The sequence below is a fragment of the Ovis aries genome, chromosome 3, assembly GCF_016772045.2.
Source record: "Ovis aries strain OAR_USU_Benz2616 breed Rambouillet chromosome 3, ARS-UI_Ramb_v3.0, whole genome shotgun sequence".
Lineage (NCBI taxonomy): Eukaryota > Metazoa > Chordata > Mammalia > Artiodactyla > Bovidae > Ovis > Ovis aries.
The window spans coordinates 99,059,256-99,203,434 of record NC_056056.1 but is presented as its reverse complement, the minus strand read 5'-3'; the positions used below and the strand labels follow the sequence as shown (position 1 = coordinate 99,203,434).

Genomic DNA, 144,179 nt, shown 5'->3' with positions numbered 1-144,179 from the left:
CCTTCTCACTGTGAAATGAAATATCTCCTGCCATATTAATAAATGAGAAATGTCACAGCCATCAGCAATTCCTGACTTCCAAATGTGAATGAGGGCTCCCAAACTGTGATGGGGGCGGGGGTTTGGTGCAAAAAGCAGTCATCTGCCATTCCTTAAGGCAAATAAGGAAACAGGATTTGACCCCAGATAGTTCAGTTCAGTTCAGCCACTCAGTCGTGTCCAACTCTGTGATCCCATGGACTGCAACACACCAGGCTTCCCTGTCCATCACCAACTCCCGGAGCTCACTCAAACTCATGTCCATCGAGTCGGTGATGCCATCCAACCATCTCATCCTCTGTCGTCCCTTTCTCTTCCTGCCTTCAATCTTTCCCAGCATCAGAATCTTTTCCAGTGAGTCAGCCCTTCACATCAGGTGGCCGAGGTATTGGAGTTTCAGCTTCAGCATCAGTCCTTCCAATGAATATTCAGGACTGATTTCCTTTAGGATGGACTGGTTGGATCTCCTTGCAAGCCAAGGGACTCTCAAGAGTCTTTTCCAACACCACAGTTCAAAGCATCAATTTTTTGGTGCTCAGCTTTTTTTGTAGTCCAGCTCTCACATCCATACATGACTACTGGGAAAACCATAGCTTTGACTAGATGGACATTTGTTGGCAAAGTAATGTCTCTGCTTTTTAATATGATGTCTAGATTGGTCATAACTTTCCTTCCAAGGAGTAAATGTCTTTTAATTTCATGGCTGCAGTCTCCATCTGAAGTGATTTTGGAGCCCCCCAAAATAAAATCTCTCACTGTTTCCATTGTTTCACCATCTATTTCCCATGAAGTGATGGCACCAGATGCCATGATCTTAGTTTTCTGAATGTTGAGTTTTAAGCCAACTTTTTCACTCTCCTCTTTCACTTTCATCAAGAGGCTCTTTAATTCTTCGATTTCTACCATAAGGGTGGTGTCATCTGCATATCTGAGGTTATTGATATTTCTCCGAGCAATCTTAATTCCAGCTTGTGCTTCCTCCAGCCCAGCATTTCTCTTGATGTACTCTGCATATAAGTTAAACGAACAGGGTGACAATATATAGCCTTGACATGCTCCTTTCCCAATTTGGAAACAGCATGTTGTTCAGTTCTAACTGTTGCTTCTTGACCTTTGTTCAGATTTCTCAGGAGGCGGGTCAGATGGTCTGGTATTCCCATCTCTTATAGAATTTTCCACAGTTTGTTGCAGTCCACACAGTCTAAGGCTTTGGCATAGTCAGTAAAGCAGAAGTAGATGTTTCTCTGGTACTCTCTTGCTTTTTCGATGATCCAGCGGACCCCAGATAGCTGAGGTACACATGAAAGGAATGAATTAAGTGAGCCCAGAGGTTTGCATCTTCCCATACATAGAGTGCCAGATTCCTTGATATTTGATCTTTGATGATCAGACTGCCTGCTCCCTTTGTTGCACGCTTGTATATAGCCTGACTCCCCCTCCTGCCTGCTTGGAGCAATTTTCTCAGAGCTACTGAGATGCTGTTTCCTGGGCTTGGAGTCCTAAACGTTCCCGCTAAATAAAATAACTCTACGTTTCAGGTTGTGACTCTTTTTTTTTTCAGTTGATTTCACTCTAGCAACAGCTTCTTCATTGTCCTGGAATGCACTTCCCGCATGGCCACCTACTTGATCTCAAGTTAGTTTTTGGGATTCGCCGGGTAAATTCACCTTTGGGTTTGGGAAGCTTTTTATCTTTATTTTAACCAAAGCTTTAAAATGTGTTTGCACAGACTAATACAGAAAACTCAGTAAGCATTCTTTTAATTAACTCTTATGATTCCATTTTTATATTTAACTCTTGAATTCATATGGAATTTACTTCCATATGAAGAATAGGTAATAAATTTTTTTTCTTCAAATGACTAAAATTCAATAAACTAATAACAGATGACAAAGGTCGGTCTAGTCAAAGCTATGGTTTTTCTAGTAGTCATGTATGGATGTGAGAGTTGGGCCTTAAAGAAGGCGGAGCGCTGAAGAATAGGTGCTTTCGAACTATGGTGCTGGAGAAGACTCTTGAGAGTCCCTTGGAGAGCAAGGAGACCAAACCAGTCCATCCTAAAGGAAATCAACCCTGAATTGTCACTGGAAGTACTGATGCTGAAGCTGAAACTCCAATACTTTGGCCACCTGATGGGAAGAGCTGACTCACTGGAAAAGACCCTGATGCTGGGAAAGATTGAAGGCAGGAGAAGAAGAGGACAACGGAGGATGAGACGGTTGGATGGCACCACCAATGTGATGGACATGAGTTTGATCGGGCTCTGGGAGTTGGTGATAGACAGGGAGGCCTGGCAAGCTGCAGTCCGTGGGGTTGCAAAAAGTCAGACACGACTGAGCAACTGAACTGAACTGAATAACAGCTTCTTAAAGAGAAGTGGGACATTCTCAGATCCGTGTACAAACCCAAACAGTGATCTGAACCAGACCTTGCACAAAACTGACATGAAGTCACCCCTTTCAGCCCAGTTTAGTGCAATAAAAACCAGAGAGCACATAGAAGTGTCTCTTTAAGCTCAGTTGAAGAGAATATGAAAAGAAAAGAAAATGAAATTGTTTTTGCCACACAAGTTTAAACCACCTTCTTTTGGGAGGTCTTTCAATAGAGGACAAGTTGAAAGCTTAAAATGTTATTTTCTGAATGTTTGGAAATATGAAATATTTTCTTAAGAACAAGTGTAATTACATGCAAAAGTAATGCTTGCTTATATCAACATTTTATCTTCAAACTTTTATTTCTGTATTTGGCAGTGCTGGGTGTTAGTTCTGGCATGTGGAATTTTTTATTTGTGACCTGTGAGATCTAGTTCCCAGACCAGGGAGTAAACCTTGGCTCCTGTCTTGGGAGCACAGAGTCTTAACTACTGAACTGCCAGGCAAGTCCCACCTACCAACATTTTGTCTTAATGATTCTCAAACCTTATTGTCCATAAGACTCACCTGCGAAATTTGTTCAAAGCATGAGTATTGGCACATTCTCCCTCTCACCTCCTCTGAAATGATCCACGAGGTCTGTGCTGGGGCCAAGGCATCTGCGTTTTGACAGATGTATGCCGTGTCTGTTCTTCAGTGAACCAGAGGGTGTAATTTATCTGCAGGACCACGAGGCCCACCCTCTTTCTTGGTCTTGGCTATGGCGGGGCTCCCTCGGTCCTTCCTTTTCTACCCTTGCCTGTTCTGCTCTTCTTTCTGCGTAGGGGGTGGAGCGGGGGGAGGGAAACTCCATGCATCAAATCACTGGACTTTGTAAGATTAAAATGGTAGAGAAGGTTCCATATGAAGAAGAATAAATCAGTCAGTGTCTATTCATCGGGAAAGTCAACAATTGCCCGGTAATACCCCAGATTCAGAAGGGCAGAACTGGTTGGCACCATGGGGACTAAGGGGGTGCTAGCCCCTTAGAATCACTGAAGAAACATGTGAGAAAGAACAACGTCCCTTGGCCTTGAACCCTAAAGGAAACATTTGATCACAGCCTGAAAAAGTTTGGGGGGGGGGTAAATGTATGACCCAATCAATGATGTATTGAATATATACAACTTAATATCAGCAAATAAATTACGGTAAAGATTTTAAGAACATTCTGGAAACGTTTATGCATGTTGGATACATGTTCATACCTATGTTTCTATGTGTATGTTCAGTCACTCAGTCATACCCGACTCCTCTCGACCCCATGGACTGTAGCCCGCCAGGCTCCTCTGTCCATGAAATTTTCCAGGCAAGAATACTGGAGTGGGCTGCCATTTCCTCTTCCAGGAGATCTTCCCTACCTGGGGATCAAGCCTCAGTCTCTAGTGTCGGCAGGCAGATTCTTTACCACCGTGCCACCTTATTCTCTCATCGTGTTTAAATATAATGTTACAAACACCATATATTATAGAAATATGACTTGCTTGCTAGTACTTAGGGTATGAATTCTTCAAAGCTCGTAAAAGTATTTTCAAATTATTTTTCAAATTCTCTCTGCTGCTTCATGTGGTCTCCAGCAATGGACAGGTACCCCAATTTCATTTATATCTTCAACAGAACCACATACTGTAATTTTTTAAATTATGTAGGAGCTTTATTATTGCTTTCATTTGAGATCTTCCACTATAAATGCAGTTGGACAATTTTCACTTGACTCACACACCTTTATTTACCTCCCCATACTTTGTCCATAATGCAGCAGAAAGTATTTTAGTGATTTTTTTGCCTTAAAAATAATCGCCACATACAGGGGAGAAGGGATACATGTATACATGTATGGCTGAGTTGCTCTGCTTCACACCTGAAACTATCACAGCGTTGTTAATAGTCTATACTCCAGTACTGCAATATAAAACAAAAAGTTAAAAAAATAACTCTATTAAATGACATTTTTATACAAGCTTTTTAAACTAAAATGGATTCTCTTCCTGCAGTTAGTCTTCACATAGGTTAAAGCGCATGTCAGTGAAAAGAGGAGTTACTTCTTAAGAAAGAAGTAAAAATAAAGTCATGTTCTTTTCCTTGATGGGATGGGAACCAGTAAGCATACTGGGCAGAAAGATCTCTTTGTAATCAATTACAGAACCAGGGTGGAGGTGGGAGTCACAGTTTCTGTTTGAGATCAAACTAAGGGAAAGGGAGCCCTCTTGTCTGGAGACACAAAGCAGATCAAACTCAGTTCCTTTCCATGCCCCACGTTTGTTTGCTTATTTACCTAGGCAAAAGGGCTTAACTATACAGAAAAACCAGCTTCTGCTCTATTGGCATAAATCTCATTTCACCTGACCCACAAAGGATGGTTTTTCTTGTTGTTCAGTGGCTAAGTCATGCCTGACTGTGTGCGACCCTATGTCGGACTCTGCGGCTGCAGCACACCAGGCTTCCCTATTAATACTTCACTGTCTCCTGGAGTTTGCTCAAACTCATGTCTATTGAATCAGTGATGCTATCCAACCGTCTCATCCTCTGTTGCCCCCCTCCTTTTGCTCCCAGTCTTTCCCAGCATCAGTGTTTGTGCCAATGAGTTGACTCTTCCCATCAGGTGGCCAAATTATTGGAGTTTCAGCTTCAGCATCAGTACTTCCAGCGACAATTCAGGGTTGATTTCTTTTAGGATGGACTGGTTTGGTCTCCTTGCTGTCCAAGGGACTCTCAAGAGTCTTCTCCAGCACCACAGTTTGAAAGCACTAATTCTTCGGAGCTCAGCCTTCTTTAAGGTCCAACTCTCACATCCATACGTGACTACTGGAAAGACCATATGATAAAGGTTGGCACCTTCAAAAGGGTACCAGCACACAACTCCAACACTTTCTTCAAAGGAACTGCAGTACCAGCTCTACATTAAGGTTGTACAATTTTTTTGAAGAATTGAATGGCTCTCCATTTGTCAAGCATTTCCATGAAATGGGCTTTTTCTTCAATCATTTATAAAATCTCAGTTCAGTGTTGGATGAGAAGCCAGTTTGACGACATTGTCCTGCAGGGCCCCCCCACCCTGGCTGCACACTGGACTCTCCTGGCGCTTTAAAAGATACCAGTGTTCCCACTCCCACCCCCAAGGTTCTGATATATTGGCCTGGGGATTTCAGTAAGACCCTCAACCAAGTAAAGAAGTCCTCAGCACTCTAGTAGGGGGATAATGAAAGTGTTAGTCACTCAGTTGTGTCCGACTTTGCGACCCCATGGACTGTAGCCCACCAGGCTCCTCTGTCCATGGAATTCTCCAGGCAAAAATACTTGAGTGGGTTGCCATGCCCTCCTCCAGGGGATCGTCCCAACCCAAGGATCAAACCTGGATTTCCTGTATTGCAAGCAGATTCTTTACCATCTGAGCCACAAGGGAGGCCCCAGTGGGGGATAACGGATGTCATTTAACTGTTCCCTCATATTGGGCCCTCTATTCATAAAAGATGGATAATAACATAGTAGTTTATTTCTCAAAGGAAGAGATTCATGAGGATTTTTTGGTATGTTTAAACCTGTCTGTTTCAAAGAGATACCTACAAGGTATCTTGACATAGAGACAGGATCAAAATGATGCAAGCTAGACAAATCTTTTAAACAGTAGTTCTTCAGATTTGAGGCTTTACGTTGGTGTTGTTCAGTCACTAAGTCATGTCCAACTCTTGGTGACCTCATGGACTGCAGCCTGTGAGGCTCCTCTGTCCTCCACTGTCTGCCTACAGAAATGCTGTCAAACACAAAGCCTGCCAAAGGTACATAGGACATTAATGTCTTCCCCAGTGACCTGGCCCGTATTCACTGGTTTAGCCTGTTTAACTGTATCCTCTGTTCCTCTTCCTCTGTGCTCCTGTTCCGTCCAGACCACCTCCTTTCACCCCTCTCTGTCCCTGCTGGCTGGCCACGGTGGCTGATCCGTCTACTGCATGACTGTTGACTGACTGGCTGACGGCCTTTTCCCATTGTTTGGGGAGCCAAAGAGACTGTTATTAGTAGTGGTGCCACAGTGACCTCTCTTGATGAAACCAGAAAGTGCAGTGAGAGAAGCTCCAGAAAGGGGTCCAACTGAGGCTGAAATGTGAGCTATTATCGGTGTCAAGCTGGGAACTGTTACCAGAGGTGAAGGAGCTTAAGGACAGTGTGGAGAGCGGAGCTGTGAGCTGCAGTCCCGCCCAGCATCTTTCTTAACAACTTGTCTGATTCTGTCTCTCTGTGGCCACGTTCCAGAGGCCCAAGTTTGAATTCACTCTTTTAAATGATTTTGTTAGTTTTTCATCATTCAAAGAATTAAACATTTTGTACTGTGTATTTTTTTTTTAAATGAGCCACCCAAGGTAGTCTAATTTAGGCAATTTAAAAACTCCCTGCCACGTTTTAAAGGAAAATGTCATAATGCTTTAGGGTAGCTTTAAAAACTGTTTTAATTTTTATTTGTTCTTATTGTTTATGCACCGATGGGTGGAACCACGCATCCAATTCCATGTCTCCAGCTCCACCTAACTTCCTACGTACTCCTATTGCTCGCTGTCAACCAAGAGAAAACAGAAATGGGAGCGAGGGCTCCCTATAACAGGGTCAAGGTGATGGCCTTTAGAAGCCATTTTAGAAGTTCAGAGGGTGCCAAGACACGGAAACAATCTGAATATCCACCGAGCGGGGAAGGGATGCGGAAGCACGTGTCTGCATGCTAAGTCGTTTCAGTCATGTCTGACTCTTTTCCAATCCCGTGGACTGTATTTGTTATTTAAAAAGAAATTAAATGTAAGCCACTTTAATCCTATGAAAGAAGTAAAAATGGGAATACCAATCATAAACACATCTGCTAGGGGGTATCAAGCCAGCCAAGAGTTAACTTGGACTTTGACTCTCAATGGAGTATTCGAATTTTAACCTTTAGACTGACTGAATCCCTTAACTTTCTGCCCAATTAACTCAACTTTCAGATGGAACTACACATAAAGCAAACCACATGGACAGCCATCCTGTTTCCCTGTCAACAAGGAGGTATAATATGGCTTAGCCGCCTTCTGATAACTTAGATGTTAAAGAAAGAAACAGGAGGCAGGGTATTTATTTGGCTGGAAATAAGATATTAATAGAAAGGATGTTATTTGAACAAAACGATTTTAGAGGTGGTAATGAAGGAAAGTGGAGAAGGCAATGGCACCCCACTCCAGTACTCTTGCCTGGAAAATCCCATGGACTGAGGGGCCTGGAAGGCTGCAGTCCATGGGGTCGCTGAGGGTCAGACACAACTGAGCGACTTCACTTTCACTTTTCACTGTCATGCATTGGAGAAGGAAATGGCAACCCACTCCAGTGTTCTTGCCTGGAGAATCCCAGGGATGGGGTCCTGGTGGATGGGGAGCCTGGTGGGCTGCTGTCTATGGGGTCGCACAGAGTCGGACACGACTGAAGTGACTTAGCAGCAGCAACAATAAAGGAAAGACTGTACAAAAGAACAGGTGAAGAACTCACTTTCTTTCCCGGATGGAGAATGGAAACACTAAATCTTGACTCCATCACCGCCTTCAGGGCTTCAGCCGTGGGACCCCCTTCACTGTGGGCCAAAGACCTCCGTGTAGCAATAAGTGAATCTTTAGCCACAAAACCCACTTGAGATGGAATTCAGAAGAACAAATTTCTCATCAAATTATCAAATTATTTTTGTAAGACTGCCTAAAATGACAGGTTTGGCCTATTTATTTTTCCTCACACACCCTGTCCCTGAGGCTTTTGAACAGTGCTAAAAATGATACAAAACCAGAGAAAATAACAATAACACAGTTAGAAACAACGGACTAAAGGAAACCGAAGATGGGGCCAGACAGGCTAAAAATAAGCATAAACGTGGTACCCATGTGTCTCTTAGACTTGGATGGGCCACAGTTGTGTCTTCAAGCCTTTCAGCAGCCAAGGTGAAAGCAGGAGCCTGACCAAGGACTCCTGTGCAGACCTTCTAAGAATTTCACAGAAGACAACCAAGGCTTTCTGGTATTAAAACCAAGGGAAGGAGAAACACACACACACACACACACACACACACACACCCCTTATGCTCGGTCCCTATGAGACAGAAACTACACAGTAAAATAAACAATATCCTCAACAACATATTAATACAAACTTTCATAGGACTTTTCCTTAAGTTACTTCTCAGGATGGGGTGCCCAGGTTAACTTGAATTCCAGAGAGACAAGGGAGAATACTCTCATAAAACAATGATTCTTTGTTTAAGTGTGATACAAATTTAGCTGGCACCCCATGCTATTTGTGAAATCTGGCAGCACCGGCCTCGTATAGAAATGCAGGTCCCTAAGTCTGTGTGTGTTTGCAGTATTGATCAGAGAATACGACTGTGTGCAGGGGTCAGCAGCAAGATCAGTGGCGTAGCTTAGTCATCCAGTATCCAGGTAAAGTATCCAGGGGAAAAAACATTTGTTAGGAGCTCAGAAGTGATACTATCTGATGAGAAAGCACTTCTGGGCTAGTTAAGAATTACAGGAGGTTTCATTTTAAAAAGTACATAAATCTACTATACGGGCAGGTCATTACTGCTCCCCTACAATTTGCGGAATTGTGTTTTTGCTTGCTTATTTTTCTGTTTGGTGCCATATACAATCACTGGACACTGACATAGATTAATACCTTAAAATAATGCTTCCAATGTATACAATGGGGTATGAGAAACGAGTAAGACTTCCCAAAGGCATTTTTTTTAAAGATTTTTGTTGTTGTTGCTGTTTTGATGTGGACCATTTTTTAAGGGGGCTCCCCAGGTCGTGCTAGTGGTAAAGAACCCGCCTGACAATGCAGGAGACATAAAAGATGCGAGTTTGATCCTTGGGTCGGAAACATCCCCCGGAGAAGGGCATGGCAACCCACTCCAGTATTCTTGCCTGGAGCATCCCATGGACAGAGGAGCCTGGAGGGCTATCATAGGTTCCATAGGGTCGCTCAGAGTCATGTACTACTGAAGTGACTTAGCATGCATGCAACATTTTTTAAAGATGTTATTGAGTTTGTTATAATGTTTCTTCTGTGTTATGTTTTTTGGCTGTAAGGCACATGGGATCTTAGCTCTTCGACCAGGGATCAAACTGGCACCCTCTGCATTGGAAGGTGGAGTCTTAACCACTAGACTGCCAGGAAAGTCCCCCAAATGCATTTTGAAGCATTGATTATTGATAAAGAGGCATTTGACAGTCAGTGCTTTGTGACAACCTAGAGGGGCAGGATGGGAGGGAAGAGGAAGGGGTCTTTAGGGGGATGGGCCATGTGTACACCTATGGCCGATTCATGTTGATGTACGGTGGAATCCATCACAATATTGTAAAGTAATTATAGTCCAAAAGAAAAAATTGAAGAAAGGCATTTGACAAAAATGACAATTTTAAAAGTGTTTTAAAGTTTGAATGCATTAGATCTAGCTACAGATACAATACAGCTTAGAAATATTTCTAAACACTGGTGAACTATTTAGTATAGCATTTTAGATGCTTAGGAAAAAATTCCTGTCACCAAAGCCATGTGAGTTTTCCTCATTTTTTTCCTAGATGGATCGCCACCCCATCATGGTTAGTTGTTGATATCAAGAAGGATAAATAGAGCTACTGTATTCATTTGATAACTTATTCTATTGATTTTAGCCTGAAAAAAAAAAACAAGTATTGCATGTTTCAGCATACCCACATAAACACATAACCAAGATGGGAAACGAAATTTTCTTTTCACATTCAACTCGCTAAATAAAGATAGTTCTCAAAATCTGTGTTCTAGGGACAGGTTAAGACTCTGCACTTCCAATGAAGGGGGTGAGGTTTTGATTCTTGGCCGAGGAACTAAGATCCTACATGTTCTGTGGTGCAGCCAAAAATAAATAAATAAAAGATAATTAATATTATAAAAAAGTCTGTCTTCTAAAATTTTGTATCTGTAATAATAAAATATACTCCCAATACTTTAGAATTCAAAATTAATCACTGATTTGACATTCAAGAATTTTATTGAATTCACAAGCAAAATTTGAGGTATAAAATTTCTTGATGTTTACTAATCTGTTGAGATACTAGCCCATGAAGGGGTCAATTCTTTCCAGTTGATTAGTGCCAAGATTTTTTTACAAAGCGACCTGAACATTAGTCCATAAATTTTGAGGAAAACAAAACAATTTATTCTATATTTGAATTAAATTTGTATTGGCTCTCAGGGAGAAAATAAAGCTCGTCCCTCAGATCAGTTGTGTCTTGGGACAAAATGGGGACTAGCAGTCTGATTAAGAGTCTGCAAACCAGAGGAAATTCTTTACCCACTTTGACTGGTTTTGATACCTCAACCACTTCACTTCTCCGATTCCGAGGTTTTAAGCTCCCAATGTGAAATTTGCTGTTAGCAAACTTTATATCCTTCCCACCCTCTCCTCCCCTCCCTGTGTCCGCAAGTCTTGCGACCCCATGGACTGTAGCCTGTCAGGCTCCACTGTCCATGGGATTTTCCAGGCAAGAATACTGGAGTGGGTTTCCATTCCCTTCTCCAGGGGGTCTTCCTGACCCAAGGATTAAACTCAGGGCTCCTGCTTTGCAGGTGGATTGCTTACCAGTGGATTCCTTACCATCTGAGCCAGCAGGGAAGCCCCAGTTATGAAGAAGGCTACAGTGTGCATTCTTCTGTAAGTTGGTTTTTTTTTTGTGTGTGTGTGTATGTGTGTGGACAGGGAGTCTTTACTTCTGGTGAGTAACAACTAGGAGTGAAATTGCTGGGTCATGGGGTAAAGCTTATCTTTATGAAAAATGTCAAAGGAGCGCTCCAGTGTGGTCGAGCATCGCTGTACCTCTACCAGCAATAGACGAGGGTTCCAGCTTTTCACAGGCTCCTCAGCATTTGCTCTGTCGGGTTGTCAAGTTTGGAGGTAGTAACTCCACTATTGGGAGTGAAGCAGTGTCTCACTGTGGCTTTAATTTGCATTTCCCTATGGCTGATGACGGTGAGTACCTTTTCATGTGATTTCTGGCCATTTGTATTCCTTCTTTTGTGAAATATGCCTCCCAAGGTGAGATGGATTTTTTGTTTTTGGAGGGGTTTTTTTTTTTGCCATTCTAAATTGTCTTCTTTAATATTTCTTGATATGAGTTCTCTTTTTTTTTTTTTGGTAGTGGTGGGTGGGGGGGACAGTGTGGGTTCTTAAGCTCCTTAGTTCCTCAACCAGGGATTGAACCCATGCCCTCTGCAGTGGAGGCACGGAGTTCTAATCAAGAAATTTCCTGAGTTCTTGATACATTCTGGATTCAACTCTTTAGTCAGACATATGTTTTATAAATGCTTTTTCTAAAAGTTCACTTTTTAAAATAAACAGACAAGTTTATATCATAAGCATTCTCTGGAATAGCTGTACCCAAACATTCAAGTGACACACGTATCAGGAAGTGACTGCTACAAGAATTTAGTGTTACAAAAAAAAAAAAACTATCCTGAAACTCAATAACTTAAGCCCATAAACCTTTATGTAACAACAATGGGTCCAGGTCGGTTGGAGTCAGCTGAGTTAGGCTGAAGTCACCTGAAGTACCCTGGCTGGGGGAACTCTGTTCCATGGGTCTCCCATTCTCCTCTGGAGCCAGTGGGTGAACATGGCCATATTCTCCTGGGTGAGGCTGAGGCACAAAAGGACTGAGAGAAACACGCACAGCCTCTTGAGTCTTAGACTCAGAAGGGGGTCATCTTCGCATCAATCTATTAATCAAAGGAGACCTGAGTCAGAGGTGGGGAAACTGTGTCTCCTGCCCGCAGTTAGAGACCTATGCAAAATCACGTGACAAATGGCACGGATACTGGGAGGAGAGGAGAATGAGAATAATGGGAATCTATCACAAGTGGCCCTAGTGGTAAAGAGCCTGCCTGCTAACGCAGGAGATGTAAGAGACGTGGGTTCGATCCCTGGGTCGGGGAGATGCCCTGGAGGAGGAAATGGCAACCCACTCCAGTGTTCTTGCCTGGGAAATTCCAGGGACAGAAGAGCCTGGTGGGCTACAGTCCACAGGTCATGAGAGTCAGACACAGCTGAGATTCAGCATACGTCACAAACAAGTAAATGTTGTAAGTTTACAAATGTGTTTTTAAGCACTAATGATAGAACGCAGGCATTTTAAATGATTTTTAGACGATTTTGCCTTCATGCACCACCTCACTGTTTGATTTTTCCTCTGTCAGACCAATTTATTTCCATTTAGTCTTTGGCAAATCCTAAAACAATTCACTTATCTAGGAATTCATGAATTAAAGAGCTATGTAGAACACTTCCTCTATGCTACAGCCACTGTATGCCAGGTTCTAGAATCACAGCAGTGAACCAGACAGGCAAGGTTTCTGAAATTCCGTAGTAGGGAATTCCAGTTCAACAGTATGTTACAGGAGCCCCCTGGAAGGGCTGTTTACCTGGATTCATCGCGTAAAGGGGTGTTTTTACAAAGAAAGTGACATCTAAGCCTAACAGGTAAGCGTGCGTTAAAAGACAAAGGTGGAGAAGACTGTTAGTATGTGCAAGCGGTGGTGGGGGGCAGGAAGACCTAGAAGTCAAAATGGTTGGATGTGGGACTTCCCTGGTGGTCCAGTGGTTAAGAATCTGCATGCCAACACAGCGGGGCCATGGGTTCGATCCTTGGTCCGGGAAGATCCCACATGCTTTGGGGCAATTAAGCCACAACTCCTGGGCCCACACTCTAGAGCCTGTGCTCCACAACAAGAGAAGCCCCACAGTGAGAAGCCCCTGAACCATCCCTGGAGAGAGAGAGCAGACCCTGCTGCTGCTAGTAGAGAAAGCCTGTGTGCAGCAACAAAGACCCAGCGCAACCAAAACAATTTTTTATAAAAATAGTTGGATGTAGCATGGAGGTTGAATGAAAAGGTCCCCGTGGCCGCAGAATGGAGAGTGGATTTCAGGTATGGAGAAACAGATGGCAGGCAGGCTACTGCGTTATCTAGGCCAGAGGTGGTGGTGGAAAACATGGATGGATGCAATAGGGGTGGGCAGAGATAAATGGCTTCCGGTGAGATCTGGAGTCACCATGAGGAGTCATGGAGCTTGATTCTATGTAGGATTAAAGGGGAGTGAGAAATCAAGCGAAATGCCAACATGTCTTAAGCAATCAACATATGGTTTTGCGTTTAATGAAACAAGGATTAGAGGGAAGTGTGCATACTTAGTGCTAAGGCGTGTCCAACTCTGTGGACCCTATGGACTGCAACCCACCAGGCTTCTCTGTCCGTGGGATTTCCCAGGCAAAAATACTGCAGTGGGGTTGCCATTTCCTCCTCCAGGGGATCTTCTCAACCCAGGGATGGAAACCAAGTCTCCTGCATTGGCAGGCAAATTCTTTACCCACTGAGCCATCGGAAAAGCCTTAGAGGAAAGGGTTACATGGAACTGATGGGAGGAATAGATAATAAACTTTATTCTAAAAATATTGAATTACTTGTGTTAAAAGATACATTAGTTGTAGTGGTAATAGTGTTAGATGCTCAGTTGTGTCTGACTTTTTATGACCCCATGGACTGTAGCCCACCAAGCTCCTCTGTCCATGGGATTTTCCAGGCAAGAATACTGGAGTGGGTTGCCGTTCCCTTCTCCAGGGGAAAAGATAACTTATTTTATCTTAAATTATTTTAAGAATTTATTTGAGCAAAACTGGACTCTAATCAGGCAACAGCCAGTCTAACAGATGGAAAGGCGCTTGGAGGAGGTGTACAGAAGGAGAGATTTTTATCGGTAGACAAGAGCAGAAACAAGGAAGTTACACCAGGCAAAAAAAAAAAAAGCGGGCTGGTTATGGCAAGATTCCTTTCCTTTAGGGGAATGGCAGGGTCTATTAGGCAGGTGACCTTGCTAGTGCTGGCGAGGTAATTTCTGAGGAACTGGTTTAAGATTCCATTTCTGGGAGAGCTGAAACTATCATTTAATTAAGTCTGGATCTGGTGACTTGGAGCTTAGATAAATGATTCTATTTGGGGCTATTGTCTTCTTTTTAATAACTGTGAAATATCCTGAAGGCATTGTTCTGCAATAGATATGAATCTGAGTTCCAGAGAGCATTTAGGCATGCATGCATCCTCAATTGTGTCCGACTCTTTGTGACCCCATGAACTGTAGCTCTGCCAGGCCCCTCTGTCCATGGGACTTCTCAGGCAAGAGTGGGTTGCGATTTCCTTCTCCAGGGGATCTTCTTGACCCAAGGATTGAACCTGAGTCTCCCGTATTGGTAGGTGGATTCTTTACCACTGAGCCACCTAGGAAGCCCAGAGAGTTTAGAGCTGTGGACAATTTATGTATCGCAAGATTGGCAGATTTACAATGGGGTGAGGGGGGAAACTTTCATGGAAAATACAAGAATAGGAGGACAGACTGTCAGTAATGCCTAACGCGGCTCCCAACTTCAGGAGCCGCGTTAGGCATTACCGACAACAGACAGATGAAGGAAGCTCAGCAGTTAAAGGACAGATGTAAGGATCTTTCCAGAGAGGCTAAGAAAGTGCCTCCAAACCCACAGGAGGAAAGATGCAGGGGAAGAGTGGACCCCTGCTTGGTTGGAGGGTGAGACTGAGTAGCCAAGAGCCAGGGCATCATCAGGACAGCAACTCTATAACAAGCCTCAGAGAATGAGATATGAACAACAAAATTTAGGTCAACATCATGGCCTGCTTCAGTAGGAAAGAGAAGATGGCTATGAAAGCCAGTCAACAGTTAATCTGGTGCAAGTGAGAGAGTTCGCACTGGTGGTTTCTAAGAAGGATAAAATGGTGTGAGGAGTAGGTGAATTACTATCCTTGAGATAAGTAGAGAAACTTTGAAAAAAAATAAAACAATACAAACTGGGAGAGAAAATTAAGAAAACCTAGTTAGAGTCCTGGCAGAATGAAGGGTCCAGGGATGGTGGGAGCCTTCGAATTGATCATGTCCCACGCCTTACTGGCTGTGCGGTTTTCCACCGCCATCTGTGGCCACATACAGAGAAGACATTTGGCTTCGCCCAGGCAAGAGTTTGCCAAGTGCAGTGTCTGCCAGAAGGACAATGCAGGGAGAGATTTGAGGACATTGGGTTTACTTTGCTCAATGCCAGCTTTTTTTTTTTTTAATTTTCTTAGAATTGATTTTAAAATTCAGAATTTATTATTTTTTTGATGCTACTCAAAAATAATCAACTGCTTAGTCCATGGTAAAGAAACAAAAATGGTTTTCCCATAACAATGCATGCTTACTCCTTCAATCTTTTATTCATAATTTTAAGTTTCTTTTCAAGTGACTTCAATGGATGCAATCAATTTATTAGCTTTTCTTATTCTTTATATCCAAAGATTATTTAGGAGTCAGGCAATTGTTAATCTGCATTTTTATAATGAATTTACTAATATAGAAATTCATTAAGCTAGAAAGCCAAGTAAATAGGATCGTCAACTTCTCAAAATTCAATATAAATTTACTAGCAAGATTGAAAATAAAATTCCTTTCCATAGAAATTTAAGTATAGACAGATGTTGAAGTATCGACTGTATAGATAAGAAATACCTCATGAGAAAGCCTCTATATTAATATGCTAATTGACCACTATACTTTCAAAATTTTTGAAAAAATTTATACAGATCAACAATTTACATGTTAATACATCTAACTAGGAAATATACGTTTTAATAGGCATCATTTCAACCACAGCCTTTCAGATCAAAATACAACCGTGACTGCTGAAGTGTTTTCCCATTTCCTGGGGTGTAAATGCATCTTAGGATAGAGACACTCTCAAATGTGGATGGAAAACATGAGGGTGCCATTACATTCAAAACTCGTGATGAAGCGTCTTGTGAAAAAGTCGTGCTTGTGTGTGGCTGCACATGTGCATGTGTGTGTGTGGGGGGGGTGAGTGCTCGAGTGCTTAGTGACTCAGTTGTGCCCAACTCTTTGTGACCCATGGACAGTAGCCCACCAGGCTCCTCTGTCCTTGCAATTTCCCAGGCAAGAACACTGGAGTGTATTGCCATTCCCAACCTATTCAACAGTTATAAAAGGTGGAATGTGGGTACTAGTAGAAGAATATGGGCCTATTTACAGAGACAATTATACGATCTAACAAAAAGATTTATAGAAATACGTTCTTGTCTTTTTGTTACAGCCTAACAGAAGAACTGGTTTTACGGCTTTGCTTGATGTCTGTGAATTAAACAACAGGTCTTAAGAACAGGTTTGTAACTGGTTCTTAAATAGTTAGAACTGGACTGCTCTGTGGGCATATTTTTCAAAAGTAAACTTACTCTTGCCTTGGGTTGAATATTCATGAGGTGAGTGAGCCAAATATTCCATACATTTTGATTGTCTTCATGCTCTGATGGCTCAGGCAGCAGGCAACACCAGTGATGAAACATGACTCAGCAATAAGCCAAATAATTTGTTCTTGTGAATACAGTCTAGCCACTACTTGTACATATCCTGTTTTTTTTTTTCTTGAAGTCTAATTTCCAGATTTTCCTGGTCATTTTACAAGCCTAAATCCTAGAATATCTTCTCTCTTGGGACCATAGCAAATGATGTTAATGAAATGAAGATGTTGAGAGTAATTAGAGCTCACTCTCCGACCAGCTGAAATAGACTAAAAACCCTGGAGCAGGTTAAATTTAGACTGGATCATGAAGAAAAGGAAGCGTGCCTCTTGTTTAGAAGGGGAGAAGTTACAGGGGTAGAGATGATAGATAGATGGATGGATAGATAGAGCGAGCTGGATATTGATATATTATCATCAGATGGAATCATTTAATTCTCGATACATGGCTTCAAGCAGAAGTGTGTATGTACACACGTGTGCATATGTACGTGTGCACACGTGTGTGAAAGGAAAGAAAGAGAAAGAGGAGGAGAAGAAGACAGAGGATTGGGGTGGGGAGGTTTTCTCATACACACCATGAGGAAACATGTGAAATGCGCAGGGGACCATCCCTGCCCACCCTGAAGAGTAATTCTAGTTTCTCTACCCTCTTTTGTGGAAATGCAAAGGGAAAGACAAAACACATCAAAATACGTGTGTGCTTACTCACTCAGTCGTGTCCAACTCTTTTTTGACCCCATGGACTGTAGCCCTGCCAGTCTCCTCTGTGGGATTTCTCAGGCAAGAGTATTGGAGTGGGTTGCCATTTCCTTCTCCAGGGGATCATCCCAACCCAGGGATCGAACCCAAGTCTCCCGCATTGCAGGCAGATTCAGATCCTGAGCCACCAGGGCATACAGAACCGATTTAAAAAATAAGTAAATTTAAGAATGTGTGCTTTACATTTAAACACAACTCCTAATATGGACCATACGTAGCATGAGAGAGTCAGATAGGGACGGGGAGTGACTGTTTTTGTTGGGGTTATATTGGAGGCCAGTCATGCATCATAAAAATTAAATGGAGAAGAGAACTAATTATGCAAGTAATTTAGGGGAAAAAGCATGATCATTGACATAACCATTTCTTTCCTTTTGCTTCATTCATCCAGATAATTTAAAATTTCAGTAGACCTGAAGTCTGAAAAATAGTAAGGATCTTATTAAGTGAGTAAATGCAGAGGAGAGGAAACGCAGGGTTGAGATTTCTTTTCTGTTTCCTCCTCATCCACAAGCATGGAGATTCTTATCACAGCTGACCTTTGTTCCCAAGGTTTACCACATGGGAACAGTTCTGCTTAGTCACCAAGGCCTCTTCTCTGCAGCTGTTTCGCTAAGCAGGGCAGGCCAGTCTGTGGGCGTCTGGAAAACACGACACGGAAGGCAGCAGGTGCTAGTGTCAGTGAAGCCCTGCCTGACTCTCCTGCTGAGAAGCCAGGCCACCCCTGAGCTAGGGTGTGCGTGTGTCTGTGTGTATATATATGTGTCTGTGTCTGTGTGTGTGCATACGTGTGTTGCAAAATAAAGTTTCTTATTTATTAAAGAGTTTAGCCTGATTTGGCCTCAACTTCTGAGTGAGCCTGTATTTTCATGGTGAATCAACAAGAGCTTTCCATAATTCTTTCTTTTCCGTTGGTCAGGAGAATGGACCAGGTTATCTTGCAGACCTGCTATCTGCGCTCAGTTGCTCAGTCGTGTCCAAGTCTTTGCGACCCTGTGGACTGTAGCCCACCAGGCTCCTCTGTCCATGGGATTTACCAAGCAAGAATACTGGAGTGAGTTGCCACTTCAGCCTCCAGGGGATCTTCCTGACCCAGGTATTGAACCTGAGTCTCCTGGGTCTCCTGCAATGGCAGATGGATTCTTTACCCCTGAGCCATGGGGCTTCCCTCTGCAGATTTGGGGATCAGAAAAATCATTTGTTTCTCTTCTCCTAAATCTCACTTACCTTGACAAACTCTCAGCTAACTTTTCCCCCCTTAAGTTTCATCTACCTTGATAAAAATATAGTATTTCAAAATGACAACTGAGTAGTGTGGAATCTCACTGTGAATTCCTTACTGGGACGTGGCACTGATATTTGCATCTGTCCGTGCATCTTGGGACCTCATTCGTTCTCTTCACCTGTAAATGCAGGTGTTGGAATGGAAAAAGATCGTGTGTGTGTGTGTGTGTGTGTGTGTGTGTGTGTGTGTGTGTGAAGTTTTCTCCACAGGAGGAAAATGTAGCTCTTTTTTTTCTCAGCTTCATCCTTTTCAGTCAGATGCCCACAGATTCATTTCTGAGAGGACAGGCATTGAACATGCTATTCCTTAGAAGTGGCTTATGGACATTTCACCTTCTTGGTCTCTTCCTCTGTTTCTTTAGACAGTCACACCCTCTGTAAGCGCTACTGAAGAGGCATCTGAGCCCTTGCCGCTTCAGGAATTCAGGTGGTGTCAGTTTACCAGCCGGGGTCACCTGGTCCATGCTCATCCCGTAACCACAAAGCACAAACATCTGGGAAACATCCCAGGCCAGCCTAATGTCACCGGCACGCCCTGCTGCACGCCCCCCCACCTCCGCCTCCATAGCTACAATTCATGTGTTCTTAAATCATTGTTGGAAGTCCTTTCTGCTAGCCTTTAACCTCCCGGATATTTAAACCATTAACTCGTTAGCTTAGTGACTGTATCAAAGTTTCCAAGTAGTTGGATGTGAATCCAAACAGAATTTAATATGGAACTCAAAGCCTGAATTTAAACCTTAGCAGACCTGAAATTGTCTAGTTTAGAACTAAAATAATTTTTTTAGTTGTAGAGCCAACAGGATCTAACCGTTCTTGATGAACAGTACCTACGGTTTCAAAGGGAGATGCAGTACATGGTATAGACAATTATACCCTCCACCCCCATTATTTTTATTTCCTCGTGACTATTTCCATAGTGCCTACATAATCAAAATATAAAAGTAAGATTACAAGTTAATTTTGAACCACTGAAAATTTAAATCCCTTGGAATCATAAGGACAAAAATTTCATTTCCTATCTACACTTGAGAAGGAGTTACAGCTCCGCTCGTTCAGACTGGGACCCTCTGGGTGAATGGAATGAAGATTCTCTGAATGTATTAATAGATTCCTGTTTCTTTCTGGGAGTTGTATAGGACCCAAGTATCCAGTATGGATGGTCATCAGGCATTGCATCCTGTGATACAGAGACTCTTGGGGCTGGCAGGGACCTCCATGAACCATGGAGGAAGGACAGCCCCATTCATTCGGTGTGCACTCTTTGCAGACACAGGCCAGGTGCTGGATCACACATTTTCCCATCAACTCTGACAGCAGTGGCTATGGTTGACGATATTACTTCAATAGCATGAGTGAAGAAATATAGAAATTGAGCCCCGGGAAGCAGCAGAAATCCGTGTCCACATAAGGATGCCCACGAATACCATTCACCTGCATGATAACTACCGTGTTTTCCTTACCATTCATTCATTGCGCCTGTGTAGCATCTCTTTTCTCAACTAAATTCTAGGATAAAAAGGTACTCATACCTAAAGAACAATTCAAGACAAAAATATGGTAAGTATAGGTTTAAAATTTAAGTTGAGTCATCAAAGGAATAGTAATAATAATATGCCCTAAAAAGTCTAATATTTGGTCAATTATTCCAGAAAAGGGACAATTCACGACTATTTATAGAAAAGGGACTTTACCTCCTCAACAGAACTCTCAGGGAGCTTCACGGTGATGTGAAATTTCATTTCCAGGGCCAGTGGTTGTGCCTATTCGAGTCATTCACATTGATAATGCCATATTGCCTCTTATAAAGGAATCCTCTTTGGCTGTTTATAGCCTGTTTATTTTATTGGACATAGATTTTTAAAATACAATAAAAGAGTAATTTTATTATCATTATTATGATCATCATTATATCCAATGCAGCATACTATATACTTGTTAGTTGGCCTAAATTATAGTTATCTCTTCAAAGCTATTGCAGTATTTTTCATAAAATGAAGTCTGCATTTTAACTGAGATGAACACTGACAATATTAAATGCACATCATAAAATGTGCGTAGTTTTAGGGAGTAAAACCTTCTTGATATTTGAAACGCAATTTGTGTAGCAGTTGTGCCAGGTATCTTTGCAAACAATGTATATGAATAATCTCAGTTCTCTAAACCCATGTGTGTGTGCTAAGTCACTTCAGTTGTGTCCGACTCTTTGCGATCCCATGGACTGTAGCCCGCCAGGCTCCCCTGTCCATGGGATTTCCCAGGCAAGAATACTGGAGGGGTTGCCATTTCCTCCTCGAGGGGATCTTCCCGACCCAGGGACTGAACCCTCATCTCCTGCGTTGGCAGGAGGGATCTTCATCACTAGCCCTGCCTGGGAAGCCCTCTATAAACCCAGAATGAGCAAATTGTTCTTCCCAGAGATGGTATAGGCAGGAAATGTATATTGTTTTCTAAAAAAGTGTAAAAGATTGGAAATGTAAGTAACATATTAATCAAATTAAATGTAACATAATGGGGTTCTATGTTAATTTCCAAGTTTCTTTCCAAAAGGGAACACGTAGAACCATTTCCTTTGTCCTACTTTCTTATGGTCCTTATTTTTTAATATTTATCAGGTTCATCCATTTTGTATCTCCCATTATTATTATACATTTATAATATAAATTATAATTTTTCTATTTTTCTATTTTTTCTATTTTTCTATTTTTCTATTTTTAATTTTTCTATTTTTAAGACTTAAAATACAAGCGTTTGATTCACCCGGTCCATTTGCGAGGACCTACCATCCTTCAGGCACAGTTTGACCTGGGAAATTAAGAAAGAGTCACATCTAATGCACTTTCACGGTAACGTGTGCACAGCCTAGGAGAGTGGAGACAAAGTCCTGGTCCAGCATCAGCTCTGTTGTTTAGCAGCTGAATGGAATCAACTTTCTTGACTTTTCTGAGTCTTAGGTTTCTTATATTGAAACAAGGGGAAATAATGCTCACCATATGGTTTCCAGTGAGTAACGAAAACACCCTCAAAGTTCCGAATTCATGTTGGCATCGTCGTTCTCATCACCATCAGCAGCAGCATCACCACGACCATCACCACCATCAGACACATCTCTCTTTTCACCAGCATTGCCATCGTCATCTCCATTGTTTCACAGCATGGTGATTAATGGTGTAGCTTCTGGGTTAAATGACTTGTATTAAAATATTGACTAACTCTGTGACCTTGGGCACATTACATAACTTTTCCATGTTTACACATTCGTGAAATGGGCTGTACCATTAATAATAATATCTATAATTGTAAGGTATTATGAATATTTAGTGAGATGAACAATATAGTGTTTGAAGACAGACTGTCTCATTGTGTGTGCTCAGTAAATGTAGCCATTGCTATTATTCTATCTTTTCTACCATGCTGTGTAGTTCTCTAGGGCAAGATTCCTACAGCTTTCTGTATCTCTTGTAGGAATTAACGCCCTGCACATACTAGATTGGGCTTTCCAAGTGATGCTAGTGGTAAAGAACCTGCTTGCCAATACAAGGGAAGTAAGAGAAGCGGGTTCCATCCTTGAGTCTGGAAGATCCCCTGGAGGATATACTCCAGTATTCCTGCCTGGAGAATCCCATGGACAGGGCAGCCTGGTAGGCTGCAGTCCATAGGGTTGCAAAGAGTTGGACACCACTGAAGCAACTTAACATGCATGCACACGCTAGGTTCTCAAAAAGTTTACTTCATGTATGATTGTTTGAAAAGATAAATGAACGGGTGGGTGGATGAAAACATAGGTCAAAGATAGGCATAGCACACACTAAGTTTTAAACTAATACTGTCTCTTTAAGCTCTTTTTAACTCTTAAGACGGATCATAAAATGGTAGGAGCTCAAGGACTATAGGAAATGCAGAAATTCCAAAGTATATAGATTAGATTTTGCTCCTCCGCATTGGGGAAGTACTAGGAAACCACGAAACAGTCCACTTTGAACAGCCTGGACCACAAATCACACTAGAAACAGCTGACGAGATTTTCTGAGCGTAAACTCTTATTAAATAAAATCTGCACAAGCATGCCTTTTAGAGTGATCTTTGAATAAATGGAAACTCAAAAAACTTTAAGGATTTATTCGAGATGGAAGGGGGTGGAAAGTGGATGAAGACGCTTAGATGAACATGCAAAAAGGAACGCACTTAGAAGAAGATCAGTGTTTTAAACCCTGGCTCCTTTATTTCCAGGTTTGGGTTTGGTCATATCTCTGCTTCCACTATGGAGGGTGGAGGAAATATTACTTTTCCTCCCCACAATCCGTTGAAGCACTCTGACTTACTGGTTTCCATAGACGCCAAGAAACTTTTAGTTGCAGGTGCCCAGTTACATTTATAGAGGTATAGAGGTTCTATGAATGTAAGTTGAATTGATGAATGGATGTGCCTTATATGTAATAGTGGAATGTTACTCAGAAGGTCCTATCGGTTGTCGTTTTGCATTCTGACTGCATTGGACATCAGGGTAGAGCCACAGGGTGGCCAAGCTTGAAGGACAGGGTGACAGTGACCTTCTCTCACAGGTGACACTGAGGTCCCTGAGGAAGGTGAGGTGGAATGCAAGCGTGTGTCCTTTTCCGATAGACTTGTTGGATTCAAATGCTAGACCTGCAAAGCCTTTCATAAAGAAACAAATTTTCTTATTCCAAATCTCTCATTTTATGAAGGAAAACTGAGGCTCTGAAAGACTTCCCAGTTGAATATCTCAGGCAGAATCTCATTTTAAATATATTAGGAGACTTCCATATTAATAGCACCATGCTTATAACCTGGAATTTGCAGGCAGTAGCTTTTCAGATAGCAAGACATTTCTCTGCTGAAATGAAACAAATACCTCTGGCTCCAAAGAAACAGAGAACGGCACTTAATTCCATGCACATCAATAAAACAATTTACACCACAGCACGATCCTTCATAAGGCTGCACTCTAAGAACAGGGCTCTAGATTTTTGCTGAGAACTGAATTTTTTTGTTTTGTTTTGTTTTTTAAATCTAGTTAAGACTTTGACTTCAAACATAACAATAAAATCATCAACTGCATACCACAACAAGATTGAAGATTCCCCGTGCTGCAACTAAGATCCCATGTAGCCAAATATTTTACAAGTCAAATCTCTCATTGTGCTGAACACATGAATGTATTAATCTATTTTAAAATAAAAAAAAAACAACTAAAATCAACAGTACAACAAGTATTGACTTTTCACAAGCAAATGTTTTGAGTTGCAATTTATTATGAAACTAAGTGTTCATGGTTGTACAATGCAGACTTCAAAGATGGGGGAGTTAAGGGATGAATGTTATAAAAATGTGTAAAAAATAAACAATGTGAAATATCAGTTCTAACTATTATCTAACTATTGCTAGGTACTCTCCTGACAATTACATTATAACAGTATAATGATGGAGGCTTTCTCCGTCTCCTGGCTATTGATTAAGCTCACACAGTGGGCTGGACGCTCAGGGAGTTGCTCACCCATGGAGAAGGTGCTGGCGCCCCTCAGTGGAGGAGGGGGACACTGCCATTTAGGATCAGATCGTTTCCCCTCCACCGGTCTCCACTCTGCATCTGACAAGCAGAGCTGGGACAGTCACCCTTTCGGGAGCTGTTTGTCAGTGCAGAGAACAAGATCTCTGCTTCTTCTTTATGCGCAGCACTTCCTGGGGGATCAACACACAGCAACATCTCTACACTCCGAGCTCTGTGTAGCAAGAGAAAGTGAAAGTCTTAGTTGCTCAGCTGTGTCTGACTCTTTGAGTCCATGGACTGTAGCCTGTCAAGCTCCTCTGTCCATGGAATTCTCCAGGCAAGAATACTGGAGTGAGAAGTCATTCCCTTCTCCAGGGGATCTTCCTGACCCAGGTCTCTCACATTGCAGGCAGATTATTTCCCTTCTGAGCCACCAGGAAAGACACAAAATTAAATCTCAGGTCCTCTAGAACCTTCCACAGCAAGGGGCCTAGGGTGGGGAGAATTTAAGACCAGCTTGGAGCTGATGATAATTCTAATCTCCTCTGCAGGGCTCATATTTTTATTCTTTAAGGTACACTTCCTCCTAAGCTAAATTCCAAATCCTTCATGAGTTTTAGTGATTCCAGAGATACTGTTCTTCTTCAGTAGAGTTATACCTGTTAAAAGATCCATTAAATATGATTACATTAAAATTCTAATAGATCTTTATTTTTTTGTTTTTTTTTTTTTGTTTTTTTTTTTTGGCCACACAGCATGACATGTGGGATCTTAGTTACTGGACCATGGATCAAACCCATGCTTTCTGCATTGGAAGGCAGAGTCTTAACCATTGTACCACCAGGGAAGTCCCTCTAATAAACCACTTTAGATGGACAGGCAGAAAAAAGATATTTACTACTTTCTCTGAGAGGATTCCTACGTTCCTAGGAAGCATTTTTATGCTAATATGTGATGGTTCATCTCAAATCAGGTAATTATTATAAATATTAAAATTTTCAATATTAAATTTATTAATTTAAAAATAAATTATAATTTAAAAATATATCTATAAAAATTTACAAGAATATTAAATATTTTACATAGTCTGATATTTTGATGGTTTGATAATTTTGATATTAAAATATTGATATTTTAAATTTTATTTTTAATTGGAGGATAATTGCTTTACTATGTTGTATTGGCTTCTGCCATAGAACAACATGAATCAGCCATAAGTATGCATACATTCCCTCCCTTTCAGCCTCCCTCCGCTCCCCCCACCCCACCCCACCCCTCTAGGTCATCACAGAGTGCCAGGCTGGGCTGTGTTACACAACTACTTCCCACTAGCTGTCTATTTCACACACGCTAGTGCATGTCTCAGGTAAGGGGCTTCCCTGGTGCAGTTGGGAAAGAATCTGCCTGCCAATGCAGGAGAAGTGGGTTCAATCCCTGGGTCGGGAAGATCTCCTGGAAAAGGAAATGGCAGCCCACTCCAGTGTTCTTGCCTGGAGAATTCCATGGACAGAAGAGCCTGGCAGGCTGCAGTCCCTGGGGTCACAAAGAGCAAGACATGACTGAGCAACTAACACATAACAACATAACAATTATCTGGAGGCTTCGGGCATGCATGCTCAGTTGCTCAGTTGGGTCCAACTCTTTGTGACCTCATGGACTATAGCCCGCCAGGCTCCTCTGTCCATGGAATTCTCCAGGCAAGAATACTGGAGAGGGGTTGCCATTTCCTTCTCCAGGTAATTATTATGTATGAAATTATTTAGAAATCACATCATGTGATTAGATTTTCACATTTGGGTAGAAAAGAGAAAAGGAGATGTGAGCTCCCAAAATATGAACCAGGATCATTGGAAGGAAACATTTCATGTGGAGCTATTCACATCCAACCTGAAACTGATCCAACCACGAGAATGTTCTGCAGCCCATGTTCCCAAGGCTGGAGGACTGTCATTCCAGGTCAGATCACTTTTATTCACCCAGCACATACTCAGTGGGTACTTACTGTGCTCCAGGCATTGTATCAGGAACTAAGAATAAAAGAATGAACCAAAGAGGTCATCCTTACCTTCATAGAGCTTTCTGTCTAGTTGGAGAAAAAGAAAATGACGAATTGCTAAGACAGAAAGTTAGGGGGAGAGATCAGAGGGCATAAAAGGGCCCTAATTAGTCCAGAAATGCAGGTGCCAGGTAATTGTTCCCCGATTCAGTTACGTTTGAGCTGAGACACTAGCAGGAAAGTGTAGGGAAGAGGGCAGAGGGCAGAAAGTTTCCTCTGCACAGGGACCAGCGTGCAAAGGCCTTGAAGTGAGAGGGATCCTAGAACATTGATCTGAGTTCATAGAGCATTGAGGGTGGGGTCCGGAAATGAAGTAGTGAGAGGAAAAGGCAAAGGTCAGATTAGTTGGGTCACTGTAGGGTTTCTGTCTTTCCGAAGGTACCGAGGAGCCACTCAGGGATTTTTAACTTGGCAGAGACGTCATTCATTCAATGGGTACAGTAATAGGTGATATTTTATCACTTTTAGGGGCGGAGTTCCTAGTCAGGAGGCCCTTTAGAGAAATGGCTCAGCCAAGCCCTTGTCAGCAAGGGGATGTAATTTAACTCTTTCTTGTTTGAGAGATGACAAGAGTGTTTACAGTCAAGTCATTTATCTTCCATGCTGCTAAGTCACTTCAGTGGTGTCCGACTCTGTGCGACCCCATAGACAGCAGCCCACATGGCTCCCCCGTCCCTGGGATTCTCTAGGCAAGAACACTGGAGTGGGTTGCCATTTCCTTCTCCAATGCATGAAAGTGAAAAGTGAAAAGTGAAAGTGAAGTCGCTCAGTCGTGTCCGACTCAGCAACCCCATGGACTGCAGCCCATCTTCCATGGATAAGAACAAATAAAAGAGCATTTTTCCAAATGTAAGAAAAAGTTGATAACCTTCAACTATAGTGTTGTGTTAGTCCCTCAGTCATGTCCAATTCTTTGTGCTTCCATGGACTGAAGCTTTCCCCTCCCAACTCCCCACACCCCCACAGGCTCCTCTGTCTATGGGATTCTCCAGGCAAGAATACTGAAATGGATTGCCATTTCCTCCTCCAGGGAATCTTCCTGACTCAGAGATCAAACCTGGAGCTTGCAGTCCTTACAGCTCCCATGGGCAGGAAGGTCCCAGAATCGTAGATTTGACCTTCATCATCCTGGTTCTGGGGCACCATTATCCTTAAATGGATTACGTGAGTCAGACTCCTAGAAATTACTGTCAGAATGGGCCCTTAGCCTACCATTATTTCATTCAATGTGTAGAACTGGCCTGATCTGCTTACTGGAAATAAGATATTTCTGCTACAGCTTTCGGGGATATTTCCTAAATGAATCTCCACTATTCTATTTGAAAGCCCGTAAGGAAGTAACCTACTCTTTGGGGAGCAACTAGTCACAGGGTGGAAAGTGGGATGGAACCAGTGTTACCCAGACAGGCCTGGGCTGGAATTCCTTTCAGACCCTTAATTGATTTGCCTACTTGAGTAAGTCTTTTTTTTGTTTGTTTGTTTGCTTTTACCTTTCTTCATCATAATTCTTCACTCATAAGATGGGTACAATGGCTACAGCATGTCTTTGGTTTTCAGGATGATTAACACACAAACACAACAACACACACACACACACAAAAACACCTCACATTGAGCTTCCCATGTGGAGATACACTTCTGCTTTTTTAAAAGCAGTTATTTGCTGCTCCTTCCTTAGAAGGAAATGTTAAGCTCACACTTTAACACACATTTCCAGCAGATTTCCAGACAATTTCCAATAGAGACGGGGAGGCAGATTTTTGGATGGCTCAATTATTATTATTTTTTTTTTTACAGAGGATAGACCATCCTTAAATTCTACTCTGTTGCACTTTTTAAACAGATATGTTCTGTCAAGTATTAAGGGAAGTGTTCTGCGCCCTCTGCTAGAATCCTCCCATTTTTCTCCTGGACTTGTCTCTTCATTTCTTCCAAGGTCTGAAGACGGCTGTTCAGGTCAAGGAATTTTTTTTTTTCCCCCTTGTCCCTTTTGCTGACATTTCAGATTCCCTGTGTTAGAACTTTGAAAGTAAAATCTGCTTCGAATGTTGAACTTCAGGGTGTTTAACAGCAGGAGCCATGTCTGGACGGATTAACAAAATGAGAAAAGAGAAGGATTTTGGTTTCCTCAGGAGGGCAAAACGGTTTCAGGTACTGAAGTGCCCACTGGCCTGCTTTCAGGGAGCCTTCAGTTCCTGGTGACAAAGATGCTGCGACAGCGGATGGCAGGCAGCAAGGTCAAGGACGACTCCCGCGAGGCCTCTGCGCTCACTCGGAATCTCAGAACCAGGACGACCAGCTGCGCGGGCAGACGGGGCTCCTTCCGATCCAGAAGGGGAACCGCGTTTCCTCGCCTCCGCTCTCCAGACCACAGCCTGTCCTGTAATTAGCGGAGCGGGTTCATCTGAGCTCTGCAAATCACGGGCTTTCCACGAAATAATGATGGTTCTGCAGCTCCGGGACATGAACACCTCGAAGCCTGAAATCAGAGATGTTTTTCTTTTTCGTGACTGGGGCGGGAAGAATAGTGGAACCGACAGGGGTCCGGCGATTGACAGCCGTGCTCGGTGGAAAAGAAAAGCAGGGGCTCGGGTGGGAGCGCGGGAACAGGCGCCCCGAGACAGAGAGAGCGAGCGCCCCGGGAGCGACCTGGCGAAGTACAGGAAGAGGGACCCCAGGAGCCTTTTCTAGACCTTAGGCGCCGGGCGCGCGCGCCGCGTGGGTGCGCCGGCCCCTTCCCGGGATGGATGCCCGACGCGGCCTCCGGGGCGGGGACAGCTCCGGTCACCTCGCGCCCGGCGCGGCCCGTGCGCCCAGAGCTCCCCGGCTCCGGGGCTGGCCGGTCTCGCCGCGAGGCGTGGGCCCCAGGCGAGCGCGGCCGCCGCCCCCGCGGCTCCGGCCCCCGCGTCGCCGGCCGGCTCGGCAGGTGCGTCGCGCGCCCGCCCCGGGCCGGTCCTCCCGCCCAGCGGCCGCGGGCGCCGCGCCCGCCCCGCCCCGCCCCCGCCCGCGGGCCGCCCGGGGCCGGGCCTGCAGCCGCGGCGGGCGGCGGACGGGACATGGGCCGGCGGCCGGCGGCGACGGGCGGCTGAGGGCGCCGAGGGTCCGCGCAGTGGCCTCGATCGTCCCGTGCGCGCCCGCCAGGCGCTGCGCCTGCTCGCAGCAGGGACCGGGCCAGTGCGCCGCAGACTCCCGGCCCCGTGGCGGCGGCGGGCAGCGCTGCCCGCTCAGGGGCGATGCGCTGAGCGCAGGGAGGGCCGACCGCTCGGGCTACGGCGGCGCGGGGAGCAGCGCCCATGGAGCCGGCGGGCCCTGGGCTGAGCGGGCAGGCCCCGCTGCCGCTGCTGCTGCTGCTGCTCCTGCAGGCGGCGGGGCCGGCGGGCGCCCGGGCCGAGACCCTGCTGGACGCGCCGCGGGCCCGGGGCACGAGCTCCGTTCCGCCCAGCCCCGCCAGCGTGGTGGCTCCGGGCACGACGCCGTTCGAGGAGAGCCGACTGCCGGTGTTCACCCTGGACTACCCCCACGTGCAGATCCCCTTCGAGATCACCCTGTGGATCCTGCTGGCCTCCCTAGCCAAGATCGGTGAGCGCGCCGGACGCGCGGGGGTGGGGCAGGGGCCCGGCTCCGGAGGGCGCCGGGGGCCGCGGCGAATTGACCTCCGGGTCGTGGCCGCCTCCCCGGGGACCCGGGCAGGGGCGACAGAGCGGCTTCACCTGGCCGAAAGGGACCTCCCTTCCCCGGGGGCGGGGGTGGGGGGGCGGCGGTGGGGGAGCAGCTTTATGCTTTGGTTCTTGTGGAACTTGGCCTTGAAATAGCCCCGGAGTTGCAACCTGTAACCAACTTAGCGATTCGCTGCTTCCTCTGCCTGGCATGCCCAGTGACAGCCCTCTGGCAAAGTGGGGACCTCTTGATTGCGGGAGGAGGGGAGTGGGCTGAAATTTAGGGTCTCATTTACCCGGAGCAGGGCTCCAGTGCTGCTAGAATGGTTGAAGCCCTTGATGCTTGGAGATGGATGCGCCTTGGCAGCGACGCAGACCCTGCCCCGCACCTGACTGCTGCGTTGTCTGGAAAGGGGGATCAGGGACACCTGAGTGCCTGCAGCGGGACAGGGTGTCTGGAAAAGGGGCCCTGTGCCCTCCCTCCTCTGGACCAAGGCTGGAGAGTGACAGCTCTCCAGGAAGCATTTTCTTGGTGACTAAGGCCAGTGAAGCCAGTTGGGTGTTTAAAAATAATTAACCCAAGTTTCAAAAACTACTTAAACTCTCATTTGGAAATATATCTCTAAATCTATTTTCTCACCTTTTTCTAAAATTTAAAAAATTAATTTTTTTTATTGTATTGGAACATAGCTGATTAACAATGTGATAGTTTCAGGTGGACAGCAGAGGGACTCAGCCATACGTATGCTTGTATCCATTTTCCTCTAAATTCCCCTCTCATCCAAGCTGCCACATAACATTGAACAGAGTTCCCTATGCTGTACAGTAGGACCTTGTTGGTTTATTCATTCATCTTCGTTTATTTTCACCTCACATGAATTTTATTATGATTGTGGTGCTTTATATTATTTTTACTTTATATGTATATACTTTTTAATCTTAGAATATAGCAGTTACTGTTGTAATGATTCCAAAAAGTTGTTAGGTGGACAGAATTTATGCATTATTGCATATGTTTTATAGATTTGCCCCTTGAAATGACCCATGCTGTAAGGTCTCTATAAAGGATAAAAAGACACATTGCTGGCATCCTCACACCTGAAGATTGGAGGGAGGGGATGGCATTATGGCCCAGTGATCATAGTCCAGAAAAATGCTAGGTGGAGTAAGACATTCAGAAAAGATAATATGCAGTGTAGGGAGAAGGGAATCGCTTCCTCATTCATGCTGGAGAAACATTTCAACTAGGTTTTCAGGGATGACTAGAAGACGGTCCATTGCAGATGAAAGGGAACAACATTCCAGAGAGGAATAAACAAAGACATAAATTGAGAAGGAAGCGCAAAACAAGTTTGTAGAAGGTGCCAGTTGCAGGAAAGAAGCCGAATCTTGGATGTTAGATTACATTAACCAGATTCTGTTAACGGTGCCCAAAGAAGACATGTGCTTTACAGCCTGTAATTGCCCGGTTTTGACATTAAAACTGGTTGAGTGCTTTAATTTCCCTTGGGAAATGGAATAAGGGGGAGAGGATTTCTCCGTTTATTGAGCAGATGTGCACATTTACATAAAAGGGTTGCCAGTCCTTGTAAATGCAGGTGCTTGTCTCCTTATATGGTCCTCAGGGCAGCCCTGCCAGGTAGGAAGGGCAGATAGTATATACTCGCTTGGTAGAGGTGGAAAATAAACTCAGACAGTTTGCACAGACACACAGGCGGAGAGCCAAGTGTTCTCTGTTCTCTTTTTCTCTCTCTGAATCTTTGTCCCTGGCGTAGTGCTTCCTTCCCTTGTTCCTATGACTGCTTCTCTGTTGCCGTTTCTATTCAACTGTGACTCTTTCTTCTGTTCCTCACTCTTGATTATCTTCATCTGATCACTCACACTAATAACAGCCGCTAGTAGGCACTTAAATTCATTACCTCTAATTTTAACAATCATCCGGGGCAGAAATGATGACCGCATTTCATATGCAAGGAAATTGAGAGATGGGGATGTTACCTTGCTGCCAGATGGTGAGCCAGAATCCCACCCAGCTCTGCTCAATGTCTCATCTTCCTGTCTACCCTGGAGGCTTGTTTGGTGTCAGGGTTAAATGAAAAGAGATGTGTATGACCTTCTTAGGACAGCTGGCCATGCAGTGAGTACTGAGTATTGTCACCATCAGAAGTGGTGGAAGAGAAGCAGAAATGACTCTGACAGGTTCCTGGCACTTCGGTTCCTTTTCCTCAGGACTGGGCCTCCTCTCCCCTTTTCCTGCTTCTGTCTTAGGCTCTGCCTTTTCCAAGTGTTCTTATCTTCAGGTTGCCTTTTAACACTTGCTTTATTTTCCTGTCATGATCTATCTATCTTATTTGACCTCATCATGTTAATTGTACAGTGTTTTATTAAAAGGCATTCTTGCTTGTGTGAGCTCATGGATGTATTTATCTCCCCATTGGCAGTTTTCTCATCCAGAAGTGTTTATATTCCCTGGCGCTTTGCTGTTCTGCCCATCTCTCTGCCTCCTTCAAATTTGGAGCTTCCTTCCTCTTTCCTTCCTGCGTGTGATGTGGCATCCAGATGGAAACAGATGATGTTCATGTCTCTTGGCCAGAAGGGTCTGAGTGGAGTAGAGACCACCATGGTGGGCTGAGGGTGTGGTTCTCAGAGAAATAAGAATAAGCTAGTGCTGTGCTTAGTTGTTCAGTGGTTCCTGACTCTGCGACCCCATGGACTGTAGCCTGCCAGGCTCCTCTGTCCTTGGGATTCTCCAGGCAAGAATCTGGAGTGGGTTGCCATGGCCTCCTCCAGGGGATCTTCCCAACCCAGGGATCGAACCCAGGTCTCCCATGTTGCAGGCGGATTCTTTACCATCTGAGCCATCAGAGAAGCCCCCAAATACTGGAGTGGGTAGCCTATCCCTTCTCCAGGGGATCTTCCCAACCCTGGAATCAAACCAGGGTCTCCTGCATTTCTGGCAGATTCTTTACCAGCTGAGCCGCAAGCTAGTGCTTGGGGTCTTTTCTAGGTTCTTCCAGTGTATAGTCCAGCCCTGTCCATCTGCTGTAACTCTGTTCCTAGAAGAACTATAAAATGCCCAGGGATCCGCCCCCCGGCCCCCAAGGCCCTAAACTTTTCTTTTTGGCTTTGGGGAAAACTGTGCAGGTACCTAAGACATTTTTACAGCCCATTAAACAGTGGTCTGGTCATTCAGATTCTAGCTGAACTTTTGCACTGGAAAGACTGAAGCGACTTAGCATGTACACTCTGGAAAGACTGTTACTCTGGCAGGACTTGTATGATGTGATCCGCTCATATTTGGGTAGGGGGATGAATTGAGCAGTCAGTGCAGGGGGATGTGAGGCTAAGGGGGAATGGGAGTGTTGACTCATGCAAAATGTCGCAGTTTGCATTTGGGGCAGTTTTTTTAGCATGTACCTAGTGTACCTGAGCTTACCTGCCCCAGAGGACATGGAGGAACATTGTTAGTGATTAAGCTGAATGTGGATCACAGGTTGCCCCCAACGGAGGCACCCAATAGCATTTGTAGGAGGTTGAAATCATTTCCAGTGGTGAATTCAGAATCAGTTTCTAGACTGCTGTCTACTGTTACCTTAGAAATGCTACAATCAGAAGTGAGAAAATGTGTTTTTAGTAGTATTGAATGATCCAGCTTTATGCTTTCAAATTGTGCTGGAGAAGACTCTTGAGAGTCTCTTGCATTGCAAGGCAATCAAGTCAGTCAAGCCTAAAGGAAATCAACCTTGAATATTTGTTGGAAGGACTGATGCTGAAGCCAAAACTCCAATACTTTGGCCACCTGATGTGAAGAGTCAACTCACTGGAAAAGACTCCGATGCTGGCAAAAATTGAAGGCAAAATAATGGGGAGACAGAGAATGAGATGGTTGGATTGCACCACTGACTCAATGGACATAAGTTTAAACAAACTCTGGGAGACAGTGATGGACAGGGAAGCCTGGTATGCTGCAGTCCATGGGGTTGCAAAGAGTCATACACAAATTAGCAACTGAACAGCAACTTGATTATCAGGGACAGTCCACTTTCTAGTGACTTGATCAAAAAGAAAGTTCTGTAGTTGAAAAGTTTCCTAAATTGGTAATGATGATGTTGTGTATGTGTGTGTGTGAAATGGGTTAAGTAAATAAAAGAACGCAGCAGTTTTGGTCCACCTTTGAAAAGTTTTGTTTCGTTTTGTTTTTGGCAAGAAAGATCTCCTGAAATTTTTTTCACTTAGATCCTCATGCATTTGAACTCTTATTGTTCTTTCACTTTGGATGTTTATATTTTGAGTGACTTGATTTTTTTAAACAGTTATAACTAACTGCTCAGTCTGCCTGGTAAATCCTGGACACAGGGGTGGAGTTCTATAGCCTGGAATAATAGGTAGCCAGAGGATGAAGAAGAGACAAATTTCCTAGAGTGTTCTAAGATTGTTTGTTGCTTATTTAGTCATTGTCGTGTCCGACTCTTTTATGACCCTGTGGACGGTAGCCCGCCAGGCTCCTCTGTCCATGGGATTTTCCAGGCAAGAATCCTGGAGTGGGTGGCCATTTCTCTCTCCAGGGCACCTTCCTGGCTGAGGGATCAAACCCATGACTCTTGTGTTGCAAGCAGATTCTTTACCACTGAGTCACCTGGGAAACCTGTTCATTCTAAGCGTATCTCGTCTGACTTCCCTACCCAAGAAGTGGGTTAGCAGGATTTGTCCTAAACTGGGTGAACTTGGGCATACGTTCTAACTCGGTTCAGGGTCCTGGGACAAAGCAGTGTGTCCCCTGCTGCTCAGGGTAACACAGCTCCCGTTTGCCTCAGTGGCTCTCCAGAGACCCTGTTACTCATTTTGCAGTCATGAGAAGCTGGCCTGTTTGCCTCTTCCAGGTGTCATCTCTCACCTTTGCCCTTGAACTTGGGTTAGCGTGCAGAATCTTTGTCTTCTCTTCATCCTGTTGTCTGGAAATGAAATAGCTTGTATTGTTATTTGAGGGGGAAGACAAAGCAGTTTGGTGCATGAGTGTTTCTCTTCTGGGCTCCAGGCAGTTCTGAATTTAAATATGAAACCAGAGAGTTTCTTTGGTTACTATCCACCTGATTACTGAGATCTTGATCTCTGGAAAAACCCATTCTTGCCTTTGATCTGTTTCTCTTTGTTACCTTTGGTTTTCCTGAAGCGTATTCACCAACTGGTTGGTCAGTGGATGAGGCTCATGATTTTCATTAATTATTTGAACCACATCTCACTTTGAACACACCTGTAAAGCCAGGTGCTCCTGATGACGTGTGTTTGTTCCTAATAAAGGTCAAAGAAGAAGTCTAATTTCTTACGGTCTCAGAGCCATCGTCTCTTCCTATTGGGCTGACCATACTTTTCCTATTTTCTGTCCAAAGGATGACTTAAGGGTCTTTCTAAAGATCGTTTCAAATGTCTTCTAGAATTATCACTGCTCTCTACCACAGATATAATTTTGTACCTTTTAAAATAACAGCAGGTGATTTCCTACCAAAAATGTTGGTCTTTGGGTCAGCTTTAAAAATGAGGAAAATGTTTATCATTAATGAGATGCTTTGTCTTTTACAGAATTCTTTTGCATAGCTTGAAGTCCTAAAGAGGTATATAGAAAACCTTTTGTATAAACTTATTTGTTCCTTGTAGGCTTGTAAAAGCTTACCTGTAAAACCAGGTGAATTGGTTGGTTTGTGTATGGGTATATTTTCACTAATTATTCAATTGCTTTAAAGTTTATTGTTCTGTTGGCCTATCTATGTCCTCTTAGGTCAGTTTTGTTGTTTTTATTGTTCTAGAAAGTCATCATTTCATTTGCATTTTTAAATTTATGAGAATAAATCTATTTTTCATGATTTTAAAAATCTTCACTTTATTTGTATTTGAGTTCTACTTTATTTTTCCTAATATTGTTATTTTTAATCTTTCTTTGATCAAAATTCATAGAAATCTATTTATTTTATTCTTTTTCAGAGAATTGCATTCTGGTTGGCTTCTAATTTATAAATTTCTGCTCTCTATTATTTAGTTACTTCTAATTTATTAGGTTGTATTTTGTTATTATTTAAAAAATTACTGAATTGAAAGTTTACCTCATTAATTATTGAAGTTACTTGTTTTCCAATATGTTGACTCCAAACTTATAAGGGTTATTAATCGCTGAAAAAACACTTACAATTGAAAACATAATTAGCGTTACTTTCAATATTTTCAGTGATAAATACTTTTAGGAACTGACAAGCTCCACAATTGGCATGGCTATATGACATTAGTTTTATTAAAGTGGACAAAGATATTTAAATAGTTTAGTTGTTATAACTCCTACTAAGTCATTTTCTCGGAGAAGGCAATGGCACCCCACTCCAGTACTCTTGCCTGGAAAGTCCCATGGACGGAGGAGTCTGGTGGGCTGCAATCCATGGGGTCGCTTGGAGTTGGACATGACTGAGCGACTTCACTTTCACTTTTCACTTTCATGCATTGGAGGAGGAAATGGCAACCCACTCCAGTGTTCTTGCCTGGAGAATCCCAGGGATGGGGGAGCCTGGTGGGCTGCCGTCTCTGGGGTCGCACAGAGTCAGACACGACTGAAGTGACTTAGACGCACAGCAGCAAGCCATTTTCTTGTCATCATCTTGTCCAAAATATGGCTATTTATTTATTCTCATTAAATTCACAGCTGTGGAAAACTGACACTTGAGACTATGTTATAAACAAAACGTTTATGATACTCTATTTTGGAGATTAATCCTTTCTTGATTGCTCTTTTGAAAAGACACATACACCCCAATGTTCATTGCGGCACTTTCTCAATAGCTAGGACATGGGAGCAACCTAAATGTCCATCAGCAGAGTAGTGGATAAAGAAGACATGGCACAGATGTACAATGGGATATTACTCAGCCATAAAAGAACCATCTGCAGCAACATGGATGGGCCTAGAGACTATCATACTGAGTAAAGTAAGTCAGACACAGAAAGACAAATATCATATGATATTATTCATATGCAGAATCTAAAAAAATGGTAACGAACTTATTTTCAAAACAAGAGTCACAGATGTAGAAAACAAACTTACGGTTACCAGGGGATAAGGTCAGTTCAGTTCAGTTCAGTCACTCAGTCGTGTCTGACTCTTTGCGACCCCATGGACTGCAGCACGCCAGGCCTCCCTGTCCATCACCAACTCCCAGAGTTTTACTCAGACTCATGTCCATTGAGTCAGTGATGCCATCCAACCATCTCATCCTCTGTCATCCCCTTCTCCTCTCGCCTTCAGTCTTTCCCAGCATCAGGGTCTTTTCAAATGAGTCAGCTCTTCACATCAGGTAGCCAAAGTATTGGAGTTTCAGCTTCAACATCAGGACTGATTTCCTTTAGGGAGGACTGGTTGGATCTCCTTGCAGTCCGAGGGACTCTCAAGAGTGTTCTCCAACACCACAGTTCGAAAGCATCAATTCTTTGGTGCTCAGCTTTCTTCATAGTCCAATTCTCACATTCATACATGACCACTGGAAAAACCGTAGCCTTGACTAGGGTGAAGAGGGATCAAATTGGGAATTGGGGATTGACATATACACGTTGTGCTGTGCTGAGTCACTCAGTTGTGTCTGACTCTCTGCGACCCCATAAAGCCCACCAGGCTCCTCTGTCCATGGGGATTCTCCAGGCAAGAATACTGGAGTGGATTGCCATGTCCTCCTCCAGAGAATGTTCTCAACCCAGGGATTGAACCCAGGTCTCCCATTTTGCAGGTGGATTCTTTACTGTCTGAGCCACCAGGGAAGCCCAAGAATACTGGAGTGGGTGGTCTGTCTCTTCTGTAGAGGATCTACCTGACCCAGGAAATCAAACCGGGGTCTCTTGCATTTCAGGTGGATTCTTTACCGGCTGAGCTATCTGGGAAGCCTGACATATACACACTACTATGTATGAAATAGATAACTAATAAGAACCTGCTGTATAGCACAGGGAACTCTATTCAGTACTCTGTAATGGCCTATGTGGGAAAAGAATCTAAAAAACGAATGGAGACATATATATATATGTGTTGTGTATCCATATATATATATGATTCACTTTGCTGTATACCTGAAACTAACACAACATTTAAAATCAATGATACTCCAATAAAAACTTTTTAAAAATAAAAAATAAAAAGCAGTCATGGTACTCTAAATTTATGTAAATTTATCTATTGCAAGTTATACTAATAGCAATAAAGAAAATGGTAAAGACTAAAGAATTCGGGGAGATGATGCAAATGAAATTGCACTTGCCTAACAACTGGTGTGAAATCATGACTGCTTTTAACTTGCAAACCATCTGTATTCTGAGGAGACCTCAACACCATACATTAGTGGTAAAGCGGGAAGCATGACGGTTGATGGTGCATCAGGACCTGTAAAATACAGTTTGGTCTTTATGAAGTCAAATAAATGCCTCAGAGATGAAATAGGAATGTTAAATGAAGCTCTTCTTAAAGATGAATTCTCCTGATCCAAATGTGTATAATTGAAAGGAATGGTAATATACGTATTTAAGGCTAGAAGTATATCCTTCTGATCCTGTTGCAGTTGCTTTGCATGGCTTTGATGTATAGAGTTTTCACTTTAGCTCAGTTCTCAGTGTTTTAAATTTTCCTTGTGATTTTTTTTTATTGTAGCCCAATAATTATTTACGATTATAGTTTGAGTTATAGTAATAAACATTTCAAGATGTATGGTTATTTTTAAAATTTTATTCATGGTTTACTCCATGTTGGTTATGTAGACCTGGTTGGTTTTTTATATTGATTGAGACATTTTCTGTGGCTTAATGGGGCTTCCTAGCTGGATGAGTGGTAAAGAATTTGCCTGCCAATGCAGGAGATGCAAGAGATTTGTGTTCGATCCCTGGGTTGGGGATATCTCCTGGAATAGGAAATGGCAACCCACTCCAGTATTCTTGCCTAGAAGATTCCGTGGAGAGAGGAGCCTGGCAGGCTACAGTCCCTGGGGTTGCAAAGGGTCAGATACAACTGAGCGTACGCACACACACATGCACATACTCTGTGACTTAATAGGTGGTCATTTAAAACTACATTTCAAACTTTGATTGAAGAAGATTGTGTGTTCCCTATCACATGCCGGCACTTGTACACATATACAGGCTCACATATGTACATACACACTGAGGACTAGATGAAATTTCAAATTATGGAGTGCAAATATTAAATAGCATTACCAATTTTTTGGGTTACTTTATTAGTTTCTAGGGGTACATTAAAACCACTCTCTAAGACTGTGATGTCAGTTGCTGTTGGTAAGTTTGTTATTTTTTGCTTTAATATTTTGATGCTTTGTTATTAAGTACCGACTAGCTCAATATTGTTAAAATCTTCTGAGTAAATCCTTCCTTTACTTATTAGGTTACTCATTAATGTCCCTATTTTAAATATTTTTCTGTGGCTCAAGGTCTATTTTTTCTTATATTCCTATTGCTGTTCAAAATAAACTTCATTTTGCACATGTATTCTTTTCTGTATCTATGTTTTCCACACCTATATTTTCCAGACGTATTTTTTCCCTAACCATAATTATCATATCAAATCAACTGGGTAATTTTCCTTTAGCTGTATCTTGTTAAACCACATGTGAGTAGACTTTCTATCTTTAATTTAAAATTTCAAATATCTGCAGTTTAGGGAGAAGGATAATTATGTATGTTGTGCGTAATGATATATGTGGACTTTGCTGTCTGTTTACTACACTTTTACCTGGTCTCTTCAGTTCTCTTTTCTTGTCATATTTTCGCTTAGTCAAGTTTTCCCTTCATTTTGTAATATCATATATTCTCTTTCCATTTTTTTGTGGTTACATTTCAATTTTAACCAGATACCTGATTAAACAGGATCCAGTCCAGTCTGCCTTGGCCCACATCTCAGGAAATTTTCTTGCATAATTTTGTAGTTGTATGATTTTTTGGTACATAACTGAAATTCTGAGCTCAGTTACCCTTTGGTAAAATGCAGATAGTAAAAGTGCCAATGTCCTAGGCTGTTGTGAGAATTAAGTTTGTTAATATATGTAAAATGTTAAAATTACATTTGGGATCACAATAAACATATTATTTTCTGTTTTATTATTGTTTTGTTGTCTTCATGAATGATATTTATATTAAAAAATTTTACCTGCTATCTGCCAGCTTCAGAATTATATCCTTTTACCTTATAATTTAGACCTGATTTGTATTTAATTTCCTCCATGAGTTAGTTTTTAATTTTTACAAACAGTGTCTACATGGATTTCTAAACATGCTTACCATTTTTTCTTCATTGTTACTTCTTCTATTTCCTCTTTTTTCCAGATTGTTTTCTTTTTAATGAAATATGTAATTTAGTGGATACTTTGGGAAGGGAGGCTTCCATTGATAAATTCTCTTGATCTTTGTATTAAAATGTCTTTATTTTGAGTATTCTCTTGAATGATTATATCACAGAGTATTAGTTCAGTTCAGTTCAGTCGCTCAGTCGTGTCCAACTCTTTGCGACCCCATGAATTGCAGCACACCAGGAGTCCCTGTCCATCACCAATTCCTGGAGTTCACTCAAACTCATGTCCATCGAGTCGGTGATGCCCTCCAGCCGTCTCATCCTCTGTCGTCCCTTTCTCCTCCTGCCCCCAATCCCTCCCAGCATCAGAGTCTTTTCCAATGAGTCAGCTCTTCGAATGAGGTGGCCAAAGTATTGGAGTTTCAGCTTTAGCATCAGTCCTTTCAAAGAACACCCAGGACTGATCTCCTTTAGAATGGACTGGCTAGATCTCCTTGTGGTCCAAGGGACTCTCAAGAGTCTTCTCCAACACCACAGTTCAAAAGCATCAGTTCTTCAGTGCTCAACTTTCTTCACAGTCCAACTCTCACATCCATACATGACTACTGGAGAAACCATAGCCTTGACTAGACGGACCTTTGTTGGCAAAGTAATGTCTCTGCTTTTGAATATGCTATCTAGGTTGGTCATAACTTTCCTTCTAAGGAGGAAGCGTCTTTTAATTTCATGGCTGAAGTCACCATCTGCAGTGATTTTGGAGCCCCCAAAATAAAAGTCTGACACTGTTTCTACTGTTTCCCCATCTATTTCCCATGGAGTGATGGGACCGGATGCCATGATCTTCGTTTTCTGAATGTTGAGCTTTAAGCCAACTTTTTCACTCTCCTCTTTCACTTTCATCAAGAGGCTTTTTAGTTCCTCTTCACTTTCTGCCATAAGGGTGGTGTCATCTGCGTATCTGAAGTTATTGGTATTTCTCCCAGAAATCCTGATTCCAGCTTGTGCTTTATAGGAGCTGAAATTATAGTCATTTACCATCTGCTGCTACTGATTAGTCATGCAGTTTTGTCAGACTGTGTGACCCCATGGTCTGTAGCTCACCAGGCTCCTCTGTCCATGGGATTCTCCAGGCAAGAATGCTGGAGTGGGTTGCCACTGCCTTCTCCAGGGGATCATCCCAACCCAGGGATTGAACCCGCGTCCGCTGTGTCTCCTACATTGTAGGCAGATTCTTTACCTGGTGACCCACCGGGGAAGCCTTATCATTTGGAAGGTATTATTTCATACTTTCTGTTCTCTTTGGTTGTGAAGGAGAATTTCATTGTCACTCTCATCACACTTTGAGTTAACCTGACTTTTCTCTTGACCTGTAGTTATCATGCTTGAATAAAAGAGAAGTAGCTCAGCAGTTGAAGATATGTTGGACCTACGTTTGGAAAAGCTGTCTCCCAGTCAGAGGTTGTTGTTGTTGCTGTTGTTTTGCAGCAGCCCAGTTGTGTTTGAGTCTTTGAAACCCCATGGACCACAGGACACCAGGCCTCCCTGTCCCTCAGCAACTCCCAGATGTTGCCCAAGTTCATGTCCATTGCATTAGTGATGCCATCCATCCGTCTCATCCTCTAAAGCCCTCTACTCCTTCTGCCCTCAATCGTTCCCATCATCAGGGACTTTTCCAATGAGTCGTCTGTTTCCATCAGATGACCAAAATACTGCAGCTTCAACTTTAGCATCAGTCCTTCCAACAAGTCTTCGGGGTTGATTTCCCTTAAGATTGATGGGTTTGATCTCCTTGCTCTCCAGGGAAATTCCAGGAGTCTTCTCCATCAGCACAGTTTGAAGGCATCAATTCTTTGGTGTTCTGCCTTCTTTATGGTTTAGCTGTCACACCCATATGTGACCACTGGGAAGACCATAGCCTTGACTATAAGGACCGTTGTCGGCAGAGTAATGTCAGAGGTAGAAAGACACTATTCAGTTGTGGTTCTGCCATTAATATTGTCTTGTGATCCCGGCAGGTCTTCACCTACTTGGTTCTTGCGTTTAAGGGTAGAAGTAGGGATCTGTATCTGCTCCCAGCTGTTTAGTATTTCCATAGGGATAATGTGAAAGGCTCTGTCGAGAAGGAAAACATTCATAACGAAGGTTTTATTTTTTATAGCAAAAGAAAACTTAAGCCAAGAGAAACATGTGTTCATTATATTAAAGAGCTGTGTGATATGGGCGTCTTGTCATGCTAAATGAGACATACACAATTACAGCTTATTCTCTTGCAATTACCTCTTTTAAATGTAATGAGTCATAATTGATGTGCTTCCTGCAACAACCCTGCGCATGGTTCGTCAGTGTCCAGGGGCTTTCTGATCTTGATTTTCACAGATTCATTCCTGTTTGAAGATGTGTGTGTTCCTCTCTGTCCAGTAGTTCCAGGGGAGGGCATAGGAATCCCTCTGCAAGCTCTCCTTGTGGTCATGCAAAAATCATATTTTTAAATTTAGTTCAATTTAATTTGTTAATTGAAGTATAGTTGATTTACAATGTCGTGTTAGTTTTAGGTGTACTGCAGATTGACTCAGTTATATACACACATGTGGGCCTCCCTGGTGGCACCACGATAAGAATCTTCCTGTCAACGCAGGAGACCTGGGTTAGATCCCTGGGTTGGGAAGATCCTCCGGAGGAGGAAATGGCAACCCACTCCAGTATTCTTTCTTAGAGAATTCCATGGATAGAGGAGCCTGGCGGGCTGCAGTCCACGAGGTCACCAAAGAGTCAGACGGGACTGAGTAACTGAGGGTGCACACACACGCATATTCTTTCCAGATTCCTTTCCCTTATAGCTTATTACAAAATATTGAATATAGTTCTCTGAGGTGTACAGTTGGTGCAACCACTATTGAGAAAAGTATGAGGATCCTTAGAAGACTATAGAGTTACCATGTGATCCCGCAGCCCCACTCCTGGGCATATATCTGGAGAAAACCATAATTTGAAAATATACGTGCACCCCAGTGTTCACTGAAGCACTATTCACAAAAGCCAAGGCATGGAAGCAACCTAGACATCCTCTGACAGGTGAATGGGTGAAGAAAATATGGTACATACACGCAACAGAGTATTACTTAGCCATAAAAAGAATGAAATAATGCCATTCGCAGCCATGTGGGTGGACCTAGAGATGATCATACTAAGTGAACCAGAGAAAGATAAATACATGACACTACTTATATGTGGAATCTTAAAAAAAATGATACAAATGAACTTCTATACAAAACACAGACATAGAAAACAAACTTACAGTTACCAGAGTGGGTGATGGGGGAGAGAGAAATTAGGAGTTTGGGATTAACAGACAACACATTCCTATCTATGTTAATAACATAGATAACCAACAAGGACAGAAGTCATATTTAAAGGTGAATTTCATGTTATTCCTTAGTGTTGGCCTACAGAGACTCATGTGTCAAGGAAAGAGAAACGAAATTCACAATTGTACTTAGCAGCTTTGACTGATAATGAAACAGAGTACATACACATACTCGCGCCCTGCATTGAAAGCACTCTGAGGCCACTTAAAGATTTTGTGAACCATGGACATTCCTCATTGAGGCCCAGGACCAAGAAACACCCCACTGCCGTATTTCTGAGATCCTGCCACTGCCAATCCTGCAACTCCCGATTCGTGAGCTTATTTCCTGCGATGCATGGGCTGGGACACCTGAGCTGTGTTACACACCCCAGCACGGCAGTGTCTTCCCCTGTGGCCTGGAGGGTGGAGATAGGAGAGGCTGATAGTCCCTGTATGGTGGCCTCTTTCATGGAGTCATAATAGCTCATGAGGATGGAGCCTTTTTTCGTGCCAGGAATCTGAGTCAGGTGCTTTACACCCAGTATTCTCTTTAATCCTCACAGTAACTCTTGGAGGCAGGCACCATTATGATCCCCAGTGTCAAAAAGCAGATGAGGAAACAGGTTTAGAGAGCTTAGGTGTCGCAGCTATTACGTGGGAGAGGGAGGTGCGTGGGGAGTGTGCTTGGGCACTCCCCTGTGTCTCACCCTGGCAGCCTGCCTTCCGTGGAGAAGACTATGAAGTTCAGAAATCTGCCCATGGTCCCCAGAACGTCTTGACCCACCTGGTTTCATTCAGCCTTAACCTGGACCTAGAGACCTGCGCCGAGGTCCCGCTTGAACCTTATTATCTCGTGTGGACTGTCTGAGATTTTCACTGTAAAATTAGACAGTAATGAGGGTCACTGGGGAACCAACTGAAATGATACATGAAAGCAAGCTGTGACTGCAGAGTTAAGGTCAGCGTGACACATGGTGACTCTGTGCTGAGTTAGCATAGAACAGTACAAGAAGGCAGACCCCATAAGCCTAGAATTCCTCAACGTGCATCTAGAATTCTTTAAGGTGCATCTAGAATTCCTGAATCTTGGTCTGCTTTCTCCACCTCCCTAACTCAGGGACTGTAGAATTTGAACGTGTGTTTGAAATACGTATTTAGTTTCTCCTGTACCGCAGAGTGAATCAGCTATATGTGTACGTTGTTGTTCAGCTGCTAAGTCCCGTCCAACTCTTTGAGACCCCATGGACTAGCACACCAGGCTCTCCTCTCCTCCACCTCCCAGAGTTTGTGCAAATTCCTGTCCATTGAGTCGGTGATGCCATCCAACCATCCCATCCTCTGTTACCCCCTTCTCCTTTTGATATATATATATGTGTGTGTGTGTGTGTGTACATATAGCCCCTCTAACTCAACACTGTAAAGCAACTATACTCCAATAGAAAAAATAAAAAAAAGAAAGAGTAGAACATTTCTTTAAATATGTGAAATCTCTGAATAAAAACTATTTATTAAAACAATATGTATTTAACATGTTAGATATTCATAGGTTAGAGGTTCAACCCATATAACTTGAGCCACTGTGTAAACGTTAATAGGACAAAGTTCTGTTTCAACAGATTTATAGGAGAAAAGGTGTTAAATCTGTTTCACTGCCGCACATGCATACATCCTTAGTAAATCAGGCACACGTACACATGTTCATAGACACACGTGCACATGTGAACAACACTTCAGGACGTAAGCTTCATGCAGGAAGGGAGTTTACTTATTGACTTGCTGTCTAGAACAATGTCTGGCTCGCAGTAGGTACTCAATAGACAATCATTGTTTAAATAACTAAGTAATATTTAGAGGTGCTTTTCGTTTCCTCTCACTTTAATCACGTGGTCGTGAAGGGAATCTAGCGCATGTCTTAATTCTGTGCCCTTTCCTTCTCAAATACACTAGTTTGTATGGTGGTTCGCTCAGTCACCCCACTTATAATGCATCTGCTAATATTGCATCAGCTTAGAGTGGTGCCTTAGGCTCTGTTGCCCCAAACCTGAGAACACCCACTTACTAGCTGTGGATTTGGGGGTGAGTTAATGAACCTCTCCAACTTCAGTTATTTCATCTGTAGATAATGACAGTACAGTAAGGCCCCTGCATACAAACAAGTTCCATTCTGAGAGAGCATTCGTAAGTCCGGTTTGTTCTCTCCAACAAGGTTAGCCTAGGCACCCAGCTAATATAATCAGCTAATACAGTACTGTACTGTCACAGGTTTATAATACTTTTTGCACAAATAATACATAAAAAACAAACACAAAAAATAAATCATTTTTAATCTTACAGTACAGTACCTTGAAAAGTACCATAGTAACAGCCCAATACCTGGCATCCAGAGGCTGGCATCAAGTGAACGGGCAAGAAGAGTCACTGACTGGAGGAGGTGGGAGATAGTAGAGCCGAAGGATCGTCAACAACAGGAGACGGAGGGCGCACTGCAGTTTCTCATGCCCGACGTTAATGGCACAGTTTCTGGTTCCTTGCTGGGACCATATGTATGTTCACGTCTTTGGAAGTTCACAACTTGACAGCTCGTACGCAGGAGACTTAACTGTAGCTTCCTGATTGGGTTGTTGAGACAGAGCTCATCCACTTAAGAAAACCTGCTCCCTGAGAGACCTTGAGATGTGGTTGGCCCTTGTATGAGAGCAGACGTCCTGTCTCCTTCTCCGGAGCCTCAGTGTTACGCAGCAGAAGTCTCTCCTGTCCAGAGGTTCTGCAGCCAATTGTCAGATTGCCTGGACATTCCTGTCTCCAGGTGCTGGTGTTATGTGTAGGTTTCTCTCTAAATTGTGTGTATTTCAGTGTCCAACGTTGCCTACCCTTAAAAAACCATCACACTGCTTTTGTAAGCTAATTTGCAATGGAAGAGAAAACTCTTTATTTTATCCCAGGTTCTTGTCTTGAAACCCAGCACTCAGGGTCAGGGGTCAGGTTGAGCCCTTCTCTGCACCAGCAGCCTGTCTTTGCTACCCTCCTCCTGACACCTCCTGAGCTTTTGGGTCTACAATGTCATCAAGGTCCCTAGACAAGTCTGGTCACACACGGCAGGGGAAACGTTTTTTCAGCGTGTTTCCAAGTCCCTTTGTACCTTGTGTACAAACAGGGTTCCTTTAGAAATCTGGATGGGAAAGAGTTTTAAAACAAAGTGCTACTCAGAGTCATTATTGCAATTTTAAAACCACCCACCAACCCTCTCTCAGCGTCCCAGGTGGCGCTAATGGTAAAGAACCTGCCTGCCAATACAGGAGATAGAAACAGATGTGAGTTCGATCCCTGGGTTGGGAAGATCCCCTGGAGGAGGGCATGGCAACCCACTCCAGTATTCTTGCCTGGAGAATCCCATGGATGGAGAGGAGCCTGGCGGGCTACAGTTCATGGTGTCACAAAGGGGTGGACACAACTGAAGTGACTTAGCATGCACACGACCCTCTCTATTACCAGCATCCTTAGGCAGAATCGCATGTTGGCTGAGTGTACATTTTCTCTAGGAAAACACTAGAATGGTGAGGAGGAGGAACAGTGAGAAATCCTAGCCCCCTCTTTCCTATCTGACTGACATTTCCGTCGTGCCGGATTGGGAAGGATACCCTGTTGGTACCAACTGTTCTCACTTGGGAGAACGGGCATCCTTCTTTGTGACTTCTCTGGTGAACTATCTGGAAGGCAGGGAGGATGCTGCCTCTAGCTTGAGCTTATGTTTTTCAGGGAATTAGAAAACACATACGCCTGCACGGGAGCTCCAGCCCCAGTCCGTCTGCGCCCTGTGGCCCAGGCTGAGTTTCTGCAGAGCTCTGTGTCACTATCTGACATATGGTTGTTTTCTGGCTACGCTGGACTCAGTGTCCTTCCCTCCTCAGGGTACAGTCTCCTGCGATGGAAACCATGTATCTTTGTTTTTGTCTACCTCTGTGGAGCTTGGTATGTTCAGAGATAAAACTTAGGATGTCTACATTGTTTTATATTTTCAGTTGTTTCATATCTATCATCCGTGTTGCTTTTCCTGGAAGTCTTTATTGTGTTTTATCTTATTCTTAACCTGTCTCAAGAGTGCTGATAGTTTTGCTGAAAGGACTGGTTGATTGGATAGTTAATGTATGTATTAAATGACCTTACTCCCTCCCCAGCAGTTTTGTTTGCTGTTGTTTTCATTTGATCTTGCTGTTTTCACTTTTGAGTTTTGAAGTCTCTGACACCAGGGGAGTTGTTGCTAATTCTAAATCTTTGGATGAAAGTGCATCGTTGGCAGGACTCCAGTCTTCCATTTCCCCCCTCAGTGTGTTAGTAGGTTGGACTGCTATTTTGATGAAACAGAATATACATGATGAAAGTGGAGCCATAAGACTCTACATAAGGATCCTTAAGATGCAAACATCTTGATGTTCCTTGAAACCCTGGCGGTCTTTGCAATGAAAGGCAAATGGTACGACACCTGGTTGTGCAAAGACCTGGTAAAAATCAGAAGCCAGAGAGGAGGCAAAGTAGATGAACATGCTATGATTCTAGATGGTTTGGAAAATAGTGTAATTTACCAAATAGGGCAGTCTCTTAGTTTAGCCCAAGGCTCCAGTGTACCCATAGGTCCCCACCATGTAAATCACTGGTGATTGAATACAAGCAATCACTTGACTGAAAAATGAAATCAGGTAGCAATTACTGGCAATTGTGGATTCTTTTCCTACCCTTTGATCTACTTATTTTAAGCAAGTTGTCAGTTTGTTTAGAAGGCGGGCTCTTCGAGGATTAAAAACAAAACAGAAAATAAAACCCGAGCACAAGGTGGTTGGGTGGGTGGGGTAGGCTTCCTGAATAGCCTCATAGAACTTAACAATGACAGTGGGCAAATGACAAAACCCAAAAGCAGCATCAATCATTTACTAACACATGGGCTGAAAGACAAATGCCAGGATTTAACATCTAACCCATGGGGGATAAAATAAAAATTGCTTTCAGCTGTTGGCCTGCACGGAAAGTTTTGAATCTAGGTTACAGAATCTTATCACCTCTCCCCCAGCCCAGAGCTTCCTCCCTCTGTGCTCCCATCTAGCAGGCTCTGCAAAGGGTCTGTTATGTAAACAATCACCAGAACTTACTAAGTCCCTGAGTTCTGAAATTCCCTCTACACAATCACTGCACACTGGACAGTCTTTACCATCAGAATGCTTTTTTCAGACCTGATCCTTTCTTGGTCATCCCCCTTCTATCACTAAAATGGAAAATGAAGAAAAAGGAAACGAGAAAAGATGAGGGTCCAGAGCCACAAGGAGATGAAACTCAGTAAAAGTGAAGATGTGGACGGACTTCCCTGGTGGTCCAGTGGCTAAGATCCTATGTTCCCAATGCAGGGGGCCCAGGTTCAATCCCGGGTGGGGAACTAGATTCCACATGCGGCAACTGAAGAACCTATAAACCATGACTAAGACCTGGCACAGTCCGGTAAATAAATATTAAAAAAAAAGATGCCCAGCATAGAATAGGGGCTTTGGGATCTGCTTCGTAGCCATACACTGTAGGTGGGCGGGCAGAATGAATGCAGAGCAAGTTCTGTGATGACTTAGGGCTGCAGTTCACGTGAAACGTAACCCGAAGACTTGTCTGAATAAGAATACTCAGTGTAGCCAGGGCTCACACTCAGCACTTTGCCATCAGGGATCCTGTTTCCTACCTGGCTGTGTTAGAAAGCCCCCTGGATCACTTTACGTGGTGTTGGGAGGCACGTATTTCATCCCAGGGCATTGCATCTGCAGAAATACTTTGTGCAGTGTCACTGCTCTTTCCTGGGGCAGAGCTGCTGCCTTGGGGGGCTGTGTGTGCCCAGTCTCTCCAGTCGTGTCCGACTCTTTGAGACTCTTTGGACTTCAGCCCGCCAGGCTCCTCTGTCCATGGGATTCTCCAGGCAAGAATACTGGAGTGGGTAACCATTCCCTCTCCAGGGGATCTGCCCACCCCAGGGATCGAATCCGTGTCTCCTGCATCGGCAGGCAGATTCCCTACTGCTGAGCCACCAGGGAAGCCAGGTGGGCTGTGGGGTGGTCGTCTCCAGGCTGTCTGCATGGTGCGGGCTGTGTCTTCCACCTCGACTGCACTTTGCTCACAGAGTATTTAGCAGAATTGATATGATACAAGCCTCACATTGTTCCTCTGTTGGCTGTCCTAGACCCTGAGTGTGCTGATAGTAAGAACTGAACATCCTTGGGACCATCCCCCTGTCCCCTCCCAGCTGTAGCTTCAAGCAGGAGAATGTGACCCATTACCAGGGCATTCTAAGTAATCTACTTCCTTGGCAGGAAGTAATCAAGGCTTTCAAGTACATAATTGGTTTTGTTTTTTTTTTTTTTTTTGAAAACTAGTTCGTGGTAAACAATTGAATATAAAATTCAAAACCATGAATAACTGTAAGTGAGAAATGAGAAATAGGATTACGGAAAAGTACAGTGTGTGTGTATTTGTCTGTTCGTCTTCTCTTTCCTCCAACTTCAAGGACAATTTCTTATCTTGGAAAGGAAGAGGTCAATTTGCTTTTGACAAGCTCATTATGTAAAATGTGCTTTTACATAGATGCTATTAGCTGTCTCTTTCATGTTGGTCTCTTGGACAATCCCTGGACAAACCCCTTGGACTACAGAGGTAGCCCTTTAACAGATGTGGCCCAAGCTTGTCCCTTCATTGGATTAGATTTTAAAGAGATACTGGAGGGTTCTAGAAATTCCACGAGGCACAGAATGAGGGGGCTGTATCAGTGGACTATCTATTTTGCCCTGTGGTTCCTGAGTTCACTGCCGTGGTTTAGCCTCTTTAGCAGCCCAGAGAACTTCCCTTGTGACCTGCCTGCCCTGGACTGATTGGGGCAGCAGAAGCCTGGGCCCCCGCTTCTTCCCCACTCCGGGGCGTGTCTGCTAGCCCCGCACCCCCAGGACCTGTGAGCCAAGGGATCCAGTGCCAGGAGCATCTTTCTGGCCACCCTAACCCTGGTCAGAGCCTGGTTCCTCCCAGGCACCTCTAAGGTTGGGGCTGAAGAACTCTGTCATTTGAAGAAATAGCTTGTTACTGTTTTCAATTTGTGACTTTTCTTGAAATCCAGAGAAATAACAGTTTTTATATATACATACATATGGGCTTCCCATGTGGCTCAGTGGTAAAGAATCTGCCTGCCAAGCAGAAGACATGGGTTCAGTTCCTGGGTCAGGAAGATCCCCTGGAGGAAGGAATGGCAACGCATCCCAGTATTCTTGCCTGGGCAATCCTGTGGGCAGAGGAACCTGGTGGGCTACAGTTCATGGTGTTGCAAAGAGTCAGACATGAGTGAGCAACTGAGCCTGCACCCATGGCTAAAAAGAACAGTGAGGAGAAATAGAATGGAAGTTCCCCTCCCCCCTGCCAACCTCATCTTCATTATAGTCTTCAGTTCAGTTCAGTCGCTCAGTCTTGTCTGACTCTTTGCGACCCCATGAATCGCAGCACGCCAGGCCTCCCTGTCCATCACCAACTCCCGGAGTTCACTCAAACTCACGTCCATCAAGTCGGTGATGCCATCCAGCCATCTCATCCTCTGTCGTCCCCTTCTCCTCCTGCCCCCAATCCCTCCCAGCATCAGAGTCTTTTCCAGTGAGTCAATTCTTCGCACAAGATGGCCAAAGTATTGGAGTTTCAGCTTCAACATCAGTCTTCCAATGACCACCCAGGACTGATCTCCTTTAGAATGGACTGGTTGGATCTCCTTGCAGTCCAAGGGACTCTCAAGAGTCTTCTCCAACACCACAGTTCAAAAGCATCAATTCTTCGGCACTAAGCTTTCTTCACAGTCCAACTCTTACATCTCTACATGACCACTGGAAAAACTGTAGCCTTGACTAGACGGACCTTTGTTGGCAAAGTAATGTCTCTGCTTTTTAAGTTATGACCAACTTTCCTTCCAAGGAGTAAGCGTCTTTTAATTTCATGGCTGCAATCACCATCTGCAGTGATTTTGGAGCCCCCCAAAATAAAGTCTGACACTGTTTCCACTGTTTCCCCATCTATTTGCCATGAAGTGATGGGACCAGATGCCATGATCTTCGTTTTCTGAATGTTGAGCTTTAAGCCAACTTTTTCACTCTCCTTTCACTTTCACATTATAGTCTTAGTTGCGTTTTAAGACTTTTGGAACTGAGCTCTCGACAGGTGGCAGACAGGGTGGATCTAGCGGTGTGTGAGTAGGGAGGGCACCTGTGAGATGTGAGTGGGAGGCAGGGATGGGGGAAGCTGGCAGGTGAGCTGGCGGGCCACTCCTTGCCTTGGCTAAAGCTGGCTGTCCCCCTGAACACATTGGTATGGGTGAGGGCCAGAGGGCCCAGTCTGCTGATTTTCCAGGATAAATCAGACAAGAGAATTTGTACCTGCAGACTCAATTTCCAGATATTAGCTCTATATTTTAGAACATCAAATGAATAAAACAAAATAGCCCTGCAGGCCATGATAGCCCACGGCCTGCCAGTTTGCAACCTCTGGTCCAGACTTTTTCGTGTTACATGAAGTTTTGTCTGTTGTCTGGGACAGTTAGGGTCACTTGGAATTTGTTGTGTATTCAACTTAGTAATAATCAAAATGAGTGCCATTCTCAGAGTGGGGTCATGTTACAAAGAGAGAAATAAGTCAGTACAGATGGTGACATACTGTTACCATTGATGAAAATGGGAAGCTGTTATGGAATTTGTGTGTGAGATTTTCACGTTTTTCCCTTTGAATAAGGACCCCGTGCATGCAAACAGTGCTGGGGCGGGGGGGCATCAGGAGGCCAGCACGTCTTTCTTCTGCTCTGACACTTGGTTGACCATTAGACCTTTTTCAGTGACCATTTGGTGACGTTAAGTACATTCACGATGTGCCACCATCACACTTCCAGAACGTCTGCATCTTCGCAAGCAGAAACTCTGTGTGTCAACCAGTGAGTCCTCACCTCTCTCCTCCCAGCCTTGGGTAACCTCTGTTCTGCTTTCTGTCTCCATGAAATCGGCTGTTTAATGTAGTCAGTATCAGTTGAATCATGCTCTTTTGTTTTTGGAGAGTAAAGATATCGCTTGCATAGTGTAGTTCTTACAACCTTAACAAGATTGAGACAGGTGCAAATCAACCTTTAGTGTAATCGGATATAAACCAGTGGGCTGTGCGTTCCATTGGGAAATAAACGAGAAAAGTTAAAGGCTAAAGAAGACAGAAAAGTTGGAAGTAGGAAAGTGATTGTTGTTCAGTTGTAGGTTGTGTCCGGCTCTTTGCAACCCAACCCCATGGACTGCTGCACGCCAGGCTTTTCTGTACTCCGCTATCTCCCTGAGTTTGCTCAAATTCATGTCCATTGAGTGGGTGATGCTGTCTAACCATCTCATCCTTACATACTTAGGGGTGAATTTTGTAGGTCAAATGATGTCTTTGTTTATCTTTTTGAGGAACTTCCAGACTGTTTTCCAGAATGGCTGCATAACTTATATTCTCACCATCGTATAAGGGTTCTAATTTCTCCACATCCGCAAAAACATTTGTTATTTTCTGTCTTGTTGATTATAGCCATCTTGGTGGGTGTGAGACCCATAGATTAATTAGACGTGAGTTGTTAGGTCTCTAGAGATTTTTAAAATTTTCCATATTTTGCTGATTTCCATTTTGACTCCACTGTGATCAAAGAATATATTCTATATTATTTTGGTTCTTTTAAATTTAATTTTTTTGATGTTTGCTTTTATGTCCCAGGAAATGTTCTGTCTTGGTGTATGTTCTGTGGATTCTTGGAAAGAATGCGTATCTGCTGTTGCTGGTTGGTCTTCTGTAGCAGCGGTCTAAAATGCAAGACAATTTTTCCACAGACTGAGGACGGGGGGATGGATTGGGGGTGATTCAAGCTCATTACATTTATTGTGCATTTTATTTCTAGTGTTATTACATCAGCTCCACCTCAGATAATCAGGCATTAGATCCCAGAGGCTGGGCACCTCTGTTCTATAGGATTAGATCCTGTTGGCTGTTGATCTAGCAATTATTGAGAGGGGAGGTATTGAAGTTATTAACTATAATTATGGATTTGCCTATTTCTCCTTTCAGTTCCATCAATTTTTGTCTCATATGTTTTATAGTTCTGTTGTTTGGTGCATACGCACTTGGACTTGCCATGTTTTCTTGGTGGGTTGACCCATTTTATAATTACCCAGTGTCCCTCCCTGTCGCTGGGAAATTTCTTTGCTCTGAAGCTTACTTTATTGGATATTAGCCAATCCCATTTTCTTTTGATCTTTTGATTAATATTTTTAGGATGTATTCCCTGGTGGCTTATACTGTAAAGAATCCTCCTGCAATGCAGGGGACCTGGTTTAGCCCCTGGGTCGGGAAGAGCCCCGGGAGAAGGAGATGGCAGCCCACTCCAGCATTCTCGCCTAGAGAATCCCATGGACAGAGGAGCCTGGTGGGCTACAGCCCATGGCGTTGCAAAGAGCTGTATACAACTAACACTTAATGACTAACTATACGACTAACACTTAATGATGTAACTCTTTGCATTCTTTAATTTTCAACCTGCCTACCCCACTGCATATGAAGTAAAAGTTTTTTAAAGCCAGTGAATGGTTAGGTCATGCTTTTTATTATATTTTGCTCACAGCTATCTTTTAATTGATGCCCCTAGATGACCTACATTTTTTGGTGACTATTGGTGTGTCTGTGCTGTTTGAGATTTTAAAAATCTTCCACTTTTTCTTTTCCTTTCTGTTTACTCTCTGTTCTTCATCTCTCTGTTTTCTTTTTCTGTCTTCCTGTGGGTTACTTGAACACTTTTTGGAACTCCATTTCCATCTATTGATAGTGTTTTTGAGCTTTGTATAGCTTTTTTTTTTTTAGTGATTCCTCCAAGTATTATATATTGATATTATACATATATATGTATATTTACAAAATGTATATACATATAGCTAATAACAGCTTACTGTTTTTGTCACTTACCACTATGATTGTAGAAACCTTTGCCCTGAATGTTTTTCTTACTTTCCCCATTTATAGTCATCTTAAATATTTTCTCTATATACATTGAGAACCACATCAGATAGTGTTGTAATTTTGGCTTCAGTGGCCAAGCTGAATTTAGAAAATTCAAGGGGAGAAAGAAAATATATTGAATTTGCTTGTATTTTCACTCTTTCCCTCTGTTTTCTTAATCCTTGATGTTCCAAAATTCCATCCCTTTCCATTTTGAGGATTTCCTTTAGCCATTATTTTAGGGCAGGTCTGCTGGCAACATGTTTTCTTAGTTTTCCTTCAAATAAGAATGTTTTGATTTCTTTTTTATTACCAAAGGCTGGTCTCACTGGATATAGAATTGTGGGTTGGCATTTATTTTTTAACGCTGTGCCTCTTCCTGATAGCCTCCACCATTTTCTAAGAGAAATCTGCCATTTTTTTTTCTTCTTTATTTTCAGAAGTTTGAGTATAGTTTCTCTGGATATGGGTTTCTTTGGGTTTCTTCTGTGTGGGTTTCACTCATCTTCTTGATTCTGTAGGTTTATATTTTGTGCCCTGGGTTCCCTGGTAGCTGCCTGCAATGTGGGAGAATCTGCCTGCAATGTGGGAGACCTGGGTTGGATCCCTTGGTTGGGAAGATCCCCTGGAGGAGGGCATGGCAACCCATTCCAATATTCTTGCCTAGAAAATCCCCATGGACAAAGGAGCCTAGTGGGCTACAGTCCATGGGGTCACAGAGTTGGACACAGCTGGGCGACTCAGCACACGTATTTTGGGCCAGATTTTGGGAGGTTTTGGCCACTCTTTCTTGAGTAGTTTCCCCTCCCACCCTTCTCCTTTTCTCTCTCTGAAACTCTGATGACAGGAGTGTTGGGTCTTCTGCTCCGGTTTTACAGTTCTCTCACGGTCTGTCTGTTAGAAGTCTGTTTTCTCACTGTCATTCAGATTGGTTAATTTCTCTCATTCGATCTTCCAGTTTATTAATTCTTTCCTGTTTACTAATCCATACTTCCAGTTGATTATAAGTCTGCTTTTGAGCCAACATAATTGAATTTTTAAAAATTTCAATTGTTGTATTCTTCAATTCTGAAATCTCCATAGGGTTTTTCTTTGTATCATGTATTTCCCTAATCAAGTTTACATTTTGTTTTCTCAGGCTTCCCATGTTTTAAATTTGTTTCAGGTGTGATTGTCATTACCCATGCAACATTTTTATCATGGCAGCATTAACATTTCTGTCAGCTGAATCTAACATCTCTGCCATTATGATGGTATCTTTTTAAAAATTATTATTCTTCAGCTTGCCATCTTCTTGGTTCCTGGTATGATGAGTGATTTCCTGTTGGAACACAGACATTTGGGGTATTATGAGACCAAAGGTCTTTCTTATACCTTCTGTGTTAGGTGGCTTCTTATGGCACCACTCTGGTGGGGGTACGATGGGGAAGGGCTGCCTTATCATTGATTATTGCCAGGTAGCATAGATTTTCAAGTTCCCCACTTCATTTCCATTGCCCACTGAGGGTCTGCTCATTACTGCTGCACGGCCATGGGAGTCCCTGGTCCTCACTAGGTCTTACACTGATTCTATTTATTTGTAGAGTTAAATTCTTGTACTTGCTCTTTGCCCATTAGAATTATCATGCAGTAATAGCAGCTTGTTGATGTATCTGATCAAAATGGTATTTACTGTTTTCTCACTGTTTCTATTGCATGTTTCAACTTAATTTTAAGAAATGTATATTTGATTGCCATGTGAATTTTTTTTTATTTTTTATTTTGCTATGTGAATTAATATACCTACATAGGGACACTTTTGTGACCCTGTGGACTATATAGCCCACCAGGCTCCTTTGTCCATGGGATTTCCCAGGCAGCAATACTGGAGTGAGTTGCCATTTCCTTCTCCAGGGGATCTTCCCAACCCAAGGATCAAACCTGCGTCTCCTGAGTCTCCTGCATTGGCAGGCAGATTCTTTACCACTGTGCCACCTGGGAAGTCCCCATAATTCCTGTATAACCCGAATTTTGTCCCTGTGTTTTCCTGAACAGGATTCCATCTGTATCACAAGCTTCCCACCATAGTGCCTGAGAGCTGCCTGCTCATCATGGTGGGGCTTCTGCTGGGGGGGATTATCTTTGGAGTGGATGAGAAGTCCCCCCCGGCCATGAAGACGGATGTATTTTTCTTGTACCTCCTCCCACCCATCGTGCTGGACGCGGGCTATTTCATGCCCACCCGCCCGTTCTTTGAGAACATTGGCACCATCTTCTGGTACGCTGTGGTCGGCACGCTCTGGAATTCCATTGGCATTGGGGTGTCGCTGTTCGGGATCTGCCAGATCGAAGCCTTTGGCCTGAGTGACATCACTTTGCTTCAGAATCTTCTCTTCGGCAGCTTAATCTCGGCTGTGGACCCTGTGGCCGTGCTTGCCGTCTTTGAGAACATCCACGTCAATGAGCAGCTCTACATCCTGGTCTTTGGAGAGTCCCTGCTGAATGACGCCGTGACAGTGGTGAGTAGCCAGCTCCTGCAGTGTTGCTCCACCAGGCAGGGGCCCCACCTACTGGCTCTGTGCGCAGAGTGGGCATCTGAATGGTCCCCAGCCGCAGTGCTGGGAAGGGCCCTTTGCTTGGTGCCAGACTCTGTTCTCACTGTCTTAACATTCTCAATACCTTTATTATTTGTTATTTATTCATGGACTTCCCTGGTGGTTCAGTGGTGAAGAATTTGCTTGCCAATGCAGGAGACACAGGTTTGATCCCTGAGTCAGGAAGATCCCCTGGAGAAGGGAATGGCAACCCACTCCAACACTCTTGCCTGGAGAATCCCATGAACAGAGGATCCTGGTGGGCTATAGTCCATGGGGTCTCAAAGAGCTGGACACGACTGAGTGACTAAACAACAATAGCAACAACGATTTATTCCTGATTATATAAAGGCACCTCATCTTCCTTTGCCTGGATCTCACCAGCTGTGTGGCTCATCCTATTTGCACAGCTTTGCTGCTGCCAGAGCAGCTTCACCGTGACTGTGAGCTGTGTGTCCTGGGGGCTTCTCACTGGCGGTTTCAACAACAATGGTCTTTGATCATAATTCAAAGGACTCAAGAGTGGGTAGCCATTCTCTTCTCCAGGGGATCTTCCCGACCCAAGGGCTGAGCCTGGGTCTCCTGCATCACAGGAGGAGTCTTTACCATCTGAGCCACCAGAGAAGCCTGTGGCATGTGTAGTGCAAGTGAAATGATCAGGCCCACTGAGTGCCGTTCTCCATCTGCGGATGCTGTGTTTTTTATTTCCTGATTCGAAGCAAAGGTTCCATGACCCAACTCACTTCCTATTCCTACTCAGCCAGCAGACTTTGGGTCCTCATTTTTCCGTAGGTGGGTATTAATTCAGAAAATGCAAATTGTTTTTAATTTTCACTAATTGACACATAATTAGAGTCAGAGGCTCTTATGAGCTTAATGTGAGCAGAACTGACCTGCTTCCTGAGCTCAGGCAAGAAGCCTCTCCCCTCACCCACACAGCTGCACAGAGCTCCTCCACCAGTCAGGGACACTCGGGTGACCTTGGGTATGTTAACCAGTCAGTGAATGTTGGTGATGCTATTTTATGTTACCCAGGGTTCTGTAGCAGTGATGGTGATAGGATCATAGTCAGTAACCTTTTGTGAATGTATATCTTGTGTCCAGAATTTTTATAGCAGCTTATGAAATAGGTATACTTCCCATTTTGCAGATAGGAAAATTGAGGGAAATATTAAGTAAAGTGTATTTAAGTAAATTAAGTAGTTTATTTTACCCCCTCTGTTAGTTCCAATCATTAAAATGGCTTTCTTGATTTGTTTAAAAGTTCACATAGGTTACAAGGAAAGAAAATTAGTTCCCTTCAGTTTTATTGTGTATGTGTAACTTAAGAGTACCTGGAAAGAGTCCCTCCATCTGAGTTGGAGAGAGGGTCCTTTAAATAATATCTTTTCTAGAATGTTTGAGCTTCCCAGGTGAATGGCAACCCACTCCAGTGTTCTTGCCTGGGAAATCCCATGGACAGAGGAACCTGGTGGCCTACAGTCCATGGGGTTGCAAAGAGCTGGACACGACTGAGTGTGTGTGCGTGCACACACACACACACACACACACACACACACACAATATTTAGTATCCTGTGTGTAGGTTATGGGGCATCAGCTCTTCAAAGATAGGTTACTGTGATCAGCTTCAGAAGCAAACTGAGACTATCTTTTTAATAATTCAGTTAAAGTTTACAATAATATGACATCTAAAATAAAAGTTAAGATAGAAACCAACATTGTTCTCTGTTAATCTGTATTCACACCCTTGACCTGAATAAATATCACCTCTAAGGATATTCATTAACTGTGTAGATATTATTATGTAAAAATAATTTTCTGATAAGGAAACCCCATTTTTAGAATGTTGTTCAGTTGCTAAGTCGTGTCTGACTCTTTCGACCCAGGGACTGCACCATACCAGGCTTCCCCGTGTCTCATTGTCTCCCGGAGTTTGCTCAAATGCATGTCCGTTGAGTTGGTGATGCTATCTAACCATCTCATCATTTTTAGAATAGCTGAGAGCTATTTTGAGACAGTGAAGTCACCTCATTCAAGTAACAAAACCCACTTCATTTATTCCATTATTCATTAATAGTGGTTAGTCATTCACTCACCAGTATAAAATTTTAAGTGGAAAACTGCCCTAATGATGAAGATGTTTTGTAACTCATTCTAATTTCTGGAGGCATCACGTTTTCCTTGCTGACTGATGTTCGATGTATACACTGTTACCAGGGAGACTGGAAATTTTAGTTGACAATCTTGGGTCTATTTAGTGTATAGAAATCCTCACCAAGAGATAACAGTACCCTGATGCATTGCTTTTAGGAATAGGGGAGCATCATCAGGTCTGATTCAGGATGACCTGCCACTTCTTTACGCTGCTGTCCCTTCTCTTTTGAGATTTCACGTGCAGTCACCTCAGTGGTCCAGTCTTTGAGTGTGTCAAGAATCAGACCTCATGGAGTGCCAGGCTGGGCTCCCCGTGTTATTCAGCAGCTTCCCACTAGCTTTCTATTTTACACATGATAGTGACGCATATCTATACTGCTTTATCCCTCTCCTTCCTCCGCTGTGTCCACAAGTATGTTCTCTAGATTCCATAAATATGTGCTAATGTGATCTAGAGGAGTGGGATTGGGGGAGGGAAGGGAGGCTGAAGAGAGAGGTGATATATGTATAATTGTGGCTGATTTGTGTTGTTCTATTGTAGAAACCATCACAGCATTGTAAAGCAGTTTTCCTCCAATTAAATAAATTAAAAAAAAAAGAATCAGATCTCACACAGATGGAACAGATTTGTGGACACAACAGGAGAAGAAGGTGGGCTGGCTGAATAGGAGGCTGAATTAACCAGGAACAAGTAATTAACAGTAGGCTGAATTAATTAGGAACAATTAGAAAATGATGTATAAAATTACAATTTTGTGTCCCAGTCAGGTATCCTTAAAGAATTGAGGAAGAGATGTTGGGGGCTTTCCAGGTGGCTCAGTAGTAGAGAACCCACCTGCTAATGTAGGAGATGTGGGTTTGATCCCTGGGTGGGGAAGATCCTCTGGAGGAGGAAATGGCAACCCACTCCAGTAGTTTTGCCTTGGAAATCCCATGGACAGAGGAGTCTGGTGGGCTACAGTCCATGAGATCACAAAAAGTTGGACATGACTGAGCACAAGGACTGACTCAAAACAGATCATATCAAATGTTAATATATATAAATATTTTTAAGATAAGAACAACGAATAGAAACATTTGAAAGTACCCAGTTTTCACATTAGCCCATTTCAGAACTGAGCAAACAGGCACTCTTGGATTTTCAGTTTTCTAAAAATACAGTTGTCAAGTTGAGGTCAGCTTTGCACAGACCAGCTAGAGACATAATTGTAGCCACATATGTAATATGTATACATATACTCTGCATAAATTATCACTTCAAAAGCACCTTTCTGTATAGATTCCCTTGTGGTAAAATGAAAGTATTTAACTGGAATGAACTCACCATGGGGTTATGGCTGGTTGTACCTAAAAGAATTTTATCTCGTGCTGATCGCTAGGTATCAGGTTCAGTGTACAACAGGCAGGAGGTTATGGAAAGCTCTCTCGTTGTCAAGGTAACATTTCTACCTAAGATACTCTCTCCTAACGTGGCCCAGCATCTGAGGAAGTTGAATGATCAAACAGGAGCTTCTGCCAGCTCTCTGAACGTGGGGAGCCTGTGACTCAGCCATACCCTTTGCAAAACCTACAGGGATATAAAACACAGAATATACATTTGATAGCATGATGGATGGGGCTGCCAGGAGAATCCCTTGGGGGAAGTTCAGGGTGTTGTCAGTGAGTTGATCCTTAGGAACGGGCACCTGACTTCCTTTGGAGACGTCATTGGTGTCTGGATGGAGTGGGGTGGGGAGATGAGATAGAAAGAGGAGAAGTCACAAGTTCTTTGCACAAGAAATTTTTCATTCCTCAGAGGAAATGAGGTCAGCATTCAAGAGACAGCACCAACAACACAGGAAGCTTTGCCTCCAGATGCTGAATGGTTCGGGAGATCGCCTGTGTTGCAGGAGGGCAGAGGGAAGGACTATTTGCAAGGGCTGTTGGAGTCCAGAAAGGCCAGAGGGAACCAGCAGCTTCAGCTGAGCCATGGAAGACAGATAAAGTTTCCCCTGGTTTGCAGGCTGAGCTGGGTTTCTGCCAAGAGAAGCCAGGGGCAGGGGTGCATAATTACGATGTGCTTTGTGGAGCAGTAATGAGACTCTGTCCTAGACTGCAAGCGTTATAATGCATTTTTAAATAATGCATCAAGTGGGGACTTCCCTGGTGGTCCAGTGGTTAAGATTCCACTTTTCCAATGCAGGGGCATAAGTTCGATACCTGGTTAGGGAACTAAGATCCCACAGGCTGCCATGGTGCAGACAAAAAGAGAAAAGCATCAGGCATATTCAGCCTTCTTCCCAGAGTCAGGCAGCCAATGATTTTAAACTGGAGAGTGAGGAATGGAGCATGCTCAGTCGTGTCCGATTCTTTGCAACCCCATGGGCTGTAGCCCACCAGGCCCCTCTGTCCATGGGATTCTCCAGAAAAGAATACTGGAGTGGGTTGCCTTCTCCAGCCAGTCTTCCTGACCCAGGGATCAAACTCAGGTCTGCAGCACTGCAGGCGGATTCTATACCATCTGAGCCACCAGAGAAACCCAAGAAATGGAACAGCAGTATTTAAAGGAAGTGAGTCTGTGGTGGCTCCAGGAAGCACTACACAAATGAGTGATGCGGGTTGCCTGTGCAGGCTGGCAGCAGGGCAGACGAAGCCACGGCACCTGGGAACAGACCGCAGAGCCTGAGTGGCCCGGGGTGGGGGGGCTGGCCATGCAGAGCTGGAGACTGGGAAGCCTGTCCCTCACCCCGGGCGGCAGGTGACCGTCACCTTCTGGCCTGGTTGTTTAGAAGCAATGGATAAATATAGCGCACCTCTGGTCCACTCTCAGGAAGCAATCATGGTGTATTGATGCGGATGAAATCTGATGTGTGTGGCAGGCTCTGGGTGACAGTAGGAAGCAGCATGACTTGCAGCCAGTTCCTTCCTGGAAAAGGATAGTCTTTCAGGATGTTTAAGTCCTTGGGTTTGTGAGGCGCTTATTTCTTCTCCTGTGTGCATGCTTGGCTGCTCAGTGATGTCTGACTCTTTGCAACACTATGGGCTGCAGCCCGCCAGGCTGCTCTGTCCATGGGATTTCCCAGGCAAGAGTACTGGGGCAGGTTGCCATTTCCTTCTCCAGGGAGTCTTCCCAGATCAGGCATAGAATCTGTGTTTCCTGCATTGGCAGGTGGATTCTTACCACTAAGCCACCAGGGAAATCCCTATGATCGCATAGGAAAGAGGAAAAGTTCCCTGAAACCTGTAAAGTGTAGGCTATAAAGGACCTTAAATGAGGAGGAAAAGAGTGAAATGGCTATTTGCTGGGATACACCCTGATTAAAAGAGTCTCTGTCTCATTCTTGTGGTTAAAATTGAAGAACTGACCCAGAGGTGGGATACCTGGATTCTGGTATCGCCTCTGGTATTTCGCATGCCTGTGGATGAGTGGGTTTAATTCTGAGTTTCTCAGAAACCCAGGGAAGGTGTCACAGGGACTGTACCCTTAAGGTCTTTGTCCCCATGTCCCATCAGCTGACTTTCCTGGAGATTCTGGCTACAGACATCACAATGAAAAGAAGCAAAGCACGTGCCTGTCTGTATGTCACTTGCTGGTTTTGTGAAAAAAAAAAAAAAAAAAAAAAAAAGTTCAGGAGTGAGGCATTGTTTCCAGTGCTGGGTGCTCAGTGATCCTTAGAAACATGTTTGAAAACAGGTGTGAATGCCTGTTATTTTGGAATACTTAATTAAACTATGTAAAAGACTGTAGATTTTTCAGAAACTGAGCTCCACTGTAGTCTCATCACTTCGGAAGCACAGATATGTATGAAGTTACAGCAGACACACACGTGGTTGCTGCCTCTTTAAGAAAACCTGATCAGGTCTTATGTTTCATAAGAGGTATGTGTGTGGGTGGGGCAGAGAGGCAGGGACCAAGTGAGGACCTCAGTGACAGAGGGGGAGGATGTCTTCAGGGAAGAGACCACTATGGACGGGCAGACCGACCCCACAAGGGGGCCTTGAAAGGTCACTAAATTCACAGCCGGCACCCGCAAGCTTTCTCTGTGACACAGTCCTTGTCGGGCATTGGGAACGCAAGCAGGGTGTGTTGAAGGGTGACCAAGTCTTTTAAAATAATCTTTTAGGGTCTAAAAAATGATGTTTTAGGAGTAATTCATGTAAATAATTTGGAAGTCTCTTCTCTCTCACTTCTAGAAATAGATTTCCTGATGACATGCTTTCATCAACACTTTTTGTTTAAAGCTATTGAATGCCCGGGTTTCCCAGGTGGCTTGGTGATAAAGAATCCACCTGCCAATGCAGGAAATTTGGGTTTGATCCCTGAGACAGGAATATTCCCTGGAGAAAGAAGTGGCAACCCACTCCTGTATGCTTGCCTGGAGAATTCATTCCATGGGCAGAGGAGCCTGGTGGGCTACAGTCTGTGGGGTCGCAGAGTGGGACATGACTTAGCAACTAAACACAACAATTAAATGTACTGTTAAAATGTGAGATAAAGAGATGCCCAGTCGCTCCCACTCGCCGTCCACTTTGGAGCACAGAAGACAGGCCCTTATTAAGAGGCAGGTGTGTTTCTGGGGCTTCGTGGATGATGGGGAAGTTGGCAGGTCCTGACCTCCCTCTGCGTCTCCCACAGGTCCTGTACAACCTGTTCAAGTCTTTCTGCCAGATGAAGACCATTGAGACCGTTGACGTGTTTGCTGGCATCGCGAACTTCTTTGTCGTGGGGATCGGCGGGGTGCTGATCGGCATCTTCCTGGGCTTTATAGCGGCATTTACCACGCGCTTCACACACAACATCCGCGTGATCGAGCCACTCTTCGTCTTCCTGTACAGCTATTTGTCCTACATCACGGCCGAGATGTTCCATCTCTCAGGCATCATGGCGTAAGTATTTGACTCATGGGCATGATGGCGTTTCATGGAATCCATGTGCTCTAAGCTATGTTTTACACATTATGTAAAAAGAGTAGATGCTCTTGAATTCTTTCAAGAAAAAATTAAAAGTAGATTTTGCTTACTTTTTGCTTCAAAGAAATGAAAGTATGGGTCAACCAGATTCGTACTAAAGTGATCCAGTGCTGACATGGAACAATACTTTCAAGTGACCTTTTGGGTCTCATGAAATAAGAGGAGAAAGTGTTGGGGCAGATGGTGAGGCACCAAGAATTTTCTGAGTTTGATGACCATTTAGTGTTGCCCAGGTCAGCTTACTCCAACAAGGCTGTTTTTCAAGCTGAGTCTTGTTGGTAAGTCACTTCAGTCGTGTCCAACTCTGTGTGACCCCATAGATGGCAGCCCACCAGGCTCCCCGTCCCTGGGATTCTCCAGGCAAGAACCCTAGAGCTCTGCAATTGCTTCTGTATATTCATTTAAACAACATTAGTAGTAGAAAACCTTCACTCTGTGTGATATATTCGATTTGAGGTTACAGCTTTACAGCATTCAAAGCAAAACTCAATGAATAAGGCATGCCATCATGGCCTTTGAGCTGAAAGAAGTTATAAAGCAAGAGTGGATAGTTAGTTATCCATCACCCACTAACTGATTCAGAAGGATGTTCTCAAAAAGCTCTACAAGTAGCTGAAGAATTGTTGCCTTTGGGTCCAATGTTAGCTTATTAGGAGGGTCACTTTGACAGAGTTTACTTGCTGGGTGTGGGTGTTTTGCAGCTTCCAAAAATAAGCCTATTATATTATGGCCATGACTTGTAGAGGGACAGTGAGAAATGCTTCGTAATAGAATGCCTTTAAAGGTTTTAATTTTGACGAATATTTTTTACAGCTTAATACACGCCAGCCTCTCTCCTGGGGTCTGCTATCCATGTTTAGGGTTTGTGTTGTAAACGTGGGTCTAGTTCTTCTTGGAGTTTTCTTTTGCAGTCTGATTTCGGTGATGCTTTGAATGTGGACTGTTTATTTTCTGGCCATATCACCACTTTTGTAGCAGAAGCAGTGAGATTCGTCTCTCTCCACAATGACAGTGGAACCCACTGTAATGAAAGCCAGGCATCAGGAAGTTGTGTGATGTTCTGTATCCCAGGGAGCCTAAATAAAGCACCAAACTAATCCAGTCTGACCCAGTACTGAAAGGGGCAGCGTCTTCCGGGTGGCTATTCATATCATTTGTATGACCTCCAGTGTCCTCACTGTTCTTTGACTTGTGTCATTGAAAGTGTCTGATCAGCCGGTGACAAGGTCTCTGCAAAGATGACAGGGCTGGGACTTTGCATCGAGTTTCCCAGCAGTGTCCTTGCAATGGTTGGTGTAAGAACCTTTAATATATTTAACCTACATATATGAATAGAACCTGACCCTTGTTGTTGTTTAGTCGCTCAGTCGTGTCTGACTCTATTCCAACCTCATGGACCATAACCCACCAGGCTCCCCTGTCCATGGGATTCTCCAGGCAAGAATACTGGAGTGGGGTGCCAGTTCCTTCTCCAGGGCATATTCCCAGCCCAGGGATCGAACCTGCGTCTCCTGCAATGGCAGGTGGATTGCTTACCACTGAGCTACCAGGGAAGCCCTCATTTTGACCCTGGGCATATGTAGAAGTTATGCAAAAGTTAAGTAAAAACATATGTAAAAGTTCTAGAACATTCACAGAGCTATGTGGACATGCTTGTCGACTTTCCCGATGTTCAAGGCAGCAACTGGTATGGGAAGATCCTGAGTGTGAGGGGGGACAGGTGAAGTGCTAATAGGGGTAGAGTCCTGGTACATCCCTGCTTAGCCATGTCCGGGAGTCAGAGTCCACAGAGCTCAGAAGGCTGGTGATGCCCCAGGTGCCTGACCTTCTGCGAGGGTGGGATCAGTGCTGTACTTGCTCTGGGAACTAGGATCTTAGGGACAAATCAGGGCCACATCATGCTTCCCAAGTGTTCAGGAGAGTTTTAAATTCAGACACTAAGAGTTAGCTAGTCTCTTGTTTTCTAATTTTCTGATACCTTCCTGTTCATTCTATACTGGGATAAGTCGTGGAAATAGGGAAGGTGCATTCCTGTGTATGTCTGTGCATGTGTGTTTCAGAGTGCATTTCCACTGCTCTGGAGCTAAGGTTAATAAAAAGTTTCTAGTCTCTTAAACATGAACCTTCACATTGCCATAGCATGGGACCCTCGAGTACCATAGTTTTATCAGTGGGGATGGAGAAGGGACTCATAGCATTGATTTTAGAAATTCGTACCTTTGTTCATGTGTTTTGAACTTTATGTTCAGAAAACTGCTCAGAGATAATTCCCGTTGTCCCTCTTACCCAAGGACACTAACAGATGCTTAATGTAATTCCTCAAATCAGATCCACAGGGATGTGAACTGAGCTGGGACTCTCTTCCCCCTCGTGAACATCACCCCTTTCTGGTCCTCACCTTGCACCCTTGCGTTGCCTTGGGATCCAGTCAGTGGGATGCTGAAAACCCGCTGTCCCGAGGAGGGAATGCTTGGTTCCCATGGCAGCCAGTAGCCCACCAGTCAATTACTGACTTCTTCTTGCTATGCTCTGAGAATTTCAGAAAATGTTCAAGTCTTCCTTTCGATATGATGGAAGGTACCAAATATTCTTGTTTTGTTTTCATGGATTAATAATTCCTTAGTCTTTCTTCTTTAGAGGACATTTAAAATACTTTTGGGCTTCCCTGGTGGCTTAGAAGGTAAAGAATCTGATTGCAGTGTGGGAGACCTGGGTTCTCTCCCTGGCTTGGGAAGATCCAGTATGGCAACCCCCTCCGGTATTCTTGCCTGGAGAATCCCCATGGACAGAGGAGCCTGGCAGGTTACAGTCCATGGGGTCACAGAGTCAGACACGACTGAGCGACTAAGCATAAGCACACACAAAATATTTTTGATCCGTCGTTTCAGTGATTTTAGCAGCATTATTGCAAAGAAAGTAGGAAATGTTAATGACCAGTTCCGTCTTAGGAATACTCATTGAATATCCTGAATATTCATTGGAAGGACTGATGCTGAAGTTGAAATGGCCACCTGATGAGAAGAGTTGACTCACTGAAAAAGACCCTGATGCTAGGAAAGACTGAGGGCAGGAGGAGAAGGGGACGACAGAGGATGAGATAGTTGGGTGGCATCACTGACTCAATGGACATGGTTTTGAACAAACTCCAGGAGACAGTGAAGGGCAGGGAAGCCTGGTGGGCTGCAGTCCATGAGGTTGCAAAGGGTCAGACATGACTTGCAACAGCAACAAATCTTTTGAATGAGCAAACTGAGGCCCTGGTGGGCAAAATCCTTGGCTGTAGGGTGAGGCCTGAACCCTGCATCTCCAGGTATCAGGCCCACCCAGAATATGTCCAGTAAAATAAAAATAAAAAATGAGCACCTTTCCATGACATTTGTTTGTTTTTGGCTGTGCTGGGTTTTCATTGTGGTGGGAGCTTAGTTGCCCATGGCACATGGGATCTTAGTTCCCCAACCAGGGATCAAACCTACATCTCCTGCATTGGAAGGCAGATTCTTAACCACTAGCCCACCAGGGAAGTCCTCTCTATGACATTTTAAAATGAGACTCTAATAAGAATTTCCAGAGTGATAGGCTCAGGGATGAAGTCAAGTATTGGGCTAATGTCCCTGGACTGTGGCAGTCACCACTGAGGTGTGAAGGTCATGTTCCCTTTCCTTCCTGTTTTCCTTTGTACGAGGTGGTGATTATCATCTACTGAAAACTTGGAGAACAATAAGAAGCCGTGCTTTTGCTTGCCATGTTGCAGCTTCTCTCCTGGTTCCTCCTGGTGATGCTTTGCCCACCAGTTGTAAGCAGTTGGAAGACCATCTCTTCAGGATGCAATTATCTGGGGCTTCTCTGATGGCTCAGGGTAATGAATCTGCCTGCCAGTGCAGGAGACACAGGTTCCATCCCTGGTCTGGGAAGATCCCGCATGACATGAAGCAGCTAAGCCCGTGCACCGCAACTGTTGAGTCTGTGCTCTAGAGCCCGGGAGCTGCAACTACTGAAGACCGTGTGTGCCTGGAGCTCATGCTCCACAATGAAAGAAGCCATCACAAGGAGAAGCCTGCGCATGGCGACTGGAGACTCAGTGCAGTCAGAAAAAAATAATAAATAGATAGAGATGCAAGGCAGAATCTCATTAAGTCAAGATGAACAACAGAACACGTGCTCTACAGAATATCAACAATTATAAAGATCCAAAATGTAACCAGCAACGCTACTAACTGTTTCTAAGGCAGGTACCAGCCCTGGCCTCTGGTATACAGGCTTCTCTTGAAGTTTCCCAAAATACCTCACCCCTACGGCCACTGCCCCAAAGAGCAGTCCCAGGGAAGGCCCTGGTGCGCGTGACATGGGCTGTGTCGTAAGAATGAGTAGGAACGCAGTTTTAACTTGAAAATTCTTTAGACTTTGATGTTGGAGTATTCATGAGCATGCTTTTGGAAGAGCCTCAGGGTCTAAAGGCTGCAGTTGCTCCAGATGAGGTGTCTCTTTTTCCAAGATCGGCACAGGATTCCTCTGATGGGGAAGGTGGGGAGGAAGACGAAGTATTAAGAGGCTTAGAGCAAGCCTTGTTTGTTCTATTGAGTGAATCCCTGCCACACCATGCAGGCATCCTCAGAGACAGAGCATCCTATTTACATCAACACATCGAATCGAAGAACCCATTGAATCGTGAAAAACCCATTGAATCTCAAAGAACAACCCACTGAATCACAAAGAACAGTTGAGGGAAGGAGAGGGGCCATAACACCGGCTTCCATCTGTGGCTCTGGGTCTCCCGCTCTGTTCACTGTCTCTTTGTACCTTATGTTGTCTTGGCAAATAAAAGCTTCATTTTTGGTGATGGTTTTGGTTCCTTCAGTTATATCTTAGCCTGATCCAAACAGACCTTGTTAAAATCTTAGGTATTTTTTTGATATTGAGCTTCATGAGCTGTTTGTATATTTTGGAGATTGACCCTTTGTCCGTTGCTTCATTTGCAAACATTTTCTCCCATTCTGAGGGGTTTTTGTCTCATTTATGGTTTTCTTTGCTATGTGAAAACTTTTAAGTTTGATTAGGTCCAATTTGTTTATTTTTGTTTGTATTTCCATTAGGAAGTGGGTCAGAAAAAGATCTTGCAGTGATCCATGTCGGAGAGTGTTCTTCCTATGTGTTTCCTCTAAGAATTTTATAGTATCCAGTCTTACATTTACATCTTTAATCCATTTTGAGTTTATTTTTGTGTATAGTATAAGGGAGTGTTCTAATTTCATTCTTTTACATGTAACTGTTCAGTTTTCCCAGCACCACTTATTGAAGAGGCTGTCTGTTCCCCTCTATATTCTTGTCCCTTTGACATAGATTAGATGACTATACTCCAATTAAAAAAGGAATACATATATAAGTATGTAACTGAGTCAGTTTGCTATACACCTGAAACATTGTAAATCAACTTCAATTAAAAATATAAATTAAAAATTAAAAAAAAAATCTTCTATTACCACCTCTATCACTGAATGGACTGGAGGAGTGGGGGAGGGGAGGAAGACAGTAGAATGAGGTAGGAAATTAGTTAAATAATAGAGAAACAAATCATATCTCCCCTAATTTTCTGGCCCTGTTCAAGAAAAAAAGTGAAAAAGAAACAAAACTGCATTATTATTTTTTTAATGGTGACTCGCCTACCTTCTGTTTTATTTTGTATAATTTTCCTCACCTACATAGCAAAACTAGAAAATGCAGGGAGGAATTTGAAATTATAACCCGTTTTTTTCCTAACTTTACTGAGATGTGATGGGCACACATCACTGTATAAATTTAAGGTATAAAATGTGATGATTAGATAATAGGTGTGTATTGGAGAATGATCACACCATGAAGTTAACTGGCATATTCATCGCTTCATATAGTTACCCATCCTTGTATGTGTGCAGTGAGAACTTTCAAGTGCACAATACAGCGTTATTAACTGCCCAAATGTACCATCCTATGCAGGATTGTCCAGTCACCATATGGTCCCTTAGATCCCAGAAGTTATCCTGTAATTGGAAATTTGCAGCCTGTGATCAATTTTCACCTTTCCCCCTTACACCCCCTCCAAACCCCTGGCAACCATCAATTGACACTCCGTTTCTGTGACTTTGCTTTTTTTTTTTTTTAAGATTCGAGATGTGAGTGAAATAATTTACTATTTGCCTAAAGTATGTAAATTCACCCAAAATACTGTTTTTTTATTTTTTGAAAATGGCAAAAGGAGAAGTTAGGTAGTTAGATAGCATTGCCGATTCAGTGGCCATGAACTTGATCAAACACTTGGAGACAGGGGGACAGAGGAGCCTGGGGTGATACATGGGGTTGCAAAGAGTCGGACACGACTTAGCGACTGAGCAGCAGCAGAAACAGCAAAGTGTAAGTGATTTGGGAAATTATTTTCACTTGTTTTGATGGTTTAAACTTTTAATGAACTCATTCCAGCTGGTGAGTTCCAGTGTTTGCTTGGCTTTTTTTGAAGGAGGAATAAAACTGGTGGGCTGTCACTGTTTTTTCCCTTGGGTATTGTCCAGTACTGTGGTCATCAGCCAAATGTGGCTTTTGAGCACTTAAAATGTGGTCATTCTAACTTGAGGTGGGCTCTAAGTGTAAAATACACACCAGATTTTTAAGATTTAGTTGAAAGAGACTATAGGGTATCTCATTAATGCTTTTTATATTGCTTGTTTGCATGTTGAAATGAAAATGTGTTATATCTGTTGGATTAAATAAATACATTATGAAAGTTGCCTTCACTGGTTTATTTTTATGTTTTTAACCATGACCACTAGGAAATCGAAGATTACTTATGGAGCTTGTATGCCATCTCTGTTAGCTTTGTTCCATAGAATCCACTTAGTTTTTTGGTTTTTTTTAAAATTTGCATTTAGAGATTTTATTACATATTTGTTTTTAAATGTATTTATTTATTTTAAATGGAAGATAATTACTTTACAATACTGTGATGGTTTTGGCCATGCATCAATATGAGTTAGCCATAGGCATATATGGGCTTCCCTGGTGGCTCAGCTGGTAAAAAATCTGCCTGCTATGTGGGAGACCTGGGTTCGATCCCTGGGTTGGGAAGATCCCCTGGAGAAGGGAACGGCTACCTCCTCTAGTATTCTGACCTAGAGAACTCCATGGACCGTATAGTCCATTGGGTCACAAAGAGTCAGACACAACTAAGTGACTTTGACATAGGCATCCGTGTGTCCCCTCCATCTGCAGCAAAGACACAGAGGTAAAGGACAGACTTTTGGATTCAGTGGGAGAAGGAGAGGGTGGGATGATTTGAGAGAATGGCACTGGGACATATATATTACCAGCATTAGTTTTACTACTTGGATATTTAAAGCTTTGTTGAAATGTGTTTTCTTCCCTTTGATAAAGTAAAAGAAAAAAAATGAGGGTGTGAAAAAAATGGGAGAAATAGAGCTGATGTGCAGTTTCTCCATCAATGGGAACAGTGAGGTTTATAAAGAACCTTTCTTTCAGAACAGGAAGATCAGAAAGGAAGGGGAAGATCACTGAAGGGAGAGTGGGGGGGCCTTCTGAGGCAGCTTGAGATTATTAAGAAGTCAAGTTTAAGCCACCGTAAAAAATGAAAACTGTTGCCCCAAACCTGCATTTGGGGGTTTTGCTATGCTGTTGTTCAGTGGCTCAGTTATGTCCGACTCTTTGTGACCTCATGGACTACAGCACACCAGGCTCCCCCGTCCTTCACTACTAGAGAAGAGAATGGCAAACCACCCAGCATTCATGCCTCAAGAACCCCGTGAACAGTATGAGGAGGGGTTTTGATATAAACACCTTCAACATCTGGCTCAGTGGTGGGATTCTCTCTGAGGAAAAGGCATCACTCCTACAGGCATGGGCTTCCCCAGGTAGCCCAGTGGTAAGGAATATACCTGCTAATGCAGGAGACATAATGAGACCCAGGTTTGATCCCTGGGTTGAGAAGATCCCCTGGAGGAGGATAAGGGAACCTACTCCAGTATTCTTGCCTGGAAAATTCCATGGGCAGAAGAGCCCGGGGGGCTACAGTCTTGCAAAAGAGTCAGACACAACTGAGCACTCACATGCATACACACACACACACACACACACACACACACACACACACACACAGAGTACAGGGATGAACAAAATCCTTTAAAACAGATTCCCTATGTTTGAGATTTCATATTTTTTATGAACTAAAATTGCAAACTTATCCGATATGTAATATTCAGAATAACACATTTTCTCACTCCATTTTCTTAGAGGTAAAACAACCCTTCAAACACTGTTTTAATCTCTGTTTTTGTCTATACTTGTTCTGCAGACTAAGATCAATACAACTATATATTTTGGTCTGTATGGGAAATGCAATTTACTTATGCAGTCCGTGAAATTTCAATTACATAAGTCCTATGTGGTTCCATTACACAGTTTGTAATTAGGTGTTTTAAGGTATGTTAAGAATGCAAGAAATAGTATATGGGGTATTTCATAGTAGTAGTTAAAAAACAGAGAACAAAAATTTAAAATAGCTACAGTAATAAATGCTACCAGAGATCATTTTCTTTTGTGAACAATATTTTACAGAGTTCTATTTAAGTCCAAATGAATAAAGTGATATAATTTGGGGTCTTTCTCATCCAAGGTTTGTGGTGGCTTCTGAAGTGGGTCATTTTCAAGGAGCCTTATTCCAGGTAGACGCAAAAAAGATTTGATTTTGGTGGAGGCAAAAACAAAACAAAAAAACCAAAGTAAAATAAAGTACCCATTGTTGTGGATGATCAGGGATAGATTTTTAAAGCTACTCAGTCTCTCCCCATCTCCTAAAATGTTTTTGGAATCTTGTGTTTATCAGTTGTGCTGAAGGAAAAATAATTTTAGTTTATATGAAACACAAACAAAAAAGTTAAATTTCTGAGGGAGAATTGGTACCATGGTATCAATGTACCATGTTATAGTCAATCCAATAAATGCTGTATTTAAGCAGCTTGTGAAAACCCATTCATTACCTTCTCAGAATGACATTTACCTAAAAGACGGACTGGGGGTAATTTTTGGTTATTCTTTAGAACTAATCCGCCACTGCTCTTCTCAGTGAGTGCAGCTAATCGAGAGAGTTTTAGGCTGGGTTGAGAATTCTTAGGCAAATATCTAGTATTTTCCTGGTAAATATAAGTTTCATGAAACTGTAACAGTTTGTTGAATTAAGAGCGGATTCCCTGAGATCTATTTGAAGAATGGATATTTTCGCATAGTGAAAGGAAAGTTTGGCATAGTGAAAGAGTGTGGAGGACAGAGGAGCCTGGAGTGCTGCAGTCCACGGTGTCGCAAACAGTCGGACATGACTGAATGGCTAAACAATTTTCACATAACTGGATAATACTGATTGTGCCATCCCTTTGCTTTTCCAACTGTTTCTTGTCTTGTCTTTATCTGAAAATGATTATATTGCTTCAAGTCTATGCTTCATGGAAATTGTAGAGAATAACTCGATTCGTTGATCAAGTCATCACTGGCTTGCTCTTGGTCTAGAGCTTAACAATTTTTTTTTTTTCGGCCGTGCTGAGTCTCCTTGCACGGGCTTTCTCTGGTTGCGGTCGGGGACGCCTCTCTAGCTGTGGTGCGCAAGCTTCTCATTGCGGCGGCTTCTCTTGTTGCAGAGCACAGGCCCTAGGGCGCGCAGGCGGCAGGATCTGTGGTTCCCGGGCTCTAGAGCACGTGCTCAGTAGTTGCGGTGCAGGGGCTTAGTTGCCCCGAGGCATTTGGGAACTTCCGCGATCAGAGATCAAACCCACATCTGCTGCATTGGCAGGTGAATTCTTTACCACTGAGCCACCAGGGAAACCCTAGATTTAAACCCTACAATTTAAAGTTGCATTTTCCTCTTTCAAACTCTCGAGTCTGAGACTTGCTATAAATCTATGTAGGCCAAGGGGCAAAACAAGGTTATAATCAGAAATGTAAATATGATATAATCGCTGAGAAATAATTCCCATTTCTGTTTTCAGAAAACTCACAGTGAAACGCAGCGTACAGGGACCACTCACTCCACGCTTTTGAGTATGGCAGCTTTGAACACATGATTAAAGTCACATTTTCATTCCTTTCATGAGAGTGTTAGACCAGGGAATTCAGCTATGGATGCAGATCCAAATTCCAAAACCAGTTGCTGTTTACTTGCTAAGTCATGTCTGACTCTTGGAAAGCCCACGGACCTCTGCCTACCAGGCTCCTCTATTCATGGGATTTCCCAGGCAGTAATCCTGGAGTGGGTTGCCATTTTCTCCTCCAGGGATCTTCCCGACCCAGGGATCAAGCCTGTGTCTCCTGCATTGGCAGGCAGATTCTTTACTGCTGAGCCACCAAAGGAGCTCTGTAAGCAGGGGCCCAGCTGAAACAATAGAGGGAGGCTCTGGGTTAGTGAAGTGAAAGTCTTAGTTGCTAAGTCTTGTCTGACTCTTTGCGACCCTATGGACTGTAGCCCACCAGGCTCCTCTGTCCATGGAATTCTCCAGGCAAGGATACTGGAGTGGGTTGTCATTCCCTGCTCCAGGGATCGTCCCTGACCCAGGGATCCAACCCGGGTCTCTCGCACATGCAGACAGATTTTTTTACCTTTTGAGCCACCAGGCAAACTCCAAATCAAACCAGATTCCACCATAAAGGGGGAATGTATTGGCTCATATAAATAAATTCTTGTAGGTCTGGCCTTAGTGTGATGGTAACAGGGACTCCAGGTCACCTGGCCACCTGGACAGTCTTTCTCTTTCAGTTTTGTCTTTCTCCATGTGATGACTACCTTCTCATCAAAGGTCACAGACACACTGGGCTTTCTGTCTCTAGAACCTCGTCCCTATTAACAGAGATCTACCCTGCCAGCCCCAGGCAGAAGACATTTTGAAAGAAGGACTGTGATTGGCCCAGGGATTTGGAGAACTGTGATTGGATCAGCCTATGTCTCATGACCAGCTGGCGGTATGAGCAATAGAGTCTGTGAGCAGAAGAAAGCAGAAAGAGTAAACTCACTGGGAGAGATGGCCATCTCCACCTGTGTCGATCATACATCATTAAGGGAAGCTCGATCCTTGATAATCAAACGTATAAATAATATATTGGGGGTGGAGCTGGTGATGCCGAGTTGGTCTCAGTGATGAAGAGAAGGGCATTCTGGGGAGAGACAGAAGGCCCCCAGGTGAAGCGACCACCTACACATAACTGAGTCTAGGATGATAAGAGAGGTACAGGCCTACTTTTCTTTTAGTTTCTGCTGTACAGTGAAGTGACTCAGTTATACATATATACATATTTCCGTTATAAATATGTATATATATTTCTTTTCAGATTCTTTTCCATTATGGTGTATTTCAGGATATTGAATATAGTTCCCTGTGCTATACAGCCGGACCTTGTTATTTATCCATCCTACATATGATAGTTTGCATCTGGTAATCCCAAACTCTTCGTATGATCATCTCTAGATCCATCCATATTTCTGCAGATGGCATTGGTTCATTCTTTTTTGTGGCTGAGCAGTATTCCATTGTACATATGGACAACAGCTTATTTATCCATTCATCTGTTGATGGACACTTAGGTTGCTTCCATATCTAAGCTATTTAGTAGTCCAGCTTAATCATATACAATAGGACCTGGCTGTTTATCCATCCTATATATAAAAGCTAGCATCTGCTAATCCCAAACTCCCACTGTCTTCTTTCCTCACCCCCAGCAGATGCCTAGTCTTGGCCTGTGTTCTGTAGACACTCGGGAGCCTTTGGAAACTGTAAGCAGGGAGGTGACTCGCTCTGTTTTTGCTCTCTAGTGAATCCATGATTGGAGAGCTTCTAAACCCTTTTACACCATCCCTCAGGACACTGATAATGTTTGAATAGTCCTCTGTGTAAAATGAAAGCTGTGGTTTTTCCAGTAGTCATGTATAGATGTGAGAGATGGACCATAAAGAAGGCTGAGCGCCGAAGAAGAACTGATGTTTTCAAATTGTGGTGCTGGAGAAAATTCTTGAGAGTCTCCTGGATTGCAAGGAGATCAAACCAATCAATCCTAAAGGAAATCAAACCTGAATATTTATTGGAAGGACTGATGCTGAAGCTGAAGCTCCAATACATTGGCCACTTGATGTGAAGAGCCAACTCATTGGAAAAGACCCTTATGCTGGGAAAGACTGAGGGCAGGAGGAGAAGGGGGGTGCAGAGGGTAAGAGCATCACTGACTCAATGGACATGAATTTGAGCAAACTCCAGGAGATAGTGAAGGACAGGGGAGCCTGGCAACTGAACAACAATAAGAACTGTGGTGGAAACTAGAAGGCAGGGCCTCAGGCTTGCTAGATGCCTAGGGATGAGGAGTCTGTCCAGGCAGGAGCGTGGTAATGTGTGTCCAGCAGCAGAGCGAAGGTGCCTGCATACTAGTCTAGGCAAGAGAAGGTGGGAATGTATACCCGGATGCAAATAATGAATATTGTGAGAAGGGAAGGGAAAACAGATGGCAAAGCGTAATTAAATCCACAGCAGTCCTCACATCTCATGTTAGCCCTTGTTTTCACTCTCCAATAGATCTTTAAATAACAGGATTCAAGTGTCAGCTCTTTTTCTTTTTCGTTCTTCCTCAACTGGACCTTCTTCCTGGGCTCCCTTGGTTTCCTCAAACTTCAATGTATTTTGAAATCACCTGAGAAAGTTGCTGTGGATACAGAAGCCCAGGGCCCCACCAGAGATTCTGAGTCCATAGGTCTCAGGTGGGGGTCTTGGCATTTGGGTTTTTCCAAGGACTACTCAGAATCATGTGATCTACAAACTACACTTTTAGAAATACTTCTTGGCTACTAGTGTGACGAGCAGGAAGACTCCCAGAAGGTGGCAGCCTCCGATGAGGGTCTCGGTTAAATCCTGGGAACACTCTGCCTATTCACTGGATAGCAGCTGATCCTCATACCTGTCTGCAACCCTCTCCCAATGTCCACCAGGCGTTCTCCAGCTCGAAAACTGTAATTCCATCATTGTGATCTTAGTCCAGTCTTCCTGTCCCTCATGCCTTCATCACCAGTCCTCAACTAGAGTCAGTGGACACCATGGGTCCCTTGATGCCTTGTATTTCATATCATACTTTTGACAATGAGCTGTGGCCTCTTATGTGTTTTTGCTCAAAGCCATGATTGCTTTGTGTGTGTTAAGTCGCTGCAATCGTCTCTGACTCCTTGCGAGCCTGTGGACTGTGGCCCACCAGGCTCCTCTGTCCGTGGGATTCTCCAGGCAAGAATACTGGAGCAGGTTGCCATTTCCTTCTCCAGGAGATCTTCTTGACCCAGGGACCAAACTTTAGGAGCCAGAAAATGAGCTATAAATAATAGGTGAATTAAACACATCCAAAGGAGAAAAATACAAAAGATGTGGAAAATCCATGAAATGGACAAGACTTCATGAATAACCCAGCATCTATATTTGTTGGAATTTATTTCATTTTGAAATTTTAAGAAAGGCTGTTCAGTTTTTGTGGTTGGATATTTCTTTGCAAAACATTTTTTTTTTTCATTTTCTCATGTGTCAAACTCAGTCTCTCTGGGTTGCCAGGTTTACTGGAAGAGGCGATCCGTTATATAGTAATCCGTGCCCTGGAATAATTAATTTACCTCACATGAGTGAGTACTTTATTCTGAGAACATGCAGTGTACCCTGAGTCACCGCAGACCTGGCTTTAATCAGTGCAGAGAAAGCTTGTTAATTGTCCTTCGCCTTTGCTAATGCTCGGCTCTGATTAGTGGAGCAGGCTTTTATGTTTGATGAAGACTTTATGGAGAATATGCAACTATTGTTTGGGCTGTCTTTTCCTGCAACTGAATCCATACATTTTAAGATCACACACAGGCATGGCATGGACACCAAAGACTTTCTATCAGTACAATTCTAATTCTAAACAGTTCAGCTCTAAATAGGTCTCCCAATGTTGCAATTGAAATTAGAGAATTGATCACTCTTGAAAAACATAAACGCTTGTATTCATAAAGTGAATGAACTGAGTCATGGCTACATGGTATGTAGGTAAACACAGACAAGGTGTGTTTGTGTTTTTTCTTCACAACTTCACAAGTCTGCCTTCTCCACCCACCCTCTGTATGGAGGCCTTTCTCTTTGGTTCTACAGTTGCCAACTGCCTAGTGAAGGATTCTGGGTCTCCATTAAGCTAGACTCAGCCAGCAGCTAGGTGGCTCAGAGGAAAGAATCCACCTGCAAGGCAGAAGATCTGGGTTGATCCCTGGGTCGGGGAGATCCCCTGGAGAAGGAAATGGCAATCCAGTGCAATATTCCTGCCTGGGAAATCCCATGGACAGAGGAGCCTACTGGGCTACAGTCCATGGGGTCGTAAAGAGTTGGACATGCCTGAGTGGCTTACACTTTCACTTTCAGCCAGCAGCAGGAGAACATACACGTGGTACCACTGCATGCAGGAAGCCTCGGTGGAGGAAGAGGGCCAACCCCGGCTTGGAGAGCCTGCATGCTGGTGGAAAGGAAGCGAACGTTCTTTCACTGACCAACCAGGGTGGAGGCGTGGAGTACAGTAAGGAAAAAAGTGTTGGTTGGAGTTTTCTGCTCAGGAAACAGTCCAATGACAGATTATCAGAATAGAAAGTCTGTTTCCCCCTGAAGACTGCTGAGACAGTATTAGCTGCCTGAAATTTTTCTATACTGCATTGGGACAGTGATGAAGAAAAGAAATCTCAACTGCTGGTGAATCTAAAACCCACTAATTATCGTGCTTTAGCTCCTCCATCTCTAAATTGGCGATAATATGTTAAACCCTAATATGGGTTTAACAAAGCGGAGGGCACTGATGAATTCTGTATGTACCCTCCCTCCACGTAGTCCCATGGAATAGAACCTAAGACTTGTTCAAAGGTGGACCTGTTTGGGGAGATTATATGGACCAAGTGCTGCAGTGGATTTTGAAAACCAACAACCGTTGTGGGAAAGCAGGTGACTGTAGTCTCTAGGTTGTGCCCATCAAGATCTGTCCTGCATGTGTACTTATGGCTTCTTTCTGAAATACAGATCTGTCAATGATACTCCACCATTCCCGTGAATAAGGCATCCTTGGATCCATGTTGTCATCGACTGAGAATACATTAGCGAGGTGCCAGGCACCGTGATAAGCATTGATGGCACTCTTTCCCCCATGAAGCTTCCAGTTGGGTTGTGGAGATAAACTTTAATTATATTGTTGAAGATGTAATCTCGTATTTTCCCCTCCAGCCTATAGAATAGGCTCTTAAGCATCACATATTCAATATAAGAGTGTCACGTGTCATTGTTGTTCAGTCGCTGCCGTGTCTGACTCTGTGACCCCATGGACTGCAGTACACTTGGCTTCCCTGTTCTTCACCGTCTCCCAGAGTTGGCTCAAACTCATGTCCATTGAATAAGTGGTGCTATCAAAACATCTCACCCTCTGTTGCCCCCTTCTCCTCCTGCCTTCAATCTTGCCCAGCATCGGGGTCTTTACCAATGATTTGGCTCTTTACATCAGGTGGCTAAAGAATTGGCGCTTCAGCTTCAGTATCAGTCCTTCCAATGAGTACTCAGGGTTGATTTCCTTTATAATTGACTGGTTTGAGCTCCTTGCTGTCCAAGGGACTCTCAAGAGTTTACTCCAGCACCACAGTTCAAAAGCATCAATTCTTTGTGCTCAGCCTTCATTATGGTCCAACTCTCACATCTGTACATGAGTACTGGAAAACCATAGCTTTGACTGTAGGGATCTTTGTCAGCAGAATGGTGTCTCTGCTTTTTATTACACTGTCTAGGTATGTCATGTGTGTGCCTCCCTAATTGGAGGGAAACTAGGGCTGCAATCCACGGGGTTGCGGAGAGTCAGATACGACTGAGCAACCGAACAACAACAAAGCTCATTTGTAGTTTTGTGTACATAGGGTGTTATTGAAGGGGAGGTGGTTTGACTGGCTTAGAGTACCCTGTGGCAAAGAAAGATCCCTCTTTGCAGTGAAATACCTCCTGGCCTTTGTTTGAGAGGTCGTGTGCATTGACCTATACGTGACAGGTAGAAAGTGGCCCTTGGAACACTCGTCCCCAGCCTTAACAGTGCAGCCAGTTCGTAAAGATGCCCACGTTTCCCTGCCAACGGCACCGTGGGCTCTGGGTCCCTGGTACCTGCTGAGGCTGTTTCTCACCCTGGAGGATCGCACCTGTGCTGGTCGGAGGCAGCGTTGAGTTACAGGGAGGTGTCTGGCAGACAGAAGCCTCACCCGGTGTCATGTTAAGGACACAAAGCAATGGAAAATGATCCTGTGAACATTCATGTAAAATTCATGTATTTTTAAAATTCCTACAGCAAAGCCGTAGTTTTCAATAATTTCTGAATAGAAATTTTTGTTAAATCGCTCCCTGAATGAACTAAAGATTACTTTTCACCTGTGTGGTTTATATTTTTCCCAGTGAATGAACATGAGCATGATCTCAGAGGGAAATAAATAACATGCTCACAAAACAACTTTCTTTAGCCTTTCAAAACTCACTTCTTGAATGATAAAGAAAAAATCCAAATCCAAGTGGGACTGAGGGAAATAGGGTTAGTGTGAGACAAGTAGGGGCTTCAATACTCCGTTGTTATTTAGTCGCTAAGGCGTGTCCTACTCTTTGCAACCTTATGGACTGCAGTCTGCCATTCTCCTCTGTCTATGGGATTTCCCAGGCAGAACACTGGAGTGGGTTGCCGTTCTGTTCTCCAGAGAATCTTTCTGGCCTAGAGATGGCAGGTGTTGTTTTTTATTTTATTTTTTTTTACTTTACAATACTGTATTGGTTTTGCCATACATTGACATGAATCCGCCACAGGTATACATGAGTTCCCAACCCTGAACCCCCCTCCCACCACCCGGCAGGTGTGCTTTTTAGTGCTGAGGCACTGGTGGGTTCTTCAATTCTGTAGCTGATAGTTTATTTTTAAAAATAAAAGTGATTGGATAGTTAGGTTGCTTCCACATCTTGGCTATTATAAATAGTGCTGCAGTGAACACTCAGCTGTATCTTTTTGATTTGTGGTTTTCTCTCGACATGTGCCTGGGAGTGGGATTGCTGGGTCATACGGCCACTCTATTGTTAGTTTTTTGAGGAACCTCCTTACTGTTGTCTGTAGTGGCTGCACTGATTTACGTTCCCAATGACAGGGTGGGAGTGTTCATTTTTGTCCACACCCTCTCCAGCATTTATTATTTGTAAATTTTTTGATGATATCCATTTTGATTGGTGTGAGATGGTAACTTGATTCTAGTTTAGATTTGCATTTCTCTAGTAATTAGTAATGTTGAGCATCTTTTCATGTGCCTCTTGGCCATCTTTTATTTACTCCAATAAAAAACTTTAAAAAATTCTATACAACTAACAAGGACCTACTGTGTAACATATGGAACTCTGCACAATATTATGTAACAACCTAAATGGGAAAAGAATTTGAAAAAGAATAAATACACTTATATGTATAACTGAATCACTTTGCTGTACGCCTGAAACTCACACCACAATGTTAATCAACTATATTCCAATGCAAAATAGAAAGTTAAAAACATAGAGGTCAAGAGAAAGGAGCATAAAGAGCTCTGTGGGCCCAGAGTTTTGGAAATGTGGGGAAAACAAGCAAAACAGTTTCCTTCCTTTTGGGATTTTCAGAGCCTATGAATACATTTTGAATTTCCCAGAAGTGGGTATAGTAGATAAGCATTGGGTTGGTCCAAAAGTTTTTTCAGATTATTTCCATGAGATGTTAATGGAAAAACTTGAACAAACTTTTGGGCTAACCCAGTAGAAATGAGAACCAGAAGTAGGGCATCAGAGTCACAATGAGTAAGTAGGTCCCGGAGATGCAGGATGAGGGACAGAAGATGACTGGTGAGCAGATAAATGGTGAGGGGCACTGAGGATGTGCAAAGAGAAGTCCATTGTGACCACAGTTTCAAATTTAGGATTTTAGGCAATAGTGCAGCATTTGTGGCACTAGAGGAAAAAAGAAGATGGAACTGGCGTTAGAGGAAGATAATGGGTTTTGAATTTATTAGGAGCTTGTTTTATTTGTGATGCTGGCTGTCCTGGATGCTGTACTGATGTCCACATCCAGAGACTAGACAGCTGGGCAGAGCCAAGCTGGAGCCTTGGATATTGATGAAGACTTCCAGAAACAGTAGGGTTTACAAGGATGCAAATTACAGACACTTACAGAAATCAGTCAGTGATGCAGTGGTGGGCAGAAGGGTAGAGCCAGCCTCGTCAGCTACTTGCTGACTCCTATTCTGATTGGGACCATTTATCCTGTTTAAACAGAAGCTAATTTCTTCTTGCAGAATCACGGCCTGTGCGATGACCATGAATAAGTATGTGGAAGAGAACGTGTCTCAGAAATCCTACACGACCATCAAGTACTTCATGAAGATGCTGAGCAGCGTCAGCGAGACACTGATCTTCATCTTCATGGGCGTGTCCACCGTGGGGAAGAACCACGAGTGGAACTGGGCCTTTGTCTGCTTCACCCTGGCCTTCTGCCTGATCTGGAGGGCGCTGGGTAATGAGCACACGTCTCCTCCGTGGGCCTGGGAGTCTGGCACCGAAGGACTGGTCCTTCCTTCTTTCCCTCTGCTTGCGGTTGCTCTTGTTATGTCCCTTCATCTTAGGTTCTTGTCTTTCTTATCTCCTTCCTCCAGCTCCTTCTCTTCCTCCTTATTCTCCATGTCCATCTCCTCCTCCTTTCCCTGCACCCTGACATATTTTTTTTTTTCTTCCTGGAGTATTTTGATGGCTTTTGCTTTAAGTGGAATTAACCTCTCTTGGTGTCTATGACTCCATGTTCTCACTCACTGTCTTGGAACAACACAGGGCCCAGAACCCAGTGATGTGAGCCAGGATGGTAGGAAAGGGCTTCTTCTGAAATACAGTAGATCCTCTGTGTATGAACTAATATGGTTCAAAGAGCATGGTCATACATCCAATTTGTCAGTAAGTCTGACAAAGTTAGCCTAGGTACCCAACTAACACAATCGGCTATATAGTACTGTCCTATAATAGGTTTATGATACTTTGCACACAAACAGTTCTAATAAAAAACTAACAAACACAAAAAATAAAGAAAATATTTTTAATCTTACTCTACCTTGAAAAGTACAGTAGTAACAGTACAGCAGCTGGCATCCAGGGGCTGGCATCGAGTGAACAGGCACAAAGAGTTACTTCCTGGAGGAGGGAGAGGAGGTGGGAGATGGTAGAGCTGAAAGACCGTCAGCAACAGGGGACGAAGGGCGAGCTGCAGCTTCACTCATGCCTGACACTGACCGCACGTGTTCTGGTTCCTTACTGTGTTCAATTCTATGCACCCTCTTGAAAAAATGATCCTGTAACTTCTAGGTGGTAGCTCTTTTTATCTCATCATAGACGACATCCTGGGCTTAAAATGAAGATACTATACTAACTGTACTCTACAGAGTTGTTGTTTAGTTGCTCAGTTGTGTCTGACTCTTTGCGACTGCATGGACTGTAGCCTGGCAGGCTCCTCTGTCCATGGGATTTCCCAGGCAAGAATAATGGAGTGGGGTGCCATTTCCTACTCCAAGGGATCTTCCCAGTCAGGGATTGAACCCACATCTCCTGCATTGGCAGGCAGATTTTTTTTTTTTTTTTAACCACTGAGCCACCTGGGAAGCCCAGTCTATAGAGTGCTGTACACTAAAGCACAAAACCACAGCCCCTTGTAGAGGATGCAGGCACTTGACAAGTCACAGTGTAAGCCAGACAAGTGAGCTCGTTTATGGTTAGACATGGGGACAAACGTTCACATCTTTGAAAGTTCGAAACCTGCAAGTTCCTGTGTTGGGGACTTAACTGTACTTTGCCCTGAAACAGAAAACTCATCTTCCTGTTCCCGTGTCCTGGCCTGACACATTCCGTTCCCTTCGGTTTTGTTTTCCTTCTCAGGTGTCTTCGTCCTGACTCAGGTTATTAACTGGTTCCGGACAATTCCCCTGACCTTCAAGGACCAGTTCATCATTGCCTATGGGGGGCTCCGGGGGGCCATCTGCTTCGCGCTGGTGTTTCTCCTGCCGTCCTCAGTGTTCCCCCGGAAGAAGTTGTTCATCACAGCAGCAATCGTGGTCATATTCTTCACCGTTTTCATCCTGGTGAGTAGAGCTCTGTCTCCCAGCAAAGTCCCTCCTTTTACCAGGAGGAAAGAAGGGTCACTTGGAGGGTCATCCTGAACTTCTCTCATAGGATGCCATGTTGCTGAGGTGTCTTGAGGCTTTGGTGGCTCAGTGGTAAAGAACTCACCTGCCAGTGCAGGAGGCATGCATTCGATCCTTGGATTGGAAACATCCCCTGGAGGAGGAAGTGGCAACCCACTCCTCCAGTATTCTTGCTTGGAGAATCCCATGGACAGAGGAGCCTGGGGGGCTATGAAGAAGAAATGAAAGTTGCTCAGTCCTGTCCAACTCTTTGTGCCCCCATGGATAGTCCATGGAATTCTCCAGGCCTGTCGTCTGTGGGAGTTGGACATAACTTAGTGACTGAACAACAGCAACAACTTGAGGCTTTGGTCATCAGGACAGGAGAGAGACAGTATTTTACCAGGTCACTGGATTGTGCAGCAGCCTCAGAGAGTCCAGTTTGGTCACTTGGCCAGCACAGAAGAATGACTATTTAAGGAAACAGCTGTGTGAGCTGAGCTTCCTCCTGGAAACTTATTAACTGCTCTTGCTAATCCTCGGCATGTGTCTTCCTCGTTGACCTTGTAAAGGTGTGTGTTAACGCTAGCTGTGCTATGACCTTCCAGCAGCTCTGGGATGTAGGTTCACTGTAGAGCTGTGCGTGGAATGGAGGGAGGGGTGAGTGCAAGTTTAACATGGGGAGGGGCAGAGACTGTGGTAGGAAGGCACGGGCCTGAGTCAGGATCCTGACTTTGCAAGTTAACCAATCTCTTTAGGTTAATCATCTGAGCAACTTCCACTTTAGGCTTCCCTGGTGGCTCATCTGGTAAAGAATCCACCAATAATGCGGGAGACCTGGGTTTAATCCCTGGTTGGGAAGATCCCCTGGAAAGGGAATGGCTACCCACTCTGGCCTGGAGAATCCATGGACTGTATAGTCCGTGGGGTCATAGAGAGTCAGACACAACTGAGAAACTTTTACTTTATGTTAATCATCCAGCTCTTAAGAGATTCTATTTTGTGGATATTCATGTAGAAAATCGGAGACGGAAATGGCAAGCCACTCTAGTATTCTTGCCCAGAGAATTCCATGTCCAGAGGAGTCTGGTAGGCTACAGTCCATGGGGTCGCAAAGAGTCAGACACCACTGAGTGACTAACACAGACACATTTAGAAAATATGCCTAGGGCTCCTGCTCTGTGCCAGACAGAGCTCTGGGCTTTTAGAATCCAAGAGTGAGCAAAATATCCAGAAATACCCCAACCCTGTGGTGGTTCTATTCCAGTGAAAGTCAGTCTAGTAGGTGAGGCAATGAGAATCTATGAGAAGGTGAAAGAAGCTGGACTGTAAGAAACAGTAGGGTCTTCCCTGGTGGAGGTGGCTCAGTGGTAGAGTCTGTCTGTTAATGAAGGACACACAGGTTGGATCCCTGGTCCAGGAAGAGCCCACACGCCACAGAGCAGCGACGCCCATGCTCCACGACTGTTAAGCCTGAGCCCCAGAGCCTGGGGGCCACAACTGCTGAGCCCATGCACCACAGCTGCTGAAGTCTGAATGCCCTGAAGCCTGTGCTCCGCGACAAGAGATGATCCCGCATTGAGAAGCCTGTGCACTCTAACTAGAGAGTAGCCCCCAGTCACCGCAACTAGAGAAGGCCCATGCAAGGAGCAAAGACCCAGTGCAATCAAAAATAAATAATCATTAAAAAAATATAAAGGAAAGAAACAGTGGGGCTCAGGCCAGGGGAGGCGGAGCAGGGTTATAATTCTCGATTGAATAGTCATAGAAGGCAACAATGAAAAACGTGGCATTTGAATAAAGGTTTGCAGGAGGTAAAGGGATTAGCTAAGCTGAAGGACATTCCAGGCAAAGGGGGCTAAAGACGACAATCTGAAGGCAGTGTGGTCATGGACCACGTGGCTGGAGGGGAGTGCAGTGTGGGACACAGGAGGCGAGGGAGGGTCTGGGGTCCTGGGTCATGTGGGGTCAGGTGGGCCGGGGTCAGGACATGGGCTCTGCTCCAGGTGAAATGGAAGCGGCATGGGACGTTTGGTGCGGCTGTGGGTATGCTTCACTTTTAAGAGCATCCCACCGGCCGCTGTGGGGAGGGACAGTGAAGATGAGCTGTACGGTGGGGAAAGGGGCGAGGGGGCAGTGCAGCCAGTCAGCAGACAAAGCAGGAGGATGGCGGCCAGGCGGCGAAAGGGCTGGGGTCCTGGTTCCACCTGACTTCTGAAGGTGGAACCTGCAGGACCCCCTGATGGGTTCAGTGTGGGGTGGCGGGAAAAGGAGCCGTGAGGGACCGAACTATCGTAAGGGCCGACTGGCCCTGCGTGAGAAGAGGCGGGCTGCGGGTGGCGGGGTGGGAGGGGCTGGGGGCTGTGAGACCTGCGGGTGGGGGTGATGATACCTGAGGCTGTAGTCCAGGCAGGAGCTGGGTCGGCAGCACAGGGCTGGGATCCACAGCTGGGAAGCTGGAAGTGATCACCGAGGGGGTGAAAATCCATTGAGGAAACCAAGAGAGGACCAGTAACTGGGCTCTGGGGCAGCCCAACCTTAAGACCCTGGGAGGAGACGAGGCAGGCGAGGAGACCGAGGAAGAGTGATGAGTGACACTCACCGTAAGAACACCAGGAGATGTTTTGTTTGATTTTTTAAAAAATATTTTATTTTCCAGGTAGTCACAGAATGCTTTCTAGGTGCCTGACTCAGACGTAAGCACCTTTGATGTTAGCTCTTTAAATCCTCATAACTGTTCTAAGGCATACACTCTGGGAGGAATCACTGTCTTTGCTCCCATTTCATGGACAGGGAGGCTGAGACACTGAAGCCCAGGTGAAGACCTTCCCCCAGGTTTACACAGCCAGGAAAAGGTGGCTCAGGGGGGTCGAGAGCAGTTTGGTCTTAACTCTAAAAGTCCCTGCGAGACTTCTCTGGTGGTTCAGTGGTTAAGACTCCTGGCTTCCAGTACAGGACGTGTGGGTTCCATCCCTGGTCAGTGAGCTAAGATCCCACCTGCCTCATGGCCAAAAAACCAAAGCATAAAACAGAAACAATATTGTAACGGATTCATAAAGACTTTAAAAATGGTCCATGTTAAAAAAAAAATCCTTAAAAATAAAGCAATAAAGCATCTGCTAGAGTGGCCGGTGCAGAGTGAGTGTATTGTATGTCCTGCTATTCTTCCAGTTACCTCTCCATGTAGCAGTTCATCCTTCACTCACTCACACCTGCCAGCACTGTGGACGGTAGTTTGTTCAGTCTAAGGAAGCCTGGGGGGTAAGGAAAGAGGAAGCCTGGGGAGATCCTTCCCCGAGTGGAGAAATGGCCGCTGTCCCCCAAGGTCCTTGTCTCCAGCATCTTTGCCATGCAGTGCCTTCCAGTGACTTCTTCCTTGTTGTGTTGGGCATGGGAAAGATTGAGGGCAGGAGGAGAAGGGGACGACAGAGGATGAGATGGTTGGATGGCATCACCGACTCGATGGACGTGGGTTTGGGTGAACTCTGGGAGTTGGTGATGGACAGGGAGGCTTGGCGTGCTGCGGTTCATGCGGTTGCAAAGAGTCAGACACTACTGAGACAAGGGCTATTCTAGGTGCACGATCTCATTTCATCCTCCAGACAAGCCCTGGTGAAGGAGACCAGCGGTTCTCCCAGCTGAGGAAGCTGAGGCTCAGAGAGGGAGAGCGAGCTGATCAGGGCACAGGTTGGTGAGTGATGGAAGCTGGGGGTGTCCGGGGACCTTGTCTCCAGAGACAGGCTCAGAACCTTGGGGTTCTGCTGACCCCTGTGAGAAGATAGTCTTTACCAGGTTATGGTTAGGTATAGTTTATTTGATTAACATACTGATTGGGTTCAGACATCTGCGTTTGGTTAGAGCTCCCGTCGTAAATGCAGGGAGACAGCATGGAGCCTCTGGGTGGAGAGAAGCAGAGACCCTGTCTCCATCTTCTCACACTGTGTTTACAGGAACCTTGGCACAAGCATCCAAGTAGCTGCTCTCAGAGTAGTGGGGAGATGATGCTATGAAATGAATCCATTTAAAAAAATTATTTTTAATTGGAGGGTGACTGCTTTATAATATTGCATTGTTTTCTGCTATATATCAACATGAATCAGCTATAGGTATATGTATGTCCCCTCCCTCGTTAGCCTCCCTCCCACCTCCCACACCATCCCACCCTCTAGGCTGTCAGAGAGCTCTGGTTTGAGCTCCCTGCATCATACAGCAAATTCCCACTGGCTGTCTACTTTAAATATGGTAATATGTATTAAATCCATATGTGTAACTCTTTGTTTTATATCAGAGTATAGTTGAGCAACAGTGTTGTGCTAAACAGTGTGTTTTTAGGTGTGCAGCAAAGTGATTCCATTATGCATGTAACTCTTCCCTTCTAAACGATCTTAATATTACAGAACAGCCTACGTAGGAAAAGAATTTGAAAAAGAAAGTGAACCCATTTTGCCTTGAGCGTTTTAATGTTGCAACAGCAGCTTAGGGCAGAGTGGTTACGGGGACAAGTCAGACCAAGGATGTCACTCTCCTCCTCTTCCCAAGCCTGCTGCTCTGTCCTTACACCCCACCGGAAGCCCTGGCCAGGCTGAGTCAATGCTCCGGACTCCTCTCCACACTCTCAGAGCTCAAGGTGTCATGTCTGAGTGTCAAATATAAAAATAGAACCGTGTCAGTCTAGAGCAAGTAGCAGCCGGGTCGTTTGGAGATGAATCTATCAGCTCTTATTATCTACACAAATATCCACAGTGTAATAACAGACCCCTGCCCCAACACCATGGGTGAGGCTTTGTAAAATGAAATAAAAAAGGCTGAATAAAAAGATGTAATCCGAGAGAGGACACACAGATTGCAAGCTCAGATTTTAGATACTATTGAATAGGTTGGACAGATGGAGAATTGCCCTTCTACAATCAGAGCAGACATCAATAGGAAAAAGAAAAATGTTATGATAAATTTATACTATTGACTCATTGACTGTGTGTGCATAGGTGGTTAATATAAGGTATTCTTACTACACTGTTGGTATTTTGGATTTTTTGGAATTGGAGCTCAACCAAAAGATACAAGTGAGGTTTTGATTCCCCATGTTAGAAGACTGCGCATCCACTTTGAATGAACACCATGTATATCAGTAGTCAACACTGATTAAGAAAGTTTTTAATGTGTCAAGTTAAAAAAGAGCAGTGTGTCTGTAAATAAGTTCATTGTGGGAGCGATAAATTGGGAGTTTAGAATTAACATATAAACATTACTATGTATATAAAATAAGATAAGCAATAAGGAATTATTCAACACAGGAGCTCAGCACTCTGTAATAACCTATATGGGAAAAGAATCTGAAAAAGAGTAGATATATGTAAATGTATAATGGGAACACTTTGCTGTATACCCCAAAATAGCTCAACATTGTAAATCTGCTGTGCTGTGCTGTGCTCAGCCGTGTCTGACTCTTTGAGACCCTATGGACTGCCAGGCTCCTCTGTCCCTGAGATTCTCCAGGCAAGAATACTGGAGTGGGTTGCCTTTCCCTTCTCCAGAGGATCTTCCTGACCCAGGGATTGAACCCAAATTGCAAGCAGACTCTTGACCATCTGACCCAGAACATTGAATGAGTAAACAATTCTGATTGCTCATATGTGTATATTCCATTTCATTTAAATGAGGTTGGTAATGACATAGACAATATAAGCTGTCTCTCTGGTTATCAAATGATCATCCAGACTGAGAAGAGCTAGAGCCCAGTAGTGGAAAGTGCAGCTTTTGGAGTAAAGCTGTTCTGGGTCGGTGTTCCAACAGCCTCCATGAGCCTCTGTTTGCTTTGCTGTAAGATCTGAATCATGGAACCTCCCTCCCAGGCAATACAGAGGAAATATGTATGTAAACACAATATCTGATGCCAGTGTTCAACCTGGGGATTTTCCCTGTCTTCATCATAACATAAAGTAAAATGATATTTAAAAAAAGGAAAACTCAACTCTTTTCAATGTATTTTAGAGTCCAATAATTATTATTCGGTTAGTCCTTATAATTATAGAGCAGATTGTCACAATTCTGCAGATTCATTCAGTTATTAACTAGAAGTCCATCAAGGAGCACGGTTGACAGGAATTGCAAGAATGGAGTCTCCTTTTGCCTCCACAGTAGACTGGTTTCATAACCAGCTGTTAAGTCATTGTCTGGAACTGTCAAGTACCTGGATTTGCAAGTTCACAGGCTCCTCCTTGAATACTTTTATGGTTGTCACCCTACTTACCTCATCCTAAAATGGGGTAAGTAGGATGTATTTATTATTCTAAAACAAACACTATATGTACAACTGTATTTATGAATCTCTGATCAAACTTGGAATGTGAGAAAGCCTTATACAGGATAGCATGACAGTAATATTTTTTAATGAATGAAAACAGTTTCTTCAAGTTGTTCTGGAAGTTTTCTGCTAAATCATCAAAGAAATATAAAGCCATACCCACTCACCCCTGCCACAGCACCCTCCCTTTTTTTAATAAAATTTAATTCCAAAGAAAACAAAAGAAAATTCTTCCCAAAGAACAAACCCAAAGAATGCACCTTATTTAATCAGACAGCAGTTCCTTTTTCTTTCCCACTTTGCTGGGAGGAGAAGAGTGAGGGTTTGAGGGTGGGCAGAAAGCAGAGATGGCACGTGTATGCATGCTAAGTCACTTCAGTCGTGTCCGACTCTTTGTGACCCCATGGACTGTAGCCCACCAGCCTCCTCTGTCCATGGGATTCTCCAGGCAAGAACCCTGGAGTGGGCTGTTATTTCCTCCTCTGGGGATCTCCCCACCCAGGGATCAAAATCCTGTCTCCTTTGTCTCCTGCTTTGGCAGGTGGTTTCTTTACCACTAGAGCCATCTAGGAAGCCCAGGGGAAAAATAAACCTCACTGCACTGATATGTTCCTTGGGGCCACTGCATAACCCCTCTCTGCCAGGCCTGGCTCTAGGGTATTGTGTCTATTGCACCAAAGCTGCATGAAAGTATGAAAATTTAACTTGTGCTTGGTAAATATGTCTTTCAGTGGTTTGTTGGAAAACTAAGGGATTTCTTTATTTTTTAACCCACATGGCTAGACATAAAATGAACATACACAAATTCATCCCATTTGATAATTAACTCATTTGGTAATTAAAAAAGAGAACATAAACACCTGCAGAAGACTAGTGAAAACTAGAGAAAGACTGTATGTAATACTAGAATATGTGTGCTAAGTGCCTGCGAAGTTCATTCAGGTGTGTGCGACTCTCTGTGACCTTATGGACTCTAGCCTGCCAGGCTCCTGTAGCCCGTCAGACCTGGGTTTGGATCACTGGGTTGGGAAGATCCCCTGGAGAAGGAAAAGGCTACCTACTCCAATATTCTGGCCTGGAGAATTTCATCAACGACAGTCCATGAGTCGCAAAGAGTCAGACATGACTGAGTAACTTTCATTTTCACTTTGAACTGCAAGATCAAATCAGCCCATCCTAAAGGAAATCAACCTTGAATATTCATTGGAAGGACTGATGCTGAAGCTTGAAGCTCTAATACTTTGGCCACCTGATGTGAAGAACCAGCTCATTGGAAAAGACCTCGATGCTGGGAAAGACTGACAGCAAGAGGAGAAGGGGCCCACAGAGGTTGGATGGCATCACTGACTCAATGGACATGAGTTTGAGCAAACTTTGGAAGATGGTGAAGGACAGGGAAGCATACTAGGCTTGGTGTGCTGCAGTCCATGGAATCCAAATGAGTTGGACATGACTTAGCGAGTGAACAACAACAGCAACAACAATCAGCTGTACTCCAATATAAAATAAAAAATAAAGTGAGGGAGTAAAAAAAAAGACAGTGTCAATGTTCCATTGCATCTCATCAATACTTAATTGTTATAAATATAAGGCACTGCCTTATTATTAACTGAATGGATACTGGTAGGTAAAAGCATATGAAACAGCACTTTGTATACTGAGAACACACTATATCATTTTATAAATAGCATGGACTTTGTTGATTTTTTCCCCTAGAGCTATTATTAACCTTGAGGCTTCATGGAATCTGAAACTCATGAAATCACCCATCACTGCAAACCATGTGCTAATACCTATTTTCAATCACATAAGTTAAAAATGGCAGATTATGTGTTGATTGAAAAATGGTTATTGTCACCTATGTTATTTCAAAGTGGCAGATGGAAATACAGGTAGAACACAAGGGGTGTCTTATTCCAGATTTGCTTAAAATCATTCACGCTTTAGAAAATTAAAGATGAAAAATGCTTGAAGCTGGGTTGATGGAACAAAATTAACGACCTCCTTTAAAATATCTGTGTCTCACAGTTTATATTATCAAGTGAAAGTGTTAGTTGCAAAGTCATGTCCCATTCTGGGCAATCCTGTGGTCTGTAGCCTGCCAGGCTCCTCCATCCATGGGATTTCCTAGGCAATAATACTGGAGTGGGTAACCATTCCCTTCTCCAGGGGATCTTCGACCCAGGGATCGAACCTGGGTCTCCAGCATTGCAGGCAGATTGTTTACTGTCTGAGCCACCAAGGAAAGACTTAAAGATGCACCGAGAGATGAAATAGCAATCAAATTTGTGTCAGGGAGCATCCCTTAATGTATTCACCCCTTCCCCAAGTCCAGTGACCCCATGAAATCTTCATGCCCAGTGGTAGCAGCCATCTGCCCACCAGGCAAGTAACTTGGGGATCCTCCTTGACCCCCACATTCTCACCCCATCCTTACCCTGCCCTATTTTAGTATCCATATCACATAATTTTAAACATATTAGCTGAGAGTTTATTTTGGTAGCTATAAGTTCACCACCATTCTCTTTTGTCTAAATTTTTCTGGTTATATTTACTCTCCCAGGTTAATTTTGAACATTTTCTTGACTTCTAAATATTCAAGTTCTGTTTAAAATCCTTTGGAACATGTGACTGGAATTGTATTGCATATACATTGAGATAAAATTGTTATCATGATGGTGTTATATAATGCTATCTAGCAAATGTGTCTTTTTAAAACTCAAATATTTTCAGTATCCTTTAATTACATTTATAGTTCTCTTTGTAAAGGTTTTGTGCATTTCATAAGTAGGATTATATATTTCATGCATATGCAGAGAGTGTATAATTATATATATATATATATATTTAGTATTTATATAGTATTATGTACATAATGGGCTTCCCAGGTGGCTCAGTGATAAAGAATCTACCTGCCAATGCAGGAGACACAGGTTTGATTCCTGAGTCAGGAATATCCCTGGGAGGAGGAAATGGCAACCCACTCCAGTATTCTTGCCTGGAGAATCCCCACGGGCAGGGGAGCCTGGCGGGCTATGGTCCATGGAGTCACAGAGTCAGACACAAGTCAGCACAGCAGCGCAACATCTTGTAAGTTCAGATCCAGGGTTACCTTTCTACAGAGCCTTCCTTGACCTGCTCTCTGTGAATCCCTCTCTTCCTGCTTCTACTTTGTTAACTGTTTTGTGTGTATCGTTCTCCTCACAAGACTATGACATCCTCAAGCTGAGGTTCTTAACTGTCCATCTCTCTGACATGGACACCGTAAAAGCTCAATTCAGATTGTTTAACAGATTAATGAATGGATCATTGAAATGTTTTCTGTGAATAAGACAAGTAGACGATTCCTCTGAACTGGATGAGCCTTTATTATTTCTTAGGATTTTCCTTTTCTTAGACTGACAGAGTATCACATTTTCAGTTTCTTGCGTTCTGTCCACATTTTGTTTGCAGTAGCAGCTTTTGGGACATGGCCCTCTGAAAATATGCCAGCTTTTAAAGAGGAAGGAGAAATTAACAAAATGTTACTTATGCTCCGTTAAGTCTTGGGGGCAGGGTATCTTTTGTTGGTTATCAAGTACTAGGAGGTTACAAATTATTCTTGAATTTTATAAGGTTTTCCTCCCCCCTTCTTTTGTGCAGGGAATAACTATCCGACCACTGGTGGAGTTCCTTGATGTTAAGAGGTCCAATAAGAAACAGCAAGCTGTCAGTGAGGAAATCCATTGTCGGGTAGGTGTTAATATAGCAGATCAATTTGAATGGTTAAAGGGAAAATTATGGGATTAAGTCAGACAGCTTGACACCATGGTCTCACTTCCTGAAGAAGAGGTAACTGGCAGAGGGTGATGGGGTGCGGGGGGTGGGCTGAGGAAGAGGTGAATTGAGGGTATAATGAACATAGCCCCCCATGTGTACAGCTGCAGGAATACAGGGACAAGGAATCCCCTTTTAGCCCTTACTTCAGCCTGAAATGTTTCTACTGGAAAATTGTGACCATATTTCATAGTTTCCAAAAGTACAAACTATTGTGTTAAAAATATGAATTCTAATTATCGATATGACAAACATCTCATGAATTTGTTTGAAGATGAATTGTTGTCTTATTTGTTTTCAGTTAAAACTCAAGCAAACCAAAACCAAAAAGTATCAGCATCTTTGAAGTTTAGGCATGATAGAAATAGTAGTAGTATTTCTATTAGAATTCTATAAATTTCTATAGTTATAATTTCTACACACAGAAATAATCACTATCATTTCTGTAAGTAGGAATTAATAATTTCTGTAAATAGAAACAGAAATGACTGATTTCAGGTAAAAATTAATCAACCAGCTGGCTTTTTCTGTTTTAGTTTTTTGATCACGTGAAGACCGGGATTGAAGATGTTTGTGGTCATTGGGGTCACAACTTTTGGAGAGACAAGTAAGAAGGGTTTAAGTGGCTCTGGATCAGTCTGGGAGCAGGTCACATTGGCTTGTGTTATTTTTCAGATCTTTCCTATTGTGCCATAGTCTGTCCTTTAAGATCAAGTTTGGCTCTCATAGAAGCTTAGAACAATAGTAGCTTTAACAAGGTAGAAGCTTATTTCTCTCTTATGTAAGTATCAGGTAGGCACTGTACCGTTAACAGGTGAATTATGCTCCACAGACTCCTTATGGTCCCAGGACCCTTCCTCCACCAAGAACCTCCATTTCCAAGGTTGCCTTTCAGACCAAAAATGGCTGCTGTGGCACTAGCTCTTATGTGCAGATTCCAGGAAGAAAGTCAACAAAGAGACAAAGAATATGTACTAGCTTCCTCCTAATCAGAGTTATCAGAGGCCTCACTCAGTTCTTCCAGTTGAATCACATGGCCTGGCCTTGCATGACCAGGACTAATTATATGGGCATTTCTTACTGTGGGGGAGGCCGAGGAATGCAGTCTGTTTGGTTTAAAACTGGGGGTTTCAATACTGTCTGTTCTCCCACACATGTTGAGGGGCTTTGTCAAATGCAGAGCTCCAGAGCACCTCAGGAGATACATAGACTTGCAAAAATAGCAAATATTTTTAAAGTTACACTTCTCTGAAAAATTATGTGCATTTACATAGATGTGTGGGCTTCCCAGGTGGCGCAGTAGTAAAGAATCTGCATGCCAATGAGTTTGATCCCTGGGTTGAGAAGATCCCCTGGAGGAAGAAATGGCAACCCACTCCAGCATTTTTGCCTGAAGAATTCCATGGACAAAGAAGCCTGGTGGGCTATAGTCCATGGGATCGCAAAGAATTGGACATGACTAAACGTGCACGCACACACGTAAATGTGTATCTCTTTCTATGTATATATAATTTATGTGGTGGTTTAGTTGCTAAGTTGTGTCCAACTCTTGTGACCCCATGACTGTAGCCTGTCATGGATTTTCCAGGCAAGAATACTGGAGTGGGTTGCCGTTTCCTTCTCCAGGAGATCTTCCCAACCTAGGTATCAAACCTGGATCTCCTGCATTGCAGGCAGATTCTTTACTGTCTAAGCTAATATATAATTTATATGTACATACACACACACACACACACACACACATATATGTATGTGTATCAGTTCAGTTCAGTTCAGTCGCTCAGTCATGTCTGACTCTTTGCAGCCCCATGAATTGCAGCACGCCAGGCCTCCCTGTCCATCACCAACTCCCAGAGTTCACTTAAATTCACGTCCATCGAGTCAGTAATACCATCCAGCCATCTCATCCTCTGTCATCCCTTTCTCCTCCTGGCCCCAATCCCTCCCAGCATCAGTCTTTTCCAATGAGTCAACTCTTCGCATGAGGTGGCCAGAGTACTGGAGTTTCAGCTTTAGCATCAGTCCTTCCAAAGAACACCCAGGATGGATCTCGTTTAGAACGGACTGATTGGATCTCCTTGCAGTCCAAGGAACTCTCAAGAGTCTTCTCCAACACCACAGTTCAAAAGTATCAATTCTTCGGCAGTATCAATTCTTCGGCGCTCAGCTTTCTTCACAGTTCAACTCTCATCCATACATGACCACTGGAAAAACCATAGCCTTGACTAGACGGACCTTTCTTGGCAAAGTAATGTCTCTGCTTTTGAATATGCTATCTAGGTTGGTCATAATTTTCCTTCCAAGGAGTAAGCGTCTTTTAATTTCATGGCTGCAATCACCATCTGTGGTGATTTTGGAGCCCCCAAAAATAAAGTCTGACACTATTTCCACTGTTTCCCCATCTATTTCCCATGAAGTGATGGGACTAGATCTTCGTTTTCTGAATGTTGAGCTTTAAGCCAACTTTTTCACTCTCCTCTTTCACTTTCATCAAGAGGCTTTTTAGTTCCTCTTCACTTTCTGCCATAAGGGTGGTGTCATCTGCATATCTGAGGTTATTGATATTTCTCCCGGCAATCTTGATTCCAGCTTGTGCTTCTTCTAGCCCAGCGTTTCTCACGATGTACTCTGCATATAAGTTAAATAAGCAGGGTGACAATATACAGCCTTGACGTACTCCTTTACTATTTGGAACCAGTCTGTTGTTCCATGTCTAGTTCTAACTGTTGCTTCCTGACCTGCATTCAGGTTTCTCAAGAGGCAGGTATTCCCATCTCTTTCAGAATTTTCCACAGTTTGTTGTGATCCACACAGTGTGTATACATGTATGATAATAAAGAGTCAGAACCTTTCTCAAGGATCTTATGGCTGAAATGCAAGTGGTACACTACCAAGCAGAATTAGGTGCACACTTTAACATATACTGAAACACAGACTTGCAGGATCAAGAAATAAGGATTAATTCTAATAGCAGGGTTAGGACCCGTGTGGTACAGGAGCAGCTCCCATGGGCTGATGGGAGCTGACTGTGTGTATCTAAGTCATTGCCATCCACGTTGGTGACTTGACTCAGTTATGGGGGCAGTGAACCAGGGAACTGACAAATGCTACAAATCATACATGTGTTAAATTTGCTGGCACATCACTGTCTGGGAAAGACTTTTGAAGGAGGGTGTTTCAGCTGGTCCTTGAAGAGCGACAGACAGGTCCCAAGATATAGTTGGTAGATCCCTGTTCAACCTCTTGTCTTTTCTTTCCTAACTTTTAAGCAGATTTCCACCCCCTTGCAAATTTACATGAAGTTTACCAGTGTACCAATTTACATAATTTAACATAAGTACATTTTTGAGTGCTTACTGTTTGCTCACATGTTCTGACATGACAGTGGACTACAAGAGAAGTAGAAGCCATAGACTTGGGCCTTTAAAATTTTGCAATATAGTAAAGGCAAGTAAACAGTCACACAGCAAACAGGGGTGTGTGTGCGTGGCATCATTAAGTAATGAGTTATAGAGGCTATAAGTGCTGGCACAACAGTCACAAGCCTGACCATGTTGTTTGCTAATGTACAGAGGCTCCTGGACATAGCCTTCCTTCGTAACTAAAGGAAAAATATTTTGTTTGTATGAACAGAGTACGTGATTAGTGAGATGGGAGCACTTAGTAATAAAATAAAGTGAATTAAAATCTCTGCTGTAAAAACATGAAACAAAAGGCCAATTGTCTTGGTGGTATTCACTTTTTTGGAGGCAGGAGGCAGAGCAGAAAACCCTGCTGTAACTCCCTACATCATCCTGCTTTAGGTCTCTGGATGTCTATGCCAAGCCCATGATACAGGCTTTTCTGCCTCTTGTTCTTTGTTGTTTGCATGAAAGTGAGTCATTCAGTTGTGTCCAACTCTTTGCAACCTCATTGACTGTAGCCCGCCAGGCTCCACTGTCCGTGGAATTCTCCAGGCAGGAACACTGGAGTGGGGAGCCATTTCTTTCTCCAAGGGATCTTCCTGACTTAGGGATTGAACCCAGGTCTCCTGCATTGCAGATGGATTCTGTACTTTCTGAGCCCCCAGGGAAGCCCCATGCCTTTATCCATTTTTAGCATCCCTTTCAACCCAACCACTTTTCTTTCTCTTGCATCATATCAGTCCTTTTCTGAAGTGATAAGTGAGCATGGTAATCCAGAGCAGTTTGTCCTTTTACCAAGGGGAGACTGAACTAAAGATTTATCCCACTCCTCTGATGTCCAGACAGAAGGAAGCATAGATATGGTGCAGGAATGAGGTTGGTTGCCCCTGGGGCAGTGGTAGGTGATGGAAGAGGTGAGCCCTGTGATCATGTGATTTGGTCCAGAAGGTGAAGGACTAGAGAAAGTCTAGCTTCATCCTGCCTTCTAGGCAAAGACACCTCATCTCTATATATGAGTCTGTTCTGGGCAGACATCTGTAAGCTCTGGGCTAATTGGACCATAAATACAAAACATGGTGGGGCCGCCTTTGATTCACGTCTGGAAGGTAATATTGCGGCATACCTGACACTTTCTCCACAGTTACATACTTCAGTGAAGAAATGTAGGAAGCCTTACATATGTGCATGCATGAAGTTTTCCAGGTAAATACAAACAATTTTCTGGGTTGTCAGCCACACTGTGCACTACAGGTAGAGTACAGAAGTTTGTGTGAAGGGATTTGATGCTGACACAGGCCATTCTTGAAGTGAGTCCTCAGATCTCATTTCTCGTCTGTACATAACTGTAGATGTTACAAAAGTGGCATAAAAAACAAGCGACTGTTGCAGGTGTGCTGGGTATCCTGCTCTTCCCTCTGAAATCCTTTTACTGTGGATTTCTAACGGTCCTTCCAGACGGTCCTTGAGCCATTTGACCCTTTGAAAATGAAATGAAAGGGTCGTGCAGTAAGGATGTTTCTCATGTTTGGCAAAAGTTGTCTGATGATAGTAAAAAAGCCACCTATGTGTAGCTTGGTGGAGAAATGAAAAGTATGGAGATAGAGCAAAGAAAGGGTATAAATCCTACACTGCATAGGTCAGATGTGACTGTCTTTAATGTTTATTATTTTCGTGAATCTCTAGTTGGGCTTCCCGGGTGGCACAGTGGTAAACAGTCCACCCACCAGTGCAGGAGGTGTGGAATTGATCCTTGGGTCAGGAAGATCCCCTGGAGTAGAAAATGGCAATCCACTCTGGGATTCTTGCCTGGAGAATGCTATGGACAGAGGAGGCTGGAGGGCTGCAGTCCATGAGGTTGCAAAGAGTCAGACACAACTGGGCAAAGAAAAAAAAAAAAGAAAGAAAGAAAGAAAACTAAAACAACAACAGCAATAATATTAATACAAGTTTGAAAAGGTGCTGTGTTGCTGCCCGGTGTCCTAGTTCAGTGAGCTTCACGTGAAATTCAAAATAAACTTAGACATAAATAGGCCCGGTGTTTTGTGTGGTGACCAGTCAATAGCAAAACTCTTTCAAGATAGCTTTCTGCAGTTGTTCTTAGCTCTCCCGTATTTGGAGCAAAGGACTAGTATCATGAATGTAGCTTAACATTGTTCACTTTCCTAGCACAGGTGTGGCTATAAACCACCTTGGACTTACAGTGATCACTGTAACACACTGATTTTTTTCTCATAAAATATTTAGTGCATCCTGATTTAGAGAAGGCGATAGCACCCCACTCCAGTACTCTTGCCTGGAAAATCTTATGGACAGGGAAGCCTGGTAGGCTGCGGTCCATGGGTTCGCAAAGAGTCGGACACGACTGAGTGACTTCCCTTTCACTTTTCACTTTCATGCACTGGAGAAGGAAATGGCAACCCCCTCCAGTGTTCTTGCCTGGAGAATCCCAAGGATGGGGGAGCCTGGTGGGCTGCCGTCTATGGGGTCACACAGGGTCGGACACGACTGAAGTGACTTAGCAGCAGCAGCAGCAGCAGCAGCAGCATCCTGATTCACTTGAATATTGGCGTAATAGTTATACACAAACCAACTCAATATTCGACTGCTTACAGGAGCAGTCACTTGTTATAGCTGATTCACGTTGGTGTACAGGAGAAACTAACACAGCATTGTGAAGCGATTATACGCCAATTAAAAATAAAGAATAAAAAAATCCCTCAAAAGCAAAGGGGAAAAAGTAATCAATATTTCACAAAGAACCAAATTCAGGGTGACATATGCAGAAGGCATTCATCTTCTATCATCACGTGAACATGCTGCACAAATGTCTTCAGAATCTATGATGCTGCTTAAGAAAATGTATTATTTTTGATAGGAAAAAATAAAATGAAATACATTTACTTTTTGCATCAGAAAAAGGAAATAAAGTACTTAAGTTAGGAGGCAGAGAGTCAGCTCATCTGGCCAGGTCTTGCTCCAGCTTCAGAGCATTAGTGGGTCATCAGCTGATCCTGGCTGCCCTTCTCTGATGTAAGTGGGGTCACTTAACTCTGCTCCATGGGACATTCACCTTTGTCCTGGGACCAAGGAGTCACTCCGTGTACATCCCTCTCATGCCATGTGGCAGCATAAGAAGTGAGCTCCAGTGAGCAAGCCCATTCATAGCCTCTGCTCTCAACATCGTGTCTCCTAACTGCCCATTGACCAAAGAAGGTTGACATTATTGATCTCAGTGGCAGGAGGCAGGACTGAGCAGGTCACCTCAGCCATGGTGGAAGGGCATCACCAAGTAACCTGATCTGTTACAGGGTGTGGGTCCAGGGAGGAATGGCACCGGTCTGCCTCTAAGCTTACAAAGCACCTGGCAGTGTCCTGGACACTGGTAAGACAGGAAAACTGGAAAATGTGTCTGGGAAGAGGAAGAGCAAGTTCTGGAGTGCAGTTCTAGTGGGGTAGATAGGAAAGGCTCTTGTGAGAAAATGACCTTCAAGAAAAGACTTAGAGGAGGTCTGAGAACAAGCCCTGCAGGTATTTGGGGACGACTGTTCCTGAATGAAGGAGTAGTAGGTACAGAGACCCCGAGGTAGGAGCAGGGCTGGCATGTTTCTGGGACAGGGGCGGCCTCAGAGAGGCTGGACCTGAGTTAGAGCATCACACAGCCTGAGGCAGGCAGCTCCAAGTGGTGTAGGGCCTCCAGGTCATTGTACTTGTACTCAGTGAGAGGCAGAGGAGTGGCGTGGTTTGCCTTCTTTTTTATTGAGAATTTTATTTATTTGTTATTTATTTTTGGCTGTGCTGGGTCTTCATTGCTGTGTGGGCTTTCTCTACTTGCAACGAGTGGGTGCCACTCTCCAGTTGGTGCGTGAGCCTCTCGCCCTGGTGGCCTGTCTTGTTGCAGAGCATGAGATCTAGGTGCACGGGCTTCAGTTTCCATAGTTGCAATGCTTGGGCTCAGTAGTGCCCAAACACTACTTGCAGTGCACTGGCTTAGCATGTGGGACCTTTTCTGGCCAGGGATCGAACCCATATCCCCTGCATTGGCAGGCAGATTCTCAACCACTGGGCCACCAGGGAAGTCCTTGATTTACACTTTAATGGGATCCCTGTGGCATTAGTGGTAAAGAACCTGTTTGCCAGTGCAGGAGACGTAAGAGACACTGGTTCTCTCTCTAGGTTGGGAAGATCCCCTGGGGAAGGGCATGACAACCCACTCCAGTATTCTTGCCTGGAGTATCCCCATGGACAGAAGAGCCTAGTGGGCCACAATCCATGGGGTAGCAAAGAGTTGGGCACGGCTGAAGCGGCTTAGGAGCAGCAGCTGGTTTGCATCAAGGACAGGCTATAGAAACAGTGGCAGAAGCAGGAAAACCAATTTGGTGCCTGTTGCAATAACCCATTGAGACATGGTAATGCTCAGGTGGCGCTAGTGGTAAAGAACCCTTCTGCCAATGCAGGAGACAGAGGAGACGTGGGTTCCATCCCTGGGCTGGGAAGGTCCCCTGGAGGAGGGCATGGCAGCCCACTCCAGTGTTCTTGCCTGGAGAATCCCATGGGCAGAGGAGCCTGGGGGCCTTGCCTGGAGAATCCCATGGACAGAGGAGCCTGGGGGCCTTGCCTGGAGAATCCCACGGACAGAGGAGCCTGGGGGCTGCAGTCCATGGGGTTGCACAGAGTTGGACATGACTATCGCGACTTAGCACGCGCTGCTGGGCCCAGGGCAATGGCAGGAGAATGATTAGCTTTTGTGTATATTGTAATGGTGGGACCCACAGCAGTTGTTGAGAGAGGGGAGGTAGGGTATTCGTTTCCCAGAGCTGCTGTCGCCAAGTGCCACATGTTCGTGCCTTAAATAGGAGTTTATTTTCTCATAGTTCTAGGGGCTGGAAGTCCAAGAACAAGATGTCAGTGAAACTGGTTCCTTTGGAACTGAGAGGGAAAGGTCTGCTCCAGGCATCCTTTCTTGGCTTGTGGATGTCCTTTTTCCTGCCTCTTCACACCGTCTTCTCTCTTTACATGTCTGTGTCTGAATTTCCTCTTACAATACACACACCGGTCATATTGGATTCAGGCCCATTAATGGCCTCACTTTAACTTAATCAGCTGTCTCCAAATACGGTCACATTCTGAGGTCCTGGGGACCAGGACTGTAACATATGGATTTTGGGGGGAACACAGTTCAGGCCATAATGTGGAATATGAGAGAAGGCAAAGAATCAGAGATGACATCAGGGTTTTGGACCAAATGGTGTGGTCGCTAACTGAAATGGGGATGACTTGGGAGAAGATCCATTAGAGCATACCAAGTTTGAGATGTCCAAGTGGAGAAGTTGAGCAGGAGTCTGGATACTCGTTTCTGGGGTTTGGGAGAGAAGTCGGAGCCGGAGACATACACTTGGGAGTCTTGGGCATGAAAAGTGAAAGTGTTAGTCACTCAGTCATGTCTGGCTCTTTGTGAACCCATGGGCTGTAGCCCGTCAGGTTCCTCTGTCCATGGAATTCTCCAGGCAAAAATACTGGAGAAGGGCATTCCCTTTTCCAGGGGATCTTCTCTGACCCAGGGATCAAGCTGATGTCTCTTGCGTCTCCTGTATTGGCTGGCAGGTTCTTTAAATGTTCTTTGTATGGTTAAAACAAACATATACTAATATGTGGTCTCTATATATTCAGGTATGTACCTATAAAAATAAATACAATGATCAGACTAACTAAACACTGCTACTATGTTTTTCACCTGGGAGTAGTGGAAATTATTTTATTGGTAAAAACAGATTTTTTTTCTTAACCAGTGTCATGTTAATTAATTGAAGTTTTGATTTTGGTTATTTCCAGGTTTAAGAAGTTTGATGACAAGTACCTGCGGAAGCTTTTGATTCGGGAGAACCAACCCAAGTCAAGCATTGTATCTTTATACAAAAAGCTTGAAATAAAACATGCCATCGAGATGGCAGAAACTGGGATGATAAGCACCGTTCCTTCTTTTGCATCTTTAAAGTAAGTCCTAATTTGAAAATAGAAGTTAGTGTGGCTTCCCAAGTACCTCAGTGGTAAAAGAACCTACCTGCCAGTGCAAGAGAAACAGGTTCAATCCCTGAGTCAGGAAGATCCCCTGGAGGAGGAAATGGCAAACCACTCCAGTATTCTTGCCTGGAAAATCCCATGGACATAGAAGCCCAGTGGGCTACAGTCCATGAGGTTGCAGAGAGTCGGACTCGACTGAGCATCTGAGCAACTTATTGCTAAGTAGGTACTTATAGTTTTGTGAAACCAGCAATAATAAGAAATTTGACAAGACCTCACAGCAGAAAGAGCTACTGGTTAAAATGTGAAAACCTGGAAGTGTGTCCTTTATTTTACATTATGCCATGTCTTGTCCTGTCACACCATGTTATCGTAGAATGGACCAGTCAGAAAGTACCTGGTCATGTTTAGGATGATTACGTATTTATTGTATTTGCTTTGGACAGTTCAGTGTGTTCTGAAAGTAAAGCCTCTTTAGCAAGGATTTTGAAATGGAATAGTTTAAGGTGTGTTATGATTTGCAGTTATAAAGATGCATGTAATTACATAGCTATTTCCTCATGGATTATTCACAGAGTCATAATTTAAGGCTTGGAAAGAACACGTAGTGGCGATCTCGTGCAGAGGTACTCAACACAGGCTGTGCATTGGAAATACTGTAGGAGCATTTAAATAACACACATGCCTGGGCCCCACCTAGACCAATAAAATCAGGATCTCTGGTGTTGAGGCTTAGGTATAGGTTTTTTATATATAAGTGATGTGTATGAACCTAGAGCCTGTCATACAGAATGAAGTTAAGTTAGAGAAAAACAAATACCACGTATTAGCCTGGATATATGGAATCTAGAAAATGGTACTGATAAATCTATTTGCAGGCCAGGAACAGACATGCCAACATAGAGAATGGACTTGTGACTACAGAGGGGGCAGGAGAGGGTGGGATGAATTGAGAGAGTAGCTCTGATTTATATGCATGGGATAGATAGCTGGCGGGAAGCTGCTGGATAGCACGGGGAGCTCAGCTCCGTGCTCTGTGATGACCTAGAGGAGTGGGATATGAGGCGGGTGAGAGGGAGGTCCAAGAGGGAGGGGATAAATGCACACATATAGCTGATTCACGATGTTGTGCAGCAGAAACTAACACAGCATTGTAAAGCAATTATTTCTAATAAAAAGATATGTAAACTTTCAGAAGTTTATAATAAGGAATCCAGTATTGAGATGCATTGACCTAGTCTGTCTCCCTAATCTTAAAAACGAGAAGATGAATATCCACGATGTAAAGTGACTTAAACACTTCTAGCAAATCCATAGCAGAATAATAAATACTGTCAGCAAATTAGCCAATGAGTTTATCACGGAAGCATCATTCCTCCTCTACATGACAAATTTCAGGTCACGATAATTTCTTCTTTCATTGAGGGGCTTGAAGCTCGTTTCAGCAAAGTGTCACCTAAATTAAAATGCTAGCTCTGGAAGGGTTGAAATGAAAGAAACTCCAAATCACACCCAACCATAAAAACTGTGATTTTCACTAGGATGATAGTCCCCTATAAAAATTATTGTAGTTTACACAATCCAGAGTAAAAAGTAGTAGTGGTCAGGATGACTCAGAAATAAAGGCATTATATGGCACTGGAAATAGCGGTGATTGAGCAGAATGTCTGATTTATAGTCCCAGCTCTGCAAATAACTCACTGTGTGACCTTAAGCGGGTCCATCTGTTTCCCTGAGATTGAGTTTCTTCAAGTAGAAAATGGGGGTATACTTGCTCCTTGAAGTTTACTCCAGGTTTACCATTTATGATCTTTCTTAGGCACTGTTCTTTTTGTGGGTGCAGCACAAAATAATTCAACTATCCAGCTTCTCAGAAGGGAGTCATTGACTTCGTGGTCATAGAAGAAGGAAATCTCAGCTTTGCCTCTGTTCACAGTTCATCTTGAAGCCAGTCTAAAGTGGAGTAAAGGCAAAGGTTTAGGGTTAGGGAAGTGGGTAGCAAAAATTGATGGATAGTTACATATCATTTACATGGGTAAATGACTGCCATGCTCAGTATTCCACCTCTTCTGAAGTGTTTTCTTTGGAGGAGGATAGAAGCGAAAAAGAGAGGCAGTAAGGCATCATATTTCTGGCAATAATGAACTGAGTCAGACCAAACCACTGAGAAAACCAGAGGCAAAGGACAAAATATATTTTAAATATCTGCTGGAAAGCTGGACAGTATCCATACAGTGAGGAATTTCTTGGCTAGAAGTCAAAAAAGAGGGAAGTTCAAGAGGATAGAACTGGTGTTTATTGCTATTTTCTGTCTGGAATTTGGAGAACGTGTCTTAAGAGTCTAAAAAGCTACAACAGGGTTTTTGACAGACTAATTGGTCTTAGAGAATAAAATTAGAATTCAGAACCTACCAAGAAGGAGGACCATTTGTATGTACTCAGCTGTAGGTTTTTTACTTCAAAATCCTACACCTTAACCCTCAAGGGAAAGAGGCCCAGCCTATAATTATCTCAATTCTTGACTGTTTAAATCATCAGAGACTGAGATTGCCTCTATCTCAGCTGCTCAAGAGAAGTAAGTTTAAATGTTCTCTGGAAGAAAATAAGATTGTAAAGAGCATTAATGTATCCCCATGATTGTTTTATATATGTCTCATACTCAATCCAAAATAACCAAGCATATGAGTAGACAGGAAATGTGACTGAAAACACTGAGAAACAGTCAACAAAATATAAAATAAGAGTCGACACAAAAGGGATTCAGATCACTGAATTGTCAGACAGGGACTTTAAAATAGAAATAAAAACATGTTTAAGGAAAGGAACTGGCATTGACACTTTGGGCATTGTCATGGAGATTATAGAAACAAAAAAGACCAAAGTGAAGTATTTGAGCTGAAAATAAAGTAACTAAATTTAGGATCTCATTTGACAGCTATCAAAGCGGACTAGATAAAGTTGAAGAGAAAAGGAATTAATTGAAAGATAGGACAGAAGGAAAGACCAGAATGAAAAACAGTATGAAAAAAAAAAGATGAAAAAGAAAGTGAGAAATATATGGGCTACATTCATATATACTGAAAAGCTCCAGAAGGAGATGAGAGCAAAACTGGTAGAAACAATGTCTTAAGTAATATTTACTGAGGATCTCCCCAAACAGACAGAAGACATGAATTCTGACAGCCTCAAGCAGATTAGATAAGGAGAGAACCAAATGTAGATACAGGTTCATAAAACTGCTGAAAATCATAAATACAAAGGGAAAATCTTAAACATACTCAGAGGGGAAAAAAGAGACCTATTTTCTTCAAAAGAGAAAAAACCTGACCACTGATTTTTCGATAAAACCAGCAGACACTATTGGTAGCTTCAAAATTCTGGAAAAATGTAACTGAACCTAGAATTCCATATCCTGCTAAAATATCCTTTAAAAAAGTAGAATGAAAAACTTAGGAACTTCTTGCACTTAGGAACCCTAGACAGCATTTCGGAACTAGACTTGGGAACCATTTAAAACAACAGGATCACCAATAAAAAGCATAAAAATGTGAAGAACATTCCACTAGGTGGTGAAAAGGACATTTTTTTTTTTTTTTAACAGCATGAGCACGGAGACTAAGAGGCACAGGGTTGACATATTTGGCCTCATTTGGAACCCTGCATGCCCAACGATTCAGATTTTTATTCACTTTGCAAGTGTCTGAGAATGACTGAGACAGTACCCTGAGTACTGGTAATGTGTTTATAAATAAACTGTAGCAAGCCAGTGAATCTGCAAATATGGACTCTTGAATAAACAGGATCAACTGTATGGACATACATAGTATAAATGGTGTCTTTGTAAATATTTCTAATGAGGTATTTTAAAAAATAGAGCCATAATAGTAAAATTCAGCTAATTCAGTTTTGTGGGAATATAACAATCCTATGCTACTTTATTTATGGAGCATTAGAAATAATAAAGTGATAGCATTGCAAGCTACTCTCGTCTTTCCTCTTTAAATAGTTGCATGAACAGGCTGAAAAAACTTGTGCATGATTAAACTTATGTGAATGATTTTGACACTGAAATAAATGTTTTAGATTTTAAACGTTATTTTAAACTACTAAATAATTCCTAAGTTTTATTCATTAAGTTTCTTCTTCTTAAATGATGATAGAACATAGATGAATTTAATACTTGTTGAATAGTAAAATATTTTTTCCTAAACATTCACAGTGACTGTCGTGAAGAAAAAGTAAGGAAGCTCACACCTGGTGAAATGGATGAAATCCGAGAAATATTGTCAAGAAATCTCTATCAGATCCGTCAGCGAGTAAGAATAATTTATTTAGCAAAATATGTCCTTGCCTTTGGAGGAGGCAATGGCAACCCGTTCCAATATTCTTGCATGGAGAATCCCATGGGCAGAGGAGCCTGCGGGGCTATAGTCCATGGGGTTGCGAAGAGTTGGACACGACTGAGCGACTGAGCATGCACATACTTGCCTTTGGTTAAAAATGTAGCTGCAGATTTGACGCTGTTCAGTTACAGGGGCTGTTGCCACCATCGTGCCAGCCTCTGCAGTTTCCACACCAGGCACTTCCTTCCCTCAGACCCCCCGCCCCCCATACAGCTCTCCTCCCAGACACCTTGGTCAAAGGCTGGAGGCTGGAATCCCAGGGAGGTAAGAGTTCTGCTACCAAAGACTTGGAGATAAAAACATGTATTATCTAATGGTGAGGAAAGTTAATTGATTTCTCTTTAAACTTTTTGAATGAAATAGCTTTATCACTTAGAAGACTTTTCAAAATGTATTTAACCTTCTTCATTGCTTGTAAAGTGCAACCATTTCTTCTTTTGCTATATCTTCTGAGCCACTTCTTTCAACCCATTTCCATCACAGAGCCTCATTCTCATAGTTTGCTAGTGATACAGCCAACACTTGGTATGTGCCATTTGCCAGCCCCCATTTCTGTGCGTTGTGTGTCTTAACTCTTCATTCTCCAGGAGGTGGTGTTGCTATTGTCTCCATTTTATGGATGAAGAAACTGAGGCACAATGAGGTGACCTGGTACACCGACGCAGTGCTTGTCAGGGATCCCGGTCACTCACATCAAGGGCTTTTCTGGAGCTTCTTAGCTGACCTCACAGCCCATCCCATTCCATCTGACATCATGGCGGCTCCACTCTTTTCTCAGAGAAGGCAATGGCACCCCACTCCAGTATTCTTGCCTGGAAAATCCCCTGGACGGAGGAGCCTGGTGGGCTGCAGTCCATGGGGTCGCTAAGCGTCGGACACGACTGAGCAACTTCACTTTCACTTTTCACTTTCATGCACTGGAGAAGGAAATGGCAACCCACTCCAGTGTTCTTGCCTGGAGAATCCCAGGGACAGGGGAGCCTGGTGGGCTGCCGTCTATGGGGTCGCACAGAGTCGGACATGACTGAAGCGACTTCGCAGCAGCAGTAGCAGCCACTGTTTTCTTCAAGTTCTTTTTATTTATAGAAAATGTTTTTTCAGTTGTTGTTGAATTCAATATTGTTTCTGTTGTTAATGTTCTGACTTTTGGGCCTGGAGGCATATGGGAATCTTAGTTCCCCAACCAGGGATTGAACCCACACCCCTTGGATTGGGAGGTGAAGTCTTAACCATTGGACCACCAGAGATGTCCCTTAAAGCCCCTTTTAATAAAGCATCTTTCTATTTAAAATAAGACAAAACAGTTGTGGCTTCCAGGCTCAACTCTTCTTTCAGTCTTTGGGATTTGTATTCAGGTTCCCCTTTAACCAGCCGTGTTTCCACCCACCCCTCACACACCTACCCATCAGCCACAGAGCTATGGGTCTGGATTCATTCCTGAGACTGTGTTGCTGTCTTTTCCATCTCCACTTGAAATGCCCCACTCCTTCCTGTCAGCTGATCCATACTCTCCTATTTTTAAGGTTTCCTCAACACCCTCGAAATTATTCCCCGGCCTGTCTTGGAATGGGCTATCACTTAGAGCTCCTGCATATCATATCATTTTAGCATTTCTTTTCACAATTTCATATTGTTTTGTTAGTTTTACATGCTCAACTAGATAGCAGATTCCTCAAGGCAGGAAATGAGTGTGGTTCTGTGGTACTTCTGTTTATCTCTACTAGATCTGATACGTTGTTTAGTCACTATGGTATGCCCAACTCTTTGCGACCCCACGGACTGTAGCCTGCCAGGCTGCTCTGTCTGTGGGATTTCCCAGGCAAGAACACTGGAGTGGGTTGCCATTTCCTTCTCTAGGGAATATTCCCGACCCAGGAATCAAACCCTTGTCTCCTGTATTAGCAGGTGGATTCTTTACCACTGAGTCACCTGGGAAGCCCAGGTCTGATACAGTTCTGTGGATAAGACTATTCCCAAGAAGTACGCATTAATTCTATCAGAAAATGAACTTAATTACTGACTACAGTTTATTTTAGGAAATGGAATTCTATATAGCTTATAGCTATACTTCTCCAAGCCAGGCTTCAACAGTACATGAACTGTGAACTTCCTGACATTCAAGCTGGATTTAGAAAAGGCAGAGGAACCAGAGATCAAATTGCCAACATCTGCTGGATCACTGAAAAAGCCAGAGAGTTCCAGAAAAACCATCTACTTCTGCTTTACTGACTATGCCAAAGGCTTTCACTGTGTGGATCACAACAAACTGTGGAAAATTCTTTGAGATGGGAATACCAGACTACCTGACCTGCCTCTTGAGAAATCTGTGTGCAGATTCAGGAAGCAATAGTTAGACCTGGACGTGGAACAACAGACTGATTCCAAATCGGGAAAGGAGTACGCCAAGGCTGTATACTGTCACCCTGCTTATTTAACTTCTATGCAGAGTACATCATGAGAAACGCTGGGCTGGATGAAGCACAAGCTGGAACCAAGATTGCTGGGAGAAATATCAATAACCTCAGATATGCAGGTGACTCCACCCTTATGGCAGAAAGTGAAGAAAAACTAAAGAGCTTCTTGATGAAAGTGAAAGAGGAGAGTGAAAAATTTGGCTTAAAGCTCAGCATTTAGAAATCTAAGATCATGGCATCTGGTCCCATCACTTCATGGCAGATAGATGGGGAAACAGTGGAAACAGTGGCAGACTTTATTTTGGGGGGCTCCCAAACCATTGCAGATGGTGACTGCAGCCATGACATTAAAAGATGCTTGCTGCTTGGAAGAAACGTTCTGACCAAACTAGACAGCATATTAAAAAACAGAGACATTACTTTGCCAACAAAGGTCCGTCTAGTCAAGGCTATGGTTTTTCCAGTAGTCATGTATGGATGTGAAAGTTGGACTATAAAGAAAGTTGAGCACCGAAGAATTAATGCTTTTGAACTCTGGTGTGGGAGAAGACTCTTGAGAGTCCCTTGGACTGCAAGCAGATCCAACCAGTCCATTCTAAAGGAAATCAGTCCTGAATATTCATTGGAAGGACTAATGCTGAAGCTGAAACTCCAGTACTTTGGCCACCTGATGTTAAGAGCTGACTCACTGGAGAAGACCCTGATGCTGAGAAAGATTGAAGGCAGGAGGAAAAGGGGACAAAAGAGGATGAGATGGTTGGATGGCATCACCTACTCAGTGTACATGAGTTTGAGTAAACTCCGGGAGTTGCTGATGGACAGGGAGGCCTGGCGTGCTGTGGTCCATGGGGTTGCAAAGAGTTGGACGTGACTGAGCGACTGAACTGACTGATAGCTTATAGAACTAAAAATGTATACCCTGGACAGCCCTACTTTATAAGTTGTGTGGCTTCAAATATTAGGATATGATTATTGCTGGTGGAGACAGCCACTTTTCTCAATTTGAAAAGAAACACTGTTAATTAGAGGGTCATAGCACCACCAAGTGGCCCAAAGTGGTTGGTTTCCTACCAGTCCTTACTATCAGTAGAGAATGCATGACTTTTTTCTTCCCAGCCGCTACTGATGAGTAAATACATATAAGGTCCTGCAAAGAAGTCAGAGATGCTTGATGAATTCAGTCATTTTCCGATTTATAAAGATCATACTTTTCAATGAAAAGTATTAGCTGACTTTTACTAAAACATGAGTTTTTTATCCCCCCCCCACCCCGTAAATAGAGAATTTTATTTGGTTCAATCAAACTCTGCTGCTGCTGCTGCTGCTAAGTCACGTCAGTCGTGTCCGACTCTGTGTGACCCCATAGACGGCAGCCCACCAGGTTCCCCCGTCCCTGGGATTTTCCAGGCAAGAACACTGGAGTGGGTTGCCATGTCATTCTCTAATGCATGAAAGTGAAAAGTGAAAGTGAAGTCGCTCAGTCATGCCTGACTCTTTGCGACCCCATGGACTACAGCCCACCAGGCTCCTCCGTCCATGGGAGTTTCCAGGCAGGGGTACTGGAGTGGGGTGCCATTGCCTTCTCCACAATCAAACACAGTTATTGAATATATGTGGGGCTTCCGAGGTGAGGCAGTAATAAAGAATCCACCTGCCCATGCAGGAGATATAAGAGACATGAGTGTGATCCCTGGGTGGGGAAGACCCCCTGGAGAAGGAAACGGCAAGCAGCTCCAGCAGTCTTGCCTGGACAATCCCCATGGACAGAGGAGCCTGGTGGGCTTCAGTCCAGAGGGTCACAAAGAGTTGGACAATGACTGAGCGAGTAACAACACATAACAACACAACCTGCAATTGCTGCCATTGTTACCCAAATTTGTTACCAAATTTGAGATTTGATAGACCATGAATTCTTTCAAAATTCATGAATATTAATAACCTTTGAATGTTAACAAAATTTGAAAGAGTGTTAACTTCTATTCCCCCACCTCTGTACGTTCATCATTAAATATCTCTTCGAGGTGCAAAGCCAAAGAAGTGCAGTGAAGCGCTGGAACTTCCGGGCAGTGATCGGCGTTTTAGTAAAATGTCACGGGTGTCTTCATTTCAGACCTTGTCCTACAACCGACACAATCTGACGGCGGACACAAGTGAGAGGCAGGCCAAGGAGATCCTGATCCGCCGGCGGCACAGCCTCCGGGAGAGCATTCGGAAGGACAGCAGCTTGAACCGGGAGCACAGGGTAAGTGGCTTCACGCCTCTGGGACGCGGGAGGCTCCATCAGCAGAGCCCGAAGCCATCCCCGGGGAGCTGGTGACAGGACAGGGCTGTGGGGGGCTGGCCCACGGGAATCCTGGGAGGGAGCCCATGGTAACACCTTTCCAGATGTTCCTGAAACACCTGTCCTGTTTCAGACGCTGTCCGGGCACTTGGAATTTGTTGGTGAACAAAACTATAAAGCTCCCTTCCCAGGTGGAATTCACATTCTAGGGGGGAGAAGGCCACCAGGAACGGACTGAATAAGGAAATTGTTAGGTTAGAGGCGATACGTGCTGTGGACAAAATAAGCCAGAAAAGGCTGAGGAGGGAGGTTTGGGAAGGCAGGGAAGGCTCAGGCAGTGTGCAGCATTAAACTGAATGCAGGGGTCAGACTTCATTTGAGGAGTCACCGTTGTTCTTTCCAGGGAGAGGCTGCAGCCTGAAGGTGAGCCAGTCAGCCTGAGTGGAAACTTCCAGAAGGCCCTGTGTCTGTGTTGGGAGAGTTTCAGATTCTTTGTGCTCAGCATTCTGCTTGGTCCAGGGCCCTGTCCTAGATAAGGAAGCGACTTTCAAAGGCTATTCTGGGCCTTCCCTGGTGGCACAGTGGCTAAGAACCCACCTGCCAATGCAGGGGACACAGGTTCGATCCCTGGCCTGGGAAGATTCCACGTGCCACGGAGCAGCTAAGCCCGTGAGCCTCAACCACTGAGCCTGAGCGCTCTAGAGCCTGTGCTCAGGAGCAAGAGAAGCCCAGGCACTGCCGCAGAGAGCAGTCCTTGCTCTCTGCAGCGAGAGAAACCCCACAAGCAGCAACGAAGACCCAGAATAGCCAAAAGTAAATAATTGTTTAAAAAGTATATTGTGATTGAATATAACAGGCACTGCATCTCATTGTTAATAATGATCTGTATTGCACTGAGATCAAAATGGTTATGTCTGAACAGTGTTACATTTTATGTGTGAAATGTGGCAGCATCAGTTAAAAGTTGAAGAAACTAGAGGGAAGGAAATCTAAAGAAGAGGGGATGTATGTATACATACGACTTTGTTGTACACTTTGTTGTACAGAAGAAACCAACAAGAACATTGTAAAGCAACTAAACGCCAATAGAAATTAATAGAAAACAAAAGAAAACAATTTAAAGACACTAGAGGCTGTGGCATTGGAAATGCCAGCCAAGTTAGCTATAGTGATATTTTTAATTTGATCATTTTCAAGATTAAAGTGAATACAACTTAAACATGTTACATTTTTCATATATCTTCCTCCTTATATATGTAGGTTCTATGTCTTTTTTTTAGTAATGCTCTTATAAGTGAATGTTTCTGTAGCTTTTCTTTAAGAAAAGCCAGAGGTTTTCATATCCTTTTCCTAAGGGTCCCAGTTTATTTCTGTTTTCCTTAATAGTACTGATTTCTGTGATATTTTAAAAGAGGCTTTCTACATTTTAAATCACATGATTATCACTTGGAACTTTATTCCCCATCCTTACAGTTCCTCACCCAGTAGTTTTGGAATCGAGAACTAAGATTTTAATTTTTAACACCAAGATTTGCTGTAGAGTTGTAAACTAATGTACAATAAATGGTGTGACACCTAAATAAGGTTTTCTACTATTTTTTTGACAGGCTTCCACTTCAACCTCCCGATATTTATCCTTACCCAAAAATACAAAGCTTCCAGAAAAGCTACAGAAGAAAAAGAATGTTTCTAATTCAGGTAATGAAGCCAGTTGGAGCAAAAAGACTTTAAACTTATTTATCAATGCTTATAAAATGGAAGACTTTTCCATGTTTTCTTCTTTATTAAAGACAATGAGTTCGGTCCTTTGCAAACATAAGAACATGGTGACCTTTATTAGTGTTGCATCCTTTTGGAATCGAGTTCGGTGCATGCTATACATAATTTAGTTTTATCCCATAATGATTCTGCCTGACATAGCCAAAGCAACTATTGTCACCGTGTGATTGGTGAACAGGTAAATAGAAAGTTGTCCATCTTCAAAGGTTTACATTTAATTCTTTAATTCTTACTGTATTTCTAATTCAAATGTTCATAATTTTAATATATTTTCATAAAGGCAACCATATAATTGACTTCAGGCCTCATTATTAAAGCTTTGACATGAATGCTAATATCTCTTTATTTGATGGTAATCTGTATGTAGCTTTCAAGCCATACTGGTGTTTTGACCATTTTATGAAAATATAAAGGCAATAAACCTGCGCATGAGATTGTAGATCAGGACAAGAATCTGCATAATAGCAGCTAATTATTGATCTGTCTACTGTGTGCCAGACATTGAGCTGAGCAGTCCAGGACCATTTGGATGGGGCAAGTGGGCCAGCAACTGCTGCCAAATGGTCTGTTTGACATCCGGCAGGAGGCTCAGTGGTTAAAAAATCCGCCTGCCAAAGCAGGAGACTCGGAGACACAAGTTCAATCCCTGGGTTGGGAAGATCCCCTGGAGAAGGAAAGGGCAACCCACTCCAGTATTCTCGCCTGGAGAATCCCATGGACAAAGGAGCCTGGCGGGCTACAGTCCACGGGGTCACAGAGTAGGGCACGACTTAGTGCACACGCACTCATTCATCCCTTACTAGCATCTCTTGAACCTTAGTTACTTCATCTGTAAAGTGGGTGATTGTGAGGATTCCATAGGTTAATGCATTTGAAAGTGCTCAGTACAGCGGCTGGTACATCAGCAGCTCTTTAGAAATAGTAAGTGTGCACACTTGTGGACACAGACGTTCACAGAGCCTATGCACAGGCCCAGGACTCAGCTGGAGTCAGGGTGAGTCCTCTGGCCTTCCTGCATGACCCCCAGAGCCCCAGGGAGGGCCACGCAGGTGCTGGAGCAGTTGGTTGTATCATCTTCTCCCTAAAATGCCTGCCCACGCTGTCTTTCTTTTGCTCCCTGGCAGGTGGCAACAGCAGCGACTCCGATCTGGAGGCGGGGACCACGGTGCTCAACCTGCAGCCTCGGGCCAGGCGCTTCTTGCCAGAACAGTTCTCGAAGAAAGCCCCCCAGGCCTATAAAATGGAGTGGAAGAACGAGGTGGACATGGATTCCAGGCAGGATCAACCCCGCAGCTCCCCAGCTGCCCACAGTAAAGAGGGGTGCCCCCAGACCCCGGGTGTGCTCTGCCAGCCCCTCCTCTCCAAAGGCCACTTTGGCTCCGTGCGGGGTGACCGTGTCCACGAAGGCATCCGACCCAAGCCGCCCCCCAGGCTGGTCCGAAGGGCCTCGGAACCTGGAAACCGGAAGGGTCGATTTGGGAGTGAGAAGCCTTAATGGAAACGGCCAAAGCAGACCTGGGGGGAACGGCCCCGCCCAGCTGTGGCGTGTTACCTAGCAACCTGACACAGCAACGGAATCCACTTAAACCCTCTATGCATTTAAATACTGTCCTTAGATAGAAATCGTGCCAGTGGCCAGTGATCCATGGGGCAAATGGTCACCCCAGGAAGAAGAAAGTCAAAGAAAAGTCCCCTATAGTGTCTTTGATGACTTGTTGCTGGCAATTGTGTTCTTTGCAAGCCTAAAGAGAGAGGAAAAAAAAAAAAAACACACACACACAAACACAAAAAACAGTTGTGCCTTTATTGAACTTGAAGGACAGAACTTGAAATTTTTAACACACCCTTGTTGGTGAAAGTTTAATATATACATATATGCCTCAGATTTTATTTATGAAAAAATATGTATATCTGTAATTAGTTTTTCAGTGAATGGCACTAAAAATACTCAGAACACCTTTCCACGGCGTCCAGGGCAGCTTCCACAGGATGGGGGCCAGGTCATCAGCTCCGGATGGTGGGGTGTTTCCTGATGATTCTGAGCTGATGGCTGTTGGTTAAGAAAGATCACAGCATGGAGCAGAGATTCCTGAGGACGCCAACAGCCAGAACACCTGGGCGGACGAGGCCTGGCTGCCAGACTGTAGGTCCTCTGAAGTTGTGAGAGTTGGCTGGTTTTTAATGTGTTCCTCATTCTACTGTGTTTGTGGGCGATGTACAGATTCCATCTCCCCGTCGTGTTTAAATGGTACCAAGAGAAATGTGGAAGGTGTGGGTGGAACCAGCTTACACTGTATGACAGGCTCAGGGCCAGTGTGGGATGGGACTTGGCCTCGTGCTGGGTGAGGGGTGACAGGACAGTGCCTGCTTGCAGCCGGCTGGCGGGTTTTGTGCAATACTTGGGGGACGGTGCAGGAGATCCCCTGTCACGCCCATCTGCGACCACCTGCTTTAGGATTTTTCTGTAGAACATTCTAGAACTTTGAATCCAGGACAGAGGCTCCAAGCAGACAAGGATAAAGGTTGAGATAAATGATATTCCGACCCTTAACAAACTGGTGGGGATTTGGGCTTTGAATTTCACACAGGACGCACTTTGGAGAATGTGGGAATTCTATTTTTTTTTTTTTTTTTGCACTAGTCTAATTTGTTACCTCTCCCCTGTCAGGAAAGGAGTAGCTCAAATTCTTCATATAAAAGTGAATTCTACTCATCTGAGTACTTTTTAAAAGTACAGCAGAAAGACTAGAAATGGAACATAACCATTAAAGATTCATATTGGAATCGCTCAGACTGTAGATTTTATTGGCCTGTCATTTTCCCCTGAAAAACCTTTCTATAAAAGGTGGACTTGAACAAGACTTGAAATTTCTGGGGTTTAGATATGAAATGAAGCCACTCTCGACGGATTCACATTGGAGAGACATTTGCTGTGTCTCGCTCTTGGAGACATAGCAAAGGATACAAGTGACCACAAATAATCGCTGGAAAAACAAGGATAAATTAAACGAAAAGATCCGGTACTTAGAAATTCTCAGGCTTAGCTCTTGTCCCTTTCTTCTACCCTCACTGATGTGGAGAAGTAAATCTTCTACCCTTTTTTTTCATGTTCTAAAATCTTGAGTACTGCTGGATTATTAAGCATGAGGCAGAGGGAAGGGTTAAACACACAAGGTACAAGTGTAAAAAGAGCATGCTTTCTTCCCCAAACTCTCCCAGGTTGATTGGTGGAAAGCAATGTAGACACAATTTGAAGACTACAAGCTTAGGACTCTGTGCCAAAACTCTTAATTTTAAATGGAAATATTTATATAAAAAGTATATATTTCATCTGCTGGAAATAAATTAAAGCTGAATTTTAATGAAGAATCTTTATTATAGGATTATGATTCATCAAGAGATATGATATATATTTTTGAGAATTTGAAGAGTAAGTTACAGTTTATGAAATCTGAAATGTAAAGTTGAAATGTAAAATAATAACCTTAAAATAAATGTCCTGATTTTTCCTGGTGTCCAAGATTAATAAATATCACAAGGAGTCTAATGTTCTGGAACTAAAGGAGAAAACCTAAAAATGTTTATTAGATACTTCTTGTTAAGCACATAGACCAAATTCAGCTTTCATTAATTAAAAGTCAGATTAAAAAAAAACTCTGGTATTGTGTCAATTTCTAAAAAAATGAACACGTGTCATTTTGTCTATAATTAGTATCATTTTTCCTTATTTGTGGAATGGTAAAATTAATGACAAATAAATTTGACTTTATTTAACTTTTCTCTATACTTTTTATGTAATTAAATTCTAGACATTATGGGAGAATGTATGGAGCTGAAACCCTTAAAATATCCTAACAATCTAAATTTCTGTGGTACAGAAATATCCCTACCCTTATGAATAATTCCCGTTTCAAATAGCACTTGATACAATCAAGTTCCAATGTGACTGTGGAATTTTGCTGTGTCTTTGGTGTTTGCTGTAACAAATTCAAACTATTTATAAATGCAGAGTCAGGGCTTATTTTTTTCTTTTTTTTTTTTTTAGGTTTGGGAACATTTTTAACTTGATTTATTTTTATTTTATTAATTATTATATCTATATATTGTTTATAGATAAAATATTATTATTTATATATTAATTTTTAACTAATTTAATTTATATTTTGACTGCACCACACAGCATGTGAGATCTTAGTTCCCTGATTAGGGATGGGAACCCATGGCCTCTGCATTGGAAGCTCCAAGTCTTAACCACAGGAGCACCCAGCTGATTACTTTATATATTATGCTAAGACTGGCTGTTGGGAGCTGAGAGCTGTTATGTCAGTTAGCAGACAGTTAGAAGTGAGTCCCGAAGTTTGGCACTTCTTAAAAGTATGCGTTCGCTGTATATGCCTCAAACATCTGGAATGAAATTCCCTTGGGCTCTTGCTAAGCTTTGTAGTGGGGGTGTACCATTTTACCTGGGTGGGGGGAGAAAGTTTGTTTATATAGAAAGAGAAAAGCATGGTTATCACCCGTTCAGAATGTTTTGCATTGGTTACCTCACACAAATCACGTTTATGTTAAAACTGGCATTTCACAAGCGCGTATGAGAACTGTAGTATTTAATTAGTTCCTTGTGCATACTTGACTTGACTCTTTCAAGAGTGATAGAGGGTTTCTTTGTCCAGTTGAAGTAGCTGTGATATTATCGCTTGAGGCCTGAAGACTGAATATTGATTTCTTTCCTCAACCTGAACAAGTCAGGCTCATGAGTGGTATTCTGGGGTTTTCTGTTTTTGTTTGCCCCACTTTTAGAGCAAAATGTGTAGCTTGCTGGTACTTTATTTTTTAAATTATTTTTTCAAGTCATCTTTAAAGCGATTTTTTTTTATTTTTTAATTTTTGTGGCCATAACTGGCAACGTGAATCCCAATCTCTGAATATCCAGAATAAATATGGATAAATGGGCTTCCCAGGTGTCTCAGTGGTAAAGAATCTGCCTGAAAATGCATGAGACTCAGGAGACCTGGGTTCAATCCCTGGGTTGGGAAGATCTCCTGGAGGAGGGCATGGCAACCCACTGCAGTATTCTTGCCTGGAGAATGCCATAGACAGAGAAGTGTGGTAGGCTACAGTCCATAGGGTCACACAGAGCTGGACATGACTAAGCGAGTGAACGATAATCAAAATACAAATATTTTTTCTAACAAGATCTTTGCAGTCCACTTTTATACGGTTCATTAGTAATGATTAACAATCTTTAATGTTCATAATTATCTTTTCCCCTTGAGGAACAACACAAAACTATTTGAGAGTATCCACTTTCAAAATAAGAATCAGCACACTTAAAATGGATTGAATCAAGAACACAGTAGAAATTTTGTTAGTTTTGTTTTCACAGTTGTCTGTAAAATGGTGAGTTTAGATACTTGAGAAAAACAGATCTAAAGTAAAAATAATGCTTTAAAGTAAGTTGGGCTTCCCTGATAGCTCACCTGGTAAAGAATCCACCTGCAATGTGGAAGACCTGGGTTTGATCCCTGGGTTCAAGGGAACGGCTACCCACTCCAGTATTGTGGCCTGGAGAATTCCATGGACTGTGTAGTCCATGGGATTGTAAAGAGTTGGACATGACTGAGCGACTTAAACTTTCACTTTTAAGTAAGTTAGTATTTTTATATCAAATTAGAAATAAATTCTACTGTGATGACCTGAAAACAATTGGCTCACCATCAGTGTAGAATAAATTTCAGATTATGTATATACTGGATATGATATGGTTTACAAGCCAAGGGCTTGTTGTTTTTACTATCAAGATGTATTTTAGAATGTTGTTTAGTCATTAAATCGTGTCTGACTGTTTTGGGACCCCATGGGCTGTAGCCTGCCAGGCTCCTCTGTCCATGGAATTCTCCAGACAAGAATACTGGAGTGGGTTGCCATTTCCTCCTCCAGGGGATCTTCCTGAGCCAGGGATTGAAACTGGGTCTCCCTCAGCTCCTGCACTGCAGGCAGATTCTTTACCACTGCACCACCTGGGAAGGCCAGGCTGGCTTTTACTGTGGATTCCAAATGAAAAGCTCTTCCCTTCCAGATGCCTAAAATTTCCCCAAGTGGGTTGCTTCTCACCCCGACAGATTGCTCCATACCTACACGTGTCCTCAGAAAAAGACGCCTTCTCAGTGTTCTGAATGTTCCATAAATGTTCCCTGCCAGGTAACACAGGAAGGGCACAACGTGTTGGACACCTGGGAGGAGCCTCTCAAAGCTGGCAGAGCTCCACCAGACCAGACACCTGGGCGGCACCGCAGCTCCTCCCAGGTCTCCCTGAAGCCTCTGGGAGAGGCTCCTCTCCCTCCCTCGGTCTCCCTCCAGCCTCATGCCCCCCTCTGCCCCGGCTGCTCAGCCCAGACTACTCCTTCCAGCCTCCAGCTGGTCTCCTCCCTGCAGCCAGAAGGGGCTTCCTGGAATGTGAAGGCCCCTGGAACACCATCCAGCATGAATGCTTAGGGCTCCCAGTTATGTTAGCACACAACGTTACCCTGAGCCTGGCGGGTAAGCCCTTGGTGATTTAACGCCATGCTGCTCAGCTCTGGGTGTACGCTGAGCACCTGGGGCTGCCCTGAGGTGCAGGGCAGGCTCTGGGCATCAGGGGACTCGAACATGGAGCCAGGGCAAAGGAGCCCCTCACTCTAGCCCCTGCTTCCATGCTCCAGGTATAACCCTCCACACCTCAGGATCCAGGAGGGCACAGGTCCCCGGGTGTGGAGCCGGGTACATGTCTCTGCTAGCCAGGCACACTCCGCTCCCTCCCTGCTCATCTCTCTGAACATGTGAACAGGTGGACATGTACATAGGCGCGCCTTTCTCTTTGGAAAAGGCCAAGTCTTTCGGATGCCCAAACCCCAGGCTGTTTCAGAGAATGTACCAGCTCTGCTAACACAGTGCTGGACGGGGGCCATTTCCTTTACAAACTTCTTGGGCACATTCAATGTCTCTGAAGTGAGATTTCATCATAACAGTTAATTTAAGTTGAACCAGATGTAAACCTCAGATATTTTTGACATAAAAAAACTGCAATTTCATGTGGCTTGACGTAATGCATTACGAAAGATGACAGAAGATACTCAAAATTAAAAAAACAAACAAAACACAAACTTTGAGCAGATTTAATTTCCCTGAGGCCATATTATAAACAGTGTCCATCAGACTAGTGGTGGTTTTCACACTTCACTGTGCAAACAAAGCAGCTGGGCGTCTTGTGCACATGACTTCCGCAGCTGTGGGGTGGGCCAGTGTCTGCATGTCCGAGGAGCTCCAGGGACGGGACGTGGCTGGTCCCCGGGCCACACTTCGAGTAGCAACATGTTAGACTATCTAATATAAATATCTGAAAAATTCACACGAACCAAACACTAAAATTTGTAGTAGTAGAGAATACCAAGTGTGTTTCTGCTCTCCACACTGAGATCAATTTTTAGGGTTCTCGGTATTTCTGTCCCTAGTTCGTTATAAAACCTCATTAAGTGTACAGGCTTTAACTTCAAAACTAAAGTGCTACAGTTTTAAAAAAATAAACACATAGCTAGATCTAAGAGCTTCTCAGAAACCTATTTCTGAGAGTGAAGAAAAGACAATCTTTGGAGAAATTCTTTTGAAATTCTCCTTCATTGCATAAACCCTTGATTATACAGTGTTCTTTTGAGTCTAATCTCTGTGACAACTTGGTACACTCACTCAGAGCGAGGCCATTTTATATCATATTTTGGTTTCCTCAAAAGCGCTTGTACAAAAGTCACACTTAATTAGAAGCTAACATTTTTCTTGTAGCTAAACAGGAACAAGGACAATCTTCAAACCTGCAGTTAATTCTTCACCATAAATATTTGAGTTTACCCAACACACGTCTGCAGCAGCAGAACAATTGTTTTCCACTCTGCAAGTATTAAAGTCATAACAGATTCGTGTATTAAAGCATCATTTATAATTACACACATCAGGTGGAAGACTGGAATCCAACCCTAGCAGACTGATTAAAAGGACCGAAAGGAATGTGAGCTCTGGGGATCTGTGTGGACAGGGGGCCCCTAAACCGTTTGTACCAGTAACTGATGTCACCTTGGAAAGTCAGTAAGTGCCTGCAGCCTCCTGGGCCATCTGTGCTCACCCTGCTTCAGAGGTCCCTGGAGGCACCCAGAACGTTTCCCTGTAGGTCAACACAGCGCTTCTGTTCTCAGGTGTGATGTCAACATCAAAGTGAGGAAATGATTTTCAACAAAGATGCTGTAGCACCTATGACAGGGCCTGATGCCAGTCTCTCTCTTATCCTGAAGATGACGTTCATCTGAAAAGCATTTGATTTGGTTTCTCCACCAGGTTCTTTCCCCTCTTCCAGGAGCAGACAGGTCATCACGCCTGGTCTCTGGGAGATGTGGCTGCAGGCAGGCTTGGGCCTCTGCAGGGTGGGGGCCTCAGGGACCCTGGGCACAGGGGAAGGGGCCCTAGGACTGAGTTCCCCTGGTATACAGTGTGATGCCAAGAGCCGGGGGAAGCAGAACCCACTGTGTGTGATTGCATGATTTTAACAGACAACCCAAATGCATTAGCTATTAATAACAACCGAGTCTCTGACTTGACTTTAATCCAAACCAGCAGGTCTTGGAATGAGCCTTTCTCTACCTCCAGGAGAAACTGGGAACAGGACTCACTGAACACCCCAGATTCCAGGGCTTCGCCTGGGTCCACGGGCTCAGATGGGCATCTCTGGTTTTGAGCCAGCTCCCCGGGTGGAATGCTGTGAGGCCCTGAAGAAGGGACAGACTGGTTTCAGCACAGCAACTTCTTTGATCTCTGGCATTTTGGTGGCAGAAAAGCCTCCTTGGAGCTCATCAAATTTCACCTGATATTGCATCCAGCTGACCAGCATTTCATTCATGTTTCCTTATTTCTGTTCAGCAGGGACATTCCTGCAGTCTCTCCCCTCCTGGCACGTGTCCTGCTCTGTGAGCCCACCACCATTTCCCCTTGAAAACCGCAGGCTCACTGGCCAGATGAAGAGCAGACTCTTGGGGGAATGCTGACTACCTTCCCCTCCTGCCAAATTCCCGTCTTCATGTGTCTATGTACTGCTTTGATTCTACCCGTCCCACAAGCCTGATGGGATAGCCACCACCAGAGCTTCTTTTTGGAGAGAAGTCACTTCTCTTTACCATCGGTCCTTTCCATAGCATCCATCCTGGGGCCTCTGTCCACATCCACACACCTCGGGTTTTGTCTCTTCCTGCTGCTAAATCCACCTACTCGCTTTTTAATTCCTCACCCCCTTGGCCACCAGAGTGAGGTCTGTTTCGTGACATGATGACAACAGCCACAAAGCCTAAGGCCGCCCCCAGGCCGGGAGGGCCGCAGGGGCTTACCTCCTGGGCCACCCCCGAGAGGATGGGGGCAAGGACCCGGCCCACGGCTGTCACCGACTGCCCCATGCCCAGAAGGCTGCCGCCAGCCCGCACCCCGCCCACGGTCAGCTGGAGATCAGTGATGCAGGTCCTGCCAATGGCGGTGGAGAAGGACAGGAGCACAGAGCAGACGACCGCGACGTCCAGGCTGCGTGCCGAGGCGAAGAGCAGCAGCAGTGTAGACGTGAGCACGCTGGAGTGCAGCAGGAGCAGGTAAGATTGGTGGCCATACAGCCGCAGGAGGGGCCCCAGGGCGAAGCCGGCCAGGACGCCCAGGGCGCTGCTGCAGCTGGTGAGATAGCCAGCCGCCCTGGGCCCCATGCCGAAGCGCTCCTCCAGGGCCAGGACAAAGTTACTGTAGTAGAGCATGACGGCCACAGCCATCAGCAGGCGCACCACGAACACGACCCACAGGGCAGAGAGCACCAGGCTCCTCAGGCCCCACAGGGTGGCCAGCACCTCCGCCCAGGGCAGTCGGGCCGGCCCCTTGCTCACTGGGGTCCCCTGGGGGCTGGCTGGGGTCGCCTGGGCACTGGCCGCCCTCTGCACGGCAGAGTCTGTCTTTCCCCAAAGCGCCTGGTTCCTACCCCGTGGCAAGTCATCCTGTGGACCGCTGAGTTTTACTTCACTCCATGGAAACAGCCAAACGAGACCTGTCAACACGGCACGAGATCTGTTAGAGCCGCAGAGAATCCATGCAGGGCCTCCTCGGGGGGAGCGACTACTCTGTTTTCCTGTATTAGTCCACCTACTAGGTGGATTTTTGAAACCTGTTTTTAACCATTCCCACAGCTACTTAGACTCCGTTTTGATATCAGAATTCTGCTATTCACCTTAAGAAAGAAAATCAACTCTGAATATTCATTGGAAGGACTGATGCTAAAGCTGAAGTTCCAACACTTTGGCCACCTGACGCGAAGAACTGACTCACTGGAAAAGATTCTGATACAGACAGAAGGCAGGAGGAGAAGGGGACACAGGATGAGATGGTTGGAAGGCATCACCGACTCGACGGATATGAGTTTGAATAAGCTCTGGGAGTTGGTGATGGACAGGGAAGCGTGGAGTGCTGCGGTCCATGGGGTCACAAAGAGTTGGACACGACTGAGCGAATGACCCTTTCTTTCACACTGAAACCTGCCCTTCTTGGACATCTTTCTGAATTCATCCCCGTGGTTTTCAGCCCTTCATCACTTAAGCGCCACATGGACCGGTGCTGCTCAGGCCCGCCTGGGGCTGTTCTCACCAACAACACTGATCCCTGTGGTTCCTCGAAACACAGTGTAGGTGGGCTGGGAGCTGAGGGACAACTGATTCATGCAGAAAACTAACCACAGAGAACGTGGGCCTGTGAGAGCTTTTCATCTGTCCTGATCCTTGACAAAGGGCCTTGGACGTTTCACAGAATCTTGATACAAGTGCAAAAGGACTGTTGTTGATGAACCAAGAGGAAGAGTATAATTTAAAATGATGATAAAACAATCACAATCACAGCAACTAATGTTGCCCGAATGCCCCTATCCTTGTGGACTTTATTTTCTAACTGTGTACGTACTGGGGGAACAGAACATAAGAAAATAAATTGCTGATTTTAAAAGTGCTACCAAAAAATTGAGTTATTTTAGACAACGATCAGGGATGGCCAGTCTAAGGAAGCAAACATCTGAATATTGAATGATCAGCCAAGAAACAGTCAGTATAGATATGTGAAAAGAATACTGTAGGTGGAGGAAAGATGGGATTAGGGTCCTCCTGTGAGAAGAAGCCGACATTTGTGGGGGAGGCAGAGGGTGGCCGGCCTACACCAAGTGGGCGTGAGACAGACAGACAGACCCACAGGCACACACATGACGGGAGCCACTGAGCGGCCCCCAGCAGGGCCGATGTGACCTGACTGTCCTCTGTGAGTAATGAGTCTGTCTATCCTAAGAAAGGGCTACTAGGTAAAGAATCTGCCTGCAATGCAGGAGACACAGGAGATGCGGGTTCGATTCCTGGGTCAGGAAGATCCCCTGGAGAAAGAAATGGCAACCCACTCAATATTCTTGCCTGTCAATTTCATGGACAGAGGAGCCTGGTCCATGGAGTTGCAAAGAGTTGGATAACACTGAGCACGAACACAATACATTCTAAGGAAAACACTGTAATGAGAGAAAGTGGATAAGACTGGTGGGGATAATCACATCAAGCAGACCACCTCCTCATGACTCATGCCAACTTACCAGCGTTGAGAATGAAGACAGAAGAGCAGACGAAGGCCGTGAGATAAAACCCACCATCCAGCTCAGCCAGATACCCGCCGACCACTGGGCCCAAGATGAAGCCCATGCTGGACGCCGTGTTGAACTGTCCCAGCACCACCGGCCGTTCCTCCTCTGTGACCAGGTCAGCTAGCAGGGCCCTTGAGATGGAGAGTGTGTGCTTAAAGATACCTGCGAGGTGATAAGAAACACGTCTGTGCATTTTCCAACCAAAAGCATCTCTCTTGGGATCCTGAGCTTCATCTCCGTCCCTGATGGAGTTCTGATCTCAATTTTCTGTGACCCTCTAAGGCAGCGGTCTCCACCCTCCAGGATCTAATGCCTAATGGTCTGAGGTAGAGCTGATGTAATAACAATAAAGTGCATTAGAAATGTGATGTGTTTAAATCACCCCGAAACATCTTGTCCCCCTAACAGAAAAGCTATCTTCCATGAAACCTGTCCCTGATGTCAGAAAGGTTGGGGACCTCTGTTCTAAGGCCTGCAGGTCCCATCCCACTGTGGCTGGACTCCTGGCCCGGCCCCAGACCCGAGTGGGCCACCTGCATCTAAACCAAGCCCCCGGAGCCCTCAGCTTATCCACCCCCCATCAGGACATTCCAGGGTCTCCAGCCACGTCTGCGGTCCAAGTGCAGTTCACGGTGGTTTCTATGCAAAGACTGACCACTCTTTATTTGCTCCGTAAATAAACAATTCCCACATGCCTTCTGCAAGCCCAGCACTCACTGTGACCCTGAGGATAACGCAAAGAACAGAGAGCAAGAAACCGAAATAAAACACACACTCATCCTTGTTCTCACAGAGCCTACATATCATTTTACACACACACAAGACACGGGAGGGCAATAGGTGCTATCAAGACAAACAGAGCAGGGGTGTGAAAGACTGAGCGTGACTAAAAGTATAAAAACACCACGACACGGTCATCTAACCAATGCCAACTTTCTACCACAAGCAGCTTGGGAGTTTGTTGCCAAACGGAAAGCTGCGACCTGCCTTAAAGAGAGATGACAACGTACGTAACAACTTTATATCCCTCAAGCTTGTGCTGATATAACGGACGCGTGTGTGTCACCATCTGCTGAACACCCACACACACTCACACGTGGATGGGTGCTAAAGCCACAGGCCGTCTAGTGTCCTGACCAACATATGGAGGGCCTGACGGCTGCTACTGTTCTCAATTTGAGGTCGGGAAGCCCAATTTCAAAACTATAAGCTCGCCAAGGGAGAGAACAGCAAATGCGCTGCTGGCTGAAGACATGCAGGGAGTTCCTACTGACCGGATGCAGAGAGAGGTGGACTGCAGCGCAGGTCCTACGACTGAGGCGTGGGTGTTCATGTTGAGGGGTGAGGAGGGCTCCAGGCTCTGTGAGGGCAAGGTCTGTAATCTGGAGCAGTCAAAAGAGCCTGGCGGCGCCGAGGGCTTGATCGACAGCAGCTGCCGGTGTTGACAGCCCTGACTGCAATCATCACGACAGGCTCTGCACATAAAGTCTAACCAGGGACTTCCCTCACGGTCCAGTGGTTAAGAATCCGCCTTGCAGTGCCAACGAGATGGGTTCGATCACTGGTCTGGGAAGACCCCACATGCTGCAGGGCAGTGAAGCCCTACAGCCACAACTACTGAAGCCCACGCGCTCTAAGAGTCCATGCTCTGCCACAAGGGAAGAGAAACCTGCACACCCCAGCCAGAGAAGAGCCCCCGCTCTGCGATGAGAGCGAGCCCGTGCAGACAAAAAAGACGCTGTGTAGCTAAAAGTGAATAAATATTAAAAAATAAAGTCTGATCAAAGAGGCACTGCTAGGCAGGGACAGGCTCTCTCGATGCAGACGCAGAAACTGATTGTTCTGGATGGACACCCACGGGGCGAGAACTCACCCGCAGGGACTCTAGCCAGGGTGAACAGGAACACGTTGGTAGACGCTCCAAGCAGAAGGTAACCCAGGGCGCTGAACAGGATGCACACCAGTAGGGAAGAGCGTCTTCCGACGACGTCGCTCCAGCAGCCCTGAGAAAGCAGGGGACAGGGGAAAGCCTCTGACTCCTCCTAAAACAACCTGGCCGGCCCGGAAACACCCCAACACGTGACCCGGTGGAAATCACGGGGGAATCGGGTTTAAGATCCATAGATCAATTCTGTTACGCCCCTTGCCACGTAAGTTATGTTCTCCGGCCTTTCCCATGTGGAATGGGAAAATACAACACAGTTTTTTTTTTTTCAACAGCCTAAGATACCAAAGGAAGCATCTATGATGACCTAATAGCAAAGAATGGCTGTGGAGATGGTGAAGGATAATTTCTAAAGCCTCGTTTTGTCTTCATCCTCAATACTTTATATGCAACTTAACTTCTTAGCAACTATATTCATGGTTTAGAAATTTAGAAAACACTGAAAAACAAAATGAATATAAAACCTCGTAATCCTGAATCTACAGTTTTTTTTAATAGTCCCTTGAGACCTGATCATTTCTTCCCTTTATACTTTTCAGAAAACATTTATACATATACTTTTGGCTGTGCCAGGTCTTCATCGCTGCATGGGCTTTCCTCTAGGTGCAGAGAGCAGGGGCTACTCTCCCGCTGTGGTGTACGGGTTTCATACTGTGGTATCATCTCTTGCTGCGGAGCATGGGCTCGAGGGTATGGGCTTCAGCAGCTGCAGTACAAGGCTCACGATCTGTGGCTCACAGCTTCCAGAGCACACGCTCCACAGTTGGGGTGCACGGGCTTAGCTGCTCTGCGGCACGTGGGATCTTCCCAGACCAGGGCTTGAACCTGTGTCTCCTGCACTGGCTGGTGGATTCTTCACCACTGAGCCACCAGGGAAGCCCCCTATGTTTTTAACAAAATGACCATCCTATACATTCCGTTTTGGAACACGCTTTTCCACTTAACAGTATATCTTGAACATCATTTCATGTTGTGAAACAGTTGCTTCTATCTTTCCTCACTTTTCAACGGGTTTTTAGAAATTCTCCCCTCTTTCAATGTGGGAGAGGTCACTGGCCTCCCGTGTTCATAGGGCATGATGTAATCTGGCAGTTAACACCCTGGGCCAGGCTGTCTGGGTTCGGCTCCGAACTCTTGTCATTTCACATATGGCCCAAGCATCAGTCAATGTAATTACACACACAGGCGTTATCTCTGAGGTCAGTTTCTCTACCATAAAGTCGGAGTAATCATATCTGCCTCAGCCACTCCTCTTCCCCATCGACACTTGCTACATTCGTTGAGTTAAAATGAATCATTAAAAACCCACAACTCCCAGCCTGGTGGTTGAGACTGGTTATTACGAAGATTAAATCTAATAATGTGCTGAGAGTAGAGCCTGACATATCACAGATAATAAATTTTGGTCATTTTTATTAAAATACACATATGGAAAAAATATTAAACCTCACGTGATTTAGCAAACCTTTTCTTCGAAAATATTTATAAAATTAAAATGTTTTTATAAAACTTTTAATTACAATATGTACTTACAAAAGCAGTGGTTAAAGAGGACCCTTTAAGTAGGTCTTCCTTTAACTGAAGGCTGTCTAAGGAAGGGTCTCGTTAAATTACAGCTGAGAGCTATGAAATGTGCTTTGTAAGTACTACTATCATACAGCAAAGGACCAATATGAAAAACAGGGTTGGGCCGTGCCTGGCAATAAAAACTCATAAAGCGCTGCTGTGTTCCAGGTTCTCTGATAAAGGCTGCTAATGAACATACGTAAACAAATCAAGCCCGGTCTAGATTCTCAGGGAGGTCAGAGTCCAGTAGAAGAAAGGCACTTGGGTATTTAAAACACACTGCGATTTAACTGGTCCAGTATATACACGTGTGTGAACACTCAGTTGTGTACGATTCTTTGCAACCCCATGGACTGTAGCCCGCCAGGCTCCTCTGTCCATGGGATTCTCCAGGCAAGAATACTGGAGTGGGTTGCCATGTCCTCCTCCAAAGGATCTTCCCAACCCAGGAATCAAAACTGTGTCTCCTACATCGGCAGGCGGATTCTTTACCACTGAACCACCTGGGAAGCCAATATACACACACATATAAAGTATTTTGGTATGGAGTTCCCAAAGACAACAGAAAAGATATTTACTAAGATGTATCCCAGACGGTTCTCTCATGAGAAAGAATATGAAATATGACGTGCTGCCCTACAAGTAAATACATTGGTTTCCTATACAGTTTGATATTTGCTATCTGTTTACTAGATCATTAAGGCAGTGGCAGATGGCATGGAGAGAAAAAAGCACTTAAGAGTTTAGATACTGAGATTAGGTAACCTTGTCAAATTACTTTAACTTTTTAAGTTTTAATTTCCTCCTCAATAAAAGGCAGACTACTAACTACTTTCCCGGGTCATTTTAATGATTAAATGAGAATATGACTATTACTGCTATGCCAATTTAAAGCATGAAACACAGTAACAAAGATAAATCAGGGAGTAGCTGTTTAGTTATCTGAGAATCTGTAATGGAATCTCACCAGATTGCCCTTTGATGTTAAAATATATTTCACACATGAGCCACTCTTGGGAAGCACAGTGCTGTACACCTGGTGCTCACTCGAGGTGAGACCAGTTATTTAGACCAAGGTCACAGCTGATCAGTCCCTGCCTTTTCTGTTTGAACAGCATGAACCTCCGGAGGCCGAGACCCCAGGATCAGTGTTACACAGAGGGCAGACAGAATCAGTGAAGGATTCTGAATCTCAAGCCATTGCACGGTCAGAAGCAGGAGTGGTGGGGACTGCCTTGGAGGTCCAGTGGTTAAGACTCCGGGCTTCCAACATAGGGGGCACCAGTTTGATCTCTGGTCGGGAAACTAGGATCCCACACGCCCAAACAGCATGGCCAATAATAAAAGAAGAAGTGGGTGGGGTTGGCGAGATCAGCTCTGGATCTTTCTACTTTCTGTGGTCAATGTCCAACCCATCACTGCCAGTGGCTCCTTTGTCCATACACTTAAGTTTTATAACTGATAAGCCATGTCATTCAAAAGGCACAGCTTCACCTAGAATCCTAGGATCTGAATGGATTTGATGACTGTCAGTTACTTAAAACACATAAAACTGGTCATAATGTCTGTTTGTATCCTCTTCTCCTAGTAAAAAGGAATCCTGGGAAGAACACGTTATGATTTAAAAAGCAGGCACTCACTCTGACTCAACCAGGTCCTTTTAGATCCAGCCATCCAACCCCTTTAGGCCTATGTCTTCTCAGAGACTGACTAAGGGAGAGAGATGACCAACGCATCTTTCTTGGTCTAAGGACACTTAGGTCCTCGCCATCCACACACTTGCTTTTGGGAAAACCTCAAGCCGTGGCTTTTCTATAGCACGGTGGATGGCCCTCAGAGGCATGGGGGCTTTGGGGATGTGCTGCCGGACGGAAGAGAACTTACCACTAGCGTGCTGGAGAAGAGTTGCAAAATGCCATAGGAGGAGCCTGCAAAAAACAAGTGACACCTGCTAAGTAAGCTAAGTTTGTCAAGAAGGTGGATAAAGTTAATAGAAAGCATTAGGAGAAAATGACCATTTTAAAAAGGAAACGACCCCATACTCTTTTCAGATGGAAGAGTCAGGTCATACAGTGTTTAGCACAGGTCTTCAGAGTAAAAGTGAGGCAAAGCAGAAAACAGACTGAATGCTGACGTCACCCTTAGGGATCTTGAGACAGCGCTTCTTACCCTGCATGAGGCATGTGCACAGGAGTAGAAATCTGAATCCCACAAAGTCTCGACCAAGTCTTAAAATGTTAACATTGCCTCCTATGTCTCTAACATTTCAGTTGTATAAAATGCTTGCTTTGTAAAGAACTTGGAAAGTTTTATGGAGCGCTTTCAGCTCCATCCTATCACAGAATATATTCCTTCCGCTCTTCAAAGACCCCTTCCCTCTGCTGGGCGGGCCAGTATAACTCAACATAAACTTTTCCAGGGAAATACAAGCCATAGCATGGCTCAGGAGTTTCCAGATATTATGTACAAAACTCCTCCAACACATCTGCTCTTCTCGTTTGTGAATGATCAAAGGCTGTGAGTTTTTATCAATTTCTCATTAATTAGCAGAATCCTACCCTCACTGTTCCCTGGGTAAATCGACAACTTCTGAATGGAGATACTATGCTGCACAGAGAGAGAAGCCCTCTAAGGTCTTCTGGTGGTGGTGAAGGAAGCCTGTAAGCAATCTGTTCTTCGTGGTGTGATTTCTGTAGATCATGTCTCTCTGGTCTCCCATTAGGTTACAGGTCCCTGCCAGCAGGCGTCAATACCTAACTCTTATTAACAGGCATGACCAGAGCCCCTGGAGAGACTTAGTAAGTTATCTGTGACGGCATTGGTGGGGCAGGGCATGGGGGTGAACTGTACCAGGAAACCTCTCTGAATATACGTAGTCCAGGAAAAGATGAATCACATTTGCTCCAGGACAGACTTTGAAATATTCTGAAAATTCATCTTATACTCTTTTCATTTTACCTTTGGATATTACTTAGCTAAAAGACTGATTTGTTTCCAGGGAACTCAGTTTAGGGGGCTTAAAATTCAGTACTCTGAAAAGCTGCAGGATTAACCTACTCACCTACTATCCCAGCAACCGTTGGACTTGCTCCAAGAGACTTGACATGAACGCTCAGTAAAGGGACGACCATGCTCACACCAAACAAATCCTAAACAACAAATTGCTGCTTAATGCAAATTGGAAACAGAGGCCTGGGTATTTTTAAAGTGGAATCCTGATTCTAAACTGATTTTTTTTAAGGACAATATCTAAATTTTTGAGCAAACAAGAACTCATAATTGCATTCTACAGTAAGATACACTCATCTGGTTAAGGTATGGAGAAATCCATATACAGTGTGTTACAGCCATTGCCATGACTCTCCAGTCTGGTGCCTAACTGAGGTTAGGGTGCTGAGCTTTACTGAGCCAGGAGAGAAGCAGGAAGACATTCTCCTCCCCCAACCTCAATGCAAGGTGCTCAACAGTCTGTAAAGTTTAATGCATGCTTCTTAGCACAGTTGTATCTGACTCTTTGTGGCCCCAAGGAGCATAACCCTACAACATCCTTTGTCCATGGAATTTTTCAGGCAAAAACGCTGGAATGGGCTACCATTTCCTTCTCCAAGGGATATTCCCCACCCAGGGATTAAACTCTAGCCTTTCAGGAATCCAAGGCGCATCTCTGGTGTCTCCTGCATAGGCAAGCAGATTGTTTACCACTAGCGCCACCTGGAAAGCTCTGAAAGTGAAAGTGAAGTCACTCAGTGTGTCTGACTCTTTGCGACCCCATGGACTGTAGCCTACCAGGCTCCTCTGTCCATGGGATTTTCCAGGCAATAGTACTGGAGTGGATTGCCATTTCCTTCTCCAGGGGATCTGCCCAACCCAGGGATTGAACCCAGGTCTCCCGCATTGTAGACAGATGCTTTACCGTCTGAGCCACCAGGGAAGTCCTCTGAAAATGTACCTAATTCTGCCCAAGTGTTAACTTCTCTTCTTTTTTTTTCCCCCTCTGTACGTTCATCATTAAATATCTCTTCAAAGTGCAAAGCCAAAGAAGTGTAGTGAAGCGCTGGAACTTCCGGGCAGTGATCAGCGTTTTAGTAAAATGTCACAGGTGTCTTCATTTCAGACCTTGTCCTACAACCGACACAATCTGACGGCGGACACAAGTGAGAGGCAGGCTAAGGAGATCCTGATCCGCTGGCGGCACAGCCTCCGAGAGAGCATTCGGAAGGACAGCAGCTTGAACCAGGAGCACCGGGTAAGCGGCTTCACGCCTCTGGAATGCGGGAGGCTCCATCAGCAGAGCCCGCAGCCATCCCTGGGGAGCTGGTGACAGGACAGGGCTGTGGGGGGCTGGCCCACGGGAATCCTGGGAGGGAGCCCATGGTAACACCTTTCCAGATGTTCCTGAAACACCTGTCCTGTTTCAGACGCTGTCCGGGCACTTGGAATTCGTTGGTGAACAAAACTATAAAGCTCCCTTCCCAGGTGGAATTCACATTCTAGGGGGGAGAAGGCCACCAAGAAAGGACCGAATGAGGAAATTGTTAGGTTAGAGGCGATACGTGCTGTGGACAAAATAAGCCAGAAAAGGCTGAGGAGGGAGGTTTGGGAAGGCGGGGAAGGCTCAGGCAGTGTGCAGCATTAAACTGAATGCAGGGGTCAGACTTCATTTGAGGAGTCACCGTTGTTTTTTCCAGGGAGAGGCTGCAGCCTGAAGGTGAGCCAGTCAGCCTGAGTGGAAACTTCCAGAAGGCCCTGTGTCTGTGTCGGGACAGTTTCAGATGCTGTGTGCTCAGCATTCTGCTTGGTCCAGGGCCCTGTCCTAGATAAGGAAGCGACTTTCAAAGGCTATTCTGGGCCTTCCCTGGTGGCACAGTGGCTAAGAACCCACCTGCCAATGCAGGGGACACAGGTTCGATCCCTGGCCTGGGAAGATTCCATGTGCCACGGAGCAAGAGAAGCCCAGGCACTGCCGCAGAGAGCAGTCCTTGCTCTCTGCAGCGAGAAAAATCCCACAAGCAGCAACGAAGACCCAGAATAGCCAAAAGTAAATAATTGTTTAAAAAGTATATTGTGATTGAATATAACAGGCACTGCATCTCATTGTTAATAATGATCTGTATTGCACTGTTAGAGATCAAAATGGTTATGTCTGAACAGTGTTACATTTTATGTGCGAAATGTGGCAGCATCAGTTAAAAGTTAAAGAAACTAGAGGGAAGGAAATCTAAAGAAGAGGGGATGTATGTATACATACGACTTTGTTGTACACTTTGTTGTACAGAAGAAACCAACAAGAACATTGTAAAGCAACTAAACTCCAGTAGAAATTAATAGAAAACAAAACAATTTAAAGACACTAGAGTCTGTGGCATTGGAAATGCCAGCCAAGTTAGCTATAGTGATATTTTTAATTCTGTAAATTTCAAGATTAAAGTGAATACAACTTAAATTCTGCCCAAGTGGTGTTATCAACAGCGACTTTCCTACATAGTCTAGTAAAAAGGGCCTGTGTGCTCCTACCACACCTGTAGCCACCGCACTGCTGGGCGACGCACCTGTCACAGCATCTACCACCCGGGGTCACCCTTGTGAGTGGCTCGATCACCGAGTCACACCTGAGCCTGGTGCTGGAGAGTCTTAAATCGCGGGGCTGGGGTGAGGGTGAGGGCGAACTGGACTCCGAGTGGGCGAGAGGGGCAAGCCTCATCTGTGGCCAGGTGCAGCATGAAGGGGGAGTGTGGGGCAAGAAGGGACCTGAGAGGTAGGGAGGCATCACCAGGCGGATCGCAGGTTTCCAGCCCTCTAAGAGCCTAGCGACCACCCAGGATGTGCAAGGAAAAGCACCTTGGTCGGGTTCCAGGTCGCGGACGCAGCCCGCTGGCCCCGCAGTTACTCACCAGGAAGCCTACCAGGTAAAGACAGAGCAGGAAGCGGCGGGCTCGAACAGCACCGGGGCCAGGAGCCCCCTCCTGGGTCCCTGTCCCGGGCTCTCGCCGCGGTCTCTGTGTTGCTGATACCAAACCCCGGTCCGGGGCCATGCTGCAGGTCTGGTCCCCCGGCTCCATGCGCATGCGCGCGGGGGGCTGTGCGCCGAGGGCACCGGCCCCGCCGGCCCCGCCCCCGGCGGAAGCAAGCGGCTGCGCCGGCGCAGAGCCGCGCGCCGCTCACCTTCTTTCTGGGGCGGTGTTTCCGACGCAGGCGCAGCGAGGCGGGCTCCGCGTGGCCCCGCGGCTTCGCGCCCCGCCCAGAGAGTGGGCGTGAGTGCAGGACGCGCCAGTTTTGTGATGGTGGTGATGATGCTCTGCGCACCCTGGGGATAAACAGCCCGCTTCCCTCCGCCATTGCCTGGCTGGAGGGAATTGCGATGATGAGCTTTTAGCTCAGAAGTGACGGGGTGTCCGAGGGGATCGCCGGCTTTGGCGGGAAGAAACTCAGACTGGGCGTGCCTAGTTGTCAGTGACTGACCTGGAGAAAGAACCCTTGGCCCCTCCCAGCTTCGTTTTTCCCACTTGAAACACAGGAGGACCCAGTGTGGACCAGCCTCCTGGAGGGGTGAGGAGTCTATATATTAATACAAACACCGACCCAGCGCTTTCTCTGGGACCTGCGAGGGCGGCTTACTTGTAGACCATTCGCTGCCGTCTGTCTTGGCAACTTGGAGCCTCCTGGTTTGGAGTTTTTTTTACCCCAGGAGGGCTGACCTTCCACGAGGGGTGGAGCAGAAATTCTGCTGTGTTGGGCAGTGAGACCATCACCTGGATGGTTGGGCCTCCTGAAGCCACCAAACCGTCAGGAAGCCCAGGGGGAGCTTCTCCCGGCTGAAGTGATGGAGCTGGAGTACTGAGGGCAAGTTGGATGATCGTTGTCCAGTGGAGTGAGGAAGGACTCTGCGTGGAACATTCCAAAAACAAGGAAACAAAAGAAGATAGAACTGTGGAAGAATCAATTCCTGGACTCCTGAAGAAAGACTTTCATCCTTGCGTGAGGTAAAGACCCCTGAACAGCTGATGCTTAGGCCCAGGGCAAGGGAAAGAATAGGCAGAAAAAAGCAAAAAAAAAAAAAAAAAAAAAAAAAAGGCAAACAGAAGCAAAAAAACCCACACACACAAAAACAAAAACCCCAAACAAAAAAATATCATTTACGAAATCAGTGTCTCTTGTTATTCCTGTAACAGGTGTTTTCAGCATAAGATGATTAAGGGACACTTAGTTGCAGACTTCTTTTAAAGACATGAAGAGTTTATATGTTAATTATCACACTGTCCTCAGTTTGAATTAGGTTATTAGTGTTACTACTATTTCTGAAATAAATCTCTAGAAAAGTTTCCTCTTTTAGATAAAGAACCTTAGTCTTAAAAAGAAAAAAGAAAAGAAATAGGTAGTAAAATAAAGAGAGAAGCCACAGATACCAGCTGTGACTTTGGGGCTACTTCCAGGGTGAGAACTGTTGAAGTTTTGCGTATTTTCTGTTATACATGTGGGTGTTGGCACATGCTCACAATTTTCTTCTGTCTTCTTCCAAGTATAACTTTACAAGTCCTTAAAGTTTAATTATAGTAAGTTTAGCTCGTCCATGGGATTCTCCAGGCAAGAATACTGGAGTGGGTTGCCATTTCCTTCTCCAGGGGATCTTCCCGACCCAGGGATCGAACTTGGGTCTTCCGTGTTGCAGGCAGAGGCTTTACCCTCTGAGCCACCAAGGATGTTTTTAATTTAGTCTTTAGGTAGCAGAAAATTCAGTAAGACTGAATTTGAGGAGTAATGTATAGAGCCAGAATGGGTACAATGACTGTTGTGACATCTTCCCTTTGTGGAGTTGTTTTATGAAAATTGAAATGTGAACAGAAGGGTGCACTTGGAAGACAGGTAGCCAAAGAACGGACTGTGCTGGTGATCAGTTTTGCTCCAAATACATGCCTTGTTGCTCTGTTGTGTGATCCTGACGCTGGATTCTGTAGACACATCTCCTTTGCTAGCTGGCACGATGTGAAACTCTGTCTATAGATGATGCTGAGGGACACTGCATGGGGAAGGAGCTTCTCTAACACATTAAAGTGCTTTTCTCTCTTCTTGTTCCTGCGGTGTGTGGCCAACTTGTTAGACACCTAGTGGTCCCTAGCCCCTAGCAAGGTTCGGTGATACATAGCACATTCCCTGGGCATCCCAGCTGGTTTCCAGGAGAACCTCCCAGGTGCCCCAGCAAGTAATTTCCTGGCCATTTCCACAGAGACTGCTCTGGTTGCCTCCCAGTGATTTTTATCAGTTTCCCAGCTGAATGTAGTAGGTAAGCACAAGATATAAAAGACATCTGTATTTGGTAGAAAGATATAAAACTGTATTCATAAACCACATGGTCATCTTGTAGAAAACACTAAGGAAGCTACAAAAAGAATTTACTAGAACTCGTAAAGTAAGGTTAATGAGGTTGCAGAATACAAGATCAATATACAGATTATAATTTTGTTCCCATATGCCACAAAAGAGAATGAAATGGCAACCCACTGCAGTGTTCTTGTCTGGGAATTGCCAGGGACAGAGGTGCCGGGTGGGTGCAGAGTCGGACATGACTTAGTGACTAAACAATAGCAACAAATGCTACAAAAAGGAATTAGAAACTGGAGTTTAAAAATCATTTTGAAAACATGACATGTGAGATGGGGATACATTTGACCAACAAATGTGCAAAGAGACATTCCTCTTTCTTTGGAACTGTTGATGCCTGAACTTCTTAGGGGTATGCCAAGATGGTAAACTTGTAACCGTTTCTATTTATGCCATAGCTTTGAAAGATGTTGCATATCCCCACTGGTTAAAGATAAAGCTTACTTACAGATTATAAAAATGATAGATACTCTAACTAAGCCCAGTGTTCTCGCTTGAAATGAAAATCCACTAGAGGTGCAGCATGAATATGGACATCACTCTCATGGGATGTGGAGGCAAGAGAAACAGACACAAACATGCTAATGTTTATGCTGCTCACTGCATTATGAGTAATACAGTCTTTTGTTTCTGATGCAGGCGTCTCATGTCTTCTGCTGGCATCTATGAAACTGTAGTAAGCTAACTTAATTTTTAAATGGGATAAGATTAAATCAAAGACTTAACAAAAACCTGTAGGCAAGAATATACAATGGATTAAAGACAATCTCTTTAACAAGTGGTGCTGGGAAAACTGGTCAACCACTTGTAAAAGAATGAAACTAGAACACTTTCTAACACCATTCACAAAAATAAACTCAAAATGAATTAAAGATCTAAATGTAAGACCAGAAACTATAAAACTCCTAGAGGAGAACATAGGCAAAACACTCTACGACATAAATCACAGCAGGATCCTCTATGATCCACCTCTCAGAATACTGGAAATAAAAGCAAAAATAAATGGGATCTAATTAAAATTAAAAGCTTCTGCACAACAAAGGAAACTATAAGCAAGGTGAAAAGACAGCCTTCGGGATGGGAGAAAATAATAGCAAATGAAGCAACTGACAGACAATCTCAAAAATATACAAGCAACTTATGCAGCTCAATTCCAGAAAAATAAATGACTCAATCAAAAAATGGGCCAAAGAACTAAATAGACATTTCTCCAAAGAAGACATACGGATGGCTAACAAACACATGAAAAGATGCTCAACATCACTCATTATCAGAGAAATGCAAATCAAGACCACAATGAGGTACCATTTCACACCAGTCAGAATGGCTGTGATCCAAAAGTCTACAAGCAGTAAATGCTGGAGAGGGTGTGTGATGGACAGGGAGGCCTGGCGTGCTGTAATTCATGGGGTCGCAAAGAGTTGGACACGACTGAGCAACTGAACTGAACTGAACTGAACTGAGGGTATGGAGCAAAGGGAACCCTCTTACACTGTTGGTGGGAATGCAAACTAGTACAGCCACTATGGAGAACAGTGTGGAGATTCCTTAAAAACTGCAAATAGAACTGCCTTATGACCCAGCAATCCCACTGCTGGGCATACACATTGAGGAAACCAGAATTGAAAGAGACACGTGTACCCCAGTGTTCATCGCAGCACTGTTTATAATAGCCAGGACATGGAAACAACCTAGATGTCCATCAGCAGATGAATGGATAAGAAAGCTGTGGTACATATACACAATGGAGTATTACTCAGCCATTAAAAAGAATACATTTGAATCAGTTCTAATGAGGTGGATGAAACTGGAGCCGATTATACAGAGTGAAGTAAGCCAGAAAGAAAAACACCAATACAGTATACCAACACATATACATGGAATTTAGAAAGATGGTAATGATAACCCTGTATGTGAGACAGCAAAAGAGACAGATGTATAGAACGGACTTTTGGACTCTGTGGGAGAGGGAGAGGGTGGGATGATTTGGGAGAATGGCATTGAAACATGTATACTATCATGTAAGAAACGAATTGCTAGTCTAGGTTCGATTCAGGATGCTTGGGGCTGGTGCCCTCGGATAACCCAGAGAGATGATATGGGGAGGGTGGTGGGAGGGGGGTTCAGGGTTGGGAACTCATGTACACCTGTGGTGGATTCATGTCAATGTATGACAAAACCAATACAGTATTGTAAAGTAAAAAAATTTTAAAAAAATAGAACTGGGGAAAAAAAAAAAAACCTGTACACTGAAACTGCAAAACATTGCTGAGAGATATGAAAAAGTACATAACTACATGGAGAGATGTATACCATGATCATGAGCTGGAAGACTGAATACTATTAAGATAAGCATTCTCATTTATAGTATGCTGCATTGGGATTCAGCTGTTCGTCATTTGAATATCTACAGATGAAAAGAATATACCAAGAGTTGGTGGGATATGGAGCAATAATGGGAATATGTGATGCCAAAACCAATTTGGAAAAGAGATTGAAAATATCTTAAAAAGTTAAATATACACCTACCATATGGGCATATAGCCAAACAAGATTTTTGTACACAACTATTGATACAAGCTTTATTTGCAGTAGCCCTAGACTGAACGCAACCCACATATCTGTCAAGTGAATTAGTGAACAAGTTGTGGTATTACTACTTAGCAATAAAGATGAACTGTGAATTCATGCTACATCATGGATGAATCTCAAAATAGTTATGCTGACTGAGGAAGCCAAATGAAGAGGATATGCTGTATAATTCCAGTCATATAAAGATTTTTAGAGAACTCTGGTTTCAGTTCCAATGTGTAAAGAGCTTGGCAGTTGCAGCTCCCACACTTAAAAATAAGAAAAAAAGATGACAGAGTGAAAACCGGTAACTTTTTAAGTCCAGAGTAGTGGTGCTCAGTCATGTCTGACTCTTTGTGACCCCATGGACTGTGACCCTCCAGGCTCCTCTGTCCATGAGATTCTCCAGGCAGGAATGCTGGAGTGGGTTGCCATGCCCTCCTCCAGGGATCAAATCTGGGGCTCCTTCATTGCAGGCCAAGCCTTTACTGTCTGAGCCACCAGGCACCTGGGAAAAGGATAATTAGATCACTCGAGCACCTTGCCTGTCTTTTGGTCTCATGTAGTGGGAAGCAGGGAGAAAGCTAAGAAATGCTTCTGGAAGTCACCATTCGAGGACTCAAGCTCATTGAAACACTGAGATTTAATCATGCAGTTATAAAAGTCCCCCCACCTTAGGAAAATATAAACAGGGCTTTGCTATAGTAACAGTAAACTACAGCTGAGAAAGATGTAAGACAGAGACCCTATTTTAAAAAAAGTTTCTAGGGAAGTTCAAAGGTAACAGGGAAGGGGGAAAAAAGGGAACAAGAGGAAACTGAAGTCTCTGGCACCTACAGTTATGAAAATATTAAACACCCAGCTCCAACGCATATTCACATAAAGCCTAATGCTAAAAGCCCAAGTACCCGAGTTTTTAGTACCTAATACATACATTCAACTTTCAGGAAAACAATTACAATTTTATTAGAAGAAAAATAGTTTTAAGAGACAAGCATCAGAACCAGACTCAGATATGACAAAAATCTTGTAATTATCAAACAGGGAATTCAAAATAACTATGATCACTGTTAAGAACTCTCATGGAAGGTAGACAAGATGTAAGAACAGATGGGTAATATAAGCAGATACAAAATATCTGAGAATGAATCAGAAGGAAATGATAGAAAGCAAGACCATTGTGATAGAAGTTAAGATTGCTTTTGGTGGGCTCATCAGTGGACTGGACTCAGCCAAGGAAAAAATCATGGAGATTGAGATAAGTCAATAGAAGATTCCCATACTGCAAAGCAAAGACAAAAGAAAGAAAAAGAAAAAATTAATCAGAATGTTGAAGAACTGTCAGTCAATTTCAAAACATATATACAAAATTGGAATACTAAGGCAGGAGGCAGATGGACCCCGCCCCCAACCAACCCAGGGTAAAACAACTTGAGATTCATTCTCTATTGACCTTTATTTTCTATTGACCGAAACTCCAACTCAGGAATAGCAGGGCAATTAAGGGAGGAGGCTGAACAGATGGCATATTTCTTGTTCCCAAAGTCAGGAGACCTTCCCAACCATACACGCACAGAAAAGGCTTCTTGGAGGCCAAAAGGGAGTCATGTCAAGGGATGTTCTACCCATAGGCCTTTTCAGTAGGATCCATCTTGGCTGAGAGACGTGTGTGCACACGTGGAAGGATTCTAAGATATACCAAATATGGACTGTGGTGGTGGTTTAGTCACTCAGTCGTGTCCGAATCTTGGTGAACCCATGGACTGTAGCCTGCCATGCTTCTCTGTCCATGGGATTTTCTAGGCAAGAATACTGGAGTGGGTTGCCATTTCCTTCTCCAGGGCTCCACATCCAAGGATCAAACCTGGCTCTCCTACATTGTAGACAGATTCTTTCCAACTGAGCTACCAGGGAAGCACAGGGAACTGTGAACCAGGCAAATCAGAATGAGTGGCCAAAGGAAACTGGAAGAAATGCCCCGTAAAATTAATTCAAACTACCACGAGGGCACAGCTCAGGGACTCTCCCTCTGAGTTTGCCTGTGTGTCTGTCCACATGAACTGTTCTCATTTTCTCCTAATAAATACTTTACTTGCTTCACTACTTTCTGTCTTTATGGAAATTCTTTTCTGCAAAGCTGAAGTGCCAGAGACCTTGGCACCGACTGCTGATCTAGTGACTAGAATCTGATGCTTTCACTGCCCCGACACAACCTCAATATCTGGCTGGGAACCCAAGCCCCACTCCAAGCTATTGTAGGTCTAGGCCACCTGAGATCATATCCAGGAGAAGGGAGAGAGAACAATTATTTAAAGTAAAAATAGTCTCACATTTTCCAAAGTTAACGACAGGCAATTGTACACACAGGCACGTGAAACTCGGAATAGCAAGCAGGATAAATACCAAACCCCCCTACATAAGACATATCATATTCACAAATGCAGAAAACCAAAGAATAGCGTCAGCATTCTACTGGATCTAGAATTCAGCTAGATCAGCAGGATACCCATTCATATCAAGATCACATTGACCACAGTCTGGGCCATAAAATAGGCATTAACGATCTCAAAAAAAGAGAAACAAAATAAAGTATGCTCTATACCCCCAATGGAATTAAACTAAAACTTGATAACGGAAAGTAGCTGGAACACTCAGAAATATCTTGAGATTAACAGCACATTTCTAAATAACACGTGGTCAAGGGTGAAGCCTCAAGATAAAGAAGCATTTTCAACTAAATGAAAATGAAAATACAACTTGTCAAAGTTGTCAGATGCAACAAGCATGCAGTCAGAGGGAAATTTACAGCTTTGAGTACATGCGTCAGAAACAAGAAAGATCTAAATCAGTAATAAATGCTTCCACTGTAGGAAACTAG

The 144,179-nt window shown here is 44.0% G+C and overlaps 2 protein-coding genes and 1 long non-coding RNA gene across 3 annotated transcripts; 2 read left to right on the top strand and 1 right to left on the bottom strand.

Moving 5' to 3' along the window:
* Positions 1-11,047: 11,047 nt before the first annotated feature.
* Positions 11,048-18,895, top strand: LOC132659597 (uncharacterized). The gene is made up of 2 exons (XR_009600176.1): positions 11,048-11,139; positions 16,625-18,895. It is a non-coding gene; the product is annotated as an uncharacterized LOC132659597 (long non-coding RNA).
* Positions 18,896-29,495: 10,600 nt separating this feature from the next.
* On the top strand, positions 29,496-118,907 carry SLC9A2 (solute carrier family 9 member A2). The gene is made up of 12 exons (XM_027967037.2): positions 29,496-30,018; positions 56,834-57,297; positions 64,144-64,394; positions 82,849-83,066; positions 84,470-84,672; positions 94,661-94,750; positions 95,371-95,441; positions 104,068-104,229; positions 108,476-108,572; positions 113,184-113,315; positions 114,962-115,052; positions 116,258-118,907. Exons 1-12 carry the CDS (start codon positions 29,733-29,735, stop codon positions 116,626-116,628), a joined length of 2,436 nt encoding a protein of 811 aa, XP_027822838.1. The 5' UTR covers positions 29,496-29,732; the 3' UTR covers positions 116,629-118,907.
* Positions 118,908-122,273: 3,366 nt separating this feature from the next.
* MFSD9 (major facilitator superfamily domain containing 9) lies at positions 122,274-136,419 on the bottom strand. Its single transcript, XM_004007326.5, has 6 exons — positions 136,246-136,419; positions 133,416-133,503; positions 132,239-132,282; positions 128,717-128,846; positions 126,796-127,005; positions 122,274-125,226 (listed from the first exon to the last, which is right to left on the bottom strand). The coding sequence occupies exons 1-6, from the start codon at positions 136,417-136,419 to the stop codon at positions 124,415-124,417; spliced, it is 1,458 nt and encodes a 485-aa protein (XP_004007375.3). The 3' UTR covers positions 122,274-124,414.
* Between the last annotated feature and the right edge of the window lie 7,760 nt (positions 136,420-144,179).

Coding starts and splice junctions, on each gene's coding strand:
- SLC9A2 (XM_027967037.2), top strand. CDS start 29,733: ATGGAGCCGGCGGGCCCTGGGCTGAGCGGGCAGGCCCCGCTGCCGCTG. Junction 84,673..94,660: donor TCTTCACCGTTTTCATCCTG/GTGAGTAGAGCT, acceptor TCTTTTGTGCAG/GGAATAACTATCCGACCACT. Junction 94,751..95,370: donor GTGAGGAAATCCATTGTCGG/GTAGGTGTTAAT, acceptor TTTCTGTTTTAG/TTTTTTGATCACGTGAAGAC.
- MFSD9 (XM_004007326.5), bottom strand. CDS start 136,419: ATGCGCATGGAGCCGGGGGACCAGACCTGCAGCATGGCCCCGGACCGG. Junction 133,504..136,245: donor TTTACCTGGTAGGCTTCCTG/GTGAGTAACTGC, acceptor TTTGTTGTTTAG/GATTTGTTTGGTGTGAGCAT. Junction 132,283..133,415: donor AACGGTTGCTGGGATAGTAG/GTGAGTAGGTTA, acceptor TGTTTTTTGCAG/GCTCCTCCTATGGCATTTTG.